Source organism: Trichosurus vulpecula, chromosome 3 (genome assembly GCF_011100635.1).
Source record: "Trichosurus vulpecula isolate mTriVul1 chromosome 3, mTriVul1.pri, whole genome shotgun sequence".
Taxonomy (NCBI): domain Eukaryota; kingdom Metazoa; phylum Chordata; class Mammalia; order Diprotodontia; family Phalangeridae; genus Trichosurus; species Trichosurus vulpecula.
Genome location: NC_050575.1, coordinates 240,958,558 through 241,088,625, shown reverse-complemented (window position 1 = coordinate 241,088,625; position 130,068 = coordinate 240,958,558). Strand labels below are relative to the sequence as shown.

At 40.2% G+C, this 130,068-nt stretch overlaps 2 protein-coding genes across 3 annotated transcripts; both read left to right on the top strand.

The window, feature by feature from the left end:
• Window positions 1–22,492: 22,492 nt before the first annotated feature.
• Window positions 22,493–35,312, top strand: RPS7 (ribosomal protein S7). The gene is made up of 7 exons (XM_036753023.1): window positions 22,493–22,544; window positions 22,901–22,983; window positions 23,912–23,983; window positions 26,876–27,019; window positions 28,114–28,178; window positions 34,243–34,393; window positions 35,199–35,312. The coding sequence occupies exons 2-7, from the start codon at window positions 22,909–22,911 to the stop codon at window positions 35,274–35,276; spliced, it is 585 nt and encodes a 194-aa protein (XP_036608918.1). The 5' UTR covers window positions 22,493–22,544; window positions 22,901–22,908; the 3' UTR covers window positions 35,277–35,312.
• A 12,528-nt stretch (window positions 35,313–47,840) lies between these two features.
• On the top strand, window positions 47,841–116,106 carry COLEC11 (collectin subfamily member 11). 2 transcript variants are annotated; one of them, XM_036753053.1, is made up of 7 exons: window positions 47,841–48,018; window positions 56,774–56,929; window positions 64,873–64,944; window positions 96,463–96,534; window positions 104,933–104,986; window positions 114,791–114,886; window positions 115,077–116,106. In XM_036753053.1, exons 2-7 carry the CDS (start codon window positions 56,800–56,802, stop codon window positions 115,466–115,468), a joined length of 816 nt encoding a protein of 271 aa, XP_036608948.1. In that variant the 5' UTR covers window positions 47,841–48,018; window positions 56,774–56,799; the 3' UTR covers window positions 115,469–116,106. The 2 variants fall into 2 exon arrangements, with proteins under 2 accessions (XP_036608948.1, XP_036608947.1); XM_036753052.1 differs by having other exon boundaries at window positions 115,059–116,106.
• The last annotated feature ends 13,962 nt before the right edge of the window (window positions 116,107–130,068 follow it).

Sequence of the window (130,068 nt, the reverse complement as noted above, 5' to 3'; positions counted from 1 at the left end):
TCCCACCCCCCCTCTGCCCCCCACGCCCCTCCCACACCTTCCTTGCTGAATTTTAGATTAATATATGTTTGCTGCCATTATTAATAATGGTATTGTGGCAATCTTCCAGCAATGTGCTTCCAGCATGATGCTTCATCAAGAAAGTCCTTGATTAAACTAAAGGAAAGAGAGGTCTCTTTCCATTAACACAGACAATTTAGGCACTTGCTTAGAACAATTTGAGAACAAAAACAAATGATGATGCTTCAAGTTATCTATGATTTCATCAGCATAAGTCCTCCTACCACTTATGAAGATCTCAACCCCATCATGTCTCAATAACCTACTATCTTTATAAACATAGCCAGAAAAATTTATCACCTGGTGGATGAACCTCTGTAGCTAGATAGGCTGGTTTTTAGGAGACAGACACCATTGATTGAACTCAAAGTGTGATAGCACCTGGGACAACTCTGCTGATGTAAATTTGAGGAATCTGTGTGCATCAATAAGTTATGATGGTATCAAAAGAGGATTTTAGGAGAGGAAAGCAAGATAATCAATGAAAAAAATAATATGTATTAGAAATCTATATTTATGTTTCTTTTACTGTTTCTGGCCATTTGTACCTTTTATCTTCCTATCAAAGAGCCAGTGTTATATGTAAGGGGAAGAGAGGTGTGATTCTTACCAGCTCTTTCCCTGCAGTTGATTTAATCACACAAGATAAAGTTTTAATAGGTTAACAAGGATTAATCACCCTACTTTTTTAAGGTACAAAAGCCTATCATGTTGAACCTAGAAGAAACCAAGCTCTTAACTAAGCAAACTAGCCATACCCCTCCCCACCCAAACAGATAAACTCTGGATGAATTTCAGTAGTTCTAGAGCTGGAGGCAGTCAAGGGTTTGGAGTCCTCTGTGGAAGAGACCCCTCAAAGGCTATAGTGTCTCTAGCAGCAGCAGAAAAATGCCTCATCTGGCAGTTCAAGAGTGGGGATTATAAGGTTGAAGATGTCTGTGGAAAACATCCTATGGGGGAAAAGAGGGAATTTCTCCCTTTCTCCAACATCAGCCATGTAGCTTTTAAATGGAGTCATTCAAGCAGTAGGAAACATTGCATTCTGTAAAGGAGCTTAGACATACTCCAGACAGATAAGAGACAGAGTCAGTCACCCAAGGGAGGAAACAGCCTCAAGAACCCAGACCCCTGGCAGCAGAGAAAGGAGTCACACTACAGAGAAGAGCAGACTGGACCCTGGGAACCTAGCTGACCAACTAGCCCAGCAGAGGCACTGCATCCAAGAGAGCTGCATAAGGACTCTGCAATAAGAGGAAGAACTCCAGGTCCTGCAGAATCGGGAGTTATAAATTACCTTTGTTGTGTGTACGCTCCATGAATACCTCGCTGTTGCTGTTCAGGTGCTTTTCAGTGGTTTCCGACTCTTCATGACCCTATTTAGGGTTTTCTTGTCAAAGATATTAGAATGCTTTGCTATTTTGTTCTCCAGCTCATTTTACAGATAAGGAAACTGAGGCAAAGAGGGTAAAGTGACTTGCCGAGGGTCAAACGTCTAGTAACTGTTTGAGTTGGGATTTGAACTCAATGTGCCACCTAGTCACTAGAGAGAATTATTATACTATTATATTAATAATTATTAATTTGTAATCAAGGATTTTCTCCTTCTAATTTCTGGTTAGAATCCCAACTGGTTAAGTCCAGTTCTTCTCTGAAGGATTTGACTGATTGAAGAGATTACTCCTAGACCTCAAGGAACATTCTCTTCAATCTTGAGCCAGACCCCATTCAACTAGGTGTTGCAACAATTCAGCTAGCAGCTATTGTGGGGGTGAAAGACCAACACAGGCCCAACAACAAAAAATGCTGCCAGCACAGGTTCTTTTGATCTGCTTTACTAAAGAAAGCAATGTTAAGGGGTTAACAATCTTATTTCAATCCACATACAAATATCATTCACTTAGTTCAGGGGGAAAAGCCAGCACCTTGAACTTCAGAGCAAATACAAACAAATTACAAACATACATTTATAAACAGACCAAATACAATTCAGTTACCAAGAAACCATCAACATCTGAGTTCAGCCAGGAGGATCTTAGAGCAGCTACCCAGAGTCCTGCACCACCAGGAGTGAGAAGTCTAGCAAATAGCTCTGTTCTCTCTTTTTATACACTCTTTAGCGGTCATCAAACATCATCTGAGTGACCAGAACTCAGGGTCCCACTATTGGCTCTGGTCTTAGCAACTCCTCTTAGGACCCTGAGGTCTTCATGCCCACATAGGCTTAGCACCTAGATAGGGGTTTGGGCCTGGGCCTTTGAACCTAGTAAGGCTCAATCAAAGACACTTAATGATTCTAAAACAGTAAGAAAGTCCCACCTTAGTTACCAATGCACTAGGAGACCTAATTTCTGTTTAAAGTATAAACAAAATCTAGTCAGGTCCTTGATCTCCCTCTTTAGAGTTTAAGGTGACCTAGCTCCTGAAGGAGAAAACTGGCCAGAGGGGTTGGATGGAGATGGCTTCCCCCCCCCTCCCGCTCCAGATTGCTGGAGGCTGCTGAGTCTCATGACAAGCCATGTTCTCAGGGGAGAGCTAAAGACTTTTAGCCTGCCTCCTCATTAAATGTCCACCAATCAAGGTTGATTTCCACTTGTCGGGGGAATTCCCTTTCAGAAGGTATTTAAGGCATCTCAGGGTCTCCCTTGGCATCTTTGGTTACAAGAGAAACCACTGACCATCAATTTATTGATTGCTGCCTGGCCTAAATAATAAATTAATTACTGAAAATTCTATCTCTCAGGGTTCTCCCTTCATCACATGACCATGCCTCGCTATCATTGTATTTTTTTAACTTCATGCTCACTCTTCCTATGGACATGAGATGTGTTTGTGGGAAACTGTTTCCCAAGTTTTACCCCAGGGTGAAGGAATGATGATATTTTGTAGTTACAATTTTTACAGCCACTTGAGTAAATACCTTTCCTAATTGTGTCTACTTGCTGATAAGGGGAAGCACATGGGGGCTCATAAGCTATAGTGTTAGTAGTACAGATCTACAGTGTTATTCCTAGAACCTGAGACAGCAGCTACAAGTGTGAGTTGAAGGAGTAAAAGATGAAGTGTTACATATATTAAGTTCCTGTAAGGCATCTCAGGATTCCCAAAGATATACCCTAAATTCACCTGCCTGAGCTGATAAAGATAACTCTTAGTTCACTTTTTGTAAGGGTCTCTTTGTTTCACAAAGGCTGAGTAGCTATGATCAATCTATTAATATCAATAAATATTTATTAAATGCTTACTATGTGCTAGGCACTATACTAAGAGTTGAGATATGAAGACAAAAGTGAAACTCCCTTAGTTGGCTTGTATTCTAGGGGGGACTGGTGTTTCAGAGGAGGCTCAAGACAGTGAGGTCAGAACAAAAACTTCAGCAGCAGTAAGTAGGTGCCAAGGTCAATCTTCCTGGCTTTATTCTGTAGGAAAGAAGGAATAGAAGAGAACAGAGCTACTAACTAATAGGTTGTGCCACTGAGCACTTGTAGACAGCTGAACTGTTATAGCAAAGGCATCAGCTTTGTTTTCATTTCCCTGAGGCATCCCAGCTATATTATTTTTCATAGTCCTTTATTTAGAAAGATTATATAGCAGTGAGGTCAGCTAGGTAGTGCAGTGGATAGAGTGCCAAACTTGGAGTCAGGAAGACTTATCTTCCTGAGTTCAAATCTGGCCTCAGATACTTACTAACTTTGTGACCCTGGGCAAGTCGCTTAACCCCCTTTGCCTCAGTTTCCTCATCTGTAACATAAGCTGGAGAAAGATACTTCAGTATCTTTGCCAAGAAAACCCCAAATGAGGTCACAAAGAACTGAAAAAAAATGAATACATATAGAGCTGTGGAAGGCTTTAAATAGCCTCACAGCTCGCATACCTGTAATTGGAGCCAATCTCATTCAAAAGTGTAAAACAGGTAAGGTTGGTCTTAAGTGTCCACTCTCTACTTTCAGCTCCTTTTTTATCACCCCCGCTCCAACTACAATAGTAGTCCAGTAGTCCAAGCCGCCTAAATGGTGACACAGCTGGTCAGTTCCAGTTGGGCAACTCAGCTCAACCTGCCCTTGCCTTGCCTCTTCTCCTTTCCCCTCTTCCTGGAGATTGTCCTTCCCAAAGGAAGGTAAATTGATGGGGGAAAAGTACCCAGTTAACTTGTGATTTACTGGCTGAGGTTCTTTCTCAAAGACAAAGCCTTAAACTCAACTCACTCTAGAATCTCCAGGTTTGGACAACAATAGGTCTCGGCCCAAGCACCACTTAATGGTGTTTTTTTGGGCCCTCCTAGCTCAGAGTGAATGTAAATAGTAACTGTTACTCTTTTTGCCAGCAACCCAGAAGGTCTTCCCCTCCCAATATGATTTTTTTTTTCATTAAAAGGGCCATTCCATGACTCACTTCTTAAAAGAGGCCTATTCACTGAATGGGTGTTGCCTCACTCAAAATGAGAACCTGAAAAGACCTTAGCTTAAAAGGGGCAAGGTGTCCCACTTCATTCTCCAGTTGTCCTGATCATTATCTCACCACTCTACCCTATGGCTCTCAAGGACAAAGTGAGGCTGGTGACTTTGTACAGCCCTCCCTCCCTCAAATCAAAGTCAACTGCAAGTCAAGTCATCATCTCCCTGATGTCATGGTCTTCTTTGAGAACTAAGGACAAAAACCACACAATCCTAGTTATTCCATCATTCTAGGTCTATTCTTCATTGGTTAACAAAGGTATTTAATTTCTTCCCTGGAAGAGCCTATGGTACTTTGGCTCATAGGCCAGTTAAATTTTAACCCTCTAGAGATATGGTTTCTACTTTTGCTGTTTACCTATTTAATAGTATTAAAGATGAAATTTTCACCAGAGCAAATCTGTTTAGCGGTGCTTCTCCACAGGGTTATCCCCCACCCCCAACCCACTCCCCACTGTCCCCACTCCCCCTCCCCCCACTCCCACCAATACTTCTCATCAGGACAAAAAACATTAGGCTATTTATTTTATGGGAGTGGGGAGGACTCATTTTCCTCATCTAGCAAACACTAGATCTTCTTGCCAAATGGGGACACAAAAGCACTATGGACCACATCTTAAAAGTATAAGCTTACTTTCAAAATATTATATATGACAAGGGTTCTTAACCTGGGATGTGTAATCTTTTAAAATATATACATACATATTTATAATGGTATTTCAATACAATGGTTTCCTTTGTAATCCTATGCCTTTCATTTTCTATATTTAAAACATTATTCTGAGAGAATGACTGCCAGACTGCCAGAAGGACCAAATAGAACCAAACTAGGTACACAATATAAACAAATGAATATAGTAACATACTTTTTGTCAAATGACAAAAATTGTTGGGAAAACTGGAAAGCAGTCTGGCAGAAACCTAGACCTATATCTCACAACATACACCAAAATAAGCTCAAAATGGGTGCAAGATTTAGAAATAAATGGTGATATCATAAGCAAATTAGTGGAACAGAGAAGAAATGACCTGTTAGGACTAAAGATAGGGGGAAAATTTATGAACAAACAAGAGAGAGAAGTGAATAGGAGGTAAAATGGTTAATTTTGATTATATAAAATTAAAAAGGTTTTGTACTAATAAAACCAATGCAGCTAAAATTAGAAGAAAAGCAGGAAACTGGGGAGAAAAATCTTTGTATCAAGTTTCTGTGATAAAGATCTCCTTTCTAACTGAATCAAATTTACAATAAGAACCATTCCCCAATCAATAAGTGGTCCAAGGATATGAATAAGCAGTTTTCAGAGAAAGAAATCAAAGCTATTAATAGCCATATGAAAAAAATGCTCTAAATTACTAATAATTAGACATAGTCAAGCAACTCTGAAGTAGCAATTCACACCCATCAGATTGACTGAGTTGACAACAAAGGAAAATGACAAATGCTGAAATGGATGTGGGAATATAGGCACACTAATGCATTGTTGGTAGAGCTGTGAACTAATTCAACTATTCTAGAAAGCAATTTGGAACTATGCCCAAATGACTATTAAGCTGTACATACCATTTGACCCAGCAATACTGTTACCAAGGCTATACCCCAAAAGATCAAAGAAAGAAGAAAAGGATCCATATGTACAAAAATGTTTATAGTGGCACTTTTTGTGGTGGCAAAAAGTTGAAAACTGAGGGGATGCTAATCAATTGGGGAATGACTGAACAAGCTGCAGTATTATGAATGTGATAGAATACTATTGTGTTATAAGAAAAGATGAAGGGGATGGTTTTAGAAAAACCTGGAAAAACCTGTATGAACTAATGCAAAGTTGAAGGGAGCAGAACCAAGAGAACAATGTAGGCAGTAACAGCAATATTGTAAAGATAATTACCTTTAGACCCACACTTTTTGTAGAGGCAAAGAATTGGAAAATGAGGGGAAGCCCATCAATTGGGGAATGGCTGAACAAATTGTGGTATATGAATCTAATGGAATACTATTGTGCCATAAGAAATGATGAGCAGGCAGATTTCAGAAAAACCTGGAAAGACCCAAGCTGATATTAAGTAATGTGAGCAGAACCAGGAGAACATTGTACATAGCACAGCAATATTGTGCGATGATTAACTATGATAGACTTAGCTCTTCATATTATCCAAGACAATTCCAAAAGACTCATGATGGAAAATGCAAACCACATCCAGAGAAAGAACTATGGAATCTGAATGGAGATCAAAGCATACTATTTTCACTTTTTTTTTGTTTTTTCTTTCTCGTGGTTTTTTCCTTTTGTTCTGATTCTTCTTTCACAATATGCCTAATGTGGGAATATATTTAACATGACTGTACATGTAAAATCTATATCAGATTGCTTGTTGTCTTGAGGAGAGGGGAGGATGGAGAAAGGGGAGGGAAGGGGGAGGGGAAGGAGGCAGGAGAGAGGGGAGAGGAGGGAGAAAAATTTGGAACTCAAAATTTTACAAAAATGAATGTTGAAAGATATCTTTATATCTAATTAGAAAAAATATAAAATATTACAAAGGAAAAGAAGATAATTAACTTTAAGGACTTAGTAACTTTGATCAACCCAATGACCCACCACAATTCCAAAGGACTTATGATGAAACATATTATCTACCTCCAGATAGAGAACTGATAGACTCAAAGTACAGTTTAAAACATTTTTTCCTCTTTCTTTTCCTTTTTTTTTTTTTGAACATAGTTAATTCGGAATTTTTTTTTTTTTGCATGACTATACATATTTGTAAGAGGTCATGATTTTCTTGCCTTATCGGGTAGGGGAGGGAGTAAAGAAAGAGGAATTTGGAACTAAAAAAAAAAAGAATAAAATAGTCTATGCTTAAAAGAAGAAGTAAAAATAAACATTTTTAACAAATATCTCATTTGACCATCACAACAACCTTGGGAAATAGGTGCTATTATTATCTCCATTTTACAATGGAGGAAACTGAACCAGAGGTTAAGTAACTTGCCCGGGTAACCCAACTAGGAAGGATTTAAAATTCAAATCTTCTGGACTCCAAAGTCCAGCCCTCTATCCACTGTTCCAACTAGCTGTAATTTCATCGGTGTGGCCACCAACAAGGTAGATCAAAACTCTTCTACGTATGGGTAGACTTTTAATGAGCTGCTATGGCTGAAAAAAATTATCACAAAAAGTAATAGCACACATTTATTGGGATGAATGGGAAGATTAGGATGTTGATGAGACACCAATGAGGTGGAATCATGAAGAAATTATTCATCCATCCTAGAAACAAAAATATAGAGCCTGTCATCTTACAAATATTAGTAATATTAGAGAATAGCCTTTGAACTACCATGAGGATTACTACCATAGTAAGATCATTCTTTATAAATCCTGCTTTACTGAGAGTGGGACTTTAAAAATTCCAAGACATGCTCATGACCTTGTTTTAATTAAATGCATGCTAGCTCAGACTTTTCACATTCATTACAGGCTTGCACATTCATTTTACTTACATCCTCCTTTGGCCAATAGATAATAATAAATTTCCGCCCCCCCAAAAAAGTTGCTAGCTGTAAGTGGAGGGGAGAGAAAAGACCTTCTGTTAAATTCAACCCATTAATTTTTGGTTGAACAGACAGGTCCATAAATTCAATTTACATGCAAGGACTGATCAGTAACTCTCCTTCTGTCACTACAGCACCAACATTGAGAGCCGGGATTTGGAGAGGAGGAAAATGACTTTGAGGTCTGTTAACTGCCATTTCCCCCACCCCCTTTTCCCATTTATCTGGCCTTTAGACAATCTCTCTGCTTCAAATGCTGAGATTATACATTCCCCAAGCATGATGCAATTTACAGGTAATTTAGAGAATTCTTCACCTTTTCGGCAGGAAATGTGTATGTTGAAGGCCAGGAGCAAGGGGAGAGGGAGTTTGCTAGCATTGCTGGATGTAATTTTACTGGTACAAGGAGTCTCAAGAATTGTCCTGGTCCAACTCCCCTAGAATCTCTTTGTTTAACATGATTGAGGGCTAAGTAGACTCATTAGAGCAATACTAATGAAGAGGTTTGGGGTTGAGGGGTGCACAACACCCCAAAGTACCCAAAAGAATTTGACCCAAGCCTTCGCAGCCAAGGAAAAGGACAAAGTTTGTCTTAAGAAATTTTACCCTTTGTGAGGCCAGATTCAATCTGAGCTAGATTGAATCTGAGTGCCTTCATGGAGGTAAAATGGAGCAGACACAGAAAGATTGTGGGAGGGATTGAGGGTTGGTCAAGTAGTCTGGGGTGACTAGAGGAGGAGTTTAGGGAGGGTCTTCAGGAGGAGTCCAAGGAGGAGCTTGATGGGACTGGAATGAGATCAAACTCCAGGAACCAAGAGAATGGGATCAAGGGTGGGAAGTAGCTGAAGCCATGGATATTGATAAGTATCAAGGGTGGGAAGTAGCTGGACAATAAAGGGTAAGGCTAGGTAGAGATTTGGGTCTAATGATAATGTAAGGTTATAGCCTTAGGCCAAGGCCAGATCAAGTGGGAAGATTCAAGGAGAGTTCAAGGGGGTTCCCAGAGACTGTACTCCAGGTTCAAGGGGGTTCCCAGAGACTGTGCCCTCATCATTCCCCCCTCAAATAAATGGGACCCAAATTCTATTGGGGTCAGGGGTGAAGGTCTCAGCTTCCGAAATTGCTTCCTGCTGGCAAGGGGCATAGAGCTGTCCCTGCCTTGATGGGTCCAGTTCAAGGGGTACATAGTCTGAGCAGTCATCTGGAAGTTGATGGCTTGGAGCCTGGAGGATATAAACCTGGCAAGGAGGTTAAGCAAACAAGCACCAAACAGGCAGTATAGGAGTATAGAAAAAGGACAATTTCGCTGGAGGGAATTAGAGATGACTATTTTATACCTAGCTCCCCTAACCACTTGTTCTGTGTACCACAGTGCTTTGGGGTCCAGAAGTGTGTAGCACAGCAAAATTAGGTCAGGGGTATCTAAGAATAAGGCTTGATATTTGGTGAGCCTGTGGTTAGCCAGCCACTTGTGGCTCCCTGCTTCTAGGATGCTCTGAACAATGGCTGTAGTAGCCAGGGAATCTAATTGTTTTGAAAAATAGGCAACTGGCCTGAGGTCAGGTTCTAAGGACTGGGTTAGGACTCCCAAAGCCTCTCCTTTCATCAGCATAGCAAGTGAAAGGTTTTTCTAGATTAGGTAGAGCTAATGCTGGAGTGGTGGTCAATTTAGTTTTCAATGTCCCAAAAGCTTGTACTGGGTATGGGCCTCACTCTAGAGGGAGTGAGTCAGCTGCAGTCCCTCCCAAGCCTTGGGCTTAATTGGATATTGAAGGTGATGGAGGGGAACTATGGCTAGGGTGGCAGAAGTAGCTTGCCCAGGAATTCCCAAACAATTGGCTCAACCCTCTCCCGCACCTCTGAGGGAACATGGGGAGGTCTTGCAAACAGAGGGAAAAGGGAGTTATGAGGTTTAACTAGAGAAAATTGGCTCCCCAATTTCACCATCAGGTCCCTTCCCAACAAAGAGGCAGGGCCAGAGGAGAGCATAAGGTAGGAGTGTTCAAACAACATATTCTCAAGTAGGCAGGGGAGGGGGGATGTCTGGAGACATTCAATGCCTGTGACCCAATGGGTTGAGGAGTGGGTAGGGCCAGAGAAATTGGTTAAAACAAGAGAACATAGCCATGATAAAGTGGGTAACCTTACCTTCTGCCTTGATTTTGCTCAGGGCTCAGTGAGAGAGGTGGAGAAAGTGGGAGCACTGCCACACCCCAGGTTTTCCCCTCCTTCTGAGTCTTGAGAAGACTGGAGGACAGGGTACTGGGAGGCGGCTCTACCACTTTTCAAACCTTGGGGACAATCCTTCCTCCAATGTCCCTCCTGGTCACATGCTGGGCATGAAACTAGGGGTGTCGATCCTGGGGGCTTCCTCGGGGGGGGGGGTGCCCTAGAGGGGCACTCCTTGGACCAGTGACCCTCCTTGTAGCATCGAAAGCAAGTTTCCCCAATGCCCAAGTTGCAGGGATTCCTTCAAGGAGGCACCCTGGAGGGGCTCTCCTTGGGTCTTTTTCTGGCCATGGCACCAGCCAAGAACTGAGCACGTTCTCTGTCTCTAGCCCTTTCCCTGCATTCTCTTTCCTCTGCTGCAACCAGGTCTCTGTGTTTAAATACTCCAAAGGCCATCTCCAGTAACTGGGCCTGAGGTGTTTGGGGTCCCATTGCCAATTCTGCAGTTTCCTCCTAATATCTGGAGCAGACTGATTAATGAAATACATGTTAAGGATTGCCACTCCTTCAATAGAATCAGGATACAAATTTGTATACCTTTTAATAGCTTCTACTAGCTGGTCTTGGAAAAGGGCAGGGTTTTCCTTTCCTCCCTGAGTAATTTCCCCAATTTTTTGAAAATTTATTTGCTTTTGAAATGCGGTTCTTAGGCCTTCTAACAAATTACCATATGGTCTCTCTTTTCTCTATCCTCACTCTTTTGATAATTCCATCCTGGGTCACTGTTGGGAATAGTAGCTGTTCCTGGGGGGTATTTTATGGGGTCATTGCTAAGCAAACGATCCCCAAATTTTTGAGCATGTTCCTAGATTCTCCTCTTCTCCTCAGTGGTACAACAGGTAGATAAGAGGATATGCAAGTCACCTCAAGAAAGTTCAAATCGTAGGGACAGATCCCTAAAACCCTCAGTAAAATTAGTGGGGTCTTCTGAGTATCTCCCCAGTTTCTCTTTAACCCTAATGAGATCTGAAATGGAGAATGGAACATGCACTCCGATTGTCCCCATAGAGGAGGCAGGCACTTCCCTCAGGGGAAAAAGCCTTGAAGGTGCTGTGGGCCCTGGAGCTTGGGGAGGGATATAGGAAGTCTCACTTCTTGTGAGAGGCTGGGGGGTGCTGGCTGAACTAGACTAGACCGCAAGGCCAGGGGATCTAGCTGACAAGGGAGAAAATCACTTGATACCTGAGGAGGGGAAGATACCCCAGAGACCTGAGTGGGTGCCACCTCAGAGAGAAGGGTTAGGGGAGGAGATATTACCGTGGGGGCAGGGCCCAAGGCTGGAACCTAAGTAGGGGTCCCTTCAGGGGGAGGGGCCGCAGAGGGAGGCACCTCAACAAGACCCTTGTCTGGAACCTGAGCAGGGGTCGCCAAGAGGGGAAGGGGCCGAAGGCCTGGGGGCCAGAAGAAGGGGGTCGTCCAAAATGTCCTGCTCACCCCCATTGCCCCTTTGTGGGGCAGCTCTAGCTACAAACATCTTACAACCTTTTCTGAGGATGGGGTTCTTTTTTAAGTTCTTTAGAGAAACTAGATTTTCCCCAATTTTGCAAAAAACAACCCAAAGGCAAACTTGTAGGAATTGAAAATGATTGACCCATTTTGGGCATTTGGGCTGGAAGTCCCTTCCTCCATAGTAATGGAGAAGTTAGGAGTAAGTGTAGAGAGACAAACGAAAAAAGAACAAGACAAAAAAAACCCACAAGAACGTACCTGCTGGAGTTTCCCAATTCCCTAGTACAAAGAGAATTGAAAGAATCTGGCATACACTTCTGGATGGGGCATCTGTCCATGTCCTCCATGCTTCAGAAGCCGTGCCTAGGTCCATGGCCACCAATATAACCACTGGTCTGAGAACCACCTGAGAGTGTCAGGCTGAATACAAGACAGCCTCCTAGCTGTCTGACCTACTGGGACCCAATAAGGTCAGGCCCGAAAAGCACCTCCAAAATGCTTGGAGAGCAAGAAGGGGATTGGGAGAGGGGGAGGATTACCTTCCAGTCTTGGCTGGAGAAGAACTTGAGATTAGCAGTATTCCTGGTCAGGGAACCAAATGAAGAGGTTTGGGGTTGAGAGGTGCTCAACACCCCAAAGCACCAACACGCCGGGTCTTGCCAAAAGAATTTGACCCAAGCCTTCTCGGCCAAGGAAAAAGATAAAGTTTATTAAGGGTTTGCCATAATGGGTTGCCTTGAGAAATCTTACCCTTTGTGATGCTTGTTTTTACAAGCTGGCCAGATTCAATCTGAGCTAGATTGAATCTCAGTGCCTTCATGGAGGCAAGATGTATCTTATATACAAAAAGATTGTGGGAGGGATTGAGGGGGTGGTCTGGGGTGACTAGAGGAGGGGGTTTATGGAGGGTCTTGAGGAGGAGTCCAAGGAGGAGCTTGATGGGACTGGGATGAGGTCAGACTCCGGGAACCAAGAGAATGGGATCAAGGGTGCGAAGTAGCTGAAGGCATGGATATTGATGGTATCAAGGGGTGGGAAGTAGCTGGACAATAAAGGGCAAGGCTAGGTAGAGATTTGGGCCTAATGATAATGTAAGGTTATAGCCTCAGGCCAAGCCTAGATCAAGTAGGAAGATTCAAGGAGAGTTCAAGGGGGTTCCCAGAGACTATACTCCAGGTTCAAGGGGGTTCCCAGAGACTGTGTCCTCATCACTAAGGAAGATTAAAGATTATCGAGTCATAGAATCATAGAATGGTAAAACTAGAAGGTCCCTTAGAGATCATTTAGTCATAGAATAACAGAATATTAGAGCTGAAAGGGACTTTAGAGATTGATCATACAATAATAAGCTCACATTTATACCTAATACTTCATAAGATTCATGATTTTTCCCATGTATGCCCCTTTTTCTGCACCAAAGTGGTGATCACAACATTTCCAAAGTTTAGAGTCACGTACATTATTTATAAATTGTTGTTGTTATTCAGATCTGTGATTTAAAGGATGTGCAGAATTTCCAATGAGGAATACCAATACTAACCAATACAGTTAGTTTAGCAACTGTTGTGCTAGTCTGAGAGTTACCTTGGGCACTAAAAGGTTAAACTATTTGCCCAAGGTCCAGCCAGTCTATGTCAGGGCCTGGAATTGAATCTTCAAGACTCCCAGGGCAGCTCTCTATGTTGCCCTGCCACCCCTTCTATTCTTAAAATGATGTATTTTTTAAAAATTAAAAGAATAAAATTCATTAGCTGGTGGCCAACCTTGTGATGTTTTTCCAAATATATTTAGACTAGTTCTACAAATTCAGGTTCTCTACTGTCAACAGGCAATCACAATGTCATGAGACTTAAGTGAAAACCAGGTTTACTACAAGAGACATGAACATGCATGTGGAACCCAAAGAGCTCATAGTCCTTAGAGAAGTTTGCATATTTATGACAAAAGGAGGGGGATCAAACTGGAAGGGCCATGGCAGGGAGAGGAAAGGTGCAGTAACCCCTCCTGAAGGGGAGGAGCATGGCCATGGCAAAAGCTGAATTCTTTTCCCTTGAGAACTGCTAGACTACAAAGATAGGATGATCCATTTATCTTCAAAGGACCCAGCCATATAAGCCATTTTTCCTAGCCTGGTACAGACTGGCTATCCCTTGTCTTACTTTCCAAGGATATACAGGGAATCTAGTTTGGGGTGCAAACAACAAATTATGTCACCTGGTGGGGGTTGTGTCCTTGACACATTCGGGGCTTTCTGCATGCTCTGGGTCCAGTGTCTCTGGAAAATATGGCAACTAGGAAAAGCAAATTTGGGGTACCTCTTAACAGCCCTTGACACTATTCAAAGTCCTTCCAGCTTGGTAGGTAAATTCACATAATGCTTTATAGTTTACAAAGCACATCACAAAAACCCCAGGAAGAATTACAGAATGTTGTAATACACATATTGCCAAATAGGAAATGGTAGCTCAAATTTGGAACTATGCCCAAAGGGGTATAAAAGTGTGCATACCCTTTATTCCAGCAAAACCACTACTAGGTCTGTATCACAAAGAGATCATGAAAAAAGACAAAGGACACACATGTACAAAAATATTTATAGCAGCTCTTTTCATGGTGGCAAAGAATTGGAAATTGAGGTAATGCCCATCAATTGGGGAATGGCTGAACAAGTTGTGGTATATGAATGTAATGGAATTCTATTGTGTCATAAGAAATGATGAGCAGGCAGATTTCAGAAAAACTTGGAAAACTGAGATGAACTGAGGCTGAGGGAAGTGAGCAGAACCAGGAAAACATTGAACACAGGAACAGCAACATTGTACAATGATCAACTTTGATAGACTTAGCTCTTCTCAGCAATACAATGATCTGAGACAATTGAAAAGATTCATGATGGAAAAGTCTATCCATATCCAGAGGAAGAACTATGGAGTCTGAATACGGATCGAAGCGTACAATTTTCTCTTTTTTTTTTCTTTCTTGTGTTTTTTCCCTTTTGTTCTGATTCTTCTTTTACAACATGACTAATGTGGAAATACATTTAATATGATTGTATGTATAGCCTATATTGTGTATAGCCTATATCAAATTGCTTGCCATCTTGGGGAGGAAAAAAAAATTTGGAACTCAAAATCTTATAAAAGTGAATGTTGAAAAGCCAACAAAGATTAGGAGGGATGCAGAAAATTGGGAAAAAATCTTCACAACCAGTGTCTCTGATAAAGGCCTCATCTCTAAAATATACAGGGAACTGAACCAAATTTATAGAAATACAAGTCATTCCCCAATTGAGAAATGGTCAAAGGATATGAACAGGCATTTTTCAGAGGAAGAAATTAAAGATATCTACAGGCACATGAAAAAATACTCTAAATCACTATTGATTAAAGAAATGCAAATCAAAACAACTCTTAGGTACCACATCTCTTCTGTCAGATTGGCTAACATGACAAAGCAGGAAAACGATAAATGCTGGAGAGGATGTGGGAAAATTGGAACACTGTTACATTGTTGGTGGAGTTGTGAACTGATCCAGCCATTCTGGAGAGCAATTTGGAACTATGCCCAAAGGGCTGTAAAAATGTTCATACCCTATGACCCAGCAATACCACTTCTAGGACTATATCCCAAAGAGATCATACAAGTGGGAAATGGACCCATAAGTACAAAAACATTTATAGCAATTCTTTTTATGGTGGCAAAGAATTGGAAATCAAGGGGTTGCCCATCAATCGGGGAATGGCTAAACAAATTGTGATATATGAATGCAATGGAATACTATTGTACTATAAGAAATGAGGAATAGACAGACTTTATTATAACCTGGAAAGACTTATATGGACTGATGCTGAGTGAGGGGAGCAGAAACAGGAGATCATTATACGATTACAGACACACGGTATCTGTAAGGACTAAGGTTGATAGACTTGACTCCTCTCATCAATACAAGCTTCAAAGACAGCTCCAAAAGACTCAGGATGGAAAAGGTTATGCACATCCAGCGAAAGAATTATGGAGTCTGAATGCAGATTGAGGCATTGCTCTCTTTTTTTCCTTCTTTTTTGGCTTCATTTCTCCTTTCTCATGATTCATTCTATTGTCATAATTCTTCTTTACAACTGGACTATTATGTAAATAAGTTCAAGGTGAAGGTATATGTGGAACCTACATTGGATTACATGCCATCTTGAGAGAGGGGGGAGAGGGAGGGACAGAAAATTTGGAACCCAAAAACTTGTGGAACTGAATGTTATAAACTAAAAATGAAAAATAAATTTATATAAAAAAGAAAAAAGTGAATGATAAAAAAAAAAAAGGAAATGGCACCTCAGAGCTAGTAAATGGCAGACATTCATAGGATCATAGGATTTAGAGTCAAAATGGATCTTGGAGATCACCTCATTTTATAAATAACTGTGGGTCAGAGAGGGGAAGTGTCTTGTCCAAGGTTACAAAGAATAGATAGAAGAGCCAGGATTCGAATCAGCTTGGTCTAATTATTTAAATTCAAATGCCCTTTCCACTGTGCCATACTGTCATATTGAATCCCTATCTCTTAAATTTCAGGCTCAATGTTCTTTCCACTAGATACACTGCAACTATCTTATTTTATAGATGAAGAAAGGCCTAGAGAAGTTTCCTATATAATATATAGATGTTAACATATGGTAACATGTTAATATAAAAAACATCAAAGTAATTAATTGATGATTTTAAAAAGAAAGGCATCATTAATTTTAAAAAAAGAAATCATTGGTAACCTTTGAGTAGTTTCGGTGAAGTGATTGGGTCAGAAATCAGATTATAAGGAGTTGAAAAAGTGAGTGGATGGTAGGGAAGTAGGGGCAGCTAGTATAGATCACTCTTTTTAGAAGTTTGGCAGTGAAGGAGGAAAAAAGATATAGAATGTTAATTTGGGGGTATAGGAGGATGAAGTGAAGACTTTTTTTTTTTAAGGACAGGGGTAACTCAAGCATGTTTATAGGAAGTGAAGAAAGAACCAATAGAATGAAGCTGGGGAGGGGGCAGAGAAAGACTGGTCAATGTGAGGAGGAAAGAAGATGGAATCAAGAACACAGACAGCTTAGCCTTGCCGAGAAGGGCCACCTCAACCTAACAGGATGAATTAAGATATAAAGAGATACTGAGACATAGAATAGCACAAATGAGGGACTCTCTAATATAAGGTATCATTTTTCTTAGTGAAGTAGGAGCTAAGGTAATATGCTGAGAGAGAAGAGTCTCAGAAAGGTCAATCAAAGATGAATGAGGGCTGGTTGAAGTCAGATAATATGAATTTGAACTGGACCCAATCAGCTTAGTTGTGTGACTTCCTCCAGCAGCTTTCAGAACTCAGGAGTAGAAACAAAGAAATACTCCTTACCTCATGAAAAATAATACAATAAAACAAACATTTATTAAATGCTTACTACGTACAGAGCACTGTGTAAGGTGCTGGGAGCAAAGCCAAGTTTAGATAAAGTCTGATCCTTTCGTGAAGGTTCAATTATCATCTCTCCTCAGATGACTCCCAAATCTATTTATCCTTCCCCAGTCTCTCCTTCGAACTCCAGTTCTTCATCAAGAACTGCCTGATGCACATACCCATGTACATCCCAGTAGCATCTCTTAAGCTGTATCGTTCAATATATTCTAAATGGATGAACCTTGCCTCTCCACAAGACTTCTCTATTTCTGCTGTTCCTATCCTCAGAGTCCTCCCTAATTCTTCCTCCCTCACTCTTTATATCCAATCAACTATCAAAGTAACTGATTCTACTCCTGTAGTAACTCCGGTAATTATACCCTTCTCTCTAATCATTTCACCACTAATCTAGTTCAAGCTTCTTAACTGATTAGTCTCCCTGATTCTGATTCTAATCTCTCCCTTCTCTAATCTGTCTTCCACAGGTACCAAAATAATCCTCCTGTAGCAAAAGTCTGACTACATCACTTCCCTACTCCAAAACCTTCATTGGCTCCCTATTGTCTCTAGGATAAAATTAAACTACAGTACTCCCTCTTGGTAAGCAAAACCCTTCACACTCTGACTCCAAGCTATTCTTCTAGTCTTATTTAATAAGATTCCCTTCAGAAATTATTTTCCAGCCAAACTGAATTGCTATCTATTTTCTGAAATTGACATTCCCTTTCTTAAATTAATAATTTAAAAAACTTTCTCAAAACCTTTATTAGGGAAAGTTTCCTTCCTAATAAGGAAATACAGAAGTCTTTTTATTTTAATCCCTCCTTCCATGGGGGAAAACAACAACAAAAATCCCCATATTGGTCATTGACAGTCTCTTTTCCACCTCTGTGAGTCTGAACAATACATCTCCACATCTGGCATTTACCTTATCCTTCTACTTCTTTGGATGCTTATTGGTCTTCAAAGCTCAGCTCAAGTGCCATCACCTCTGGGAAGCCTTTCTTGGTCCCTCCAATTGTTGGTACTCTTGGCTCCTCTGTGTGTGCCTCTGACACTTTTCATTGAGGGGAACAAGAAGTATTTTGCCTCCACATCCCCATCAGCTTTGCACAGTGTCTTGTAAATTAGCTGGTTTTAATTTAACTTTAAATAGCAACAAAACCAATTATAACCACTTAAATTTAAATAAATAGAATTTTGGTGTAGCTAAAAGACAAATGACCTGTTGGAAAAGTGACCTCGGAGTTAGAGGATCCAAGACTCTCTGCTTTGCTAATTACTATCTAAGAATTCAGGGCAACTGGGCCAGGAGTCAGGAAGACCTGAGTTCAAATGTGACCTCAGATACTTCTTAGCTGTGTAACCCCTGGGCAAGTCATTTAACCTCTGTTTGCCTCAGTTTCTTTGACTATAAAAATGAACTAGACAAGAAAATGGCAAACCACTCCAATATCATCACCAAGAAAGCCCCAAATGAGGTCACAAAGACTCAAACATGACTGAATAACAACAATCACCATGGAGGGGGCAAGGCAGGGCAATTGGGGTTAAGTGACTTGCCCAAGGTCACCCAGCTAGTGTGTCAAGTGTCTGAGGCCGCATTTGAACTCGGGTCCTCCTGACTCCAGGGCTGGTGTTCTACTGATTGCACCACCTAGCTGCCCCTGCTTCTACTTTCTTAACATCTCTCCTATACATTCTCTTCTCTCAGTTCCTATAGCCATAACAGGACTTTATTACTTCTAACTCAGACTACTTCAATAGGCTTCTAATTGGTCTCCCTACCTTCATGTCTCTTTCTAGTCTAATGCCTCCTTCACTCAGTTACAAAGTTAAATTCCTAAAGCATCAGTCTGACATCATCCCCCCTACTCAATAAACTCCAGTAATATAGCCCTTCAATCTCATCATAATCTGGCCCCTTCCTACCCTTTTAGTCTTCTTACACTTTAATCCTCCTCACAGGCTATAGGATATCGATATACTCATCTACTTGCGTGTAGTGTTGCTGTCTTGATGTGGCTCTCCCACGGAGGAAAAGTAGACATCACTAGACTCTCCTCCATCTACCTTTCTCCAAGGAAGACTTTAATTCCTTCCAAGAGCAGAAGCAGGAGAGGGGCCAGAGATTGGCCACTCTGATTTCCCCAGAGAGAGCAGGTTGTGGATTAGAATTATATCTACTTTCTTCCTTAAATATTGTTAGTCTAGAAGAAGTAACTTTTAAGGCTCAAGCTAAACTCGATTGCTATTCACTCATAGGGAATGGAATGGCAAACTTTATATTCAAGGCTTGACTTCCTTCTCACCAAATACCAGTTCTACAATGAGCACACATAGCAAATAGGAAAGAAATCTATTCATCCAAATTGATAACAAAACAGAAGTCAGAGAAAGTATACATATGAGAATATATACAGACAATACCAAATAAATGAACTTTCCCTCTGGAAGTAAAATAACAGCTCAACTAAGAGTACCAGATCTCATCCAGAGGGAAAATTCCCCAAAGTCTTCCCTGATAGAGACTGCCAGCTCTTTTCATGTCCACTTCTTCCCAGGGTCTTTCTATCTTCAGAGGGGCGGAAGAGAGGTTGGCATCACGTATCTTCTCTCTTGAAGCTAAAAGCCATGAGAACCTGAAGAGACTGGATCTCTCTTCTCTCTTTATCTCACTATGTCCTGCCCCTCAAGCTAGCTTGGGGCATTAATCTCCACCAATGACCACACCCCGTACCAATGGGTTTTGGGGCTCTGTTTACATCCTATTCCTTGAATGTGACTCTGCCTATGGCTGGGTCTAGAATGCTCTCTTTTCTCACCTCTGCCTCTAAGTTTCCCTGGCTTCCTTCAACACTCAGCTCAAATTCTACCTTCTGAAGGTGTTTTTCAGTCTAACTGTTAATGCCATCTTCTCTGAGCATACCTTCCTTCTATCTGCTTCTGTAACATACATCTCATATGTGTCTATTAAAGTATTGTCTCCTCAATTACAATGAGAGCCCCCTGAGGGCCAGAACTGTTTTTACCTTTCTTTGTATCATCAATGGTTAACACAATGCCCGCCAAATAGTAAATGCTTCATAAATGCTTTTTGACTAAGGAAGTGGTTGATTGTCCTGTTATACTCTGCCTTGATGAGACCACAGCTGGTATATTATGCTAAATTTTGGGAGCAACATTTTAGGATGGATATTGATAAATTAGAGGAGATCCAGGGGGTCCTACGATGGTGAAGACAATGCCATATGAGGGCCACATGAGTTGAAGGAATTCAATGTGTTTAACCCAGAGAAGAGAAGACTCGGAGAATATGACAGCAACCTTTAAGCAATTGAAGGCTTGGTACATGGAAGAGGGACTAGACTTTTTCTGCTTAGCCCCAAAGCAGAGGGTAGAGGGTATGAAAAAGCAGATTTAAAATTGATGTAAGAAAAACAACACCTCCTAACAATTAGAGTTACCCTAAAATTGAAATAGGTTATCTCAGAAGTTAGTGGAATACTCGTGAATTCTTCAAGCAACGGATGGACGAATGCAATACTACTAAATGAGATACAGTTTTGTGCTTTTTTTTTTTTAAGTTTGCAAAGCACTTTAGATACACTCCCTATTTTGAGTTTCACAATAACTTTGAGAAATGGGTAATACAGGTATAGTTATCTTCAAATTGTCCATGTTACCCAGAGGAAGTGCCAGAGGTAGGATTGCCACACAGTTCTTCTTGACTCCAAGGCTGGTGCCTTAATCCCTATTCTACCCTGCTTCTTGTCAGGGTTATTTATAGGGGATTCATTTTCAGGTATGGTTTGGACTAGATGACCATATTTTGATCAGTGACTTGGATAAAAGTACAAAAGGTAGGTAGGTAGGTTAAGCAACAAACATTTATTAATGCTTAATCTATGTGTCAGGCAGCTAGCTGGCTTGGGCCTAAAGGCAGGAAGATCTGAGTTCAAGTCTCACTCTCAGACATCTGTTAACTATGTAATCCTGGGCAAGTCATTTAACCTCTGTCTGCCTTAGTTTCTTTATCTGTAAAATGGACATAATAATAGCACTTATCTCCTGGGGTTGTCGTGAGTATCAAATGAAGTAATTAGAAAGTGCCTGGCACATTGTAAGTGCTATATGATTGTTAGCTATTATTATCATTTGTAAAGACTTAGCACAGTGCCTAGTACATAGTAGGCCTTTTAATAATGTTTCCTTCCTGCTCTTCTTAGAACCTCTAATTTCCTTCAAAGCTCAGCCCAAGCATCACCTCCTTCTTGAGGTGGTGACCTCAAGGGTCTTTCCTGGTCCTGTTTCTCCCCTATGCAACCCTCTCCTCACTTCCCTCTTCCTCCCCCCCCCCCCACAAGCTTCTCTATACCCTCCCACCTTTCTATCAATTAACCTTGTTTACTTTGAGATGTCATCTTGCATGGTATGGAGTTACCTCTCAAGCTTCAAGCCCTGCCTCTGACTCATACTGGCAGTGTGACCTAAGCTCAGTGTTGTAGGTAACTCCCTAAGAGTTTGAGTTGCAGAGGTGTCATCGGGCATTCGTAGAGGGGTTTCTTGTAACGGTGAAATTACAGGTCCAGCCCCTATCCCCATAGTTTTCATAAATTGTTTCCTTTCTAGTATTCATTTCCCCAGGGCTTAGCACGGTGCCTGGCACACGGTAGGCACTTAATACAGGCTGGATTCGAGTCACTGCCCTTCTGTGCAAACAGAAAATTTTAGGAGATTATCTCTGAAGGTCCCTTTCAGGTCTAAGATCCTGAGATCTCTAGGTCTCAATTTCTTTGTAGAATGCAAATAACAATCTTGCACTACTTTCCTCAGTTATTATGGAAAGTGCTTTCTATGACCTTAAAGCCTTATACAAATGCAAGTTGCTATAATATTTTTTCCATTATCTTGTCCAGTGAGCTGGCAGTCCAGAATCACCTGGCAGGTGTGGGAAGAGGAGCCTAAAGAACAAAAACAAGACACGGAACCAGAAGTCCCGGGATTGGAAGTTAAGACGGGCAAAAAAAGAGGCAGAACACAGAAGGAAGTACGCAAAGCATGGAGGCTGCAGGGGGCTCCGGCTCAAAGGGTCTTCATTTCCATGCAGGAAGAGCAAACCGCTTGGTCACACTTATGCGGAGTTACCGGGAGCGAAGCCTCTCAAGGCCGATCTATCACTAAATTTGCATTCTTCTCCCACCCTCTTTACTTCCTGTTCCCATCTAGGAATCCTGGAGATTTTCAGTGGTTCTCTTCCGGTTTAACACTCCAGTTCCCAACCGCCCCGCCCCTCGCCCGGGTCCTTCTTCCTGTAGCCGAGATTTCTGGTGCTCTCGCGAGAGCTCTTCCTCTTCCTAGGCCGGCGCTCATCAAGGTGGGTGAGCGATCTTGTGCTTCCCGGGCCTAGGGCTTACCTCTCGGCTCTTACTTTCTTGAATACTGCTCCGAAGTCGGCTTTCAAGCGGCGGGGCCATCTGCTGGGATGGGGATACAACGGATTGCCTTGTTCGGGGCCTCGGATGGCCTCGCCGGGAGACTTTGCAGGCCGGTGGCTGCCCCGGCGGGGGTTGGGGGGTGGGGGTTGGGCGCTCGCGCTCAGAGGAACTGCGCCCCTCCCGCCTAGTGTCCGGCGCGGCGGCGTGGTGGGGTAAGGGGCCCGGGTCCGTTTCGGCACCGGGAGGGAGAGGGCCGTGCTCACGTCTTAAAAGCGTTCTGTGTTGTGCTTTACAGGTGGTGCCATGTTCAGCTCCAGCGCCAAGATCGTGAAGCCCAATGGCGAGAAGCCTGACGAGTTCGAGTCTGGCATTTCACAGGTGGGTCCATTTGGGACCCCTGACAGGTGACCCCCATCGCCCCCAGCTGAGGGTCCTTCTCCCTTTGGCATAGGATTAAATCACATAGAGTTGGAAGATTAACCGTATTTACAGAAAAAGAAACTCAGAAATAGGGGGCAAGTGGAGAGTTGAATAAGCCATGTGTTTCCCAGTACCTAGAACAGTGTAATTCATAGTAAGCACTTAATTTGTACTTGCTGGACTGATTCCAAATCCAGTGCCCAGTGTACTACTGACAACTGAGGCTCAGAGAAGGGAAAAAAGTAAGGATCGTAGATTTAGAATTAGAAGCTAGTGGCAAGTCTGCAAGCTCCTATCTGCCAATCCACTAAGTGCATTGCTCCACTTAGGGAGTCACAGAGAAAGTCCTTGCTCTCAAGGAATTCACAATTTAATGGTGGGCACAAGGTACAAACAACTCTGTACAAGCAAAATATGTAGAGGATAGGTTGGAGATGGTTACAGAGGGAACTACTAGCTTTAAGAAGAAATGGGTAAGACTCCTTGCAGAATGTTTGATTTGAGCTGACACTTGAAGGAAAGGACCTTGCAGATACAAACCTCATTTTACAGATAAGGGAACTGAGGCCCGTGGTGGGGGAAGAAGGAACTCTTTACACAGGTAGTAGGTAGCCTGGGGTGCTTGAGCCATCTGGTTCCATCTCCAAACCCAGGGTCCTTGCTGGTAATTATCAGGACACGTGGAGCTGGTTTCAGTGGGGAAGGAGAGGGAAAGGAAGGCTCTTGAGGTTTAATACCTGGACCTAAATTCTGCTTGTATTGAATTTGTACACATGATAGCTTTTTGATGTTCTGGAAAGGGAGGTGGTGGAATCCTTGTTTTCAAACTCCCACCTTGTAGCAAAATACTGAAATTCGTATTTAATAATTTCTCATTTTTTTTCAGGCTCTATTGGAGTTGGAGATGAACTCTGACTTAAAGGCTCAATTAAGAGAGCTGAATATCACAGCAGCTAAGGTAAAAAAGAAACTTTAATTTTGGCCTTTGTTTGGGGGTGTGTGGATGATGATGAATCTCAGATAGCTTTTGGTTAGTTTTTCTAGGGGTAGTTATTGTTTTGCTTTTGTTACATGAAAGTGAATTCTACCTACATTGGGTAGAATGGTAATCAGGAGTTGGAAGAAAAGAGGTTTTGGGGGCCAATTGAAATGCAAACCCTCCCCTCTTTCAGTATGTTTTTTACCTTCAAGAAACTACCACTATCTTTCCAGTCACCCAGGCTGGAAAACCTAAGGGTCATCCTTGATTCCTTGGTTTCTCACCCCTATATCTAATCTCTTGCCAGGGCCTGTTGTTTTTACCTTTGTGATGTCTGTCTTATAATGTCCCTTCTCTTCTTTGACACTGCCAGTACCCTGGTGCAGACCCTTACACTTGGATTACTGTAATAATGTGCTGGTTGGTCTCCCTGTCACAATTCTTTTCCCCACTCAAATCCATCCAGATACCTGACCACCGCCCTGCTCAGTTAACTCCAGTGGCTTCCAGTCATCTTCAGGATCAAATATAAAATCCTATTTGTTGTTCAGAATCCTTCATAACTTTCTTGGCGGCCCCCCCCCCCCCCCCCCAGTCTTCTTAACCAGGTACTCTTCAGGCCAGTGACGGTGGCCTCCTTGCTGTTCACCAACTCCCTCCTTGCTGTTCACCAACTCCCAGGCATCCCGCATGCCTGGATTGCTCTCCCTCCTAGCATCTCTGACCTCCTACAGGCTCCAGCTAAAATTGGAACTTATTCAAGAAGCCTTTCTTGATCCCTTCTAATTCTTGTGCCTTCCTTCTGTTGATTATTTCAAACTTACCCTGAACATGGTTTGTACAGAGTTATTTTGCATGTTATTTCACTTGACTAGACTGAGGTCCTTGAGCACGGATGTCTTTTGCCTTTATTTATATCCTTAGCACTTAGTTCAGTTCTTGGCACATCATAGGCACTTGCTTAATAAATGTTTGGAAATATTTTGGGAACAGAAAATCTATAGTATATATAGATTTAGCAATTTTACAGCCATATGTAGCTATAAGTGGTAGGATGTTCTGTGCATGTCAAGAAATCGCTGATGTGGTTGAAATTGTTGGATTCAAAGGTTTTTAGTTGGGTCTACTAGACTTTGAAAATTTGTCATGTTAGTGGCAGAGAAAAGGGAGTATGGAAACTTAAGCATGTTGCCGTAAAAATGAATGATAGTGTTAGAAATGAGTTTAGAAATCACAAAGACTATGGGTTCTTAACTTAAGGAGGCTGTGAACTGGGGTGGGGGGGGTAGGGGAGAGATTTTTATTCTTGTTTGAATAAGATTGGTTTCCTTTATAATTCTGTGGTTTTTTCGTGTGTTTAGAAAGCATAAAAATTCTGAGAAAGAGGTCCGTGATAAAAGTTAAGAATCTGGTCTAGGCTAATCTGTTCCTTGTTTTAGATAAAGTGGAGGTAGAATGGTTAGTCACTATGAACTTAAATACTGTTTTCCTGAACTACTCCTAGTATGTGAAAACGGTCAATGCTGATGGATGGTAGACATAAACAAAAAGAATGGAATGATATATATTAGTTATGGAGGGGACATGACTGTGAACAAATAGTAATTAATCTAGAACCAGAAGCAGTGTGTTCTATTTTACAGTCTACTTAGGTACAACAAATACAATACAATGAAAAAGAAGAGATTGGAGTAACTAGTAAATATAACATTAAAAACATGACATCCGAAAATAACTGGCATTCATGTAGCACTTTGTGTAACACTATGCATTATACTATTTTTTCCTCATGACAATTCTTTCAGGTTAAGTATTGTGGTTAGTATCCCCATGTTACTGGTTTGTGGAAAGCGGCGGGCGGCAGGGGGCGGGGGGGTGGTGTCAGAATTCAAGTGACTTGCTCATCATCACACAAGTAGTGGAGATATGTCCTGACTCCACATCATGCCAACTCATAAAAAGTGAAAATGAAGACCCACTTAATAAAGTTAGCTTTCATTCATTCCACCTTGGATAAATGGGCAAAAGATAAAAACAGACTGCCCTTAGAATATGAAACGTTATTAAGCTGGTTGGAAAAAGTTCAGTTTTGTTAATAATCAGAGATACATGTTAAAACAATTTTGAGATAAATTTAGTTTTTATTCGTTGCTGGTAGAGTTGTAAACTAGTAGAATATTTTTGGAAAAGATTTTACAGTATGCAATCAAAACCAGGATCAAATAAGATCATTTTTTAGGGACTGTACCTTAAAAGTAATCAAGAATTGTTCTTCCCTTCCTTTATCCAATAAGTCTCTTCAAAAATTGTCATAGCATTATTAGTTATTTTAAAAATCCGGAAGCCACCTAAATGTCCAGTAAGGGAATGGCTAAATATTGTACATTGATGTAAGGGAATGATATAGTGCAGTTGATAATAGTCATGTGTGAGATATATGAAGAAATATTGAAAGACCTATGAAGTAACTGGCAAGTAAAGAAATTATGAGCTAGGATAGTACATACTGATGGACCATATGTGAGAGTAAAAGGGAATAATTCACAGTAAATGGACAGAGAATTCTTTTGGCAGACTTATTGAATAAGAGAAAAAGTTATTTTTAGATGAAATTGATTTGTTTAAATGTAAATAGTTGCAATGAAAGTTTAGTTAACTGTATTACCATTCAATACTTTGTAAAGGAACTGCATTTTTTTCCTCTATAGTTCAGGTACTACAGTTGGCCACTTAGGCACCTAAAAGTAAGTTTTAATTTGAAAGGTGGTAAATCATGTGTGGTGAAAAGTATTTTACTCTGCAGTGCTGGTTTTTGAATCAAAAGAGTGAGTTGATAAATTAGCTGCATGACTGAATTTTTTTCATTCCTAGGAAATTGAAGTTGGTGGTGGCAGAAAAGCTATCATCATTTTTGTTCCAGTTCCTCAGCTAAAATCTTTTCAGAAGATCCAAGTACGACTAGTTCGTGAATTGGAGAAAAAATTCAGTGGCAAACATGTGGTCTTTATTGCTCAGGTAAATATTGTCATGTCAGATCTTTAAAACTTTTCTAGGGAGGTTGATTTTGAGGGATAATAATTTTTAAATGCAACCATTTAAGCATGTGGGAAAAGTCCTTCTGGATTAGGGATGTGTAGGGGAAAGTCATTTGCACATTTGAGTTATCTCTGAAATATGATTAAAGTATCAGAATTTTTCAAAAGAACTTAAGAAATGGCATTGATTAAAACTTGCTTTTATTGCACAAGCTAGAGGAAAAAGTCAAAAGTTCTTGAGGATATTATAGACTATTATTTAGAGAATTCTGGGGCTGTTCTTTGAATAGCACTGATCTCTGTGAATGGAGAAGAATGTTATTTTGGAAAAATGATTAGATAGGAATATGTGGTATGTTTGGAGGGTGGGTTTTCTTTAACAGGACACCCAAGTGTTGTTGGGGGTGGTGATGAGATAGCAATGACTAGGTTTAAGGTTTAAGGCTAAGGTGTGAGGAACTATAAAAAGATATTTTCAAAAAGAGACAAGACCTAGTAGTATTGATCTAGATCCCAGATGAAAATAAAATTGGAAAAGGTTAAGTGGAAGGATCCTATTTCATAAGGAACACTGCTAGATATTCCAAGAATGTGCAAAAAAAAATCAGAATAGTGTGTCTCTTGCCCTCAAAGAAAATCACATACAAATATGAAGTAGCTGAAGAAAACATTTTTAATTAGCCATATTTTTGGAACAATATCTTAGAATTTAAATTGTGGTTCAAGTAGAGTCTTGAAGAAGTAAGTTTTTAAACAGCCATTTTCTGGTATTGTGTTTTGTATCTGGTTAGGAAAGATGGTTTGTTTAATGTTAATGTGAGGGTTTTGTTTTTTTTTTTTTTAAGCTAGAGAGTTCTATCTCCACTGAAACTGCAAACCAGGGTTTGCTCTGGATTTATCTGGGATTTTCAAAAATTCCTATTACATTTGAGTTGCTTTGCCCTTTGAAACTCATTTATCCATATATAGTATGTGCATAATAAAAAAAAAATTTAGGAATGAGTATGGTAAACTTTTTGCCAGTTTTCACAGTAGATTTTCTTGAATAATGGAGCACTATAATCTTTGTTACAGAGGAGAATTCTTCCTAAGCCAACAAGAAAAAGCCGTACAAAAAATAAGCAAAAGCGTCCCAGAAGGTGAGTATATCCTATTAGCTCATCAGGAGTCATACAACTATAATATTTAACAGGACAGAAACAGTAATTTAGCAGAGCCAAATTTATAGGCTTTAGAAAGGACATTCAGGATATTTTGCCCAGGACCATTTTAAGTATATATGTGGTTTAAGTACTGAATATATTTACTTTCCACCTCCCTTTCAGAAATTTACCTTGAGTAGAACACAATCTATAGTGGTGTTATTTTACTGTTTAAGGAAATTTCATTTTAGACTGAGCTACATTCATAACAGTGCATTGCATAACTAGTTTTCATTTGCTTAAAAATGCTTGTCATCAATTATAAAGGGTTTTAAAATGTTTAGGTAGTAATATGCCAAATGATTCTTGCTTGAAATGCTACATGGAGATAATACCTGGAGTCAGGAGGCCTAGATTTGAATTCCAGTTGATATTCATTTCATGGCCCTGGGAAAACCACATTCTTCTTAAAAAGGAGCATGCCATTTTCCATGTTACTTACTGAGTTGTGGTCAGGGAAATAGTTTATAACTCTTGAAATGATATAGAAACCTATTGGCCTTTCATTGTCTTTGTATAATTTTGTATTTAATGTTTATACTATTCTTTTTTCTGTCTTATTGGCCAGCTTAAACTAAAAGTAGTATCCAAAATGTGGGATGAAGTGAGTACAGTAATCTCATATGTGCTTCCAACATTGACAAGATGAAACTTAACTTATGCTACAAAACATTAAATTTTTACATAGGAATGATGGAACCTGATATGGTTAGGAAAACACCATTTAGATAATAGTATTGTGGAGATGGAAGTCACCTTTAAGATAACCTAGTATGTTATTAACTCCCTTATTTTAATTTTTTAAAAAGGCAAATTGGGACACAGGTAGTAAACTGGCTAGGTAATAGCTAACATTTATGCAGCACTTTTGCAAAAGCCTTTACATAATAATAAATCCTCACAATCAAGCTTATGAGGTAGTCTTAGTGGGTTTTTCATCTTGCCCATGAGGAAACAGGTCTTAGGAGTTTAAGGGAATTGTCATTTGTCTTGTTAGGTCAACGTTAGGATTTGCCCCTAGTAGTTTCCTGACTCCAAGTCCAAGTACTTTTCCCACTGCCCTGTGGTGCTAAATTTGCATCTTGGGAGGCAAGAGTGAGGTTGACACAGCTCAACAATCAGGGCTCAAGTGGGTTTATGGTATAAATTTGTAATTTACCTGGTCAAGCCTGATTCTGTGTATTTTCTTCAGTGATAATTGGCAGTCCAGGAACAGAAGTAGATGGTGGATGAACCACATTTGGAAACTGGTTTAGAAAGGTTAAAGGGGGCAGGGTATTCTAAGATGAGGCACCAGAAAGTATCTTTGACTTATTCATTACTAGATAAGGGAGAACAGAGAGGAGTTGGGAGAAATTGCTAGGGTCACATTAAATATGAAGAAGTAAGGCATCACAAATCTTAGGTTTGGAATTGGAAGAGAACTTGCAGGTCATCTTGCCTAAGGTCATCCCTTATTTTAGACATGAGGAAGGGTAAGTGGCTTAACTCTGATTTTCAAACTAGTACTGTTTCCGTTGTTCCACACTGTCTTAAGGTGAGGTTATTGTGTATCCAGCTGCAGTGTTCTAGAGGTTAGTGAAGTAGGGGAAGACTACAATACAAGTAATAAGGAGTTTGTATGGTAAGTTTGCATTACTGTGAATAAATTAAGAGAACGCAGAGCATCGAAGCTCAGTGTTAAGAGAAATAGTTTTGCAGAGATATTTATTTACTTATGTTTTATGAAGTATTTTTGTTAGGTTCATGTGTTCAAATCAAAAGTGAGTTGATCTTGAAATGAAAACAAAGAAATTCACATATATCTTAGGGTATTTTATAAATGGCCAATTTTATTATCAGTATGGTAAAAAACATCAATGAGTTGAAGTCAGAACTAGTTAGGGAACTACTCTGTAGCAGATATGCCCTAGAAAACCCAAATGTATTAAGGTGTGCTGTGGTGTGGCAAAATGTGGACTAACCTGGCTTGACCTGATCCAGAATTTCCTAGTAGGACCTTTCATTATTGACTGTAAGAGACATGGATGGAAGAGAGTCCTTAATTTACCCTATACCAAAAAGACGTTAGAAGGTTGGGACATCTTGTTGCTCTAGCATCCTATCCATCTTATCAAGATGGAAGTTACAAGGAGATTTGCTTTTCTTTTCATCCCCTCTGCCCCCAAATGAACTTTTCCCAGAAGAAATATGCCGTTTATTTTTTTATTTTGGCTTTGTTTTGAAATGTTACAGTAGTTTTCTTTTTAATATAAGTATAACCTAAAATATCTTAATGCTGTTGGGTAGTAACTTTCCTTTGAGTGGTATTTGGTAGTAATTGGATCAATCAACAAGCACTTAAGTACTTAATAAATTCCTCTTGTTGTGGTAGGCACTGAGGATGGAAAGACAAAAATAGAACAGTCCATTCCCTCAGAAAACTTATCTTCTACCAGGGAAACCAATATGTAGACATAAATAAAAAAAATAGTAAATGCAAGACAATTTGGCCAGAAGAGAAACAGTAAGAGATAAGAAGTGCTGTGTAAGTGATGACACTTAGATAAGTTTTGAAGGATGCTTGGGTTTCTGAGGAGTGGAAATAAAGAGAAGGAACACATTTCAGGTTTGAGGGACAACCTGTGCAAAGTCAAGATGATGGGGGATGGGATTTGTATAAGAAACAGCACAATTTGGCTGGAGCATTAAAGTGATTGAAGGAGGGGAATACTGCATATGTATTAAGCCTGGAAAGGAAAATAGGAGTTTTATTCTAAAAGCAATAGGGAGTTACTGGAATTTTTTAAGCACTAGAGTAATGTGGTCAGAACTTTGTACTTAGGGCATCTCTCGGACAGTGGAGCATCATATGGGGGGTGGGTGGGGTTTGAGGCATGTAGGCCAACTAGTAGGCTGCTGCAATAGTTTAGGTATAAAAAGTGATAGATGATAATCATGGTCATGTGACTAAAGGGAATAGATATGAATGTTATAGTGGAGGTAGGATTTATAAGACTTTAGCAACTGATTGGATGTGTGAAGTGAGGAATCAAAGGTGACTGAATTTGTGGAACTGGCTGATTGGCAAGATGGTATCACTGACAGAAATAGGGCAAATGAGTGCTATTTTAAACGTGTTGAATTTTAAGATGCTTACTGGACATTTGGAAATGTCCATTGGGCTGTTTATCATTGAACCCAGTTCATTCTAGTGCAGATTGAGTAGGTAATGGGTAAATTCATGGGACACATTCCTGTTAACTTTGAGGTGTGCAAAAATACGTGGCTGGATAGCAGATGGTTTCTTTGAGTAATATTTGGCCTTTAATCTATCCTAATTTGAATTGAGTTCCAAGTGGTGATCAAAGTGTTAAGGTATTAAAAAGTTTAATTCTGATGATGGTGTGTAAAATGGGTTGGACACTCAGGACTAGAAGACTAGTGAGAAATTTTTGTTAAAGGATCTATCTAAACATGGTGATTAGTTAATAGTTTTGAATTGGAATGCTTATTCGTCTGGTCTTTGAGGTAAAGCAACTTCAAAGACCTAACCTTTTGGAAATTTTTCAAATGTTTTCAAAAACGCACAGTCTTTGCATAGCACTGGGAGAAAGCTCTAAGCATCTTTGTATAATCTATATTTTGTGCCATCCACATTTAACTTCTTTAGGGTGCTAAACATGATTGAAACATGATTACAGGTTAATCTTGATGTATTATTTTTTTTCTGGTGGTTTGAAATTAGAAGTCATCATTATCAGTAGTGGTACTAGTCATCCAGTAGTATAGAATTTGAAATGTTAATTGAGAGTTGCCAGCATACACATAAGTACTGTAGGGATATCAGGCAGAGGAAATGGAATTAAGGTAAATAATTGAAAGGCATGTGATAAAGGTTTTGTATTAGGCAGTGAGTAGTCTTGACAGGTAGGTAGGGGTAGCTAGTGGCACAGTGAGTAGAGCACTGGCCCTGGAGTCAGGAGAAATGAGTTGAAATCCAGCCTCAGACACTTGACACACTTACTAGCTGGGTGACCTTGGGCAAGTCACTTAACCCCAATTGCCCTGCCTTCCCCCCTCAAAAAAAAGAGACAAATAGGTTGGGACCTTATTATGGAACACTGAGTAACAGGCTGAGGAGATGGGACTTAACTTGTAGGTAATGGGTAACTCTTGAAAGTTTTTAAGCTAGTATTAAGCTATGTACTTTAGGAGGAGTGGTAGAATAAAGCAAAATGGGAAGAAGGTACTAAAAGAATAGAAGACCATAGTATTTGGACTGTGAGACAGTAAAAGTCTGAATTAGGTTGATGGTCAGAGAGAGGAGGACATGACTTTGGTGACTGTTAAGTGGGAATGAATGGGAGGAATAAATGTGGCAAAGATATTTAGAGATGAAGTGAGTGTCATAATGTGAAAATAGGTCTAGGAGCCTTTTTAAGTTCATATGCCTAGGATCATATATTTAAAACTGAAAGGGATCTTTTGAAATCATCTTGGCCAACTACTTCATTGAGAAAGTTGAAGAAACATGCAGAGAGATTTTTGTGACTTGGTAATCAAACCAGTGTCCTTTGATTTCTCATCCAGTGTTCTCTCCACTACACATTTCAGCATGACCATTATTAGGTGCTTAGGTGATAATTGAGAGACAGGAATCCAGTAGGGAGGTACAGAATCAGGAACTATGGTTAAAATATGTATGCTGTCAGCTGCCATTTGTGGTAGCAATTTTAGGAAACAAAAAGGGAGGCAGTGTAGAACTTGAAGAAGACTGGGTTTGGGATTAGAGAACTTGGTTCACATCCTGCCCGTCGTCCATGTGATTTTGGGCAAGTCACTAAACTTATATGGGCCTCAGTTTTTCTGTAAAATAAGGTTTTTGGACTAATTGGCCCATTTATAGCTCTAAATATATGATCCTGAGTTAAATAGTACGAGGTTTTACTTTTAGGGTCATGTACAAGTGAATGAGTAGGAAGCCTGATTTGCATTTTCCTATGTAAGAGTGCTACATAGGATTTTCAGACAATTGTCAAAAAAAAATTAGAGACTGTTGTTTGTTGCTTTCCTCTTAAATATCTTTTCTGCTCTACGAGGGAAGTGAGAATTTGGTTGTGTTATTTGGAAGCCTGGAAAAATCCTTCTAGTTCAACACCCTCTTAGATGGAATTCAGTTTTATTGTTTATTGGTATGGCATGATTTTTGTCAGTTAAGTTTTATAATCTATAGTTTTCTGTTTAAATGTCAGTGGGTTTTGTTAGACTGTATGTTCTGAAAAAGTTAACGGAGTATGAAATACTTGAACATGCCAAAGAAATTTTATAGGGTATTAAATGGGAAAGCCTTTATATTCACTAGCATGCATGATGATTCTATAAAACATATGGAGGAAACTGTCCTTATCAAATGTACTTTATACAATTAAATCTTATGGACTTATGAGTAAAGGTATTTTTCATACAATTTAACTGCCTTGAGAATAAGACTTAAAATCACATTATGACAAATGGAGATGTAAAATACATGCTTGATATAAAAATAATCTACCTTTGTTATAATTTATAAAGATAGTATGTTGTAATGATTTAATCTGGCTAATTAAAAAGTTGGGCCTAGCTTGTTGGGGTTTGTAGTACTTGAATCACATATAACTCAATCTGCTAACACAGATCACAACTTGCTTAATTGCTGCCGTCAAAAAATCCCTTTTTGGTTGTCCTGGTGGTGAACCTCTCCAGATAAGAGTGGTCTGTCATTGGGTCCATACTTAAATAAGTGTTTCCAGCTTAGTTTGCTAAATCTTATGTGTCACTGGTACAGCCAAGTACATAGTGTGCCTGCACCTTAACATTACTTTCTCTACAGTAAAATTATTTTCCTACTACTGGTTGCTCCATTGAAAAAACTGTGCTTCATCATTTAACCGCATATTTATAGCATATAAAACAGTGTATAGATGTCAGCTCACCAAAAGGCATAATGAATTCAATTGATTTTATGACTGTTGTCTTTTAGCCGTACTCTAACTGCTGTGCATGATGCAATCCTTGAAGACCTTGTCTTTCCAAGTGAAATTGTTGGCAAGAGAATCCGTGTGAAACTAGATGGCAGCAGACTCATAAAGGTCCATTTGGATAAAGCACAGCAGAACAATGTGGAGCACAAGGTAATGCAGATCAATAATATTTGTTAGGATTAGTTTGACTTAATATTCAGCTTTTAAGATAGCCTCATGTGTCCTTGGGCAAGAACTTTTTATTCTGTAAGCCATGCTCCAAACTGGTTCGGCTTAGCTTGAATTGACCATTTGATTTTCTCTAAATAAAAAATTGCCTTATTTTGTAGTCCAGCTTTCATTTGTTGTGGGCACAGGTTTATGATAGTTTTACTTCTTGTGATTTCTCGACAAGGGTGGTAGGTTGCTCTTTGAAAGGGAGCCCTTCGAGGAAGAGATTATTTTCATTGAAGTGATTAATTTGAAACTGAAGCCTTGTGCACTCTACTTGTCTCTGTCACATATTTTAAGGACACAATTTTTAAGATGAATGTTGGCTTTCTGAAAGTAAAGGTCAGTGTTTCTGAAATTTTTTATGCGCAGTGGTAAATCCCTAAGAAGTGAAAACACATTCATTGTGTGATGGCAGGTGTCATTAGTGCCTTGTCCAGTTCGACAGAATTAGGTGGAACTGTTTTAAACTTGAGTTGCATGTTACATATGAGGCTTTTTGAGATTCTCCAGTTTCAACACATGCAAAGTTGACTGAAATGGTTATGTCCCTGTTTTATAGGAGCCTATATAGTACTATAATGATGTATAGGATGTTTCATGACAGGTTTGCCTTCAGTTGTAATACTCTTTAGGGAATTGTTCTCTATATTCCTCTAACTCATGCACAACTCATTTTTATAAAAATTCTTTGTTAAATTGTTGAAACATGGAATGAAGTGTTGTCTTTTTTTTTTTCTTACAGGTAGAAACATTTTCTGGCGTTTATAAGAAGCTGACAGGCAAAGATGTTAATTTTGAATTCCCAGAGTTCCAGCTGTAAATGCAGAAATGATTAAATAAAGTCCATTGTTCATAACCTTGTCTCAATTCACAATTGTTTCTCCAAAATTACACAAGCAGCAGCACAGTTATCTATATTAACCTCACATAGGTCATGAGACTGCATTCAAATTGCAGAACGTAGTAATGATTGAAATTAAGTGTGATTTTCTACATGAGAATTTTAAGCAGAAAGGTGATCTCAGGTCAAGTACCTTGAAGTACTCATGCAGGAAAATTGGCAGGGTTTCTCAGAGCATTGGTATCTTTATTGGACTAAGGAGAATACAAATTAAGGATTCCAGGGGCACTTGAAGCTAAGTTGCATGTTTATGTAGTTGTCTGCATTGTGATAAATGTGGGACATGTAATTTGAAGTGTATCTTAATCTGGTAGTGTTATTTATTCATATTAAAAGGCCTACTAAGTAAACCGTTTAGTTCTATAACATTTATAGTTAAAATCTATGAAATTTTGGATAGACAAGTCTCTTACTAGGAATCAGCCTTGTGGGGAAAGGGGGCAAGTTTTAGAATAAAGTGTATTCTGAAACATGGCACTGTAAGTCATGGTCATGGCTTAAAATTTTTCTTGTAATTTGTCACTAAGCTTTTATTTTTATACCACTTTCCCTAGAGAAGAAAGGGAAGTTTGTTTTATCACTAGTACTCTGGACCAAGCTTATGGTTGCCTTTAAGCCAATTCTGATGTTTTGGTGTTTTCAAGTCTGTTGTCATGCTGGGAAGGCAGAATGTTACAATGTCTCAGTGCCTGGGCAAGTAACAACTGAACCTGTTTAAAATGTAAGGGTTAGACTAGATCACCTCAAACAAAAGTCCCTTCTAAGGGGTAGTTAGGTGGCTGCAGTGAGTAGAGCACCGGCCCAAGAGTCAGGAGAGCCAGAGTTGAAATCCAGCCTCAGACATGTGACACACTAGCTGGGTGACCTTGGGCAAATCACTTAACCCCAATTGCCTTGCCTTACCCCCTATAAAAAGAAAGTCTACGTCGAAACAAACCTAGGATCCTGTGGTTTTGTATGTTGCTCTTGAGAATGCATTCTTGACTCTTAATCAGTTCCTACCATTTTTCGTGGTTCTCTGAATTACTCATCCATTTTTTCTTTTGCATTGTTCATTACATTTGGTATATTCCCTCTTGAATTTTTAGGACTTCTGCAAATTACTAGCAGTAAATGAAGTACTGCTTCATTTTCATTAACCATCTTGATTCTTAGGGAGATCAAAGGGTGAGTGGCAATTCCTGTCTTCAAGGAATTCAGTTAAGTCTATGGTGTTTATGTGTATATGTATACATATATATATATATACACACACACACACACAATATGCCATGAAAATGGGAAGGAAGTGGCATTTGTATATCTACTTGAATATGTGTTACAAACTAGAAGTTCATAGAATCATGTAGGGCTATGAAGTGTCAGGATAAGAGGGTGTGAACCTGTGAGAGCTAGGATCTGAGCCTAGGGCCTGTAACTCAATCCAACAAAGCTGGGTTTCATGGCTTGATTACATTTCTAGCTGAATTTTGGTTGCTTTTTAAAGGGGAAATTGGTAAGATATCAAAGATAACATAGAAGTGTATGCAATTTTTAAGCTATAAAACCTAAAACTGCACCAAGATTTTTTTTTAAACACCCTGTATACAATCACTGGTGATGCAAATGGTCAGAACAATTCTAAGGCCTTGTACTTTAAATAACAACTTGTACTTTAGACAAGTTCACCCCAAGAATATAGAACCTTCCCTCTGGACATAATAGTTTGCTTAAACAATCAGATTGAGGTGCCAGTTTGTGTAGTTCCCCCAACCCCCACAATGAATTAGGTCTCTGACCCAGACAAAATTTTTGCAAAGGTGTTAAGTACTTCATATGGTGGTGTGGAAAGAATATTGGACTTGGGAGAGTGTAAGGGAGAAAACAAGATAAAGGTGAATACTAGACTAAATTTTATTTTGCCACTTCTGTCTGTTCACCACTGCTTTTGAGAAAGGGAATATTTCATTATTTTTAAAAATTTTATTTTTTATTCTCAAACACCAAAAAAGAACTTTTAAGATAGCAGAACTTGAAAAGAGGATTCAATATGACATCTTTGCAAAATATTAAATACGTTATACTATGCACTGTACTAAGCACTTTACAAAATGCAAGAGAGCAAGAGGGTCTCTATGTTCAAGGAACTTAAATACTAATTGGGGCATGACTGCACATAAAGGGGAGGGTCAGGCTGAGGGAGTGTGATGGTAAGGCTGCTGAGAAAGTGGAGCAATGGGGAGAATGAGTTCAGCTGACAATGAACTGATAGTGGCTGGGGCTCATTAAGATACAGTCAAGTCAGGAGAGCAGACCTGAGGCTGGTGAGGAGGCAGAGGACTCTGGAGGTTGAATTGAAGTGAGAATAAAGTTTATATATAGGCATACCTATGTATATAAGGGCCACTAGGTGAAAGACTGCCAGGTTTAGATTCAAGAAGACTCCAGTTCAAATCTGCTCTGACACCAGCTGTTAACTCTGGGCAAGTCACTTAACCCTGGTTTGCTTCAGTTTCCTCATCTGTAAAATGAGCTGGAGAAGGAAATGGCAAACTACTCCAGTATCTTGGCCAAGAAAATAACCAAAAGGGGTCATGAAGAGTCAGACACAATAGAAAACATTTATATAGATATTGAGACAGAGACCAACAGAATCGGAGACATAATTCGTTTTACAGAATGTCCCAAAAGTCCGTTTTAAAGCTGGCACTTTGTACAAGTTTAATAAGTGCATGTTTCTTTCCTATGTGTTTGTGTGTTCCTTTGTTTCAGCTTGACTCCTCAGTCATATTGTCTTTCGGTTTATCTGCCTCTTTGCTCTGTGTCTTTGCACCTGGTGGCCGCCCTGCTCTGTGTCTTTGTATCTGGTGGCCACCCTATCTAGAACGTTCTACATCTCCATTAATATCCTGTTTTCTTCAAGATTATGCTCAAGGATCACCTTCTACATGAATGCCTTTATTATCTCTCCTAGCTACTAGATAGATAGATACTGGCATGCTTCAGAGATTTTGCAGGTTTAGTTCCAGACCACCACAAAGTGAATCACATGAATTTTCTGTTTTCCCAGTGCATACAGAAGTTATGTTTATACTGTAGCCTATTAAGCATGCAATAGTCTTATGTCTAAAAAAACCCCATACATACCTTAATTAAAAATACTTTATTGCTGAAAAATAGTAACCATCATCTGAGCCTTCAGTGAGTCCTAATCTTCTTGTTGGTGGAGGGTCTTTCCTTGATGTTGATAGTTTCTGACTGATCAGGGTTGTGGTTGTTGAAGGGGTGGCAGTTGCAATTTCATTAAAATAAGACAGTGAAGTTTGCTGCATTGATTGACCCTTTCATGAAAGATTTCTCTGCTATTTTCCTTACAGTATAACTTTCAAAGTTGGAGTCAGTCATCTCAAACCTTGCTGCTGCTTTATCAACTAAGTTTATGTAATATTCTTTGATATTTTTGTGTCTCAGGGAACAGGGAAGCCCAAGGAGAGGGAGAGAAGTGGGTAATGGCCAGTTGGCAGAGCAGTTAGAGAATGCACAACATTTGTCAGTTAAGTTCCCTGTCTCATATGGGCACTGTTTGTGATACCCCCAAACAATGACATTAGTAACGTCAAAGATCACTGACTACAGATTACCATAACATATAATAATGAAGAAGTTTGAAATAATTGTGAAAATTAGCAAAATGTGACAGATGTGATGTGAACACATGCTATTGGAAAAATAGCACCAATAGACTTGAATGATGCAGTTGCTGCAAACCTTCAATTTGTAAATAAAGCCAAAAAACCATTTATCAGCAAAGTGCAATAAAGAGAAGCTCAATAAAATGAAGTATACCAATAGATAAATAGATAGATGCTAGATAGTAGATGGAACATTGGGAATAAAAATAAAATTCTCCATATCTTCAAGGACCTTATTCTAATGGAGGAAGGCTAAATATAAAAAAGGAGCTGGAAAGGGGAGGGGAGGCTGAGAAGAAGGAAATGGAAACGTAGTTCAAGGAGACATGGCCTGATCCGGGTTTGAAGCGAGCATGGTTGACATGGGTACTTCCTTAAATGGAGGTTCCTGAGACAAAATCATCAATTGGAGGAGGGGGCTGTTGATGTTGGGGCATTTCCAACTGGAAAAGGCCAATAGGCCTTTTGTGGAGTAGTCCCAGGAGTCAGTCATAGTCTGAACTAGGTCTGATGTGGATATGGTTGGCATGGGTACTTCCTGCTCCTGCCTTCCCTGACCTCCAAATGGATACCTCGTATCTATTTTAAAATTTAAAGTTTATTTTTTTCAACTAACAGACATCTATTTTCTCTTTTCTCCCACTGGGGGCTGAAAAAAAAAGAAAAACTAAACCTTTGTAAAGAATGTGCATATTCAAACAAAACAAAATTCCTGCATTGGTTGTTTCAAAAAAAAATGCTTGTCTTGTTCTGTACCCAGTTTCCATAGCATGAGGAGTCATCTGTAGGGGACTTTAGTGAAGAAGCAAAGTATGAAAAACAAAAAAAAAGTCTAAATAAATGCAGTACTTCGAAAAGATGTTAGGAAACATCTACATCAGATAAGAATGGATCCCTGTGTTTGGACTTCCATACGGCAATAAGCAATATTGACCTGCGTTGGTCCCCAATGTGCAAACACAAATGTTAATCTGTAGGGAAGAGGTTTCGCCCCAACCCGTATTGCTTCCTTTTCCTAGTAAAAACAGCTTAATCCATTCTAATTCTCAGAGTCACACAAAATTTGGTTTTAATAGACCCTATGAAGCATCACAAAGCTTGGTAGTTACTAAATACTACTCTTATCATTTCAGCACCTTGCATAGTTAAAATGCATACAATTAGACATTTAAAATAAAAATCAGACTATTGACATTTATTGAAATTTGTAACTGGTATAACACAGCTTTGGTACAATTCAAGTAGAGACATTTCAATTACCAGAGATGTGCTTGGTTACTAAGGAGTGGATTAATACGACATGAATTCTTTTTTTTTAAATGCTTTTAGCTTAGATGAATTGTTCTCACTGTAATCAATAATGGCGTACAACAATGGGTGAGTGATTATAATGAAGTTTAGTCTGAATGCTTCTTTGGCAATTACATTTTTACTCAAAATTCTATATGGGTAAAATCAAGTTCATGCTCTGTAATAATATATTTAAATGAGGCTGTCATTTCACTTAGTATATTGTTTATTGCCTGCACCTAAAAATTGCCTAACCATCCCTTTGAAAATGGAACCAATCACGACTTATTCAAGTTTTAATCATTATTTGACAGAACACAGCATGCTTCATAAACAAGGTAATCATTCTGTTAATTTGCTTCACAATCATGTCCTTGTTTGGGGTTGTGTGAACTTGAGGTACCTGAGAAGTCCAGATGAGAGATTTAAGAGATAATACTGCTTTGTGGAATATTACTGTCTGCTAAATGTCTTATTCTTTAAGAAGTTAAAAGATCTGTATGCAAGTAGAGTAGTTGCCCACTCTCTTATCATGAGATTGAACATTGGTCAGTAAGGATGCATTTGAATTACCAGTAACCTCTTACTATACCTGCTTCCAATATCTCCTCTCTTGACCTGTCTTCCATACAGCTACCCAAAAGATCTTGCAAATAGATCTCACCTTGCTACTCCCTTACTTAAGAAGTTTTCAGTGGTTCTCTATTGCCTGTAGAATAAAATATAAGTTTCTCAACTTGATATTTAGAGCCATTCACAATTCATTGTTCTTTTGTAGTGCTTGCCCTAAAGGTATGTATTAATAATCTAATTAAATGGATTGTTCATCTTCATGTCATAATCTGGACAACAAGCATCCTTCATTCATTTGGCTTGTAAGGGTTGTTACATATATTTTATATATATATATATATATATATAATATATATATACATATATATAAAAACAATTCATTTAATATTTATTAAGCATCTAGTATGTGTAAGGCACTGTGTTGGGTGCTGGGAATACAAAAATGAAAAAATGTCTGCCTTCAAGGAGCTTACACTCTACTGGTCCAGGGACTGTCATGGAAATGCATATCACCTTGCCACTAGGTAATCCGGATTATGTGAATGACAGTAAGGTTCATAAACGATGTCCCACTGGGAGGATCGATGGCAAGGTGCCCCAACATTTGCATTACTTATAACAGTGCTCATGAAGAATCTTAAGTAAAAGGTGGACTACAGAAGACACCTGATAGGATGATTCAACCATCCAGAAAGGCATCTTCCAAAATCTTTTCTCCTGAGGCGTGGCACCAAACTTGTTGAAGCCATTATGCATTCTTCAAGAAGGTAATGATCACAGTTGATATCTTTAATGGCTGTGTTGCATATGTGCAATTCTGTGCCTTCACCATCATGTAAGTTGCTAACTGAGAAATTCTTGTGGAATTCTAGGGCTGGCTGGAACTGGGACTATCTCATTAGCAAATGAGAATATCTGGACGGCTCCATCATCTGTAGGGATCCTTCCATTTGGACCCTTACAGGGCATTCTCCATGACAGTAGCAAATACTTTGGCTGAACATACATCTCTGTATATTATGCTTCACTGCTAATTAGAGAATTATTGACTCAGTTTTCTTGTGGTTGTATCTATGAAGAATTTTTGTATAATATTAACATATCAAATAAGTTGTTAGAAGGTAGTCTTTAAGGTGTCACCTTAAAAACATCTTCCTCTAATGCTTTTTAAGCTTTTCATTGACATTTTTTGTTGTTACAACACCAATTTTCCCCAATATATCCTTCCCTTCCTGGAGAGTCTAATTGCAAAGAACAAAAAAGAAAACAATTCAGCAAAACTAACGAATGTAGTGCAAAAAGTCTGACATCATATAGAGTGTTCCATACCCATAGTCCTCCCTCTCTGCAGAGACGGGACCAGTGCCTTCTATTTTTGGGCGGGGGGATCATTTGGTCATCATAATTGAAAAGGACTTTATTTCGATTGCTTTGTTGTTGTTCTTAGTAATAATAGCTAACACTTATATAATGCTTACTATGTACCAGGGACCATGCTAAGCTCTGTACAAAGATTATTGCATTTGAACCTCACAACAACCATGTGAGGTAGGTACATTTATTATTCGTTCCACTGACATTGTGCATAATGCTTTCTCGGTTATGCTTACTTCACTTTGCTTCAGTTCATTCTAAAGCTTTTATATATATATATATATATATATATACATGTATATATATGTGCATATGTATACATATATATGTCATCATGATATTAATTTTTTTAGGCAACAAAGGGTAGTGGGAACATATTGCAGTATTATGAAATTTTGGATTGATTTGGGGTCTGAAAAAAAGGACACATCCCATGGAATTGTGTTTAAAAAAAAAGGGGGGGTGGACTAAATCCCCTGTCAGTGTCTTTAATTTTATGCGAGGAGCGTTTGACCTGGAAACAGAAGATGGACTTGATTCCTGGGTTTTAGCTGTGTCTCCTTAGGTAAGTCACTTCAGCTCTCTGAGCCTCAATTTCCCCATCCGCAAAGTGGGAATAATGAATTCACTGCCAACCTGTGGCAAGGAAAGATTTTTTGTTACCCTTAAAGTGTTAAGTAAATGTTTGAATTGTTTTTTTTTCTTATTGTTGCTACTATGTTGCTGAGAAAGTACTGTAAAAGATGACAGTCGTCTTACCTGGTGAGAGTAAGACAAGCAGTAGATGGTTATTTCCCCACAAGCAAAGTGTCAAAGACTTACATGCATATGACTGTGAATGTGAAAATTCCCATAAAGTGACAAACTCAGTGTGTGAATCTGGCTCTTGGTACCCAAGTTTCTCGTCTATCTCTGTAAAAAGTAAATAATAGCTGGGATATATTCCAGGTTTTAGCCTGACCTCACTGGAAGAGGCCAGAATGTTAAATTGAGCGCATCAGGGGTCATGAGGGAAAAGGCTATTCCAAACGTTAACTGTGACAGTGCCATCGATGTTTTCAGGCATGGACCTTTGGAAGTAAAGAGAAAGGGAAAGACAAAGATAAATGAATCTGTACTTTCTCATTTGCTGAATGTGGGCTGGTAGCTTTTTCCATGTTTATCTACAAGGATGGCCCAAACATCTCTTAAGCTAAGCTGGAAGCTCCCATAGCTGATACAACACTATGCAATATACAATTTTTTTTTTATAAACATACCTCTGTTTTTACGATTAAAGGTTGCTCTTGGGTTAAAGAAGCACTTTATGGGTTAAGTCCTTAGGAAAAAAGACTAGAGAGGGAAATAAAAGGTCATGCCTCTGAAGACATAGGAACAGAAGTAGCAGGCAAAAGTAATGGGAAGAGACAAATTAGTTTAACCCCTTCATCTTACTCAAGGTCACACTTGTGTAAAGTGACAGAGCCAGGAATGGAACCCTTATTCTCTGATTCCAAATCAAGTGTTTGTCCCATGACACCATCTTGCCTTCTGTAATGGCAAGTGAATTGGGACTTTTTGTTGCTTTTTGTTTCAGAGTGCTTCTCAGTACTAAGGCAATCAAGTGCCTTTGAGTCTTGCCTTTGCTTCAGTCAAGAGTCTTTGATTGAATTGGGAGTCTTTGATGACCTGCTTAAATCACATGAAGGCCTAGGTCACATGGGTTTGAGTTGCATGGTTGTGACACCCTCTGACCCTGAAGAAGTATATATACTCTGAGGTTAGCATTTTGCTTGGGGCTCACTCACTGGAAGAGTGTTATGTAATTTGACCAGACAAGACTCTGGGTAGCCATTGGAAGCCCCCAGTTTTGAAAAACACAGAAGTTGGTGCTTCTCTCTTTGCTAACTATGTATGTAATGTCTTGGACAGCCAGCTAGAAACCTGTCCGCTGATTTGCGTTATTTTGCTCTGTTTGTATAATTTCTGCTTGTAATTTCTTTTTGTGTTTTCTCTGAAGTTCAGGGTGCTGACTTTTTCCCCTGAACTAAGTGAATGATATATGTATGTTTGATTAAAGTGAGATTGTAAACCCTTTAAAGCTGCTTTCCTTAGAAAAGCAGATCAAAGAACCTGTGCTAGCAGCCCTCCTGTGTGCTGGTGTTATTGACCTTACACAGCCACAGTAGCGGCAAGTAGCATTGGTGTTACACCTTCTTAAAACCAAGGTTAGATAGGAGTTTCTCCTGTTGGGAGCTCCCTAGTTATCCAGAGTGGTATAAAGAGATGACAACATTATATCCTAGGTAGGGTCTATAGGACCTGGCCTCACCATAGGTATAGGCAACCTTTGAGATGTGATTTGTGGAGAAAGGAAATATTTACCTTCCACAAAATATTTCTTTTCTCAACAGAAAGGTAGCTAGATTGCTGAGTTCCCACCACTAGCTTGACTTTTGGGGCATGCTTTTTTGGGGGGAATGTTGTATTGTAATTAGTCAAAGGCATTCTGTGACCTGGGGAAGCATAACTCATCAGCTGGTGACCACTTAAAAGGAGATTTATTTAATTAATCCATTATCCGCCCACTGTCATCCTGGGAGAATAAAGAACTAAACGAATAGGACCATCAGTCTTCCAGTAACCCAGCCTTGAAATTGGAGTTATCTTAGTTTCTTTCTGCTCCCTGCCTCCTGCAAACCCAATCAGTCACCAAGTCCTTATGGTTCTTTCTCCAGAATCTCACATTGATTTCGCATTTGGCACTGCTATTATGATAGGCGATATGTTTCTTTCACCCTTGTAGATAAATATAGAAAAGTTGCCAGTCTACATTCTGCAATGTGTCATCTTGTTTTGCAAATTTTAAAGTGCTATGGAAATGCTAGTTGTTTCCGTTATTGATATTACTATTATGACTTCCCCATTCTATGTGCCTCGTATGTGGTATGTGCTTAATATGTTTTGTCCTATCAACAAATAGGTACCTACAAGGTGAGGAGTGGAGGGGAGTGATGTGAAATAAGGCAGGAAAAGTAGGAAGGTGCCAGGTTATGAAAAGCTTTAAATGGCAAACAGAGAATTTATATTTTCATACTTGAGGTGTCTTCTTCTACTCCTCACTTTCTTTTACCCACCCCCTTCCCATATCCAATCGGTTTTTACTCTTTTCACACTTCTATACGTCCCCCTTCTCTCTTCCGACACCGCTCCAACTCTGGTGTGGCTCCTCATCTCACACCCGGGTTACTGTAATAGCCTGCTGGTTGATCTCCCTGCCTTAAGTCTTTCCCCACTCCAATCCGCCTACCTCTCAGCTATTTAAGTGATTTTCCTAAAACACAAGTCTGACCACGTCACCCCTTGTAGCCTCCACTAACTCCTTATTCAACAAACTTCAGTGGCTACCTATTGCCATCAAGATCAAGAATAAAACCCTTGGTGTGACTTTTAAAGCCCTTTATAACTTGGCGCCTTCCTACCATTCCAGGCTTTTTACACTTTCCTCCCCTAGAATGTACTCTGCAAATCCAGTGACACTGGCCTCTTTTGTTTTTCCTGGTACAGGACACTCTGTCACTCGAATCCGAATGTTTTCACTGCTTTCCCCCATGCCTGGAACCTTCTTCCTCATCATTGTCTCTTAGCTTTTCTGGCGTCTTTCAAGTCTCAGCTAATAATCCAACTTCTGTAAGAAGACTTTCCCAGCTCCCCTTGCTCTTGGTGCCTTCTTTTAAAGACCATCTTCAATTTATCTTTTCTCTCTCATGTTTGTACATGATTCTTTGCATGTTGTCTCACCCATTAGACTCAGAGCTCCCTGAGAGCTAGAACAGTTTTTGCCTTTCTTTGAATCTTCAGCACAGTGCCTGGCACAGACTAGACTCTTAATCAATGTTACTCGACTAACTGATCTTAGAAATCATATTGTTGAATAGAATTGGTTGCTGAATAATGGCTTCATATCTGAATTATAATCTCTTATATGGGTTTCCTGCCCTTAATTAGTCTTGTGATCTTTAGCAAAGCCCCACCCTGAAACTCAGTTTCCTCATGTTTAGATGAAAGGGATGGTCTATGTACTAGATGACCTCTGAGATCCTGAAATTAAATTTTTTGCTTTTAGTCCCTTACACCCCAGCTCTCTGGGTTCCCAATTCAGAGGCACTATGGAGTAGTAATAAGAACACTGGACTTTTGGAATCTAAAGACCTCAGTCAGCTTTCTGCTCCACCACTGACCAGTGGCAATTCCTGGGTGGCAACAGGTTAATAGTAAGACACCTGACATAGGGGTTGAGCAGTCTCAAAGACAAACTTCACATATCCTGGGGCCCCACCCTCTACGCACTCTGTCTAATACAGAGATTTTTTTTTTTTTGTGTGTGTGTGTGTGTCATGAACTCAGTTGGAATCAGCCATCAAGGGCCAATTATTAAATTTTCAGTTTGTGAATTTATACCTCAAAAACTGGCAAATGCTACAAACCAGGACTTGACTCATTTTGTAGATTGTCTAGATTTAGAAAGTTGTAGAAAAAATTTTAATAATGTAGATTAAACTAAAAATGTATTGTGGATACTTCCTCCTCCCCCTCCCCCCCCAGCCAAGCGTTAAAAGTTTCCCTGCACATACCTTTGGAACAATACATAGGCAAGGTTCCCCATCCATGAATGTCCTCTGCAAAGGAGTGGGAGAGGAAGTGTTTTCTTGTATCTCTTCTTTGGGGACAAGCTTGTTCTTTCTAATTTTGCAACATTCATTTTCACTTGTTTTGTGGTGGTTGTTCTTTCCATTGACAGAGTGTTGATTAGAAATTGAACATGTTTTCTTGGTTCTGCTTACTTCACTTTGCACGAGTTCACATCTGTACATAGTCGTTTGCGTGCTCTCTCCCCCATCAGCTGTGAATTTGAGAACCATGACTATCTTTTGCCTTTGTATCCCCCTGTGCTTAGTATGGTGCCTTCCTATACTAGACACTTAGACAATGCTTATTGAATTACTGAGAACACTTTCCCTGGTCCTCTGCATTTACTATATTCATCGTTTGCTGTACCAAGGTAATAATCCATTACATTCATGCACCAGAATTTGTTTAGCCATCCCCCAGTCAATGGACATCTACTTTGTTTCCAATTCTCTGCTACCACAAAAAGTGTTACTATAAATATTGTGGTATAAATAACACCTTTCTTTTCTTTCTTATTCTTTTAAAATCAATGATATCCTTGGGTTAGTATAAGCCTATTAGTAGAATCGGGTTTAAAAAAGGAGCTCTGTCAACTTAATAACCTATGTGACCTTGGGCAAGTCACTTAGTCTGCTGGAGCCTCATTTTCCTTAAATGTGAAATGAGGAGTTTGGTCCCCAGGTCCCATTTAGCTTTTGATCCATGTATGATCTTCTGAAATGCTGTAGGGTTTTTGTGAAAACAGTTACTGCTAAAGGGTTAAAAAAAGGGATTCTCCAACAGGGCCATCTACATGGCTGTAATGAGAACCCTGACATCATGTTTTCAACTTTCCCACACTTTTTCCTCCTAATTATTATCCGGGCTGGACAGCTGATCTATTTCAAACAGGAAGCTGTTTACAGATAACACTTGCAACTGATCTGCCTGGTTTGCTGAACTGTCTGAAAGCAGAAGGCACCAGTGCTCCCAATTTAAGACCGCCAGGCTTCTGTAAACAGCAGCGATGAGGTTCCCTGGTGCAGTGTCCCCGCAGGCAGGCGATGGTCAAGAGGCCCCCTTCTTCACCCAGCGAGCCTAAGGTAGGAAAGACTGAAACTTTATACTTTTTATACCTAAAAGGAATAAGCTTCCCAGCCAACATTTCAAACATCAATGGGGTACTGAGAATGGTAATCCAAATCCAAATAATGGTAAGGGGGAAGCGATATGGCTTGGATATGAGGTAGAACCAGTGAAAATAGAAGACAGAAGTGTTTTTCGACTATAGCATAAGAACTAGTTTCTTAAAAAATTAAGGGATTTGTTTCCTGGGATTTTCAGTGAACTTGGGATAGGTAACTTGAAGGGTGAAACCTTAGAGAGTACCCTTCGGGAAAAAAATAAGAGCAAATACAACTAACATTTTAAAAAATAATACTTTAAGGCTTATTTTTAAAAATTGGTTAGAAGGAATGACTAGTTCATTTTGAAATGTCCTTACCAAAGTGAAGAAAGTACTATTCTAAGAACAGAACTTTGTGTGTGAGAATATTAGAACAGAAAGGGGCTTTAGAAATCATCTAATAATAATAAATTACATTTATATAGCCCTCTAAGGTTTACAAGGCACTTTATATCCATTATCTTGTTTAAGTTTCACAATAACTATTTATTCATCTTTTATAGATGAATAATCTCATGGAGGTTCAGAGATTTAAGTGATTTGCCTTCATTTTACAGATTAGGAAACTGAGGCCCAGAGCAGGGAAGTAATCTGTCCATTGTCACAGGAAGTAGTAGAACTATATCGGGTGTCTTTAGAACTGGTTAAAAATGTCTGATTATATGTATATATATACATATATATATGTATATATTTGTATATACATATACACGTGTGTATGTACATATATCCTAATATATGTGTATGTACACAAATATATATAAATATATGTCCCAATTTGATTTGCTCATTGACTGAAAGTGAGGTGAGATTGAAAAAATAATCCCTACAATAATGCGTTTCAAAAATAGTTGAGTGGTCTGTAAGATGTGATGAAGGGAGCATTGGATCAGGAGTCAAGAGATACTTGGGTTCTTTGTAGCATTGACTCTACCATGGATTACTTGTATGGCATTGGGTGAATTACTTGACCACTTGGGGTCTAATAATCCTCACTTGTGAAATGAGAGGATTGGACTGGAATGATCACTGAGATCCCTCCCTTCACTAACATCCCTTCTAGTACTAACATCCTATGACTCTAGCTATAGAAATACAAATTGTGGTGGAAGGATGGGATGAAGGGTGCCAAGGAGAAAGGAGGGGGCTTTACCTTCTCCAATGGGATTATTTTGTATAGTCCCTAAAACTGGAATGAAGGGAGGAAAAATCATCCTGTCCTAATTTCATGCTGAAGTAGAGCTATGCTCAGATAAAATACAATCGGGGAAAGACTATGTCATTGAAACTGAAGTGAAGTATGATTCATAGAAGGGCTCCCGATTTGTAGGGCAAAAGCATAAACAAGAGCATCTATATGTAATGATGAGTTATGGATTGCTTGGGGAATCTGGGGAGGCGAAGTAGTTTTCTGGAGTTACATTGAGATTAAGGGAATAAAACAACTTCTGAAAGAGAGCACACCATAGCCTTAGAATGAAAATTGAGAGGATAAATTGATAGATGTTTAAAGCTTGGGAAAGGTAATTGGAAAAGCATGCCTACTCCTTTTATCTTGGCTGATGTTTTCAGGGCTTTAGAAGATGAGGAAAAGGTTCTTGCCCCAGAATTGGTGCTGAGATCTGTGATGCTTTGGTTTCTGGACAAAGGCACACAAATGCCACAGGAGGGAAAATTATGAGCTGGGAATTCACCAACTGAGCTCCCAAACCCACCTTCTGCAATGACCACTGACAAAATATTTATGGCACATATAAAAATGCTGAGTCCTGTGGTAGAAATTCAATAATAATATAGTGCCTTTTCTCTGGGACCAAAGGGGACCTTTTATTCATGATCTTATTCATTCTTACAACATCTCCTGGCCAACTATTCAGAATTAGAATTTCTTTCTCCCCAACCTCCCTCAAGAAGTTTTTCACAGTTTGCTTTTTTTTTTTTTAAATCTCCCCCATTTGAAATGAAGGGATTAATCTTTGTTAACCCCTACTGGGAGAGATAAAGATGATGTTTAGGGTGTAAGTGGTGTGTGTGTGTGTGTGTGTGTGTGTGTGTGTGTATGACAGAACTGATTTAGATTATAACACCACATTCTTCTGCCTTGGCAAGTTGGTAGTAAGAGCCGAGGGAATGGGTTTCATTCAGCTCTCCTCCTTTTCCCCCACTGGCTTCCTTGAGGCCATAGTTTTAATTGTGCCATTCCATGCTGTCCTTCTCTAGGGGATCCCTTTTCAGCAAAGGTGATATTTTTCTCTAAGCTTCTGCTTAGGTGTATGAACAGAGAGAGAGTTAGAAAATCCAGCGGCCTCACCATCTATGGTCACTTCAATTTTTAATACTAGGAGGGAGGGAATTTACATGTCAGTTTTGGAAATGCCACAAAAAATTATGTCTAATCGCAGTTTATGATGAATAAATGAATGAAAAAGCACTTATTAAGCACTTACTAGATGCCAAGCATTGTGCTAAGCTTTGGGAATACAAATGTAAAAGCTAAGCCAATCCCTGCTGTCATGGAAATTACATTCTAATGATCAATAATACTGAGTCATTACTCAGTATAAAGGTCTTTGAACTTAGATGGAATAGGCTTCTGCCTACAGTTGTGACTTGGGACTCACCAGGACTAAAAATACTAAAAAAACCCCCATAATATTTATATAGTACTTCAAGGTTTAGGAAGCATTTTCCTCACACCACCTCTGTGAGGTGGGTGGTGCATATATTATTTTAGCCCTGAAATTTATCTCTGCAATCTTGGGCAAATAATTTAATTGTTCTGAGACTCAGTTTCTTCACTTGTAAAACAAGGAAAATAATATTTACATTACCTATCCTACTGGGGTGATTTGAGGAGTGTGCTTTAGAAACCTTAGATTACTATGTAAATGATGATGATGATATAAATTTAAGCATTTATTTCTATTTTATAGTTGAGGAAAGTGATGGTCAGAGAAGTTAAATGATTTAATCATTGTGGCATGACTAGAAACTGAAACTCAGAGCTCCTAACTCTAAGTCCAGTACTTTTTGTAATACACCATGTTACTGTCCTTCATGTCCCTAATATCCCTCTTTTACCTCTACCTCCACTGCAAAAAGAAATCCCAATCCCAGGGTCTGCCATTAGACATTCAATCATTACCTTTTGTTTTTTAAGGTTCCTTTATTAAAATGTAAATCCATCTGTGAGGGGTAATATCTTAAACCAAAATATATTTAAAGCTCGAAGGAACTATAAAGGCTGCTAAGTTCAAATCCCTTATTTTACAGATGAGGAAACTGAGGTGCAGACGAATTGGCAGCTTGCCCCAGGTTATACAGATAGTAAGTGGCAGAGGTGGGATTCAAACTCAGGTCCTCTTGAACTAGAAGTCAAGAGCTCTTTCCACTGTGCTACACTGTCTCAAAATACTTTATTGAAGGCTAGTTGACTAAAAACAAGAAAAACCCTGGGAAAAGGACAACAGAGTACATAGAGTATGGGTCATCATGGAGGAATAGGCTTGTAGAACACCAAAGAAAGGCTTTCTAGTCTCCACAGTTTCCCTGAGGCTTTGTGGAACGGTGGGTAAGTCATACAAGTTTTTTTCCTCCTCCTCCTAAAATACCTCCTAAAGGGGTATTCTGTGAGGCACTCTGCTGTGTTTACTACTTGTCCTGGGATGTTTACTGAATAAAGCTCCTACCTCTTCCAGCTCTTTGGGAGGAAAACTGAATTACTTGAAGATGATCATGAAAACCAAAATAATGGACATTAATTACTGGTTTCTGGGATGGTCAGTTTCAAAGGTTTTAATTCTTGCCTATCCTGGCCTTTCTTTAGAGTCATAAACTCTTTCTAAAAAAAATTACACTCTTATCAATGCATTTTGTCCTTGCGTCACAATCATTTCTGGAAATTACCTACCCTCTTTGTATCTACCTACCCTCCAGTATCTACCCTCTCTGAGGCTTTAGCTTGTATCAAAGAAAAAGAAAGAAAATCAACTGACCAAGTTACTGTCTGGAAGTCGTAGAGAGCTGGAAGGCAGGGACTTTACAGACCATCTGCATATGAGATTGAAGAATTTAGAGCTTGGAAGAGACCTTAGAAATCATCTAGTCCCACCTCCTTATTTTAGTTTAATTTTTTTCAACAACAAGCACTTGTTTTCTCACCCCACCCCCCATCTCCATTGAACAAAACAAAACGAAACAAAACCTTGTTTGACAAATATGCATAGTTAAGCAAAACCAATTCCCTCATTGGCCATGTCCAAAAATATATGTCTCATTTTGAATCTTGAGTCCATTTCTCTGGAATTATCAGTCCATTTTACAGGTGGAAAAGATGAGTTCCAGAGAGACCAAGTTAACTGTCTAGGCCCTCACCGTGAGACCCTGACAAAGCCAGGACAGATCCCAGGCTTCCCAATTTGCAGGGCGATCAGGGTTGCTTCCCCCACAACATGCTGCCTTTTGAAGTCTCTGCCAGAAAAAAATCCTGTCTCTTCAGTGCTTGTGTACTTCTCTTTTTAAGGCAGGAACACTTGAATGCGTAGCTTTGTGAGTAATCTTCATTTGTTTCGTCCTGTGTACGTTTGTTCTCTCCAGCTTAAAAGGAGTAAGTTAACTCAAAGGGACATGTCATCTTTTCCCCCAACACTGACCTCTTTTTTTTTGTTTCTCTATTTTTGAGGATACCATCACCTTCCCAGGCACACGAGCTTGAAAAAAGAAGCTATCTTTGACTCTTGTTCTGTTGATCCTCTATATCAGTGTACAAGTCCTGCCGATGCTATCTCCCCAATGTTTCTTGCATTCTTTATCTCCTTTCCATTCCCACTTCTACCACCCTAGTTCAGGTAAAAGGAAATGAGGACCTAACTACTATGGTAGCCTCTTGACTGGACTCTCAGCCTCTAGTCTCTTCTCCCTCTTCAATCCATTTTTCATATTCTCAATCTTCCTAATGCACAACTCTGATAATGTCATTCTTTATTTCAAAAGCTATCAATGTCTCCCCAATGCCTACTGAATGAAATTCATGGTGTATAGATTGGTATACAAGGCTTGCAGCAATCTGATCCCAACCCACCTCTCCAGCCTTATCTCACACTACTCTTCATCACATATTTTATGTGAAGCTGCTGGTGCCTTCCTCTCTTGCACTTCTATTTTATATTTATCTTACATGTATATTATTTCAATGTAAGCTTTTTGATGGCTAGACTTGTTTTTGTATTTTTTTTTCCATTCCCAGCACTTAGCGTAGTGCCTGGCACATACTAAAAACTTAATAGGCATTTTCTGATTGGTTATGCTTCAACCAAAGAGATCTAGCTCCAGTGTCCTTGATTCGTCCTTTGTGTTCTTGTCTTGGTATATTTACTCATAAATGGAAGGTCCATTTGCCCCATCTCTAACCTATTGAAGTTTACTTAACCTTCACCGTCAAATACTACCTACTTTTTCAATGTGCTCAATAAGGAGTTATTGATGTTTAACATTTTATGTATTATTTATTTTATTTTTTGAAGTACCTTTTCCCTTTTCTGGGACAGAAGTTCCTCCTCTGACAATTTCAGCAGTTGGGCTAGATGTCTTCTGAGAGGCTCTGGCTCTAGACCTATGATTCTGTGATCTTATGAGATTCTCTCAGACCATCTATGAGAGTGCTAGGCACATGATAGAGTGACTGTTGAAAAACTTGTGAACCTATCTTCTGTACAGGATTGAGAAAATCACCATGAAATGTTCTGCATATCAGCAGAATAGGGTTTGGCCTTGTTGAGCCAAAGTATGAGAATCACACCTTCATCCATCTGGCTTTTGTATCCTGAAGTTTTCTTGATACTGACACCTGAGATTGCTTTGGTTAAATTTTGTCTTATTAGAATTACAGATCTAAATTTGTTCCTTGACCTCACTTTAACAAAATACTTTCAGCTCCCTGTTTTTTCAGGCTTGTATCCACTTTTAAAATGACTGATGTTTCTGATTTTTCAAAGCTTCTGATGTTGGAATGATTTGACTAAGCTTCTGATCATAGCCATTTAGACATCTTGTTTATTCATCTGCAGCTCATGGATCTGCACTTCTCTCTATTGCTGCTAATCTTCCCACTTTCATCAGGCGAGCTCTGTTGTGTGTGAGAGGGAAGGACATCTGCATACCCCAAAGGCACCGGTTCCTCCCTAGCCCAAGCATTCCCTTGCCAGGAGAAGAAATCTGGGCTTTGTGAACAGAATGTACAGGCTCTTAGCAGAGAAAACCCAGCTTGTTATTCAAATATGGAGACTCCAAAGTCTTCATTTGACCTTAGCTCACCCCAGCTTCCTTTTTCATTATAGCTTTTAAATATTTTTAAAAGGTTCAGAACACCAGAGGTGAAAAGTAGCTTTATTTTCCCCTGAGCATCCTTTTTTATTTTTCTTCATTTTTGCAAAGTTAAGTCAAAAATCACCTCAAATTAGGTTCCCTTCTAAGCTAAGCTAAGTCCTTTGTAACCTCAAGGTTTCCACTTTTGCTTTGCTTTAGCTTCTGGAGCAGCCATTCATGTGGTCTCATTCAAGATCTCCTTTTCTCTCATCCTCCCTTTCCTTCTCAGTCATCATTTCTTTGACTTTTGTCAACACTTAATATTTAACTTTCAAGACTGACAATATCAAGAGAGTAGTCTCTACTTGGTCTCTTAGGCATTTTTTCATTGATAGGTAAATCTCTTTTTCAGACTCTGAGAAATGACGTCAAAATTACCACACACTTTGGAAAACAGGGCTTGCTTCCTGGACAGAAGATATTCTTTCTTAAATCCTTACTGTCTGAGGCAATGAAGTATAGTGGACCTGGAGTCTGGAGACAAGAGTTTGAGTTCTGCTTCTGCTTTTTACTAGGCCTGCAACCACGGGCTAGTCGTTTTTAGGCCTCCCTAAGTCTTAGTTTTCCTATTTTTAAAATGGAGCTAATAATCCTTGTAATACTTAATTCAGTTGTGAGCAAAGTTCATTGTTGACCATGTGCAAATTGCTCAACTTCTTAAAGCCTGTTTCCTCATCTATAAAATGGGATATAATATTAGTACATCACAGGGTTGTGAGGATAAAGTGTTTTGTAAATCTTAAAGCCCCATAGATATGTAAATTATTGTTATGAATAAAGTGTTATATAAGAACAAGCTGACTCCAAGGCCAGTAGGTCTTTGGTGGGATAGATATAGTGAGGCATCTTTTCAGTTACAAGAGTCCCTAAGTGGTAGAGTTGGCAAGAGATTGAGTGGTGAGTGATTAAAACAGAAATTTGGGAATCAGAAATTACATATTTTCCCAGTGACTGGAATTCTTTGAGCTAGTCAGAAGGTCCCAAGACAGGAGGCCTGGGGACTCTGTCAAAACCCTGTGACCTTGTTTAGCAGAGAATAAAAGGGGGAGGGAGAGAGGGAGAGAGTGAAGGGGAGAAGAGGGGGAGGGGAGGGAAGAGAAGAGGAGAGAGACACAAATATACAGATAGAAACAGAGAGAGATAGAGAGAGACAGAGAGAGAGAGAGAGAGAGAGACAGGGAGAGAGAGAGAACGAGGGAGCAATATTGATTCCACATAGCCATCTTCCCCACTGGAAGTCTCATGTATCAGCCTGTGGATCTTCAGATTGGGTCTAAGAAGGCCATTGCCTGTCAGGAGGTTGGTGAGGAAAAGGGAAACAGCTCCAACAATTTTAACCCAGGTTGTAAGGGACGGAAGCTATTGGTAGCCATTGGCCGAGAGTTCGCTTCTTATATTGACAACATAGGGGGACTTGCAACAGAGAATGTTCAGATGTTTGCAGCTGTCAAGTTTATATTATAAGGGTAGTGTATTCCCTGTCACCTACAGATTTCTTTTGAGTTCTTGATTCACCACCATGGAGAGATTTAGATAATATCCCTTCACGGAGTAGGAGGCTGACCTGGACGACATCTACAATCTCTTCCCACTCTAAGATTCTGTGATAAGTTGAGTCCTCAGTTTTTCTCCTTACAAATAAATAGAAACATTAAAGACCTACGGTGGATATTTGCTGGATTTTTTTGATATATTAATTCATTTATTGATCTATTGAGTCCCTGGGTATTAGGAAGGGAGGGATACCAAAGAAAGGAAAGTGAGACACTGTCCTTTTTCTTCTGGAGCTTACAGTCTAATTAACAAGACAAATGAAAAATTTGCTATTAAGAAAAACAGTACCATTTCTAGAGTACCTTTAAGGTTTATGAAACACTTTCTTCACAATAACCTTATAACACAGGCAGCGGAAGTATCATTATTCCCTTTTTACAGGACAGAAAACTGATGGTTGGAGAGGTAAAGTGTATTGTATGTGATCACAAAGCTAGCAGCTGTCAGAGAAGGAATTTAAATTCCTCTTTCCTGCTAACTGTACCCTGATCCCCACTCCGTAGCAGACTGCTTCCCAAGTCCATCCTTCCACTGAACCATACAGAGACCAAATAAGTGATAAGAGCAATAAGACCCATGGTAGACAGTCACAGATATCCACTACCAATTAGGATGGCTTTCATCTGAAGAACTTCTGGCCCAAAGTACAAGCAAGGAAAGAGTTGTTTGGTTTTTTCTTTTTTTTTTTTTCCATTTCCCCCTCTCTTTTTTCTTTTAAAGACTTCTCATAACTGTTTATCCATTCTTTTATTTAGGAGTCAATGACCTGCAAATACTCATTATGAAGAGAGATCTGGTTTTCCTGGGGACTCTAATTAGCCTGGTCTTCCTGTCCTTGCTAAGATCTGGATCGCCTCAACATCTTGCAGAAGAGGCCTGCTCTGTCCAGATTCTTGTCCCAGGCCTCAAAGGTAACATAGCAGTCCCTTCTTTCTCTTTGATTCACCCTCTGCCTGGGCAGTTGTCTTGGAGATTTCTTTTCAAGTAGGCCTCAAGCCACCACCAATATCTGGAGCCAGGCACCTGGTATCTGCAGAGCTCTGGGCACTGAGCAGATAAAGTGAGCTTCCCCCAGGCTCTCAGTGTGTAGGGCTATCACTGAATGAATTGGTGGGAGTGGCTCATCCCTGGCAAGGACTGGAATAAATCATACCTGTACGTCCCTTTCTCCCTTAACATTTTTATTCAAATGAAAACAGATTCTTCCATTTAATTCCTCATTTGATGCTTCATCATAGACTAGAAGTGACCCTAGATGCCAAAGAAGCATAAGCACAGTAACAGGTTCTACCAAGATAGAAATGTTCTAGGTTTAGAAATCTAAATTCAGGGTCTGTCGTACAAGGACAGGCCCAGCTAACCAAGGACAAATATAACTCCATGAGGGCACGTTCTTTCTCTTTTGTGTTTGCGTTCCTAATATCTGGCACAGTGCCTGGCACATAGTGAACCCTTAATCAATGATTTTTTGTTCATTCGTTTGACTAAATTTAAAGAGCGTCACCACAAGAGGGTTTTCTAGAAAACAAATTAATTTTCAGCCATAACAACTCTCAGAGAACATCTACCAACAAAGATTTATGAAGTGTCTATCTTAAAGGTGATTCAGTGTGTTGTAGTGTGAATAAACTTAGATTTGGATCTGTAGGACTGGGGTTTGACTCCTGATTGCTCCTAACTAGCTTTGCAACCTTTGGAAAATCACTTTACCAGTTTTTCATTTATAAAATGAGGCCATTAGACTAGAATTCAGGGGTTCTTAACTTGGGGTCTGTGAACTTGTTTTTTTTAGAACATTTTGATAATTATTTCAATATAATTAATTTTCTTTGTAATTCTATGTATTTTCTTTTTTTTTTTTTTGCATCTAAAAACATTATTTTGAGAAGGGGGCCATATGCTTCACCAGACTTCATCAAAAGGTTTCATGTCACACACAAAAAATTAAGAACTCTTGGATTAGGTAATCTTTAATGGGACTTCCAGCTCTTAAATCTATGAATACTAACAGTATGATAGAATTACATTTTCAATGGAGATCTAAAATCTTATCTCCTTGTAGTCTTTTGTTTTAGGTCCAACCCCATTTCTTTGTGATGTTTGGCTTGTGGATCAGTGCTAGTTTTTAAATTTTAAGCATACTGATTATTCTAATGGAATTGATAACATGTCATTGTAGTATATAAATAACACGTGCCTCTTTGGCTTTATTAGTTTTCCATTGCCATTTCCAAGGTAATCAGACAGATTAAGAATCCATGAAAGGGGGCTCTCATTTTCTATCATTCATGGTTTCTTCAGGGAGACTAATATGTAATGGAGATCATGAAATGCCTTTCTGAAGGGTCATGTGAACAAATCTCAGACTCTTAGCTCATCTTTTCCATTACTTTTCTTGGTCCTCATCCTCCTTGTCTTCTCTATAGCATTCAATACTATCAACCTCTCCATCCTTCTTGAAACTCTCTCCCTGCCTGGGATCTGTGATACTGCACAATAAAGGGATGTAGGAAGAGAACCAGACCACTCCTCTGGCTCCTTTGTTGGCTCTGCTTCCCACTCTCATCTAGGAAATCAGAGTGTTCCCTAGTGCCTTCAGCCTTCTGTTTGCTCTTCTCCTCCCCCTCACTTTCTCTGCCTCTTGACATCCAATTCTAGGTCTGGCACAAATACTCCTTCCATGGCTACCTCACAGCATTTATTATTTTTACTGGCCACATAGTACGTAGGATCAAAGGTTCATAGTTTTGGAACTGAAAGAGATCTTAGAGGTCATTTAGTCTGATCTTCCAATTTTACATGAGAGGAAACTGAGACCTAAGAAGGTTAAATGACTTTCCTAAAATGACACAGGTAGTAACTGGCAAAGCTAGCATTTGAATTCAGGTCCTCTGACTCCATATCCAGGACTCTTTTCACTTAGCCATTTTGCTTCCCGCTTATCACATGTCATTTTCTATTTCATATACTTAATCCAATCTCTCTTATTAGATCAAGAACTCTCTGAGGGCAGGAATTATGTTTCCTTTTTCTTCATATCTACATTGGCACCCAGAATCAGTCTTAAGCATAGCAGGTCCTTAAGTGTTTGTGTGAATGACATGAGGTAAGGATTCATCCGTAGTTTAGACTATTCCATATCAGCCATGTAATCCAATTTTCTTGTGTCCAATAGTCCCCATGAACTTACAGAGACACTGCCCTTATTTATTGCAATATCATCTAGGCCAGGTTTTTGATTCAGACGGTTCAACAAGACTTTGAAGAGCCAAGGAGGAGAGTATCAACTTTTGGTGCTGATTCTTCACTTAAGAAAAACAGTGCCATTATTTCTATCAACTCAGCAATGAAAGAGAAAGAAACTATCAGTCTTTGTGATTGCCTGGTGAAAGGAAGAAACTGAGGGAGACCTTTGACCAAACTGGGATATGGAATCTTGGGTCTCCTATTTAGAGGGTAAAAATTGATGGCTTAGGACTGTACCCTGAGGTAAACTGAGGTTCCCAAACATAATGTGGCAAGCAGCTCATCATTAATTTACTGGATTAAGAATGGCTTTTAAAAGGGAAGAGTGCAGACTCATATCCTCATATCTCTCCCCACTCTCTCCCCCAGGGATTTCTTGGTCAATCATTGTTCTGAAGCTTGGGGTTTTACTGAGATACTTGTATGGGGTTATCAGAAACATTTTGTCCAAAGCCAGTGAGAAGTTCTCAGTATTTGCGATTGAGCTGGAAAATAAACAAACCCCAAATCTGGGATCAGAAAAAATAATAGAGATTAACTAGACAAGTAAGGGAATACTATAAGTGATTGGTTTTTGGGAGCAAAAGATGGAAAAGTTTAATATTCAGCTGCTTTCAGACCTCAGTGAACAGTAGAATATACAATACAGTAGGATGCTGCACTCAAGCATTTTGCCACCGTCATGTGGCAAATGACTTCATATGTTCAGGGCATTCAGCATATGGAGGATTTGGAAAAAGGAACAATATGGCAAGGCAGGAAAGCACTTCCAGGATGTGGGCATCTGCAAGTGGACAAATTCATTGCTAGTTAATGTCAGCCTGGTGCGTGTTAAGTAAGACGTATAGAAGGGTCTATATCATTTCTTTCTGATGTGACACAGGCACGTATAAAAGAATGGGGAAGCCTCTGAAGGCGTCGTCAAGGAGAGCAGGCTGTTTCTGACTCTAACATTAAACGGCAAGCCTTTTGGTATATTCTGTGCCTAAGATTTCTGGCAGCTTGCAGCCCAGCCCAGTGCATGAGATCCTTCCCAGGGACTCAATAATAATAATAGTAATAATTATGTTTCCTGACATTTATATAGCATGTAAGGTTTGTGGAAGTGCTTTCTATTCATTACTTCATTCGGTTGGCACAACGAGTATTGAAGGTATTTTTGTTCTCATTTTACTGGTGAGGAAGCTGAGGTTCAGAGAATTAAATGACTGGCTCAGGTTCACATAGGTAGTAAGAATTAGAGGCAACATTTGAACTCAGGGACTGTTTCATTTTTTTTTTTGTTTTTGTCTACCTAGTGCCTACAGCAAAGCCTAGCACATAGTAGGTACTTAACAAGCACTTGTTGAATTGGCCAATAAAAAGCATTTTGCACATGATTCAACTTTCCAGATAGGCTTATGCATCTTTTCTGAGCAGTATTCAGAGGTCCTAAATGGCACAAAATATCCACCTGCCATCCTGCAATAGAGAATTTCAACTGAATTTCAAGCTCATTCATCTGAGTTACTCTCCGCATTGAGTTGGCTTTATCTGCGTCTAATTCCTATTCTTCACATACACAGAATTACTTAGCAGCCTTGTTTCTTCAGGCAAACTTAACTTTGTCACTACCAATAGGGAAAAAATCTGAGTTGAGTTCATTAGTATATTTATAGGAGCCTTTAAAATTATCATGTCTTAGTCTGCCAGGAGGAACAGGTGGACCCAATATATTAATTCATTTCCCTGATTTCATTTACCTTGATTACAAACATTATACTGTTCTTATTTCAACTTAGAGGCATTTACTAGTGAATGTGGAGGGGGCTACTGGGAAACCAGAAGCAAATGTGGTATTACATTGGGAATATGGAACACCTTGATATTTAAATTGGAGCAAGGGAAAGAAAACCTGCTGGACAGTAGTAAAACTGTAAACGATGGTGTCCCTAACTACCTCCCCTCCCCCTCCAGCAATCAGCAAAGCATCACTGGGCAGAGGGGAGGAATGCTATGTTCTTCTCTAGTCCTCTCCCAACCCCTGCCACAGAATGACAGGGTTGACTTTGTGCAATATTTATAACTAAGCTGCAAAGTAGAGAGGAATAAACTGATGCGGAAAGTCTCAAATTCATTCAGCTGGGGGATGAGTCTTGCAGCTTTCCATTGCATCACCTTCTTGGCTTGCAAATAAATAGCCCATATATTATTCCATACTAAAATTCATATAGGTTTTTTATTTCGTCAGGGTGGGTACTTTCTTCACTGAGGCAGATGAAAAACCCTCCACTACTGGGTTAACAGTCTTTATGAATTATGATGGCTGATGAGATTCATCCCCCTGTGCACAACCTGGCCATGAGCCTCTCCAAACTTAATTAGACTCGTCCTTGAACAGCAGGCAAACAATCAGTTGCCAGGCCTGTTCCCAAAGCCTTTCTAGCTTGGGAGGTTCCCAAAGCCAGAGCTTATGGCATAGCCCTCAAGAACCCAGAGTTAACTTTGTGCCACAGAGAGTTATTGGAGTAGGGTTTTAATGTGGCCAGAAAACCAATTTACATATTTTGACATTCAAGGCTCTTTGTAGTCTGGCTCCAATTTACTTTTTTCCAGGTGTCTTTTATAACTATTCCCTATCATGTATTCTATGTCAAATTTGGTTATTCATTTGACCTCAAATGTGGTTTATAATTTTATGCTTCCATATTTTACTTCAAGCCAAGATTATGACCATCTCCTGCCCAATTCCACTTATCCTATAAGTCCTAATATAAATGCCTCCTCCTCCAGGGAGGCTTCTCTGATCTTGGCCATTCCCTTATCTAACCTCATAGCACTCTGTCCTTCTCTTATGTACTTATATTCTAACTTGTATTATATATTTATATGTGACTGTAGGCAAATCACTTGTCCTCTTAGTGTTCTAGGTGACTCTCTATGACTATGAATTGTAGAGAACCTACTGACCTGAATTGTTAGAGGGACTTTCCTCATCTGGGAGTTTCCTATACTAAGGAGATCACAGCTACAGTTCCTATCCCCTATTTATTTGTAGTAGTGATGGTGGTGGTGATTAAGCTCAGCTACTTCTATTTGTCCCTTACTGTAGATTAGTTTCAGCTCAGAAGGGCTTTCCTCTCAGTCAAGTAAATTCTCCCTTCCTCTCCTCCCCTTCAACTATTCCCATTCATTAGTTCCTTAAATTTCATTTTTGTAACCCCTTCTCAAGAGGGTTTCTCTCATTCTCTTCATTATCCATTCTTTCTATCTAGTCTAGACCTGCATTCTTTGGTTTTTGACACTTATAATTATGGAGTCTTTCTCTATTCACTGTATTCCTCACAGAATCAAAACTTGTGAGGTGTCCATCCTGGGCTCTCCCCTTAGGCAGATTCTGCCATTGCTTGGTAGAAGCTTGCATGGAGGATTCCCCTTTTCCATTGTGCCTCACTTTCCCTCACAAACCCTTTTTAAAAAAAAAAAATTTATTTATTTTTAGTTTTTAACATTCGCTTCCATAAGTTTTAAATTTTCTCTGCCTCCCTTCCTTTTCCCCCTCCCCAAGACAGTGCACAATCCAGTATAGGCTCTACATATACATTCTTATTAAACATAGTCATATTTACATTAGTCATGTTGTATAGAAGAATTAGAATGAATGGGAGGAACCAGGAGAAAGAAAAAACAAAACGAAACAAAAAAAGAGAGCAAATAATATGTTTTTATTTGCATTCAGACTCCATATTTTTTTCTCTGGATGTGGATGGCATTTTCCATCATGAGTCTTTTGGAGTTGTGTTAGATCATTGCATTGCTGAGAAGAGCTAAGTCTATCAAAGTCAGTCATTGCACAATGTGGGTGTTACTGTGTACAATGTTCTCCTGGCTCTGCTCACTTCACTCAGCATCAGTTCATATAAGTCTTTCCAGGTTTTTCTGAAGTCCACCTGCTCATTTCTTATAGCACAATAGTATTCCATTATATTCATATACCACAACTTGTTTGTCCATTCCCCAATTGATGGGGCATCCCTTCAATTTCCAGTTTTGGCCACCACAAAAAGAGCTACTATAAATATGTTTGTACATATGGGTCCTTTTCCCATTTTTATGATCTCTTTGGGATACAGCCCTAGAAGTGGTATTGCTAGGTCAAAGGGTATGCACATTTTTATAGCCCTTTGGGCATAGTTCCGAATTGCTCACCAGAATGGTTGAATCAGTTCACAACTCCACCAACAATTAGTGTTCCAATTTTCCCACATCTTCTCCAGCATTTATAATTTTTCCGTTTTGTCATGTTAGCCAATCTGATAGGTGTACTGTGGTACCTCAGAGTTGTTTTGATTTGCATTTCTCTAATCAATAGTGATTTAGAGCATAACAAAGTCAATTATCGAGGGTGTCAGAGAGGACACTGTTCCATGTCCTTGATTATGCAGCAGCCCACTATTATTTTATGCTTTCTTGGTTACCCCTTTCTCCCCATTTGCCTAAAAATCTCCTCCCTACAACCAAGCCTTCCTGCTCTTCTAGGTTCCAATTACCCCTAGCAGTGTCAACTCTCTCTTCTGTAGGTAGTATTCATGGTCTTTTCAAGTATCAAACCTCCCAGACCACACCCCTCACAAGGTCCCCACCTCCCTTCATAGAACATCTTTCTTCATCCACAGGAGCATTCACTGGAATCCCCTTCTAATGGGGTGATGGAACCTGGACCCCTAAAAGGAAAAGACCATGTCTTTGAAAGCAGCTCAGTCCCTGAACTTTTCCACACAGCAGATCACTGGTGTTTTGCCTGAGGCATCTGGCCCTTCTCAGCCCACCTAGATACTCAATAATCCTTTTAACAGCCCTTTCACTGTGGCTCTCCAAACATTTAACTCCTTTCATTGTCTGCACCTGGCCCACCCCAGGCTATTTACCACTGCTTAATCGCATCAAGATCTTTTCACTGAACTTTTTTCCTTTTTTGTATATAAGTATCTATCCAATCATCAAATTTGCAGGTTCACTAGGAACCATGCTTGTTTCTATTGGCCTTACAATAAACCTTGATACTTTGACTGAAAGATGGCTTGAGTGCTCAAATTCTTTCCAGGCACATTTGCCCTATAGTCTTACCTTTCAGGGTTTCCAGCACCCCAAACTGTAACAGTAGGAATCCTTATGTATGGGTTAGTGGTCCTTTCTTCTATTTGTTTGTTACCCCAGATGGTGTATAAATCTGAATAGAGCACTCAAGAAATGGTCTGAGGAAGCCAAAGAATGGTAGGACTATCACCTTCCTTGTTCTGAACACAATGTCCCTCTTGGTGCAACTGAAGATTGCATTAGCTTTTTTTTTTTGGTTGATACTGAATTTGTAGACTCTCAGGTCTTTTGGACATAAACTGTAGTTATGCCTCTTTTATCATGTACTTGTGCAATTGATTTTTTTGAACCCAAAGGTTCAAAATGTTTAGGTCAGTGATAGCTAGGGCCTTGACACCTCCTTTTGCACATTTGTCTATCCTTTTGGGAGTGCCTATGCCAGAGGGTGGGGGATCCTAGCAGTCAGTGGTTGTAGGATCCTTACCATGCTTGCTAGAGGTACTCCCTAAATGTTTGTGAATTTCTTCCACAGGGGATGCTGGAGAAAAGGGAGAGAAAGGGTCACCAGGCCGACCTGGGAGAGTTGGTCCTTCAGGAGAAAAAGGTAAATTCCAGACATTTAGACACTGATGCAGGTCTAGCACTCAATCCTAAAGGTAGTAGGGAGAGAAGGGGGAGAGAGTAGGAGAAATCAAAGTGGGAAGGGAAAGGAAGAAAAGGGAAAGGAAAGGAATAGATGGTAAATTCGCATAGACTTGGATAAATGGACCATATATTGTTATTGTTCAGTCATTTCAGTCGTGTCTGACTCTTTGTGACCCCATTTAGTTTTTTTTTGGCAAAGATACTGAAGTGGTTTGTCATTTCCTTCTCCAGCTCATTTTACAGATGAGGAAACTGAGGCAAATAGGGTTAAGTGACTTGCCAAGGGTCACATAGCTAGTAAGTATCTGAGGCCAGATTTGAACTTAGGTCTTCTTGACTCCAGGCTCGGCACTCTATCTGCTGAGCCACCATGCTACCTGGAAGCAGCATCACTCATTTTACAGAGGAGGAAATTGAGGGGACAACATTGCCCATTGCTACCACTTAAATGGCTAGTGGTAGCAGAACTAGAACCCAGAGCCCCTAACTCCCAATCAGCTATACCACCCTGACCCCTCCAAACCTTTCAAACTCTCCTTCAAGACAAACTTCCTCTATGAGGCTGTAATATCTTGGAAGACAATTAAAACAAATGTAGAAAGACTAAATGGCATAGTGAATAGAGTGCCAGCCCTGGAGTCAGGAGGGCCTGAGTTCAAATTTGACCTCAGATACTTACTAGCTATGTGGCCCTGGGCAAGTTCCTGTTTGTCTCAGTTTCCTTATCTTCAAAATGAGCTGGAGAAGGAAAAGGAGAACCACTCCAGTATCTCTGTCAAGAAAACCCCAAATGGCACAATTGAAAAGACTGAACAACAACAATAAAAAAGACTATACATTTCTAGCCTTTCTGTCCTGCTGAAATCTTCCACTTAGCTTATCCTACCTACCCTATTCTACCTCTCTCCCCACCCTGATTTCTGCCTTATCAAGTACTTTTCTATGGGTTAATCTTGACAATCAGATAGTGATTTATTCAGGGTTCAGTATGCTACTTGGCACCTCACTGGTGCTTTGAAAATATAAAGTTATCTTTTTTACAAAGTACTTTCCCTTATATGGAAATGTAAGGACCTGCACTCTGCAAGTGCTTATACCACCCAGGAGTGTATGTACAGCACTGTTTATCCAATACTTCAAAGTTCTGTAATTTCATGGGTAAGGGTATTATCTCTACTGGCCTGGATCACAGTATTTGTTGGAAGACTCACAAGTCGCTGTGGCCAAAAAATTCATTGCCTGATGGTCAGCCTCTCTGAAGATAAACCTCTCTGTGTACATAGGCCTTATAAAGCTATTGGGGCTAGTGCAGATATCCACAGTGGGAAAGAAACCAAGGGTTTGCTGTCTCTGGTGCAGGTCTCGATATTGTGGGAAGGGCAGCATATGCATATGTGGAATAGGATATCACTGATCATCATTTTCCTGAGTTCAAATCTGGTCTCAGACCTTTACTAGCTATGTGACCCTGGGCAAGTCGCTTAACCCTGTTTGCCTCAGTTTCCTCATCTGTCAATCAGTTGGAGAAGGAAATGGCAAACCACGGAAGCATCTTTGCCAAGAAAACCCCAAATGGGGTCATGAAAAGATCATAACTGAAAACAACTGAACCACAACAGAAATGTGTCAGGTGCTATTGTTAGGCACCTCATTGCTAATTATTACCTCAATTGATCCTCACATCAACATTGAGAGGTAGGTACTGTTATTATCCCTATTTTGCAGATGAGGAAACTAAGGCAAACAGTGGTTAAGTAACTTGCCCAGGGTCATACATTTAATAAATGTCTGCAGTTGGATTTGAATCCTTGGCAACTGATTAGATGTGGAGGGTGAGGTCTTCTTGACACCAGGCTCAGTGCTCTACCGGTTATCCTATCCAGCTGCCCCAGCACCTGAGGTTGAAAAACAAAGTGTTATGTGAGATCACCTGGATGGACCAGGGAAGAGGTCCTGGAGAAAGTGGTATTTGATCTGGGCTTTAAAGGATAGGTAGGAAGCCAACAGCAAAGAGGGAGAGGCATTCCTAGCATAGAATAGGTAAAAGCATGGAAGTAGGGGAAGGCTTAGGGTGTTCAGAGTGAAGGGCGGTGGCAGAGTCATTCAGTTTTGACTGGAACATAGAGTATGTAGAGGAAAATAATGAAATAAAGCTGGAAAATTGGGGTGACACCAGATTTTAGAAGGTCATGAATACCAGGCTTTGTACAAAATCTTATTTAGGAGGCAGTAGGGAGATCCTAAAGGTTTTTAGGTAAGGAATAACAAAAGCAGAAAGATTAATCTGGTAGTGGTATGTAGGAGCAGAAAAGAGAAAAAGGAAAATCAGTAAGGAAGCTATCGCAATAACCTAGGAAAGATTTAAAGTACTGGCAGGATGAATGCCAAGGAGGGGACAGATACAGACGGAACTTGCAGGAAGGTAGTCAATTGTATATTTGGAAAAAAAGAGAGGGAGAGGCCATAGATGATTGTGGTTTGTAGTATGTAGAGAATTACCTAAAATAGGGAAGTCCGCCTGTTTTGGGAAGAGGGGCAGGGAAGATTATGAGTTCAGTTTTGGTGACCATGAGTTTAAAGAACCGGCGACATAGCAAATAGAGAAGTCCAACAGAAGGATAAGCACTAAGAAAATGCCATTGGATTAAGAGGTCAGAGGTGACCTTTGAGAGCAGCTTCTATTAAATGGTGGTGAGGGAGGGGAAAACCAGTTTTTAAGGGGTTGAGAAGTAAGTAGGGGATGAGGGAGCAAGAATAGAGAGAGACCATTTTCTAGGAGTTTGGCAGAGAAGTGAAGAAAAGGATGGTAGTGTGAGGATTTTTATTTGTTTATTTTTAGGTTAGGGAAAACCAGAACACATTTGTGGCTGAAAATAAAGGAGCCAGTGGAAAAGGAGAGACTGAAGATTCAAGAGAGGTGGAAATAATTGATAGAGCAAGGTCTTAGGGGAAGAAATTAGATTGGTAGCCTAGGTAGAAGGTTCAGGCTTGGTGAGGAGGAGAGGGACATGTCTTCAAAGGTAAGAGAAAAGGGGAAGAAAGGTAATAAAATAAATATTGTGAGGTGGACGGTAGGGAAGCAGCCAGTTTGACTGGAATTTAGAGTCTATGAAAAGCACTAGAAAGGCGATAATAATAAAAGCTAATATTTATAGGGTTCCTTTTAAAGTTTACAAAACATAACATTATTTTATGTGCTCCTTACAACAATTCTGTGAGGCAGGTGCTATTAACACCTCCATTTTTACAGTGGAGGAAATTAAGCCTGAGAGGTTAAGTGACTTGCACAGGGTCATGATCCAATCCGAGGGAAGATTTAAACTCAGGCCACCTTGACTCCAACTCCAATGCTTTGTCTTCAGTGTTAAGCTCTTGGTTAGGCTGGATAAATGTTTTTGAAATGCCTTAAATGCCAGGCTAAAGAGTGTGTATTTTATCCTATAGACAGTAGGCAGTTGGCAAAGGTTTTTGGGGAGAGGAGAGGCGTGGTCTGATTTGTGCTTTAGGACAATTATAGATTTAACAATAGCTAGCATTTTATGTAGCACCTTTAAGTTTTGCAAAGTACTTTACAAATAATATCTCATTTGATCTTCACAACAACTCTGTGGGGTAGGTGCTATTGTCATCCAAATTTTACAGATGAGGAAACTGAGGTAGGTAGGAGTTAAGTGACTTGCTCATGGCTACACAGCTAGAAAGTGCCCAAAACTAGATTTGAGCTCAGGCCTTCAGGACTCCAGTTCTAGCACTAGATCCCTTGTGCCACCTAGCTGCCCACAAGGAGTGTGGATTTAAGCATCCAGAGACTGGAGGCAGGGAGAACAATTAGGAAGCCATTCCAATTGACCAGGTGAAAGTTGTTTAAAAGCCTAAATTGGAGTTGGAGGCAACAGAAGTGGAGAGGAGGGGGCAGATAGCAGCAAGTTTGTGGAGGTGGAACTGACAATACTTGACAACTGACTAGATGTGGAAGGTGGGGTTTTAAGTCTGGGTAACTGAGGGAGGATGCTGGTTGCCATCCACCAATACAAGGAAATAGAGAGGAGGGGCAGGTTTCAGGCAGGAAGATGAGGAGTTCCATCTTGGACATATTGAGTTAGAGGTGCCGGCAGGACCTCCAGATGGAGATGCCTAGCAGGCAGCTGGAGATGCAGATAATACTTGTCTGATCTTCTTCACAGGTTTTTTTTTCTTTAAAGATTAAAATAATAGAGACAGAGATGGAAGCACATTGAAAAGTTAAAAGTGTTATAGAGGTATGAGGTGGTGTTATTATATTTATTATAAAGAACTCCCATTGGTGTGCTTTGCCTAATATGCAGGTTGTTTCTCCGTTTCCCCTCAGGAGCTATTTCATAGGCTAGCTTTGGGAAGTTATTTTCCTTCTATTCCAGATGGTTCTTGGTTCATTTTCTTAATTTCATTTCATTCAAAGTGGTTACAAATCTGCAATCATAGAAGAACATAGAGTGAATTATGGACTATTAGAACTCAATAGGACCTTGGAGATTGTCTAATCTAACATCCTCATTTTATAAAAGGGGGAAACTAAGACCCAAGTACATAAAGTGACTTGTCCAAGTAGATAGCAGAGCCAAAATTTGAACCCATTTCCTTAGATGCCAAATCCAGCATGCTTTGTACAACATTATGCTGCAGGTATCAGCTACTAATGATCCTGATTTGACCTTGATATTCTTGTTCTTTTTTTTCTACTTATATAGTCTTTTATTTTAAAATATTTTATTATTTTCCTATTATGTGTAAAATTTTTAACATTGGTTTTTTTTTTAATTTTGAGTTCCAAATTAACTCTTTCCCTCCCCACCCTCCCCTCCCCCATTTCCATTTTTCCTAGAAGTTTTTGTCAACTAGAGGTTACTCTCATTCTTGCTCTCTGAGTCATCTTAACTGACTCTGTGCTAACAAGGAATAGCTTTGATAAACGAGAAAACATTCTGTAAGCAATAAGGAGCCATTAAAAGTTTCTAGGCAAAATAGTGACATGCACATTAGGAAGACTGCAACTCAGTTTTGGATACCTTTTAAAATGAATTTATTATTTTGATCTGACACTGTCACTTAAAATGTGAGCTGCTTTGGTTCTATGCTCCAGGTGCATTATAGTACATGATGGCCAAGGTAAAGAGGAGGCAGGGTGTCAGGGTTATCTTGATTGTGAAAAAATAGAGTCAGGTTATTGAGTAAAGATTTCTTTCCAAGAAGTCATTATTATTATGAATAATCACAATTATTAATACCTATCTTTTTTGATGTTTTAAGATTTCCAGAGTGTTCTTCTCATAACAATCTCATTTGTATTATCCCTGTTTCACAGATTATAAAACTGAGGCTCAGAGAAGTTGTGGTATGCCTAAGGTCACACGTGGCCAAGGTCCCATAGTCTACATGGTTTAGAACAGAGGAATGGATCTTTTGACTTCTGCACACCCTTTCTGAGGTCTCTAGTTCTATGAATATCTCTTGATCAAAGATGACTAATCTACTGTCATATATGATCCTTCTAGTCATATAGGTAGGATCTTAGCATCACTATAAAATAGGGTTAAAAATTCATGTCCTGCCTACCTCCAATCAGATAATATATGCGTGAAAGTCCTCTGTAAACCAAAGAATGCTATACAAATGCAGGAATGATATTCTTTATTTCCCTATCCAACCTTGTTCAACTTTTGGATAATTTAGTGAGAAGGCTAAATCAATTTCTGATTTGGTGACTGAGACTGGGACAAATTTTTATCCTCTTATTTAATCTCTCTGCACTACAGACAATATTGGTTCATTGAGACTTTCCTTGGGTCAGTCAGTCAATAACAAGCATTTATTAAGCATTTTCTATGTTCCAGGCATTGTGCTGGGTTGAGGATATAAAAAAAGGTTGGTACAGATAGCCCAGTCTGTCTCCCTTGCTTTACTTAGCCATGGTGCTGACTGAACTTGTTACACACTACTTAGCCACTCTGCCTCGGCCTCTTCTGCTGGCCATGGTGCTGAAAAAAAAATGGTGAGTTAGTGGACTAATAAAAACCAGGTATCTTGAATCTTAGTCTCTTTTCCCACCACCGTACATAAGATTCCTTCATGTCAGGCTGTACTGTGACATTGTCCTAATCAGCATTGTAGTTTCACCTTTCCTGTCAACCAAGATTTGCAATGATTCTCTCTGTTGATTGTTGAATAAATGAATAGTCTGTAGCAGGGCAGCCCCACAAGTACAAAAAGGGAGTAACTCTTTCCTCCCCCACCCCCTTCCATCACTCATTTCTAAAGTGTCGTCTGCAGCTGGAGACTAAGTCCTGTCTCCTGAGTGAAGGATGCAAACTCATAGGAAATGACTGTGAATTACTGTGAGTGCTGCTTTTCCAGGTTTCTAAGCCCCTGTATTTTCAGCAAAACCCCTGCTGTGCCCTCCACTTCATTTATGAAAGGGTAGCCAGCTGCATCGCCTTATTTCCTTCTCATAGCAAAACACCTGAGAGAGAACTTCAGAAAGAAAAAAAGGAAGAAACAAAATGCTACCTGTCTGCCTTCTCCCTTCTTTGTGTTGTTTTTTATTTTTTTGGGGGGGTGGGGAAGAGGGACAACACTCCAGTCCTGCTTCCTAGGAGCAAAGCACCTGCTGAGTTCCAGGCCTTGCAGTTGAGCTGAATTTAATTCTTTTCTGATTTGCAACAACACATCTTTAGGCAGATGGAAGTTTTTCTATGGCATAAGTCCAGTCCTCCACTAAACCCTCTTGGATAGAGGTGACCCTGGGTTCTTGAAGGCTATGCCAGCAAAACTCACTCTCTAGAAAGTCCTGCCAAGTTGGAAAGGCTTCAAGTGTGGGCTTGTTGACAGGCTGCGTCTGTGGTCTGAGGACTAGCCTACCTAAATAAGAGAGGATCATTACCAGATTGGCTGCAAAATTATGAAAATTTTTTTTTGTCTGAGGAAAGTCTTGAAGACTGTCTACTAGAGGAGGGAGTAATATTGAAGTAAGTTTAAATATCTCATGGGATCATAAAATAATATTATTTCTTTTATTTTTCCCACCCTGAAACAAAAAAAAAACCCTGGCTCTGGGAAAAGGCACATTTGGTTAGAAGTTATTACTATGAAACAAAAGAAGCCAAATCTGATTCCCTTCACTTAGTCAACATGTATTTACTAGGTGCTTACTATGTGCCAGCATTATATAACAGGTTATGGGGGTGATTTGAGGGGAGGACCAGAATTTTACAGGCACTGACAGTCTTGTAGTCCTTCTGAAGTAGAGAAACAATAGAACGAAGCACCTAGTTCATGACAATTTTGGGCAGGGGAGGGTGGGGGACCAAATCTGTGGATAAATCTGGTGGGGAAATGTCAGTGGGAGAGTTCCCCTCACTTATGCATATCCTAAATACTCTGCAACCCCAGATCTTAAAGAGTTGCTTGGAGGCACTGAGAGATTAACAGTCAGGTCCAGTCTTTAAGAGACTTAAGCTGAGGCCTTACTGACTCTTTAGCTTCTAGATCAAGACTGTAAGCAAAAATGATTACTCAAAATTGGAAGCTACTAGATGGCAGTCTGGGATGAGCTACTCCTCCCACCCTCCCCGCTTCCCCTTCACCCACTACTCTGTGGTGGACTCCTCTGAAGCATCACCCTGTTGTCCAGGGGGTCATCTTCCTGACACGGAGAGGTGTCCCACCTCCATTCTTTCCTGCCTAACAGAGGGGCCTTGACATAATTACAAAATAGTTGGAACAAAATGACCTAGTTACAGTTTTGTCTTCGTTTCAATCAAGCAAACATTTTCTTAGGCATTTGGGGCAGATCAAAAGTGGCATTGTAGTTTTAGTTTTATCAAAGAAAGAGGTACCCAGTCAAAGCTCATATTAGGAGATTCTGTCATATTGAGCAAACCTTTCAAGCCATAGTTTGGAGCAGGAAAGGAACTTTTATGAAAACAAGGAGGAGACGGAATCATTGTAATTCTTATTTGGCTCTAAGAGTGAAATCTGTGGTGCTGAAGAGGGCAGTGTAGTGTTAACAAGCTGACATGGAGGAACTTAAGGCACTGGGGGGTGGAAAGAGTCCTGTAGTCACCATTAGGAGCCTTGAGTTTCCCTCATTGAGTCTCCTTTGTTTGTCCTCAACTTTTTGAAACTTCAGCAACCTTCCATCTTTGTCTTAATCTTTCTTTACTAAGCTAGCCAAGGGCTTTCCTTTTTCTGGTCTTTTGGCAATATTGCTTTTTCATCCAAAGCTCCAGGTGACCTCACTTTTGGAACCACGGTTAGAGGCCTCTAAATCCTGGTGATCTCTCTTGAGGATTTCTTAGTCTTCTTTACTTCCTGTCTCCCAAGAATTAACCTCTCCTCTTTCCAGTTCTAAGGCAAAAGTAATTACAGTTTATGGAAGGTTTCTCCCTCCCTTCCCCTCCTTTCCCTTAAGGTGGCTTCTAGCACTTAAAATTATTTTAGAAATGGTCCATCTTTATTGTTTTATTGAGGAGGAAACTTTGGGCTGGACTATAGAAACAACTTGCCTAAGGCCATGGAGTTAGTTAGTGGCAGAGACAAGTAACATTTTTTTCCAGGATAGAAGCCTTTTTAGGATAGGCTCTTTATCAGACTCCAAGTGTTGGAGACATCCTCTTCCATAACCTCATAGATGTAGAGATAGAAGGGACCTTAGAGATAAGGTCCAACCCCCTCACTTTACAGATAAGAAAATTTAGGCCATGGGAGGTTAAATAATTTACGTAGGTTCACATATAGGAACTCTGACTCTAAAGCCAGTACATTGAATTTTCATTCAGTCTAATTCTCTAAAAGAGGAGCTATCTATATTCTTTTGGATATACAAAGTTCTGGGAAGCAATTATTATAGCTTCTATTAAAAATGAAAAGAAAAATCTCTATTTTCTTGTTGCTTAATTTGGGTAGGACCAACTCTATATCATTCATCTGGAACTTAAACATATAATACCAAGAATTGTTAGTAAGGGCAGTGTGGAGGAAGGCAGTTGAAAAAAACACTGGAATTGGAGTCTGAAGACCCGAGTTCAAAATCTTGTTGTATTGCTTGCTACCTATATGACCTTGTGAAAGTTCCTGCCCCGTCTGGACCTTTTTTTTAATCCTTCTTTAAAATAGAGGTATGTGATTAAATGATCTAATATCCCTTTAGCTCTAAATCTTATGACCATAGGCATTTAGACCATGTGAATATTGGATCAGAGAATTAAAAATTTAGAGCTGGAAGTGACCTTAGAGGTTCTTTAGTCCAATCTCATCATTTCATAAATGAACACCTGAAATTCAGAGAGAATAAAGGATGCCCAGGATCACACATAAGTGTCGGAGATAGGATTTGAATGCCCGCCTTATTGACTCCACATCCAGAACTTTTTCAATAAACTGTGCTGCCTTCTCATATGTGATTCAGATAAAAGGAATCATATTGTATTAGAAAAAGAGAAGGTCACAGAGTCGTGAAGATTCAGGTCCAAGCCTTAGTTCTACTACTCAGTGATATGACTTTAAGTGATTCACTTCTCTCTTCTGTACCTGTTTCTCCAATTGCATTTAATCCTTTGTGTGCAAACTGTGACTTTTGGAGGACTGAGTGTTGACTTTGTAGTGTAAGCAGCCCAATTTTGGCTTGTAGAATGCCCTCCTTAAACCTGTAACATGACAGTATGTCATTGTATTAATTATCCAGAGAAGGAGCGATGTATAATCAGTACACTAGGGTGGCCATCTACTCAAATCACCGGCTAAGTGGTCTTGAGAATCTCTGGAGTATGTACAAGAAAGCATCTCACTTGTCTGTGTGGCCCCAAGTAGTAGTGCTGAGAAGTTTAAAACCCACACTGGCCTGGGTCAGAATATCTAGGGGATGATATTATTTAAAATATTACAGATAGTAAATTTGTGGCTCAAGCCCCATTCTGCATCTGGTATCTCCTCTCTCAGTGACCCTCCACATTTATAGCACACAGGGCACTTGACCTAATGTGACCATAGTGTTTGTAAAATCTAGTAAAAATGAAAAGAAAGGTTAATTATAATGATAATAATGATAATGATGATAGATAGCTTTTATATAGTACTCACTATATGCCAGGCAGTGTGCTAAGCACTTTCCATTTTGATCATTTGTTCCTCACAGCAACCAGGTAGGTACCATTTTACAGATGGAGAAACTGAAGCAAACAGAGTCTAAATGACTTGCCCAGGGTTACAAAGCTAGTAAATATATGAGTCTGAATTTGAACTCAGTTCTTCCTGACTCTAGACCTGGCACTCTATCCTCTGTTCTACCTAACTGCCCTCTGGCTACTAATATGAGGACGTCGAAAACATGGGAAAGACAGCAAATACATTGGATTACAGAGTCAGAATCTAAGCATCTCTCTACATGCTGGAACAATGAGCTAGATTTAAACATGATGAAATTTAATAAGGATGAATGTAAAGTCCTAAATTTATGTTTAAAAAAATCAGAAAACAAGTACAAGATATTGGATTAGACATTCATATGAAAAAAGACTTAGGAGTTTCAATGGATAGCAAGCTCATTCTGAGGCTAAAAAAAGTAAAAAACCTATCCCTAAAGCTAATATAATCTTTAGTTGAATAGCACTTATAGTGCACAGACCAAGGATAGTCTCATTGTACTCTTGGATGGTCAGACCACTCCTGAATATTGTCTTCAGTTCTAGATGCCATACTTGAAGATGGACATTGATAAATCAGAGTTTGTCTTGGGGACTAAAATGGTGAAGAGTTTTCAAAGCAAGACTATAACAACAATGTTACTTGCAGCTACCTTGGCTGTGTAAGGCCAATAACACCAGAACATAGGATGGCTGCTAGCACAGGTTCTTTGATCTGCTTTTCTAAGGAAAGCAATTTTAAGGGGTTTACAATCTCACTCTAATTAAACATACATATATCATTTACTTATTTCAGGGGAGAAGTTACCACCCTGAACTTCAGAGAAAACACAAGCAGAAATTATATAAACAGAGCAAATAACACAAATCAGCAGACAGGGCTTCTAACTGTTTGTCTATAGCAATATATATGTAGCTACCAGAGAGAGAAGCACCAACATCTGGGTTTTCAAAGCTGGGGGGGACCTTAACAGCTACCCAGAGTCTCCACACCAACACTCTTTCAGTGAGTAAGCCCCAAGTAAAATGCTAACCTCAGAGTATATATACACTTCTTCAGGGTCAGAGGGCATCACAATCATGGGACTCAAACCCATGTGACCTAGGCCTTCCCATGACTTAAGCAGCTCATCAAAGACTCTTGATTGAAGCAAAGGCAAGACTCAAAGGCACTTGTTTGCCTTGGTGCTAAGAAGCACTCCAGAACAAAAAACAGCAAAAAGTCCCACCCTGCTTGCTATTACAAAGACCTATGAGGTAAGGTTGACAGTAACTGGGGAGGGAAGAGGAACAGATGAGATAGGATAGAGATAGGGACTGGATCTATGATATCAATGACATAAGGAACCCCCAGATGAGGCAACTCTCTCTGCCAATGCAGTTTGGCATCTTCCCTGCAACTTGTATTCTTAAATAATTGCTTATAGCACTGAGAGGTTAAGTGATTGCCCAGGGACACAGAACCAGTAGTATATGTCAGACACAGTACTTGAAGATAGGTCTTCCTGGCCTCTGAGCTCAGTTTTATGTCTACTATGCCTTGCTGACTTGTCTTTAAACATCTGGGTTGGTAAAAGTTACAGAGGTAAATTTTAAATCATCACAAAGTCCAACTTTCTAAAGGCCAGACTTGTCGATCATCAATGGAATAGGGTGCTTTGTTGGGTGGTGAGCTCCCTGTAACCAGGCATGTTCATGCAGAGGCTGGTTGACCACCTGTCAAGGGTGTTATAGAGAGAATTCCTGTATTGGGTGGGGGGTGGGATTTGATGACTTCTAAGATTTCACAAGTCTATGAACTATGGTGGTTTCTTTGGAGGTGGTAGGGGAGTTTTTTCTTTTAAAATTTTTTTTATTGTTCCAAATGTATTGAGCACCAAAAAAACCCTTTATCACATATAATATAAAATAGAAAAAAAGAGTACATGTGAAATCTAAAGTCTCTAGTATTCTTTTAATCTTTTTAATGCTTTTAAAATGCTTTCATCTTGCTTTAAAAATGTCTATTAAGTTCAAGGTTACTTTCAAAGTTGTCCTGCTCATCTGTGTTTCCTTCTGAACTTCCTTCTTTTCTTTTCTGTGCATTTAAAAAATGCTTCAAGAGCCCCCTTTTCTTCTTGGCAATATTGCCCTCTTCCCACCAAATCCCTCTCCCAAAAATACAATCTTAATAACAAATAAACACAATCCAGAAAAACAAACCTACACATTTGCCATGCCCCAAAATGGATGTTTTATCCTTCATTCAGACTATATCACCACTGTGTTAGAGGATAGATAACATGCTTCATCATTGATCCTCTGGAGTTGTGGTTAGTCAATGCATTAATCAGAGTTGTTAAATCCTTCAAAGTTGTTTTTCCCTATAACCTTAATGTTGTGTTTAATTTGCATTTCTTTATTTTTTAGTTATTTGGAGAATATTTTTATGTAAGAGCTTGGATATATTACTTTGAGGATATTCTATATCTTTTAATCATTTGTCTATTGAGAATGGCTGTCTTATTTATGTATTTGAATCAACTCCTTACATAGTTTGGATATGAGATATTTATCAGAGAAATTTGATGAAAATATTTTCCCCTAGTTAACTGTTTTCCTTTTAATTTTAGTTGTATTGGCTTTTGCTTGTGTATAGACTATACAATTTTATATAATCAGCATGGCCCATTTATCTCCTGTGATCCTCTTTATTACTTGTCTGACCATCAATACTTCTACTTATAGTTGCAAAAAGTATTGTCTTCCTCACTTCTTTAATTTGCTTATACTCCTTTAATTTGTTTATGATATGAAATTTTATATCTAGGTCATACATCCCACTTAGAGCTTATTGTGATATATGGTGTGAGATTTTGGTCTAAACTCAATTTCTGCCAGGTGGCTTTCTAGTTTCCTGGAAGATTTTGTCAAACCCTGGCCCTTTACCCCAGTAGCTGTGGTGTTTGGGTTTGTCAAACACTATGTTATTATGTTTGTTTGCTTTTGTATATTGTTTTTCTAATCTGTTCCACTGATCAAGTTTTATATTTTTTTAGATAGTGCCAAATTATTTTTGATGGTTATTGCTTTGTAGTATAGTTTGAAATCTGGCACTGCTAGGGAAAAGGGGGTATTTTAAAATAGCAACCTCTGTTGTTTGATTTGATTTACCCATTTTGGTTTTTCCTTCTGCTGAGTTTCTGGAAAAATCTGAGTCTTGATGAAAGCTTGGAGAAAGATTGTTTTGTTTCAATGATGTCCAATCTCAACATAACTGTTTATACAACTACCACCAAAACACCAACCCTTCAATCAGTCCCCGAAGAGCAAAACAAAGTCTACTTCTCTAAAAATATATTCCTTGCTGCACCAAATGAAGTTTTCTCCCACTACTTTGGTGTGGAATTGACAGTTCCATCTATATATTCAGATTTGAGCAAACTATAACATATTTGGAAGGTATTTCTTCTTTTCTTCTAGCTAGGGGAATTGATACAAGTGCCATGATGATGGCATGCTTGTTTATGACAAATTCACAGATTCTAAAAATACTCTTATTTTCTTTGTATTCTCATGAAATCTAGTGGGTGTAGGTTGCATTATTTCCATTTAAAGACAGGGAAATGGAGACATAGGTGAATCAAATGATTTGCCTAAAGGTCACACAATTAGAACCATAATATCAAACCTACAGTCTAGAAGGCCTGTCTCCTGATTCAGGGCATTAAGGACTCACAGAATGTTAAATCTGGAAGGACCCTTATAGATAATTCCGCTCAGCCTTCTTATTTTATGCACAAGGAAGTGGAGGCCCAGAGACTGGAAGCGACTTGCTCATAATTACCTGGCTCATAAATGGCAGAGATGAAACCAGAATCCTGGCTCCTGAGCTAATATATCCTTCCACAAAACTATGTTGAGTTTTTGTCATCTAATTGTCACATAATATGTGACTCAGAATGAGCTGAATTAGAGCTATATATAGGGCTTGGTTCAGCATAAGGAATACTGGCTTTGCAGTCATAGGACCCTGGTTAAAATCCTACCTTGGATACTTATGGCTTGTGTGACTGGGCCACTTACTCGACTTCCCTGACTTTTGGTTTTCTCATATGTAAAACAAAGGACTGGGATTAGAAGGCTTCTGAGGCCCTCTCCCACACTTGACCCATGATGCTATGATGCCCATTACTGTAATGGACCTCCATGTAAATACCATTATCAGATTTAGAGCTGGCATGCAATAGGAAATCAGCTAAGACCCAAACCTTCATTTTTCTGAGGAAGAAACTGAAGCTCGTAGGGGTTAAGCAACTAGCCCAAGGTCCTACAGCTGGTTAGTGGCAGAGCTAGGACTCTAACTCAGGTCTCCTGGGTCTCAGCCCAGTGATGAGAAGAAATAGGTACTAGTTTAGCATGAGTGAGCTGTAAGTAAACCCAGTAGGAATCACAAAGTTGGCAATAGCAGACAAAAATGCTAAAAGGCTAACTCAGGCTTAGGCTTACTTAAACATGGTGTCCAAAGTGATGGAGGTGATAATCCTTGGTCCTGCCGTGCTGGCCCTGGTCCGACTACTTCAAGAAGTATTGTGTCCAGTTCTGGAGGCCATTTATTAGAAGGGACAATGACAAGTTAGAAAGTATCCAGAAAAGGGTAATCTGGATGATGATGTCACTACAGACCATGCCAGGTAATGATTGACTGAAGGAACTAGGGATGTTTAGTCTACACAGGAGAAGATTTAGAGGGGATATGATAGTTATTTTATTTTATTTTTTAAAAATCTAATGGTTTTTTATTTTTTCCAATTACATGTAAAGACAATTTTTAACATTCATTTTAAAAAAGATTTTGAGTTCCAAATTTTTCTCCCTCCCCTTCCCTCTCCTCAGCATGGTAAACAATCTAATATAGGTTATACATGTGCAATCATGTAAAACATATTTCTACGTTAGTCATTTTATGAAAGAAGAAACAGAACAAAAGGAAAAAACCGTGAACAAAAAACAACAAAAAAGTGAAAATAGTAGGCTTTGATCTGTATTCAGACGCCCTCAGTTCTTTCTCTGGATATAGAAAGCATTTTGCCACATAAGTCTTTTGGAATTGTCTTGGATCATTGTATTGCTGAGAAGAGTTAAGCCAATAATAGCTGATCATCGCACAATGTTGCCGCTACTGTGTACAATGTTCTCCTGGTTCTGTTCCCTTCACTATACATCAGTACATGTAAGTGTGACAGCTATCTTAAAATATTTTAAGGGCTATGTCAAAGAGGGTTTATGGGGTCACAAAGAGTCAGACACGACTGAAATGACTGAACATCATCACCAGAAGAGGGATTATTAGACTTGTTCTGTTTGGTTCTGGAGGTAAGAACTAGAAACTATAGGTGAAGTTGCAAAGAGTCAAATTTAGGTTTAATGCAAGGAAAAACTTAGGTTATGCAAAAGTGGAATGGCTGCCTTGGGAGGCAGTGAATTTCCCTGCAGCAGAGGTCTTTAAGCAGAGGCTGGATGATTCTTTGTTGGGGATGTCTTAGAGGTGATTCTTGAACAGACACAGGTTGGATCAAGTGGTCTCAGTGATAAACTTTGGAGATTTTGTTCAATATTGTGGGTTTTCTGAGAGACATAGAGAACAAGATACATGACTGCTGTCATCATTATCATTCCCCTTGAGCAAAGAAGATCAAAGACTAGATAGTGCTTGGATATAGTGCCAGGCCTGGAGTCAGGAAGACCAGAATTCAAATACAGCCTCAGATACTTACTAGCTGTGTGACCCTGGGAAAGTCACTCAATTCCTGTTTGCCTCAGTTTCTTTATGTGTAAAGTGAGGATGATAATAGCACCTACCTCCCAGAGTTGTGAGGATCAAATGAGATAATGATTGGAAAGTGCTTTGCCCAGTGCCTGGAATGTAAAAAGCACTACATAAATATTAGCTATTATTATCATTACTAGTAATATTATTATTATGGAAGATCAAGGGCAATTCATAGGATCCCCTGTGAGCTTTCCAAGGCAAGGTATACCTGAAAAGACCAGCATCTGGTTAGGGTCCAATTCATAGGACCATAGGATTTAGAGCTAGAAGGGACCATAAGTACTATTTGTCTAGCCTTCTCATTTTACAGATTAGGAAACCAAGAATTATTTTTTGGACTTTGAGATTTCTGAAACTCATTCTCTCCAATAATTAGTGCCATCTTTAGTTTGTTGGGTATTACTGAGAAGCCGTTTCTGGACACTGTTTATTCCAGAAGACAACATGTCACAAGGAGAAAAGGCTAATTATTTATATATTGTTATAATCAATCATAGGGTAAATTCAGGTTTCATTTCAAAAACAATTCCTTGTTTTTGAAAGATTTACTGAGAACTAGGAAAATCCCAGATGGGAGGTTAAGATTTCCGATATTATCCTCAATGCTATCATAATGCAACAATCATAACGATGCATGTTTTCATGGGTTTACAGGGCTCTTTCCCCACAATTTTGGGAAGTAGGCAGTATATTATTCAAATGGATCTATGAGCTCCTCAATTCAGTTCTATCCAATGGTATAGATGCTAAGGCATCCATTCCTGTCCATCTTTTGTGACTCTTGTCCATGCTCTCCCGAAAGTTCACCACAAGGGGTCCACCCAACGTGGTGCAGGTCTTTCTTGTTTTGTGCTGTTGGGGAATGGAGTGGTATACCTGTCATCCATTGCTCTTTCCATGTAACCAACTCATCTTCTCTTCAATTCCTTAATGTGGCTTTGGTTCACATTTTTTTTAGAGTTCCTTGTTGATTATATGTTTTAGCCTTCTCACATCCACTGTGTACCTCTCCATCTTTGAGTGATATTTATTTTTAGTTTTCTAGAGTCAGAGGTGTTGCATATCTTGTTGCTTTATGGCAGCAACAATGGTGAAATATTAGTATTGAAAAGGTGGGCTTTTGTTTTCACAGGAAGCTTCAGTAAAAGAGCTTTGTAATTTCTCTAAAACAATCCAGTCTACCATCCTCCTAATTAACTCTGGGTCCAATTCATTATCCATCTGTACTGCCTATCTCATATATACATGTTGTTGTACTAGTTCTATAGGTGTCCATCTAACTGTATGTTGAAATCCAGTCAGTAAAAATTTGTCATCCACTTAGTCTTTCCTGTATGGATGGACAGGTCAAACTCCTTTAAGTATAAGTATTATTCTTCCCATTTTACAAATGATGAAAATGAAGATCTCAGAAGTTGTGACTTGCTCAGGGCCATACAACTAATAAGTTGTCCCCTGCTCTTCTCTGATACTGCCACTACCCTGGTACAGGCCCTTATTATCTCACATCTAAACTATTGAAATAACCTTCTGGTTCATCTCCTTGCTTGAAGTCTCTCCCCACTCCAATCCACCTGGCACTCAGGTGCCAAAGTGATCTTCTTAAAGTACAGGTCTAACCATATCACCCCTCCCCACCCCCCATTCAGTAAACTCTAGTAGTTCCCTATTACCTCTAGGATAATATATAAAATCCTCTGTTTGACATTTAAAACCCTCCATAAACCTGGCTCTTTCTAGTAAAGTGGACAGAAATTTACCTCAGTTTTCTCACCTGTAAAACAGGGATAATAACAGCACCTTCCTCACAAGGTTGTTGTGAGGACCAATGACATAATAATTGTAAAATATTTAGTGCAGTGCCTGGCATGTAGTAGGTACTGTATGAATGCCTATTCTCTTTCCCTTCCCTTTTCAGTCTTATACTTTACTTAGCTTCAAGTACCCTACAATCCTTCCTGTTCCTTGCATAAGACCTCCATCTCCCAAATTTATCCATTTTCAGTACCTCACCCCCTAGAGTGCCTAGAGTGCTTTCCCTCTTCATCTCTGTCTCATGGCTTTCTTCAAGTTTCAACTAAAATCTTACCTTCTGCAAGAAGCCTTTCCAGGTCCCCCTTAATGCGAGTGCATTCCCCCTTTGATTACCTCTAATTTATACTGTATGTAGCTTGTTTGTACCTAGTTGTTTGCATGTTGCCTCCTCCATTGAATTGTGAACACCTAGTGCTTAGCATAGTGCCTAGCACCAGATAGTAAACACTTAAATGCTTCTCCTCCTTTTTTTCCTCCTCTTCTTCTTTTCCTCTTCCTCTCTTCCTCCTTCTCTTTTTTCTCCTCCTTTCCCTTTTCTTCCTCTTCTTCAGCCTCCTTTTCCTCCTCCTCTTTCTCTTCTTCCTCCCCCTTTTCCTCCTCTTCCTCTTTTTTCTCTTCTTCCTCTTCCTCCTTGTTCTCTTTTTCTTCCTCTTCCTTTTCTTCCTTCTCCCCTTTTTCTTTCTCCCCCTTTTCCTTAGCAAAAATAGAATCTAAAACTCAAGTGTTCTGACCCCAAGGCCAGTAATCCTTCCACTACAACACTGGGAATCTAGTCTCCTTTTGTTTCAACTTAATTAATGTAAAAATCATCTCGAGTTTATATTATTGTTTCAAAGAGGGTTTTTCCAAACATTTTCCCAGTTGAAGTTCACAATAGCTTTGTGAGGTCATTGGTATGGTCACTGTTATTACTGTTTTACAAGCGAAGAAACTGAGGCTCAGAGAGGTCAGGTGACTTGCCCAGGGATACACAGTTAATAAACCCTAAAGCTGGGATGTGGAGTAAGATTACTGCAGGCTCATTGTTCTTGGAGCACTTGTCTTTTTTTTTTTTCTGCTGAAAAACTTGTTCCTGACTTGACAGATTCACCAGTGTGTGGATGGATGTGTTTTCAGACAATTGCGGACAATCACATGCATCTGTTTTCTAGTGGGATTAGACATAATCACAGATATCTGATGCTTAGCAAACAATTCTCTCTCCCAATAGCGACTGCCCACAGTAGGGAATGATTATTATTCCAGTTCATGGTGTGCAAAACACATCAAAGATGAAGCCAGGGAGCTTATTTCCACTGGGAAAGGCCAAATTGGGATTTGGGGTTGGATTCAGAAGCAGAGCCAAGTGTTTCTGAAGAGTCTGTTCTCCGGTTAGGGTTCCTCAGGAAGGCCACTTGAGACAAGGCAGCTCTCCACCTCAGCCAGGAAAAAGCTCTCAGTAGAAAGGAGAAAATGGATTCATTTTAGGGCTCTCCACTTATTTTGTGGTGACTACTACTAACAAGTCCAATTTCTATAGTCCTTAAGGGTTGACAAACCTGTCTTCCTGCAACAACGCTACCAGGTAGGGAGTACAAATATTGTAGCAGTAAAAATTACTAATAATAATGTCAAATGCTAACATTTATATAGTACTGTAGGGTTTGCAAAACCCATTACGTATATTGTCTTATTTGATCCTCTTAACATCCATGTATGTGTGTGTGTGTGTGTGTGTGTGTGCTTTTACTATTCCCACTTCACAGATGAGGCTGAGGCAAGTTAAGTTACTATCTCAGAGTCAAACAGCTAGTGTCTGAGATAGGATTTAAACTTGAGTCTTCCTGACTCCAAATCCAACGTTCTATCCCCTATGCCAAGATGCCTCTCCCTTTACCCATTAATACTCCTACTTTATTAATTAGGAAACTGAGAAAATCCTCTTAATTTCTTAACAATACCTTCCGTACTTACGTCACAGGATTGTTGTGGCAATCAAATGGTAGAGATGATGTATGTAAAGCACTTTGTAAACCTTAATTTATTGTTGTTGTTTGACCCTTCATGACTTCATTTGGGGTTTTCTTGGCCAAGATACTAAAGTGGTTTACCATTTCCTTTTCTAGCTTAACTGAGGCAAACAGGGTAAAATGACTTGCCAAGGGTCACACAGCTAGTAAGGGTCTGAAGTTAGATTTGAACTCAGGTCTTCCTGACTCCGGGTCCAGTACTTTATCCATTGTGCCACCTAGCTGACCCTGTAAACTGTAAAGCATTGTGTAAATGTTAGCTATGGTTATTATAGGATCATAGATTTAAAGCTAGAAGGGATCAGAGGCTATTTAGTCCAGCCCACTTATTTCCCAAATGAAGAATCTGAGGCTCAGAGAAATGAACTAAGTTGTCCACGGCTATTAAGTTTCAGGGGTAACATCTGAACCCAGGTCTTCCTGGCTCTAGGCCGGCACTCTATCCACTATAGCCTGTAGCCTCTCATTAATTATTTGCAAGTGATGCCTTCCTACTATCAGCTGCTCACAGCAACATCATCATATCCCTATCCTTTCTGTTCCTCTGACTCCTAGAAATAGATAGTATTGTCCCTCACAGGCCAGACTAAAGCTCTGGATGATGTATCTGTGATGATGAAACAGCATCAGGCAGAGGCAGTGTAGTACAGTGGCTAGAGAACCAGCTTTAGAATCCAGAAGATCAGAGTTCAAGTCCCACTTCTGGCATTTACCAGCAAGTCACTAAACCTCCCAGGAAACTCGGGAAGACTAGAAATTGCAGAGCAGATGCTAACCCACATCAATAAAGGGAGTTTTCTCACCAGGAGCTCACAGGTCTTGTTTTTAAAAAATGGTCTTGGAAATAATTGGTTCAACCAGAATTGCAAGAACTTTCTAAGGGAAAATTGCTCTTTGGGCAGAAATGTTCATGTAGTTTTGGAAGCAAAGATTCTGGGGAAGAGGATTGAGAAGCCTCCTGTTCTTTCTCCTTAAGATGTCCTCTTTCTTCTCCCAACTCCAAATGGGACAAAGCATCCGAAGACAGCACCCTTACTGCATCTTTCTACAAGGAGATTTGAAAATGCACTAGACACAATTACTTCCATCCTGGCCCTTTAAGTTTTAAACCACTCCATGGCTCCGACACCCTAGAGTGCAGTGAGCTAATCTAATATCACTATTCTCACATTCCATTACATTAATGAGAAGTGGAGAAAGCCTTACATTTGTCCTCTAGACACACACAAGGAGCTTGAGTAACTCACAGCAGGAATGTAATTCTTATTAATTTTAATGAAGATATCATACAGCCCTTTAAAGTGGAGATGGGGCAAAAAGAGGCACTTGGAAATCAGCTTCCTCAGCAATTTTTAATGAAGATTTATCATGTGCCCATTATAAACCCCAGCAATCCTGCCACCCAGTTCACAGTGACCTGCCAGCTTCCCAGTACAGGGGTGTCCCAGGTTTCCTGCACTACAAGAACGTGGGGGCAGGTCCCCCTTTCATCTCCATTGCAATTTGCATGACAGTGAGTCTAGAAAGTCAGTATGACACACTTTTAGAAAGACATATTTGCAAAAGCACTTTTTAAGCCTGGTTCTTTATTCCTCACACAGCATTGGCTGAAAACAGGGACTTTATTCTTATTCTAATAAAGGCTGGAAAGCAGCAGGAGAGAGTTGGGTGTCCATTTATGTCTCACTATTTCCAAAAAAACAATCCATCCTCAATCATATTGTTATCTCTCCTTGCCAGTCATTTGAACTCTACCCTATCCAGTCAGAGACCTGCTCGATTTGCCAGCTAGAGGCCGCAGGAGCGGAATGAATGGATTCACTAGCAGCAGAGAATCTTGTCTCAGTTCTAAGCCTGCCTTTCTCCTCTACTGAGAATCAAACCTGAGAGATCAGGGCCCCCCACTGCTTGGCCAGAGACTGGAAGGAAGGAAGCTAAGCTTGACTTGGCTGAAAACACTCAGCCTACAGGACCAGTGTCTGAAATCAGCTTGTTAGACCATCACACTTTGTCAGACTGGATCTCTTAATTTGTGGAGGGAACTCATGAACTCAGGGCAAGGTGGATATGGAAACTTTACCTGATAGATCTCCAGACTGGTTGTCACCACCCGTCTGATCCCACTCTGTTAAATATGTCAAGATTGCCAATGTCTCCATCCATATAACAACCACTTGAAGTCTTTACTGTCAGTAAAGCTTCTTTATCCCATTCACTGCTTGGCTCTAGCAATCTCAAGCATTCCAGGAAATTAGAATTGAAGGTATTGTTACCCTCTTTTGGTGGATGAGAATACTGAAACAGAGAGAGGTGAAGTGACTTACTCAGAAGCACTTCCCCAGAAGTGTCTGAGGTGGGATTTGAATCTAGGTCTTCCAAAATTCAAGTCTAGCACTCCAAGCTGACCATTGGCGATATATGGCCTATATCCAGCTATCCATGGTCTTCATTATCTTTGTGTCAAAGTCACCCTTGGAGACTGGTCAGGGGAACAAAAGATAAGACTGTGTAATATATCAGGAAAAACATTCAATTGGGAATCACGAAACACATGAGTTCAAATCTCACCTCTGATACTAGCTGTGTGTCCGTGGGTCAGTAATTTAACCTCTCTGAGCCTCTGAGAAGCCTTTGTAAAATGGGTACAGTAATACCCAGAGTATCTATCATGGTGAAGGTTGAATTTAAGTACTTCCTAAACCTTTCATCATTATATAAATGTCAGCAAGACTCAAATATGACAGAGGCACATTCACGTATGATCTGACATTTCAGTACTTCAATCTTTTTCAGAAATATAACCGAGGATACTGAAGTAATGAAAGGTCACAAGATTACAACATCAAAGCTTTAAAGCTGGCAGGGACCTCAGAGCTTATCTAGTCCAACCCGGTCATGTCGTAGATGAAGAAACTGAGGCCTAGAGAGGGTCAATGACATGTCAGTGGTTACCTAGGTTGAAGGTAGCAGAGCTTGGATTTGCACCCAGGTCCTGACTTCTGTTCCAGCACTTAGATTACTTTGGTCTTTCAACAACTCGGTCTTTCATAGGCCAACAATCTTGTGCTTGCAAATAACTAGTTTACAGTGAAAGAATTTGCCACCTAATCATAGACTTATAAAGTTGACACCATCCATAACATGTTGAAATAGTACCATGGATGTTGTGGTTTCTAAAAAGAATAAATCCATCTTCAGTTCAGGATATATCTCTGATCACAGATGATCACAGATGAGCACAGTAAGGTACAATATTCTTTATGTTAAAGCCATTTGGGTGTTTTTGTACAAAAGCACACGTCTTGCCTCTTCCATGAAGACTGCTCAGATTAGTTCACAGTGAACTCATAGCCAGTGCTCCCACCTTGTGATTAATCACATCCTGCCTTTTTGACGTCTCTTGTATTGAATTGACTCTTGACTATTATTTATTTAGTTATTTTTGGGTTTTTTTTAGGCCCTTGTGTTCCACCTGGATTGCCAGCCTCTTGGGGTGGTGCATTTTGTTGCTTAGTCATTTTTCAGGCATGTCTGACTCTTTATGACCCCTTTTGGGATTTTCTTAGCAAAGATAATGGAGTGGTTTGCTATTTCCTTTTCCAGCTCATTTTATAGACAAGGAAATGGAGGCAAACAGGGTTAAGTGACTTGTCCAGGGTCATACAGCTAGTAGGTGTCTGAGGCGGTGCAGTGTAGTGTAAATTTTGACTTGGAGCCAGGAGTCTCCAGTATTGATTTGGTCACTAACTTCTTGTGAGACCTTGGGCCAGTCCCTTGTCTTCTCTGGGTCTCAGTTGCCTTACCTCAAAAATGAGAGGGATAAATTAGATCAAGGTTCTTAAATCTGGAGTTCAGACCTAAAAGTTCATGGATGGATATCAGATGGACTTGGGTGGGGGAAAAAAATCACATCTTTATTTTCACTTACCTCTAACTCAAATTTAGCATTTCCTTCAATTATTTAAAGACATTATTTTGAGAAGGGGTCCACCCATAGACTTCATCAGGCTGTCCATGACACAAAAAATGTTAAAGACATTGGATTAGAGGATCTCTAAGCCCTCTGTTAGCTCTAAATCCTATGATCACTGCTTTCTACAGCTTTTATCCCCCTACGGTGCCTTGTGAAAAGCTCTCAATAAATATTTCTTGATTGATTGGCAAATAATCAAGAACAAGAAATAAACACACAAATATGAGCAACCTCCCCAAATTAGTTCTAGCGTTTATTTCACTCTGAAATCTCTGAGATGGGCTAACAGCCAAAAGCTTTCAACTCCTTTTCAGGTTATAACTTATTTACAACAGCAGGATGTGTCCTAGACTCTCACTGAATCCTTCAGCTGATGAAATGAATCATTAATTAATCTCTCAGCTAAGGTGGGAAAATTTATGTGGAAAAAAAGGCCCAATTATATTCATCATCCCAGGTGTTTCTTCTGGAGTGAATCCCCTCCAGGGTCTAATTATCCCTCTGTCTACTTGTCTGTCTTTGCTCTCAGGCCTCTTCTTTCACAGAGGAAGAGGCAGCTAAGAGCTGGAGAGAAGAGAGAAAGGCATCTAACTGCATCTACTTGTGAATTCCTTTCTGTAAGGGTCATTGCAGCTTCTGTTCCCCCTTGAGGTCAAATTTCTGGAAATGGCTCATCCTCTCCACAGGCCAAATCCTCCCAAAGGTTACGTGGCTTGGAGAGAGGCTAAGCTTGCTCTTTGCCATCATTTCCAGTTGGAATTTTCCTAGCAAGTAGCAAATTCTCCTTCCAGATAGAGTTCCTTATCAGGACTAAATTGTATTCCATTATGGCAGGTAATCAGTTCCTTCATCAAGGAGGGGGTTGGATTATACGATTTCTAAGAGTCATCTTAACGCTCATTCTACCCTCTATAAATGGAAAGTAAAATTCTGAGGGTATGTGCTTATATGCACATCCTAGGAGATCAGTGGGGCTGTCACCATAACATGACCTCCTTGGAGGCAGAATTCAGTACAGTGTAGATGGATCTTGGACACCATCTCAAGAGGTTTATTATTGAATGTTCCAGAGGGGTTTCATTATGACAGAAGCACCTCCCACGTGGATCTACTGCAAGGCCCCTGATGTGGCACGGAGTTATGGACCCAAAGTCACTTGTATGCGTGCCCTAGCTATGCTACACACTAGGTGTGTGACTTTGGCCAAGTCACCTAATCTTTCTGGGCCTCAGTTTATTCTTCCATTAAGATGGGAGTGGTTGGACTATATAATTGCTAAGGATTCTTCCCAGTTTGATGAATTCTATAATTCCATAACAGTGGGGTTCTTGTGTACTAATCAGGACAATCCATCATAACTATGTAGGGATTCCCCCAAACTTCCCTGCTTAGTAGAAGCCTTCTGTCATTATAGTGAATCACCACCTGAATAGTAGATTAACTCATGGTGTTAGGAAGGATATCAGGGTATAGGATAGTAGGTGGTTTAAAAAATGAGAGTGAGATTTAAAATTTAAAGGATAGGCCTACCCTGGTCACTCCTCTGCTCAGGAACCCTTAGTGACTCCCTGTTGATGAAGAGATAAAAATACAAGCTCCTTAGCTTGGCATTTAAGGCTTTCCACAGTCCAGCTCCAAGCTCCCATTCTAGCTTTATTTCACACAATTTCTTGTCTTTCACATATTTTACCTTTCACCCAAACTGGAATACTTATCCAACTGGAAGTCTTATTCAACCGCATCCACAAAGCTGTCTTCTGTGCCAGGGATGTAATTCCTTTTTTGCCACCCACTGAAATCTTTCAAGGACCAGGTTGGTTACCATCTCCTCACTGAAATTTTCCCCAATCCCTCTTGTTTAAACTGATCTTGCCCTTCTCAAAATTTTCTACAGTACCATTTTAGCTATCTCTTGTCCTTATCCCATGTCGTCTTGTATTGCGTATTGCTTATTTGTGTATATTTTATAGCCTTCCCTGTTAGACTGTAAGCTCTTTGAGGGCAGGGATTGTGTTGCTTTTTAAAACTTATGTATCCCCAGTCCCTAGCACAGGACCTCTTCACCCATACTACTAGTGCTTATTAGACTATAGACTTCAAAGTTTGATCTGCATTAGTAGGGGGAGTTTCTTCTCTTGGGTATTTACTAAATTTAAGAAATCACAGGTCTGGTTGTTATGCCTTTCCCTCCTAAGGAATAATAAATGCTTATTGAATTCAATATCTAGTATTGTGGTTCTAGTTTTGGACCCTGTAGCTTTTCAGGATGGAGAGAATTTGGGTAGGTTTTAGATCAGAGCCACAAGGATTATGAAAAGGCAGGGGAAAAATCAACCCTTTCAGAAATGGCCGAAAGAACACATTATCTCTCTGGCCTTTGTCATGAGTGAGCCAGCCTTGGCATGGCTGTGTTACACAGGCTACACCCCAGGTAGAATTAATTTCCATGCAGAAGTCTGGTCAAGCAGCCAGAGTCTTTGAGCAAAATACTATAATCAAGCCTTCTCTTCAACTCCCACTCTTCCCCCTTTGCAGCTAACAAAATCATTTTCCTTTTAATCACGCTTTACGAAATAGGTGCCATCCTCTTAAGGGTTTGCTCCATAAAAACTAATTTCTGTCATCTTTCACTGTGACACGGTGCTTCGCAGCGATGTCGGCCCCATTATTTCTTTATCCATGTAGCATTACTAATTCAGTCTGTGCACTTTGCTTTATTTTGGTAACCGTCTCTCCTCACCCCCCTCTTATTTCTCTTCTCCGTTGTTGCCATGATGTTTTTCTCTTAGAGGAACTAAACATAATGAGGCAGTCTGTGTCATAGCAAAAAGTAGATAAAAGTAGCCTGTTTATTAGAGTCTATTTAGGTTGAGCCAAGCTTTGGGTACGGCATATGGGGAAGATGACTTTGGTCGGGGGTGGAAAGGAGCGAAGGAGGAGGAGGTTTGGTGTTGCCAGTGGCACCTACATATAGACTATACACTTGTGTATTTGTGGCAGAATGTAAGCTTCTTGAGGGCAGGAGCCTTTTCATTTTTGCCTTTGTTTCCCCTAAAGCATATAGTATATGTTTAAATATTAATAATAATTAATTTGTAGTACTATAAGGTTTACAAGTCACTTTGCATGTGTTATTCTCCCAAGAATCTGTGAGGGAGGGGTTCTAATTATCCCTAATTTACAGGGAGTAAATTAAGGCAAGACATTTGACTTAGTAAACTCCCGAGGCAGGATTTAAATTCTAGTTTGACTCCAAGCCTAGAACTCTATCCATATCCACCATACCAGTGGTGTCAAACTCAAATGGACATGGACTCCTGTGGGTGACATATTGCCTTAGGAAACCACAACTTAACATTATCTATGTTGTATTGAATTTTCATTTATTTTTATTAAACATTTCCCAATTATATTTTTATCTGGTTTTGTAGCACTCATTCCACCACCTAGATGTCTCGTGTTACCTAGCTTGTTAAATTGAACTGAACAAGCTCCGTTCCTCTTTGCTGTTACTTGGCTGTGAGAACAAGAGCTTTTGGAGTTGCATTTTGCCTTTTTCTGACATCTTCTTCCCTTTGGCTACTTTGTACAGTTGTTCCTTCATCTTCTCTATAGATGGCCTTATCTCTGAGCTAATAATCATAATTTAAAAGTCACACTTTTATATCACTTTGAGGCTTATAAACAAATGAATAAAAAGGCATTTATTGGGTGTTTACCATGTGCCAAGCATTGTGCTGAACACTGAGGGATACATATAGTGAGGCAAGATGGTCTGGCTCTCAAGGAGCTCACATTCTAATAGAGGGAAAGAACACCTGGGAGGGTTCAGCTGTAGGGTAGATGGAAACTTGTAAAGGACTTTCCTCAAAATTTCCCTGTGAAGTGGGCAGTATCATAGGACTCATAACTGGAAGAGAACAGAGATCCAACTCCTTTATTTGTTTAAAGATGCAGAACTGTTAAATGTTAAGTGTTAATAGCAGAGCCTACCAACCTCTCATTTTAAGGGACCTGATGCCTCAACACCAAATAGTTTGAAACTTTTGGTTGGTAGGAACCTTAGTTCTTAATGTTGGTGTTCTTATTACCCCGAAGCATTGTGGTATCATGGAAAGAACGCTGGATTTGGAACTAGAGAACATGAGTCAAATGCTGACTATGATACCAATTAGCTGTGTTACCTTAGGCAATTCATGTAAACTTTCTGTGCCTCACTTGTTTTCTTTCTGTAAAAATAGAGATAATCATATTTTTATGACCTACCTCATAGAGTTATTGTTAGGAAAGTGCTTAGTAAACCTTAAAATGCTCTAGAAATCCGATTTGTTGTTGATGGTTATTATTATTTCTACAGACCACCAGGGATGCCTCATGGTGGCATGGAGGTAAGCCTGGATTATTGAAGACCATGCCAGCATAGTATGAGTTCTGGCAGGGTTCTAAAAAGCAAGAAGGCTTCAAGCATGGGTCTATCAATTGGTGTGCATCTTTTGTCAAAGGACCAGTCAGTTTTGGAGAACTAGCTTGGCCATAGGATAAAATATTTTTCAGCCATCGTAACCAATGAAGGTCACCTCCTAGGAAAACTTATAAGGGCTGTGTTGGAGAGAGTACCCATGCCAACTAAATGAGAGATTCTTTAATTATCATTATCTATAAATATCAATAATATAAATTACATTAATATCCTAGTGGGGGTCATGTCCTGGGGAACTCTGAATCCTTTCCTGTTTCACACAGAGTACCATGGAGAGAGAGTGATAGAAAGTAAAGAATTAAGAAGCCTCTTGATGAGGGTGAAAGAGGAGAGTGTCAAAGCTGCTTTGAAGCTTAACATTAAAAAAAAAACAACAACTAAAATCTTGCCAATTGGTCCCATCACTTCTTGGCAAATAGAGGGAGAAGAAATGGAAGCCGTGTCAGATTTTATAGTCTTGGGCACAAAGATCACTGTAGACAGTGACTGCGGCCATGAAATTGAAAGATGCTGGCTACTTGGAAGGAAAGCTAAGGCAAATCTGGACAGCATAGTAAAAAGCAGAGCCATCACTTTGCTGACAAAGGTCTGTATAGTCAAAGCTATGGTTTTTCCAGCAGCAATGCATGGCTGTGAGATTTGGACTATAGGGAAAGCTGAGGGCTGGAGAATTGATGCTTTTGAATTATGTTGGAGAAGACTCTTGAGAGTCCTTTGGACAGCAAGATCAAATAAGTCAATACTTAAAGAAATTAATTCAGGCTATTCACTGGAAGGTCAAATACTGAAGCTGAAGCTTAAATACTTTGGCCACATAGTGAGAAGACAGGACTCATTGGAAAAGACCCTGATATTAGGAAAGATTGAAGGCAAAAAGGAAAAGGGGATGGCAGAGGATAAGAGGGATAGATAGTGTCATAGAAACAATGAACATGAATTTGGACATACTTCAAGAAATAATGGAAGATTGTGGTTGTGGTTTGTCCTTCTTTTTTGAAGAGGATCATGACATCAGGGAGGTAATAACATGACTTGCAATTGACTTTGATTTGAGTGGGGAAAGGCTGTGCAAAGTCCCAGCCTCATTTTTTTCCTCCAGAGCCATCTGGATCCAGTGACCAGATACAGATCAGGACAATTGAAGATGGCCCAGGATGCAGTGGGAGACCCTGTCCCTTTTAACTAAGGTCTTTCCAGGTTCTCACTTTGAGTGTGGCAACGCCCATTCAGTGAATAGGCCTCTTTAAGAAGTAAGTCGAGGGATGGCCCCTTTAATAATAATAAAAAAAATCAAACTGGAAGGGAAAGACCCTCAAAGTTGTTGGCCAAAAGAGATGCAGTTACAATTTACTTCAATTCTCTTAGTTGTAAAGAATGTGCCAACCTTCATTGAAATTCTTCCCTGGGAGGCTGTTATATAAAGGAATCATAGGTCCACTCTGTATCCCTAATTTTCTTCTGGACATATTCTGTTTTTACATCACTAACATTTCCCAACGTATCTCTCCCCCTACCTTGCACTCCAAGAGTGAGCCTTTATACCAAAAAATTGAGAAGAGGAAAAAAAAAGTTCAGTGAAACTAACCAACACAATAAAAAAGTTCGATATTATATGTAGTGTTCCACACCATAGCCCCCCACCTCTGCAAAGAAGTGGGTTAAGTGCAGAAACATCTCTTTCTCAGGGTCAGACTTGGTCATTATAATTCTTCAACAGTCAGTTTAAATTGTTTTGTTGTGGTTCTTTCCACTTACATCATTATATTCATGTATGTATTGTTTTCCTGGTTCTACTTAATTTGCATAAGGATATTCTTCTAGTGCACTCTGACTTTCACCCTTTTAGGCTGGCCACTTGTAGTGAATGCGTATGCCTGCTTAGGCTCGTGAATTTGTATGAATTTATATGGATGTATGTGAGTGCGGACATACGCATCTGTATATATGTCTGGTCTGGAGGTGTAAAAACTGTTCATAGTTGCCAAATCACTTTCCTCAAAACAGCCTGATGGAGTGTTTAGTTTAAGTATCATTATCCCCTATTTACACATTTGTAACCTGAGATCCAGAGCTGTTGGTTAAGTTGCCCACAGTCATAAAGCTAGTGAGTGTCAGAGTGGAGATTTGAACCCAGGTCTCCTGATCCTAAATCTAGCACTCTTGATTGTGTAAGAGTAAAAGCAGATGTCAGTGAGCTACTTCTTGTAGTTAGTCCTCTGTGGAGAAAGAGAAGAAGAGGGGAGAAAGGATAGATAGATATTTGGCAGGAAAGTGGGTTGACAGAGCTGATATGTTACCCTTTTCCCTATCCCTGGTGAAGTATAGCATTTCTTTCCTGAAAGCAAAAAGAGCCTTCTATCATTTTGGACAAAGAAAACTCCAATGATTTGATGGATCTGTAAATTCATTAATATGAGCAATCCCTACATTTGAATACATATTGTAACTCCTCTACACCTTCTCATCCTGTATATTTCTATCTATAAAGACTCCATCCAAGACACTGAAGGGCTTTTTCTAAATGCATTAACATTAAGCTTTTTTCTATACTTGTTTCTAGGTAAAGTCTAATTTTTAATGCCGTTCACCATTGGCATGGGAGTCTCTTTTGGTACATCCTATACTCTGCCCCAAACATTCACCAGTGAAATAATCAAAGAAATATTTCTTTCTTGCTTCTAACAGGAAGGATGTGATAAGTCTCCCTTTGCAATAAGAAATAGGAACCATTTTGAGTCTGTCATGTGCTATGAAGTTAGAGCACAAGTGGAAAAGAAAATCTCATTCATAGAAAAAGTTGAGACTCTTCTTGATTTCTTGAAATGGGTACTTTTGTAAGGATTCAGAAAACAGGGATGTGGTAAAACCATTCTTTTGGTTGGTAAGGAGCAAAGGGGATTTTACCTCCTGCTGTAAAATCACAACATAAATTGTGGATCTCATGGGTTTAGAACCAGGAAGAGACCATTTAACCCTCTTGAGCTCTATAATGGATATGGCCTTTGAAGCTGCTGGTTTCAAGGAAGTTACTTCTTTCTGTGGATGGAATATGGGCAGTCCATGTGATCTGTACAGAACCTCAAAAGTATTGGAATGTAAGTTGTAGGCTTCTTAGATTTTCCATCTATTCAGAAAATCTATGAAAAGGCAATATCTTAAATATTGTGTTCAAAACCCATTTTTCATTTTCTTTTCTTTTTTCTTTTTGTACAGGAGACATGGGAGACAGAGGGCAGAAAGGCAGTGTGGGTCGTCATGGGAAAATCGGTCCTATTGGTTCTAAAGGTATCTTTTACTCAATCTTATCCCATCCCCATGTTAACTGGAAATCCATAGTGTGCCATTTACTTTTAGGATGAGTCCAACCATTGCAGGAAGGGAGAACATTTTTGCCAGAGGACTCTTTTTGGATTTTGTTATTGGTCTTTTGTGAATGACAGACCTCGTCCTTGCTTTAATTACTCATCAAAATGTTTGAGCGCTCTCAGGAGGAGTTTGGAGAGATATCAGTGATAATTACTCACTTTGGGAAGCTTTTTTTTCCCTCCCAATTATTTGTTTATTTTTAACATTTTTTTTTAATTTTTGTGTTCCAAGTCTCTTCCTTTCTCCACCTCCTCCCCAACCTATTGAGAAGGCAAGTAACATGATATCAATTATACATGTGAAACCATGCAAAACATATTTCCTCATTAGCCATGTCACAAAAGAAAGCAATAAAAATAAGGAAAATGAAAAATTATACTTCAAGTTCCACTCAAAGTTCACCAGTTCCCTCTTTGGAGGTAGGTGGTATTTTTCATCACATTTTGGGAAGCTTTAAAGTAAACTAAACTTTCTTCCTTCTCTTGAGCATCATCAATTAGGCACAATAGTTAGAAGATTAGGATAGGATGGCTAGGTGATAACTTGGTGGATAGAGCAGCAGGCTCTAGAGTCAGGAAGACCTGAATTCGAATGTGACCTCAGACATTTGCTAGCTGTGCGACCCTGGTCAAGTCACTTAACTTCTCCCTGCCTCAGTTTCCTCAACTGTAAAATGGAGATGGTAATAATCGCACCTCCCTTCTAGGATTGTTGTCAGGATCAAATGAGATAATGTTTGTAAAGCACTTAGCATGGTGACTGGCACATAGTAAGCACTATGTATTAGCTATTTTTATTATCTATGATCTTCTAGAAAATTCACTGTTGTTTCTTAGTATCATGTCCTTTTTTTTCCGATGTGATTTAATCTACATTGAGGAACTCCTTGTATAGGAATTCTTTTAACCAATTCAGACTGGGAATGCTGTAGAACATAGGGTTAGAGAGTTTGGGGGTGGGGACAGGGTGAGATTAAGTGACTTACTCATGAACCTAAAGCCAATATGTATCTGTCATTCAGTCAGCAAGCATTTTTTAAGTGGCCACTATATGTCAGGTACTGCACTAGGTTCTGGGCGTACAAAGAAAGATAAAGGACAGTCCCCGCTCCCAAGGAGTTCACAGTCTAGTGGGTGTAGACAAAATGCAAGCAACTATGTAAAACAAGATGTACAATTGGGGGACATCACAGAGGGAAGGCATAACAAGCATTAAGGTGGATCAGCAAAGGTTTCTTGCAGATGATAGGATTTTAGCTGAGCCTTAAAGGAAGCTGAGGAAGCCTGGAGGCACAGATGAGGAAGGGAGAGTTCTGGGTAAGAGGGATAGCAAATAAAAATCACCCAATCAGGAGGTGGAGTATCTTGGCATGGGGGACAGCAAGGAGGCTACTGTCATTAGACATAATGTGTTTGTGTGTGTAAGTAAGGAGACTGGGAAGGTAGGAAAGGGTTATGTTATAGAGGGCTTTAAGAGCCAAACAAGAGAATTTTATGTTTGATTCTGAAGGCAATGAAGAGCCAGATTTTCCTGAATATAAGGTTAGTTCTCTGTCTACTATGCTAAGCTGCTTCAAACATCATTATCCTTAACATGTATAAAAAAATTTAAAGTATAATTAGGTAATTAATGGACTGTGCTTGTAAAACTGTGCTATTAATCTTTACCTCCTATATCTTGGTATTTCTAATATTGTAGATTGATGCTCAGATACACTAAGCAGGGCATGGTGATAATAATAAAAATCTCATATTTTTGTAGAACTTTATAGTCTTCAAAATGCTTTCATGTATGTTTTTTCTTATTTGTTGCCCACAAACAAGCTTGTGAGGAAAGCAATGCAGGTATTGTTACCTCCCTGTACTGATAAAGAAGCTGAAGCTCAAAGACTATAAGAGACTTGTCTACTCTCATACTGCTTTTATGTTCCTTTCATCACATCTTTAGTTTTATCATGGTTCATTGTATTCTTTTTTTTTGGCAGGGCAATTGGGGTTAAGTGACTTGCCCAAGGTCACACAGCTAGTACATGTGTTAAGTGTCTGAGGCCAGATTTGAACTCAGGTCCTCCTGACTTCAGGGCTGGTGCTCTACTCACTGCGCCACCTAGCTGCCCCAGATTCATTGTATTCTTGAGAAGCAGCATGGCATATTGGATATATTGGGCTGGCCTGGGAGTCAGGAAGGCCTTAATTTTACAGCTTTTCTTCTGTTAATTATTTCCCATTTATCCTGTCTATACTTTGCTGTGTATATATTTGTTTGCATGTTGTCTCTTCCATCAGATTATAAGCTCCTTGAGGGCAGAGACTGCCTTTTGCCTTTTTTTTGTGTTTCTAGCAGCTTAGCACAGTGCCTGGCACATGGTAGATATTTAATAAATACTGATTCATTAAAGTTCTGCTCTGACATTTACCAGCTATATGACCATAGGCAAGTCATTTAACTGACTTCAGTTCCTCAGGTAATTCATTAAGACTCAAAGTTATTAAGGAGATGACAATCCATGTTGATAGGTAGTTTCCCTACCAGGCATTCCCCACACTGATGAAATCACAATTCAAACTGTCTTCCCTGCTCCCTACCCCACTGCCATTTCATTTTTGGTGACTGGCAAAGAGATAACTATTAAAACAAATGAGATGAAAACACTTGATTTTTATCATGTTTCACATGATTTGCTAACGGTATTATGGTCCCTAACAGATTCATGGTTCCCTTTGTTCTTATTTCATTATACTTGTCCTAGTGTGTAGCTGGTTAGCTCTGAGGTATAGAGTAGTGTTTCAACATTATTTCAACCAACGAACTTTCAAAGGACAACATTTAACTCTATTCAATTCAGTTTAGTTTTCATCAGTTCAACAAATACACGTTACATTCCTGTTATGTTTAAGGTATTTTGCAGAACATGATAGAGATATGGAGAAGAATAAAACTTGGTCCCAATCCTCAAGCAGCTTACAGTTTACTTTAGTAGGAAAGATGAAATATTTACATAAATAATTATAATATAAATTAGTTTTTAAGTCCATGAGAGGGGTACAAAATACAGTGAGAATTTTGAGGGGATTATTTTTGGCTGCAGGGGATCACAGGGGAGAGGATCCTTCCTCTTCATTTCTCCTTTAACCAAGGAGTCCAGCCATCTTGTCCAACCATACCACAGAAATTGACGAAAGGAAGGGAAGGAACCTAAGATGTCTTCTGGGTATACTAAATTATCCCAGTGAGGATAAGAACTAAATCTATGATTTCGATCGTGTAGGAAACTTGCCAAGGAGGAAACTCCATCTAACAACTTAAATTCTTAGAGACCTATCTGGATTATGGAGAGGTTAAGTAGATTACCCAGAGTCACATAGTCAATATGTGTCAGAGCCAGTACTTGAACTCAGTTCTTCCTGGGTCTAAGACTGGCTCTTTAGCCCCTATTCTGTGCTATTTCTGACAGTACACTGGTTAGAAAATGGTGGGTGAGAATCCTGGGCTAATAAGGGCAAAAGCATGGTTCTGTTCTAAGATTCCCTCTGTCTTAGGCAGCTGTCTCGTAAATATGTTGAGAGAGACTCATAAAGAGTGGGGATGGGTCAGGCAATACCCATCCCTACGTCTAGAGAAGTGGCTTAAAGTTTGTGTTCTATTAATAGTGAATTGATAGCACACATTATTTTTTTAATTATAATGAAAAACATAGTTTATACTTTGGATAAATTCTTTCATTTACTCATTCATTCAACAGATATTTTTGAAGCACTCATTCTGCTAGGGCCTAGAAGAGAAAGGATATGCTTCCTGCCTTCATTGAGTAGGGGGATAGATCACATAGATAATTCTATTGCATACTATTACATACTTTGTACATTAGAGAGATATACAACAGAATACTAAAATATTATTGAGGTTATAGAGTAATGGTTCTAACCAACCAAAGGGATCTGAAAAGTCTTCCTGAAGGAGATGGAATCTGAGTTGGACTTTAAAGGATAGGGAGGATGCAATAGGTGAAGAATGGGAGGAAGAACATTTCCAGCAGAGGACATGGCCAGAGCAAAGGCACTGAGGTATGAGAAAAGGATCATGTTTTGAGGTGCAAAGAGCAATGCGGTTTGGCTGGAGCAGGGTGTTAGATAATATCAATCTGGAAAGGTAGGGTAGTGCCGGACCATGGCGGGCTTGGAAAGTGGGGAAAAGGAGTTTGAACTTTACTCACCAACCAGTAGAGATTTATGGAAGGTTTTTGAGCAGTACAATGACATGACCAGGTCTCTGTGTAGAAAAGAGTATTCAGACAATGGTATGAGGGATGTACTAGAGGAGGAAGAGAGTGAGTTTCCATATTCAACCCCTGGATGATCTGAATAAGGCCAGGTAGAGCCTTATTTGGCATTTCACAAAGCTCTTTCTAGACTAGTGCTTGACTTATTTTGATTTGCTTTAATTCATCATTATCTTGAATGTTTGACAAGCTGAAATTTTCAGTCACTTTTTATGCATTAACAAAAGACCACAAAGGAACCAAAGAGGAAAGGGCCCCCTTTGTTCTTATGTGGAATATGGAGCCATGTCTATGAGAACTACACTTTCCCCTGTGCCCAGCTAGGCTAAAGTTACCTTTTTTAGGGTACAGAGTTGTGATTTCACTGGTGTAGGGAACACCTAACACCACAAGGAAACTTTAGCTACTGATGCAGTGTATAACATTTTTTTTTCAGTTTATTATCTTAGAGAATTGCCTAGAATACTGAGGTTAAGTCACTTACCCACAGTTACATGTAGGTAGCTAGGTGGCTCAGGGGGTTAGAGTATAGGGCCTGGAGTGAGGAAGACTTGAGTTCAAATCTGGTCTCAGACACTTACTAGCTAGGGTAAGTCTCTTAACCTTCGTCTGCCTTAATGCAGTGGAGAAGGAAATGGCAAACCACTCCAGTATCTTTGCCAAGAAAACCCCATTGGCGTGTTATGATCCATGGGGTCATGAAGAGTCAGACACGACAGCAACAGCAAGAAGCAGGATTACCCAGACTTTTCGTTAGAGGCAGGATGTTAAGTCTTCCTGGCTTTGAGACTCTCTAGATGCTACACCATGTTGCCTTTTGCTGTTGGGGAAAAAATGTTGTGGTGTTATCCAAGAATTCAACATGAACATTTAGAATCATCGAATTTTAAATTTAGAAGAATGTCACTAATGGTTCATAGATTTAGATAGCTGTGAGGTCATGGATTTAGATAGCTCAGAGGCCATCTAGTTCAACCTTCTCATTTTATAGATAAAGAAACTGAGATACAGAGTCATTGAATGACTTGCCCAAGAATACACTGGGAGTAAGTGGAGAGTCAGAATTTGAACTCAAGACCTGTGACTTCAAGGTCAGTGTCTTTCCACTACATGTATAGCCTCAGACAGTTATTAGCTGTGTGACCTTGGGTAAGTCACTGAATCTCTCTCTTGCCTATATTTCCTCATCTGTAAAACAAAGGCATTAGACTCGATGGCCTCTTAAATTTTTTCTGCCTCTAAGTCTATGATCTTATGACCTGAAGAAGCCCAGAGAGTGGGCAGCCTAAGGTCACAGATGGTTAGGAGCTTCATAATAGTCAGGGAGTCTGTTCTGAATTGAGCCTGAGATGATAAACAATTTCATGATAACTTCCACTAAAACATCCCAATGTGTTTGAAATTCATAGATTTCCTATAGAGCTGGTGTTCTCTATACTCATTTGAGGAGAGTGATGAAAATTTGCATATTGGGAAAAGTTGCATTATTAATAAGAATGTTATCTATTCAGCCCAAGAAGCAACTCCATGCAGTGGTCTCCCTGGTGTTAAGAGATCCCATCTTTCACATTCATGAAAGTAAATATGCCAGTACAGATTGCCCCTGGATTGTCAGGCTGCAGCTAGGCACTTTCCTAGAAGTCCTCTTGTCCCTTATTTATAAGATTAGGGGATCACAGATTTAGAGCTGGAATCTAGTCTAATCCCTTCATTTTAGAGATAAAGCATGGCCAAGATAATAACACATTCCCACTGGGAATTCTTGTTTTTTTTAAAAAAAATTATCATGGTTCAATATGTTTTATTTTGAGCTGGTGTCATTGATTTTATGTGCCTTGATTTCAAACTTTCCTAGAGGAGTGAGAGTCACTTTAAATAATGTCATGCAGGTGCATAGTGTAATTTGGGTGGTGAGGTTTGTGGCACAGGGTGGGTGGTATCAGGAGGCCCTGGTTCTAATCCTGGATCTGCCATTAACTAGCAGTGTGGTCAAGAGTCTGGGCCTCAGTTTTTTTTTTAATCTGAAAGCAACAACACAACTAATGATGATAGAGGTCAATCAACCAATCAACCAATATTTATAAAATGCCTACTATGTACTAGGCACTGTGTTAGGTTCATGAATAAAGCAATCTCTAAACTCTCATTATAATGGTAACTGACATTTATAATCTTTAATGTTCCTCCAATTCTAACATCTCCATTCTAAATCCACCCTGATAGTGAAGTGCTTAGAATAATTTCTCTAAGTGTTAAATTTAATTGAAAATCAGGCTACTTCCGAATATAGTCTCATGTATATGCTGTCATTTTAAAAAATGTAAGCCAATGTGGATTTTTAAGCAAAAAAGGGTTTTTTTGCATGTATTTCACACTAAGATCTATGGAATATCCCAAGTGAAAGAAGAGTGTTATAAGTAAAAGGTTAAAAAAAATGGTACAATTAAAAGTGAAAGTATAAGTGAAGATTTTTGTTGCTGTTCAGTTGCGTCCAATACTTTGTGACTCCGTTTGGGGTTTTCTTGTCAAAAATACTGGAGGGGTTTGCCATTTCCTTCTCCAGCTCATTTTATAGATGAGGAAACTAAAGCAAACAGGGTTAAGTGACGTGCCCAGGGTCATACAGCCAACAAGGGTCTGAGGTCGGATTCCAAGTACCACTTCCTGTGGCCCTATATCCACTGTGCCTTCTAGCTGCCCCAAAGTGAGCATAAATATATGCAAAAGGTAAAGAAGTAGAGGAGAGAGTATTGGGTTAGAGTTTAGAGTCCTAGCAGGCTCTATTCCCAATCAGTCATATGACGTTAGGTGATGCACCCACTCTGGTTCAGTTTCCTCCTCTGGAAGATGATGGAATTGGGACTAATAATCTTGATGATCCTTCCCACCTCTGACATTCTAAGATTCCGAGATTGTTGATGTTCAGGTTTGGGAGCTAAGAAAATAGAGATGAGGGAGGGTAGGGTACCAGCAAGGCTACCTGATCCTCCCTAGAAGAAAGGAGGGTGCAAGGAGGAAAAGTCTGTAGAATTATCTCCTTGTGGAGGACTGGGCTGGTCATCTGGCAACATGGGTCTGGCTAACTCCATGTGATGTTGTAAAAATCACTTAAACTCTCTTGATGTACTAAGTTTCTTTGTCAAATGTCTCTTCTACATTTAAAGGTCATAGGGCCATTGATTCAGAGTGAGAAGGAACCCTAGAGATCATCTAGACTAACCTCTCATTTTACAGATAGGGAAACTGAGGTTCAGAGAAGTCTATGAGGTGACTAGATTGTTGAGTGGACAGAGCGCTGGGCCTGGAGTCAGGATGACCTGGATTCAAATTTGACCTCAGACACTTACTAGCTGTGTGATCCTGGGCAAGACGTTTAACCTTGTTTGCCTCAGTTTCCTCATCTGTAAAAATGGAATAATCATAACACCTACCTCCCAAGGCTGTTATGAGGATTTAATGAGATAATGATTATAAGGGACCCAGTGCCTGGATCATAGAGCTACATAAATCTTAGCGATGACGATGCTGCTGCTGCTGTTGCTGTCTTGATCAAGATTATGTTGGTATTAAGAGGTAAAGCTAGAATTTGAAATAAAATCTATTGTTCTTTCCACTCTCTTACACTGCCTACCCATGTTACCACTTTTGAATTTCCTTCCTGTAGAGGAGGGAGGTAGGGGAAAGGGAGTTTGGAATCACTCATGATGTTAAGGATTCAGGAGGCAATGTCTGTGAAGTGTTAGATGAAATGCACTTAATTTTACAGAACTAGTTTAAGGAATGATCATTCACTATTGCCTAAAATCCCAAAATGTGCATTACTTCAAATATACTGTTAATAAAGCCCAAAGCAAGAGCAATTTACAGAATGTAGCGACTCCCTGTTGTTATATGGCAGACAGAGATGGGGTCTTGGGAGAAACTCTGGGGCATTAAACATGAAAGATTCAATAACCATTCTAACCATGAAGTTTCTTAACTAATGAAACGTATGACCCATTTGGTGTGCTGACGAAGCTCTTTCCTTTCCTTTCATAGGTGAAAAGGGAGACACAGGAGATGTAGGACCACCAGGTCCCAGTGGAGAACCAGGTAAAGTATTCAGGGGATGAGAACAATTCACTTACCATCTTTGAAAAAAAGCAGCCTCCTGCACAGTAATTTTTAAAAGCTTGAAAACAGGCAGCAGAGATAGTTAAAATACGTTTTCCTGGTTACACAGGGAAGTACAGTAACCGATCACATCACATTGTATTTAACATGATAGAGCATTGGTGCTCACTGTAAATGTTCTATCTTCCTTTGTAATTACTACCTTATTTTGATGATGATAAATGAGAGGGTGAATAAATGCTTTTCATTTGGTCCATGGACTTCAGAAGGATTTCATCAGGGAGACTTTAATAGGCATTTTTGAGTGGGTGCCCTCTTCTCCATAAAGGCCTTTTCCTCATTTCCAGCTGAGATCCCTTTCTTCATATGTTGCCTTCTCCCCAATTGAAAGTGAACCCTCCCTTCTCAAATTTTCCTAGATCACTTTTTTTGTTTTTGGATCTCTCTTTTATCCCCACTACTTCCTGCTTTGTAAATGTGAAAGCTTTCTATTCTCCTTAGTAGAGTGTTACCCAGAGGATGGAGGTGGAGTGGGGGACAGGCACTAGGCAATTTTTGTGCTTTAATCCCCCAAAACAGAGCATAATACCTGGCATGGTCCTTAGATAAATAGATGGGTGGATAAAACATCTATTAATCGTTTGCCATATGCCAAACACTGTGGGAATAGAAATACAAGCAAGCAAGACACTTCTTGCCTTCAAAGAAGCTTACATTCTAATGGGAGAAGGCATCACATAAAAGAGTGCTGAAAATGGGGAAGTAAAAGAGTGGGCTTGAGAGGATGAGGAGAAGGCAGGGAAATATTAGCAAGGGGCTTGGAGGTAGAATGCAGGGGAGATGAAGATCATGGCCTAGTGTGGTGTGGCCTGGGCCCTGGCAAATGACTTAATAAGCATTTCTTTAATTGAATATCCAGAGCCCTCTTTTCCCTTTCGGTGACCATTTTTAAGGACTTGATTATGAGATGTGATTATGAAATAATGAAATTCATCCATGCATGTACCTCAGGATTGTTGTCCAAGCTTCTTTCTACTTTCTTGGACCCCCTCTTTGGGAATTGCCTTCTCTCTCTCTCTCTCTCTCTTTCTCTCTCTCTGTCTCTCCCTTCCTCTTCCCTTTTCTCTCTCTCTCCCCCTTTCCTCTCTTCTCTTCTCCTCTCTTCTCTCTTTTTCCTCTTCTCTTTCCCTTTTTCTTTTTTTCTTTCTCTCTCTTTTTTCTCTCTCTCTTTTCTTCTCCTTTTCTTTTCTCTTTCTCCTTTCTCTCCTCTCCTCTCCTCCTTTCTCCTCCTCCTTCTTCTCCTCCTTCTCCTTCTTCTCTTCCTCCTCTTCCTCCTTTAGCTCCTCCCTCCCTCCTCCTCTTCTTCCTCCTTTTTCTTCTTTTCTCTCTCTCCCCTTCACACAGACTCACACACTCACATTGTGTAGGCACAGGATCTTTTCCCCTGACCTCTTCCCCATTTCCCCTTGATCCCTCAGCCCACAATCCATAGCAGTGGTCTCTACCTTTTCAAATTTTCCTGGGTACTCTGGATCTCCCTTAGGTTTCCATATTGTACTGTATCTGTCTGTCCACATGTCATGTCCCTCCTCCCCACAGTGTGAGGTAAAGGCTTTGAGGGTAAGAATTATTTTTTTTTGTCTCTGCTGCCTAGAACATAGATATTGTGAAGAATTAACTCTGACAGGGCATGATAGATTTTAGAGCTGGCAGGGACCTTAGAAGCCATTGAGTCTAGCCCCTTCATTTTTTATAGATGAGGAAATTGAGGCACAGAGAAATTAATTGACTTGCCCAGGGTCACATGCCTAATAAGTGTCTGAAGTAGGATTGGAACTTGGATCTTTTTAACTCTAAGTCCAGGAGACCATGCTTCCCCTCCTCTCTGCTTTATTCTTCCTTCTGCTCCTGCTTAAGCCAATAGTCCAAGGAGCTCTAGAAAGGGTCTGTGCTGGTTCTTGCCTGGGGCTGGCAGCAGGGTATGGGGTAGGAGCTGTGAGGTCAGACACACAGTTGGGAATCTGGAGGGAATCTTAGCATGAAGCTCTTTAGGAAATGGACTGATTACGTGACATGAGCTTAATCCTGTGCTGCCAGCAATGAGCTGTAAGTAACAACATAGGCTCTAAATGTGAATTGTTGGCAGTCACATAGTAGGCAAGTTGAGCACTGTCTCTTTGTTACACATAGTGTGTGTTTGTAAAGTACTTTACAGTTACAAGGTGCATTACCTATATTGTCTCATTGGATCCTGCCAACACCGTGAACATCCCTGTGAGGTAGGTAATTTAAGTATTTTTATTCCCATTTTATAGATGAGGAAACTGAGGCTCTAAGAAGTGACTTGTTCAAGGTCTTTTAGCAAGTGGAAGAGCTAGCTTCAGGACCCATCTCGATGCTCTTTCCACTAGGAGATGCTACCAAACATGTTATAAATGTTGTTGCATTTGTACAGTGCTTTATTAAAGTACTTTCATATCCACTGTCTCACTTGGATCTCACAATATTATTATAAAGTGTGCAGTACAGATGATATTAGCTCCATTTGGTAGACGGAGAATCTGAATTATGCAAATCAAGAAGACAATGGTAGAGATGGAACAAGAAGCCAGGTTCCTTTGGTCCTTGGTATCACTATCTTTTGTTTTTGCCAAACATTTATTGAGTGCTTATTGTTTACAAAGCCCTATGCTAGGGACTGGGGCGTGGGGGAGGTGGGAGGAGGAGGAGGAGATCCACAGTTTAGGTAAACATGATCGGGGCAGCTAGTTAGTGTAGTAAATAGAGCATGGGCCCTGGAGTCAGGAGGACCTGAGTTCAAATCTGACCTCAGACATTTGACACTAACTAGCTGTATGACATTGGGCAAATCACTTAGCCCCAACTGCCCTGCCTTCCCCCCTCCAAAAACAAAACAAAAAACATGATCCCAGCTCTCATAAAGTTTAGAGTCTAGTAGAAGAATAAGACCTGAACACAGAAAACTATAGTTCACAAAATTTTAAAGTGCATTAGAGAGATGCAGATTAGTGACATATGAGGTCAGAGAGAGAAAGCTCCTTACGGGGGAGTGGGGGAAAGTTTCCTGAAGGAGCTGGCATTTGCATTTGGTCTTAAATGACAGGTAGGAATTTGATAGGCTAAGAAAGAGAGGTAATGTCATGAATAGGAAACAGAGTGAGCAAAGTCCTGAAATCTAGAAAGGCATATTTGTGTTTAGTTGTGTCTGACTCTTTTGTGACCCCATTTGGGGTTTTCTTGGCAGATACTAGAGTGGTTGGCCATTTCCTTGTCCAGCCCATTTTACAGATGAGGAAACTGAGGCAAACAGGGTTAAGTGACTTGCCAAGGGTCACATAGCTAGTAAGTGTCTGAGACCAGATTTGAACTCATGAAGATGAGTCTTTCTGATTCCAAGCCCAGTGCTCTATCTACTGCATCACCTAGCTTCTACCCAAAGAGTGGCTGCACCCAAGGTTGGGTGCGCAACAAGAAAAGGTAGGAAAATCAGGATGGCATCAGATTGTGGAGGGCTTTGAATGCCGGGAAAAGAAACTTTATTCCATAGGGAGTAGGGGACCACTGAAGATCACTGAGCAAGGGAATGATATAACCGTATCTTTGGGTAAGAAAAATTATTCTGGTAGTGGATTGGGGAAGGATTGGACCAGGATGGGAGCAGAGGTGAGAAAACTTATAAGGAAACTATTGCAATAACATAGGTAAATGGTCATGAGAGCTCGATTAGGATGGTTGCTATGGAAGTAAATGGGAGGCCATGGATGATGCAGAGATGAAATTAGTGACATATTGGATATGAGGTGAGGGAGAAGGAAGAGTCCAAATTAACTGAATGTTCTGAAGTTTGAGACTAGGTGAAAGGTGGCACAACTGCAAAATAGTGGAACTGTGAGAAGAGTAAGTTTTAGGGAAATACAATTAATTAGTATACTTTTGGAGTAATTGAGTTTGAAATACCAGTGGAACACCAAGCTAGAGGCATCCTGTGGTAATGGAGACATGGACAGGTAGCTCAGGAGAGAAGTAAGGGCTAGGCATATAGATTTGGAAGTCATCAGCATAGAGGAAGTGGTTGGAGCCATGGGAACGCATGAGACTGTTAAGGGAAAAGCGAGTAGAGAAAGAAGAGACAGGGCCCTAGGACAGAACCTTGGGAGACATTCATTCTAAGGTGCTAGAAAGAGGAGTTGGCATAAGAGATAGAGGAAGAGCTGTTTGAAAGGCAGGAGGAGAACCAGGAGAGTGTGTTATTTATGAAGCTAAAGCCCCTTATAGAAGGGTGTGGATAATAGCGTCAGATACTACAGAGGGGTCAAGGAGGTGCTCCAAACAGGGCATTGGGTTTAATAGTTAGGAGATGACCTTGGAGAGAACTGTTTTAGTAGTGTTGTATGGGCTGATACCATAATGGTAGGGGATGTGGACAACAAGTAGAGCCATTGTGTACATCTTTTTTTCTTCAGAAATTAAGAAAGGAGAGATGAGATTTTAGGTAGATGGATTTAAGGTACATCTATCTATCTACAGATCTACGTATATGTACATTCCTAGTCCAATATTCCTTTTACTATATTAAACTACCTTTTAATATAATAGAATAACGGCATCATAATCCAAGAGGGGTTGTGTAAAGGAGGGAAGACTATGGAGATTTACATTCCAAGTGCACCCAAGTGCTATATCTGAGTATTACTGGAAGATACTTAGACTCACATGGCACTTACTCTTTATGTACTGTCTAGATATTTGTATTCTCCAGAATACTGGCTCCTGATTCTATGTAGCAGTGTGATTAGAACATTATTGCAGACAAACCTTTCTGGTCTACCCCTCTCCCATATACACTGAGTTTGGAAACCTGCTTCTTCCAGCTAAGACATAAGTAGGAAATCAATTTAACCCATCTTTCTTGCCACTGGCTAGGCCTATGATAAATTGTAAGGCTAAAGAGCCAGTGGGTCATACACCAATTTCCAATTTTAAGATCTTTCTACTTAGGGCTCTGTAATCTACTATGTGCCAGGCATTGTGCTATGGACTTGACAAATATTGCCTCATTTTATCTCCGTCACATCCTTGCAAGGTAGATGCTATTATTATCCCCATTTTAGCGTTGAGGAAATGGAGGCAAGCAGAGGTTAAGTGATGTGTCTATTGTCACACAGCTGGAAGTATCTGAGACTGGATTTGAACTCAGGTCTTCTGGACTCGAGGCCCGGTGATCTATCCATTGTATGACTTAGCTGCCATACAGGAGTTTTTTTTACTGGAAATTCTCTGTATACACCAAAGAAACCACAGGTCCATGCCATTCCTTCCCACTCTCCTCACCCCCTCTAAATCTTTCCCTTCACCCTCAAGAAAGAGTTCAACAAGTAATCATTTGAATATTAGGTGATATTTAATTTGAAACACCAACAAAACTAGTTAAACGCATTGTACAACTGATTTTCTGAAAGTCAGGCTTGTGGTTTTCTGGCATAATGAACTCTAGGTGAAGACAATTCTTTTTCCAATGCAGACGGGCACCTTCTCTATAACTGAGAAAGGGCTGGGGGCCTGCAGCACTGACAGATTGTCTTGCCTAGAGTCATACAGCCAAAGTGGGCCCGAGGCAAGACTTGTACCTCAGTTTCCCTGACTCTAAGGGCAGTTCTGTATCCATGACTCCACACTACTTCTCTTTTGCAGCTATTTAAACGTAAATAAATCAATTGCACCAACAAAATTTCACCACAATGGCTTACCATTTTAACTTTTAAAAAATCATTGTTATAGTTTTTTTTTCTGTTTAATCTTCCCTTTTATATAGTCATAGTTGAGAGGCAAGATGGAATAGCAGATAGAGAGCTGGTCTCAGAGTTAGGAAAGCCTGGATTTCCATCCTGCCCCTGAAACATCCTGCCTGTGTGACCTTGTACAAGTTCCCTAACCTCTTAGTGTCCTAGGCAACAGTCTAAGACTATAGAGTGCAGTGTAAGAGTCAATCTGCATTGTTAGAGGTAATGTCCGCACTGGGAGTTCCTTATACCAAAGAAATCTCAGTTTGGTTAAAAAAAAAGTCATAGTGACTGCTTGGTTCTTCTGATCCTACTTTCTTTACTACGTCGTCTTTCACACTGGTCTTTCTAGATTTCTTTATTTTTTCCAGAATCATCTATCATAACTGCATTACGGTATTCCATTACATTGCTCTGCCTCAGTTTATTCAGCCATGTACCCATTGTTGGACATTTTATTGTTTCCTGTGTGTGTGTGTTTGAGTAGCATATTACAATCATTTTCATGATTCTGTTCAAGTAAATAGCCTCTGAGTAAAGTATGGAGCAGCTAAGCGGTGCTGTGGATAGAGCACCAGACCTGGAGTCAGGAAGATCTGAGTTCAAATTTGGCCTCAAGCACTTACTAACTGTGTGACCATGGGCAAGTTACTTAACCCTGTTTGCCTCAGTTCCTCATCTGTAAAATGGGAACCCACTGGAGAAGGAAATGGCAAACCATTCTAGTATCTTTGCCAAGAAAACTCCATGGTCAAGTCCATGGGCTCATGAAGAGTTGATTACGACTGAACAGCTGAACAACAAAAACTGAGCTGTGCCTGGGAAAAAAGAATCATCGGGTATAGGAAAGGGGAAAAAACCTTTGTTAAAAAATGTCAGAGGAGGAGCAAGGACAATAATTTATACATAGCACTTTAAAGTTTGCCAATATGCTTTGTGTACAGCATCCGAAACGAGCCTCCCAACAGAAGTAGGCACTACAGCTGTCATTATTTCCATCTTCCCTGTGAAGAAACTGAAGGTGATAGAGTTTAAGGGACTTGTCCATGGTCACACGGATGAGTATCAGACACAAGACTTGAACCCAGTTCTTCCTGACAAAGTCCAACAATCTATACATTATACGACACTATCCCTCAGTAGGATAATGACTACTGTGGGAAGTGTTGTTTTGTGTGTGTGTGTGTGTGTGTGTGTGTGTGTGTGTGTGTGTGAGATTCTCTTATTCAAGTCTCTTTCAGTTAAAAGTCAGTCACAAAAATGAGAGTGTTATTCACTGGCTTACATCTCTGAATGCTCCACAAGTCAGAAGCACTTTCGAATAAACTCTGAGACAGCTGAGTCTCTAGGGAGAGAGGTGAACCTTACAAATGGAAAACAGGAGCTCCCCTTCCTCAGAGGATCCTATTTTAATAGTTGGGGGAAGGACTTGTCAGGCCACTCAGGGGTCAGAAAGTTTGGAAAGAAGATGAGGAAACAAATCTTTAAAACTCTAGCTCCTCACTGAAGGGGATCTTCTCCAGAGAGCCGTAATATACTGCAAGTACCGATGCACTCGGCCATAGCAAGTGCCTCAGAGAAATTTTAAGAATTAAAAATAAAAAGCAAAACTCCAAAGTTCAAATATAAAAAGAAAGTTTTGTGTGGAAGCAGTGACATGAATGCTTCTGACAATAAGCTGGAAGGGATAGCAAGGACACAGAGCTATAGAGTTAGGATGCAAAAAGAGCTTGACAGGTCAAAAGATATGCAGAAGCTGGAAAGGTAGAACTTAATAGGAATTAATGTGGAGTCCTGCACTTAGGTTAGTGAGGGGGGGAGAGAGAGAGAGAGAGAAAGAGAGAGAGAGAGAGAGAGAGAGAGAGAGAGAGAGAGAGAGAGAGAGAGAGAGAGAGAGAGAGAGAGAGAGAGAGACCCCGAGAGAGACCAAGATACAGAGAGACCGAGAGACACAGAGACACAGAGATACAGAGACATAGACACAGAGACAGAGACAGAGAGGGAGAGAAAGAAGAGACAGAAACAGAGAGAGAAACAGAGAGGAAGCTAGAGAGATGGGGACAGAGATAGGAGAGACAGAGACTGAAAGAGAGAGAAAGAAGAAAAGAGAGAAAGAGAGAGAGAGAGAGAGAGAGAGAGAGAGAGAGAGAGAGGGAGAGAGAGAATGAGAAAGTGTGTGTTTTAGTTGATCAAAAGTTTAAAATAAGTCAATAATGTGACACAGGGGCCATGATAGCTAATGAGGGCAGGGACTATCTTTTGCCTCTTTTAGTATCCCCAGCACTTAGCACAGTGCCTGACACATAGTAGGTGCTTAATAAATGTTCATTGATTTGTTGTTTGATTGATGGTACCACTGCCCTCTGCCTTGGGCCATTGACAAACTGCAGTGTAGAAGAGGGTGACCAGATATTGAAGGCACTTGAAACTGCCTATGAGCTAATGAAATGTATAGCTCTGTACATATCTTAAAGCAATATATACACTCTGGCTATTATTATGAGGAAGAGTTGAGGGAAATGGGAATCATAAATTAGGAGAAAAAAAGACTTAAGAGGGACATGATGGCTGTTTAAAAAAAATGGTTGAGCATCTGCCTCCTGGAGGAGTGATTGAACTGGCTCTTAGCGGGCAGAACTAGGGTTCAAATGTTGCCTCTGGCACTTAGTAGCTTTGTGACCCTGGGCAAGTCATTTAATGTCCACGGGCCTCCTTATCTGTGAAAAAAGATTGGACTTGATGGGCTCTGAGGGTCCTTCCTGTTCTAGATCTGTGATTCTATGAGTGGGGGTGCAGGGAGGGTGTGTAGATAATACCTCTAAGGTGCCTTTCAACTTTAATGCTTTGGTTACCTATTAAGGATGCTGTAGAGGGAAGCCCTGTTTTGTGTGGGCCTTGAGGCTCTGCTTCAATAAATAAGGCCCAAAAATTCCTTCCAACTTGGACATTCTGTGAATGGATGGTCATCTTTAAATCAATGAATGGCTATGTCATGGAGCTTGAGTAGTTATTTTCTATATCAGCCCTGCCTATTCCTCCTTGGAAAACATAAAAATCCAGAAGGAAGGAGTAAGATTAAGTGCAAGGAAAACATTTCCATCTTCCCACCCCTAAATGTGTAGAAGAGATGACCAAAGAGAGTTGTAGATTCTTCTTTCTCAGAGAGAATTAAAAAAAAAATGATTTCGTTGATATCTTTTGTTTTTATTTTACTTTCGTTTCTCAATATTAATTTCCCATCCTCCACTTGGAGAGACATTCCTTATAACAAAGAATAGAAAAGAAAGAGGAAAAACCTCAGCAAAATGAACCAATACATCCATTGAGCCTAACGGTATATATGTTGTTCTATACCCATAGTCTACTACCTCCCTCAGAGACTTTCATCTTGGTGTAGTGCAGAGGCAGTCAGGTAGAACAATGAATCGAGCACTGGATGTGAAGTCAGGAAGACCTGAGTTCAAATCCAGCTTCCTAGCTGTGTGATCCTGGTCAAGTCACTTAACCTCTGTTTACCTCAGTTTCCTTATCTGTAAAATACTAAAATACTAAAACCTATTTCCCATGGTTGTTGTGAAGATCCAATGAGATGGTAATTGTAAAGTGCTGAGCGCACATAGTAAGAGCTATGTAAATATTAGTTGTTATTGTTGTGGGCTATGTGAACCTGAGCAAGTCGGTTAACCTTTTTGGGCCTCAGTTTCCTCACCTGTAAAATAAAGGGGTCAGGCTTAATGACTTTTAAGGTTTCTCTTCCAGCTCTAACACTAGGATTACTATGTGAACTAGGACTGAGGAGGCTTGAGGTCTGTGATCTCTGGTTCCTCATTTAGCCTCTGAGGCCCTCAGTTTCTCCATCTGTAGAATAATGGTGTTAGAGTCGATGGTGGTTTCAGCTTCCATGCCTTGATCCTGTAAGTAGAGAATCCTTGCCTTCTTAGTTAGTTGCCACGTCTGATGAGATGAACCCCGCTCTCCACAGGCATACCTTGTGAGTGTAGCCAGCTCCGAAAGGCCATTGGCGAGATGGATAACCAGGTGGCTCAACTGACAACTGAGTTAAAATTCATTAAAAATGGTATGTTCATGTCAATGTTTTCCACCCCCTCCCCTCTGCATTTTTCCTCCCCCCAAAGATAAAATGGCTCTTAAGTAATGTTGCTATGTTATCCTCTTTGCTGTCTGTGTCTATTTTCTTTTTGTGGTGTGCATTAAGTTTGTTTATAGAAATGCGAGTGCTCACTTTTCAGCACTGCCCTCCCCCGCAGCTGTCGCTGGTGTGCGCGAGACAGATAATAAGATATATCTGCTGGTGAAGGAAGAAAAAAGATACATCGACGCCCAGCTGTACTGCCATGGCAGAGGAGGGAACCTGGGCATGCCCAAGGACGAGGCCGCAAATGGCCTGCTTGCCTCTTACATCAATCAAGCCGGCCTCACTCGAGTTTTCATTGGAATTAATGACCTGGAAAGAGAGGGCACTTTCGTGTATTCTGACCGATCCCCCATGCAGACCTTTAACAAATGGAGGAATGGAGAACCCAATAATGCTTACGACGAGGAGGACTGTGTTGAGATGGTGGCCTCTGGGGGCTGGAATGATGTGGCCTGTCACATCACCATGTATTTCATCTGTGAATTTGACAAGGAGAATGTGTGAGGTGGAGGCCCCTCTATTTAATCTCAAGCAGGGTCTGACTAAGTCACTACTCGTTTATAAAGTAAAATTATTAATGCTACAGTCTCCAAGTATCCGATAACATCAGATAACATGTACAGCTGTAAATATGAGAGATATTTCCAATATCAGTGTTTACTCTTCAAAAGGGAAGAGTTTTAGCCAGTCAGGGCTTCATTCATCTTAGCCTAAGAGAATGTTATGGGTTTAGAAGGAAAAGAAAAATGTTTCTCAGGTTGCGATTTCTGAAGTAAAGTTTTAATATCTTTTTTTACTTTAGTCAAAATGTTAATTGTGTGGATGTCTCTCAGAATTGTTCCCACTACGGGAAAAAAAAAGCCCTTGGCGGTCTCTAAGCTGTAAAATGGAATTTTAAAATGTTACAATAGTTACTCACAGATATTGGCAGTGGGGGCTACAGTCGACTAGCTTCCTTCTGGTTACTGTGGAGGGGGAAAAAGAACCCTTTCTTCCTTTTGCAGAAATTACTGTCGATGGTTTGAAAATATCACTTTTTATTTCTGTATGCCTGCTGGGCTTGAATTGCCCCAAAAGGAAACAACTTTTCTGTGCTTCAAACTTGGATTTCAGGAAGAAAAAAAAATTATTCCCAAAACAAATTCCTTTGAGTGAGTGTCTCTTTGTTCCTGTATTACCCATGTTTTTTCCCATATTGTCACACCACTCCATTGGCCCATTTTTCCTACCCATCACATATTTTTCTAGTTACAATCCAACCAACAAAACCCTTCATTTCTCTAAGAAGAAAATGAAAAAAGGAGAGAATTCTTTTTAAGGTTGGTGTTTCAGGCGATTAAATTATTCACTGCACCAGAAGACCTTGGTAAATTACATGATCAGGTAGTTTACCTCTGACACAAACCCTCCAAGGACAAAGGATCCTATGATTTAAAGCTGGAGAGGGCCTTAGAGATCATCTATTTAGTCCTATCCTCTCATTTTACCCTCCTAAAATGAGTCTCGGAGAGGTGAAGGTCATTTGTCCAAGGTCACACAGACTCTTAAAGCTAGGCCAAGATTTGGATATGGTCCTTTGACTCAGGATTCCATTACACCATTCAATCTCCCTTTACTGTTTACTACTTTTTACCGGCAGCTATCGTGATATACAAGCATTTCTCTCATCAACTGTCATACTAAAATTCCTAAATTAATCATACCTTTGAGGTAAGGTGCGAAAGGTGACTTTTAGAAAGCAAATATGTTGTGTGGGAGGAGTCACATATCTAGGGGGCTCCCCTGATATATAATATCCCCTCCTCTCAATGCTTCCTCAGGTTTGAGATATTTTCGTGGGTTAGCTTCTTCTCAGGGCTATAGCTTGTGAGCTGCACTGCCCTCCAAAGTGGTTTGTTTTTTTTTTAACAAGGCCAGAGGACACAGAATTTCAAAGCAAAGGCTATTTAGAGAGCAAAGCAAATTAAATGACAAGATTTTTCTGCCTCGTACTGAGGCATCTAAGCAGTAACCAAAGCACACAAAAGTAACATGTAGGATATATTCTTCATCAGATTACCACACCATGAGTGTTGGAGGGCACCCATGAAGAAAACATATTGTGACCAGTGAATATACATGGAGGGGATAGACAGGGAGTGTATATGTGTGATGTGTGAAGGGAACCACATGCTAGAAACACACGTGGCCAGGGCACATGCACATAAGGATGTATGTGATTGGGATGAACACTTGATTGGGACAAGTCACTTCTCACTTTGCAGAGCCTCCGATGTCCCCTAGGGTTGTCATTTGCTTTGCTGGGTAGCACATCTCTCCTCTCTCCTGGGCATTGCATAGTATCTTTTGAGCCTCACATCCTTCCACTTTTAAATCTATGTGCCTCTAATGCTCTGGGTGGCTACGCAAACAAATTTAGAGATGAGAACAAAAGGATTGGGGTTAGGCTGGGATCCTCTGCTCTAAATTTCTGACATCATTGTGTATACCTGCCAACAACAAAATCTGTCTCTTGTTGCCCAGTACAAAATTGATGGTCTTTCTATACTCACTCCTAAGGCACTATCTTGAAATGGAATACTGAACATTTGGAGGAGGCAGCATGATTCAGTGGAATAAATATTGGCTCTGGAATTATAGGGGCAACTAGGTGGCACAATGGATAGTGTGCCAGACCTAGAGTCTGACTTACATACCTGAGTTCAAATCTGGCCTCAGAACCTTACTAGCTGTGTGACCCTCGACAAGTCACTTAACCCTGTTTGCCTCAGTATCCTCATCTGTAAATGAGCTAAAGAAGGAAATGGAAAACCGCTCCAGTATCTTTGCCAAGAAAGTCTCAAATGGGTCATAAAGAGTCGGATGTGAAGAAAGTGACTGAACAGCAGCAGCATCTTGGAATTTTAGAGCTTGGGTTCAAATTTCATCTGTGCCATTTTCTACCTGTGTGACCTTGGAGAAATAATTATAATTCTTCGGGCCTTGATTTCCTGATTGGTAAAATGAAGAAATAGGACTAGATGGTCTTTAAGCTTCCTTCGAGTTCTGCTGTGATCACAGGTATGGGGAGGACTAGATGCCCTCCGAGTGAAGCTTTGAGATTCTATGAGTTTAGTCCACCTAGGCTTATATTCTTTTAATATAGTTTTCCCCTCAGGAGAAAATTTAATTGCTTTGTGGATGAGCCTGATAGCCTAGCCCTGAAAGGCTGCTCTATATTTATTATCTGTCAAGTTGTAAGGGGGAGTGGTGGTCATATTTGTTCTTAATTAAGTTTCTATATTGGCAAAGCCAGCTCTGCTCAGTCTCAAGGAGCAAAGATACCCTGCGCTTTTGGTACCCTTTTGAGCTTCTTTCCTAAGCCCATGCTCTATTGGTTTCCTTCAGAGGATGGAACTTTAATCTACTAAAGAGAAAGTCTGTGCTTTCTCTGCATAAGGCTTAATCATGAGTGGAGGACCGAGTATTTCTCATAGCCTACCTATCTCCCTGTCTTTCCCTCCTTCCTTCTTTATAGGGGAGAGGGTGAGGTGTTAAGCAGGCATTGGATTCTGTTCCAGAAATAGGATTTATAGCTGATAGAAGCTTTAGAGATCATTTACTTTGAACCTCTTATTTTCACAAATGAGGAAACTGAGGCCCAAGATCCAAAGACTATAAATGTCTTGCTAAAGTCAGACAATGTCACAGTCAGAATTCTGACTCGGGTCTTCAGATACTGAATCCAGCGCTCCTTCCACTCTAAACTACAGGGGAAGGGGAAATATTTATTAAGCACCTACTGTATGTCAGGGGCTTTACGAATATTATCTTGTGATCTTCACAATAATCTTGTGAGGCAAGTGCTGTTATTGTCACCTGTTATCACCAATATTATCATTATTATCACTTTGCAATTGAAGGAACTGAGGCAGACAGTAGTTAAGTGACTTGGCCAGGGTCACACAGCTAGTAAGTACCTGAGGTTGGATTTGAACTCAGGTCTTCCGACTCCAAGTTGGAGGTTCTTTATTGTGCCACCTCACTGCCTCTCAACTTCTCGGTTGGGCATGAATACTATAAGATAACCATAAGCCTGTTGGTAAGAATTTTTATGAGGAAGAGAATCTGCTTCTAGGATGTGTTGTGGGCAGGAGATCCCACGGGAACCCTGTTTTCAGCTCCAATTAGCTTTCAGTCTGGAAGATTTCTACTGCAGGGGAAGGGAGCGCAGTGGCTGGGTTCTGAGCAGCCATGCAGTGTGGCATAGTGGAGAGCTTGTTGGTTCTGGTGGGTTCACACTCCCTCTCTGGCACTTTTTACCTGTGTCGGGCACCTTGGCCTCAGCCCTTGGTTTTCTTACTTGTAAAATGCAGAGTTCGGCTAGATGATATGTGAGTTCCCTTTTAGGGCTACGATTCAAAGAGTGGTCTTCTCGGGACTTTTACATTTTGAAGTTTAGCCGTTCAGCTTAGAGCCCTAGGGAAATGGCTATGGAACTATGGGGTTTCGGTGCTACACATTTTTAAAAGGAGCAAGGACTAGAACAAGCCATCCCCTTTTAGAACCATTTTAATTGCTGGCTAGCTAATAACAACAATAGCACACTACTTTAAGGTTTGCAAAGTGCTATTACCTCATTTAATCCTCACAACAACCCTTGGAGGTAAGTGGTACTATTATCCCCATTTTATAGATGGGGAAGCAGAGGCAGAGAATGGTTAAATGACTTACCCGGAGCCATTTGGCTATTGAGTCTGAGACTGGATTTGAACTCAGGTCAGGTATTCCTTACTCCAAGACCTGTCCTCTATCTTCTGCCTCACCTAGGGACCATTTTCTATCTTGCAGTACAGTAGATTCATTGAGAGGTAGCATAACTCCTTGGAAAGAGTGTTGGACTTGGAGGAACTGTATTCAAATCCTGTCCCAACTACTCACTCACTGCCTGTGTGACTTTGAGCAAGTCACTCAGTCAGTCAGCAAGCATTTATTAAGCACCTACTATGTGTCAGACATGTACTAGCTGTGTGATCCTGGGCAAGTCACTTAACCCTGGTTGTCTCAGTTTCCTCATCTGTAAATGAGCTGGAGAAGGAAATCGCCAACCACTCCAGGATCTTTACCAAGAAAATCCCAAATGGGTCATGAAGAGTCGGATATGACTGAAAAGCAGTCAGGCACTCTGCTAAATGCTGAGGGTACAAAGAAAGGTAAAAGATAGTCCCTGCTTTCAGGGGTCTTGCAGTCTAAGGGGCAAGATAATGTGAACAATGGTATACAAACAGGATAGAAATAGGATCTGTAAAATGAGAAGTTTGCTCTAGGAAGCCTCTGAGGTCTGCTCCAGCTCTAAATGTACAAATGCGCTTTTTAAGGCTTCCCTGCCTAGCACCCTCTCCTGCCCGCGTGGCTGTTAGTATTATGTTGCTATTTCACTTCTTTGTATGCATTTTGTACATCCCTCCCTTGCTCAGATCAAAGTCAACTGCAAGTCATGGCACCATTTCCCTGATGTCATGGTCCTCTTTGAGAATGAAGGACAAACACGACCTGTGAGTAGCCTCTCCCTTTCCCTTTCCCTCTCCTTTTCCCCCTCCCCCCTCTGTCCCTTCTCTGCCCAAAAGAAGGTACATTCTGATGGCTGAAAGCTGCCTCCTTAACTTTGGGTTTACTGGCTAGATTTCTTTCTCAAAAACCAGGCCTTAAAACCAGTTCACTCTGGAGCTCATAGATTGGCCAATAGGTCCCTCCCCTCCTAGCACAGAGTGAATGTAAATACTAAATAGTAGCTGTTTCACTTTTGGCCAGGAACCCTGAGAGTCTTCCCCTGCCAGTTTGATTTTTTTTTTTGAGTTTTGATTAAAGGAACCATCCCTTGATCAACTTCTTAAAGAGGCCTATTCACTCACAGTGAGAACCTGAAAAGACCTTAGCTAGAATGGGCCAGGGTCTCCCATTGCATCCTGAGCCATCTCCAGTCATCCTGACGAATATCTGGTCACTGGACCCAGATGGCTCTGGAGGAGAAAGTGAGGCTGGTGACCTTGCACAGCCCTCCCTCACTCAAATCAAAGTCAACTGCAAGTCATAGCATCATTTCCCTGATGTCCTTTGAGAACGAAGGACAAGGACAACAACAACCACAACACAATGCATTTCGTATTTGTCTCCCTCGTGCCTGGCATAGAACCTGGCACACAGTAAGTGTTTAATATATGCTTGTTATTTGATTAACATAGAAATGACTTACATAACTACAAAACTCTCGAAAAAGGAACCTTCATTTTAAAAAATTGTTGAAGCCAGCCACTCAGTTCTTTATTCTGAGGCATAGAAAAAGTGTCTCCATGCAGAAGCCTAATTCTGTATCCACTGCCACTGTGCTCCAATGACGTGGGCCCTACATTTGGAGTCAGACTTCCTGAGTTTGTAATCCTGGCTGTGAACATTTTCTTTCTCTTTTTTATCTCTATTTATCCCCCCCCCCCTTTATTTTTAATCAGTTTCTTGATCTACACAAGGAGAGCTTGACTAGGTGATCTTCAAGACTCTTTTAGCTTTAATCAGCCAACCAACAAGAATTTATTAAGCTCCTACTACGTGCCTGGCACTAGGGTGTGTGAATCCAAAGAATGAAGGAGAAAATCCGCTTATGCAACATGAAACCTGTGATTTTTCTCATGCACACAAAGGATCTTTGGTTTCCAAAATGATTAGCATGAGGGTACTTTAAATAGTCAGCTTTCCTAATGAATTTAAAATAGGATTCATTGACCCAAATTTGATGTACTCCCAATTTCAGAACAAAAGAACATCTCTTGTGTAAAGAGAGGCACACCCACAGCAGAATTCTGTTCTCTAATGGAGAGGGAAGGAAGTCTAGTGAGCATTTTGGAAAGCCAGGATTTATTAGGTACTTCACTGGGGCATGACCAAAAGGCTGGCATACAAATTCTTCCAGGGCCTCACAAGGAGACGCGTGGGCAATGATGGATCTGGGAGAGATAAATGCTGTAATGGAAGCGGGCCTCTGGAAATCTGCATTTCTATACTGCCATCTCGTGGACAAACAGGGGATTTATGGGAGAAATCAGAGTTCCCCATGCTCTGCTTTTCAGAAATGTCGGCCTGGAGGATGCATTGTATATATGGAGGGAAGCTATCCAGTCACGCTTCTCTTTATGGTTCAGATGGGCAGTCCTTTGAAAGATATGGGTGCCGCACAAAGAGGACAAGGAAGGAGACACATAAAAAAGTGACAGTGACAGAGGAGAGAGATGTTCTAATGGAGTCATTTTTCTCTCTGATTCCATTGTCTCTACCCTGGTGGTCTTTGTCCCTGCTACTCACTGCCTGTGTGGTGTTGGGTAAGTCATTTAACTTCTCCAGCCTCAGATCTCTATCTATGAAACAAAGGGAGTTGGATTAAATAGCCTCTAGGTCCCCCTTCCAGCTCAGAATCAATGATCCTAAAGCTTCTTGTTTGCCTGGTCCCTTTCCTACCCTTAACTATACTGGTGTGATCTTCATTTTTCCCTTTGTACCCATTTTGTCTTTGTCTTGGGATCTAGGCTATTGCAATAGCCTCCTAATTGGTCTTTCCACCTTCATTCTCTCTCCATCCTTCACACTACAGCCAGATATATTCTCTCTATCTGGAGATCTTATGTGGCTCCTCTGCTTGAAAATCTGTTCAGTTATTCAGCCTTGTCCAACTCTTTATAACCCTATTTGGGGTTTTCTTGGCAAAGATACTGGAATGGTTTGCCATTTCCTTCTCCAGCTCATTCTACAGATAAGGAACTGAGGCAAACAGGGTGAAGTGACTTGCCCAGGGTCACACAGCTAGAAAGCATCTGAGGCCAAATTTGAACTGAAGTCTTCCTGACTCCAGGTCTGGTACCTGCCACCTAGCTGCCTATGAATCTTTAATGGTTCCCTGTTGCCTAATGATTAAAGTTCAGACTCTGACCTGGCATTTGATAATCTGGCACTGCCCTACCTTTCTAGACTTATCTCATGCTATGCTAACAACAAACTGGGCTTCCTGCTGTCTCCTGAGCATGGCCTATGCTCTCCTGTCTTCAGGACTTTGTTGATGACATTCCTGCTACTACTAGGAATATTTTCCCTATCCTTCCTTGTCTGTTGAATTCCTATCCATTCTTCAAAGCCCAGCCTGAGTGCTATTTCCTCCATGAAGCCTGCCTTGATTCTGATTGTCTCGCTAATAAACTCTCCCTTCACCAATCCTCCCCCCAGCACTGTGTTTCATACCTCTCAAATATACTACCCATGTATTATTCTATATTATAGTGTTTATGTTATAAACACTATAATATAGTTCTAAGTCATAGTATAGAAGATAGTGTTTGCCACACAGATTCTTTTCAGAAAGGACTTGAGAAATCTATACTTGGGAAAAGTGTGTGTGTGTGTGTGTGTGTGCGCGCTTGTGTGCGTGCGTGTGTGTCTGTGTTGGGGTCATTTTTTCACAGAGAAATGAAATATTCTGGATGCATAATACAAGGCTTTCATTAGAACTCTCCAAAACTAATATCGCCGTGGGATGGGGCTGCCAATGTTCCAGCAGGGGAGGGGCTTTTGTTTCTAAAGAGCAAGGGGTAAGAGGAGGTAAGACCAAAGAATGGATGCCAGATGATGAATTCAATTCAGCTAAGCTCAATCGACACTTATTGAGCGCTTGCTTTATTCTTAGAACTGTGCTAGTATTGTGTGGGAGATGAAAAGCCATATAAGACCAGGTTGCTTCCCTAAGGAGCTTGTCAGGAGTGGTTTATAATCTCTACCTCCACCCACCCCGTCTCCCTTGGTTTTGGTTTTCTAAATTCAATTTCATTTTATTTTAATTTTCGAATTCTCTCTCTCCCTCCTCTACCCATTAGAAAGGAAAGAAAACCAAAACCCTTTATAAGCATGTATAGTCAAGTAACACAAATTCCTACATTAGCCATGTCCAAACAAACAAACCAAAATATGCTTCAAACTGAACTCTCGGTCCATCACCTTGCTATCTGGCATTGGATAACATGTTTTATCATGAGTCCTTTGGAACTGTGGTTGGTCAATGTGTTGATCTTTCAAAGTTACTTGTTTTTACAATATTGTTATTTTTGTATAAACTATTCTCCTGGTTCTGCTCACTTCACTGCTTCAGTTCATACAAGTCTTCTCAGGGTTTTTGGAAACCATCCCCTTCATAATTTCTTATACCACAAAAGTGTTCCATCACACACATATAATATAATTTAGTCATTCCTCAATTGACTGCATGCCCCCTAAGCTTCCAGTTATTCTTGTTTTCCTTTGAATAGCCTAGCCTCCCAGGTCCTCTACCTCCTCCACTCTCCTTATCTCTGTATCCAATCTATTTTGACTAAGTGCAAGAGTGGTCACACCTCAGAATCCCCTTCTGTGCTCCACCCCTGCTCAATTGAATTTTCACCAAGTGCTGAAGCTCCTATTTATAACTCTGATGGGAAGAACACTGGGGTTACAGTCACAAGACCTGGGTTCATATCCTGACTTTCTCACTTCATATCTGACCTCGAACAAGTCTCTTTCTCTCTCTGGGTTTCAGTTTTCTCGCCTGTAAAATGAGAAAGTTGTCCGACATGATTTCTCCAGTTCCTTAAAGCTCTGAATAATGATAGCATAAGGTTTTCAGCAAAGGAGAAACTTAATTTTATCAGTTTTTCCCTGGGGGTGATCAGATATGGGGGTGGGTGGTGGGTGGGAACTGACTGGAAATAGACTTATAGGAACCATGAAATCAGTTTATTAATTTATAATGGAGAATTAGCCATTCTAATCCAGCGATACAATTTATTAAACATTGGCCAGGTGCTGGGCAACAAAGAATCTGCCTCTGTGCTCAGGGAGTTTACATTCTATTTAGCCAACAAAAGAGCCTAGGCTAGATTGGGCACAGGATAAATAACAGTGGCAGCTAGGTGGCACAGTGGGTAAAGTGCCAGGCCTGGAGTCAGGAAGACCTGAGTTCAAATCAAGCCTAGACACTTACTAGCTGTGTGATTCTGGGCAAGTCACTTAACATATACAATGAGCTGAAAAGGGAAATGACAACCAGTCCAGTCTCTTCGCTAAGAAAATCCCAAATGGGGTCACAAAGAGTCAGACATGACTGAAATGACTGAATAACAAGAAGTAATGGTGGCGTGTGAAGAAACCTATGAACCTGGATTGTGCCTTGGGCCCATGGGCACGCTCCCTCACCACCCTTCTCCCTCTCATAGGATCAGAGATTTAGAGCTGAAAGGGACCTTTAAGCCATCAAGACAAAACCTCTCTTTTTTATAGATGAGGAAACTGGCACCTAGGAAGATTAAGCAGCTTGCTCAGTCACATAGCTAGCAAGCATCTGAGGCAGGATTTAAATCCTCATCTTCCTGTCTTGGAGTCCAGAGCTCTATCCCAAGCTGTCTTTCAGTATCCAGGGAACCCTATTCACTCTCAAGGTGCTCAGGAAACAGAAGGATTCTGATGAGCTTTGAAAAGGAAAAGAGAGCTGGCTGATTTCCTGGTATAATTCACTCAGGCTGAGGTTGAGTCTGGAGAATGAGGCCCGCCCCTCTTTAGGAAACCCAGAATGCTTATATGCCCGATGGAATACTAAGTCTCTCTCCTTTGGATGGGTCTGTATAATCACTGATAGAAGCTGGCTTTTCTTTTTGAAGACTGCATGCAGAGCCCAACTCTTTTGTTATGACAACATTACCTTAGATGAGTTACAGTTAATTAGATCATAGCTCATCTTAAGCTAGTTACATTTTAGTCTCTGATGAGATTTGGGAGAAGGCTCAGTCTCTTGATGAGATTTGAGAAGGGCCCCAGTGTAAGAAACTGTAGCAGTTTGGTGTGGTGGAGAGAGCAGGGAATTAGGAATTGAGAGTTCCTGGATTAAAACCCCACCTCTGCTATTTTCATCCTGTGTGACCTCCAACAAATCATGTCAACTGCCTGGCCATTAGCTTCCTCATCTGTAGAATGAAGGTGTTTGATTGTCCCTTAGAGGTCCCAGGGTGCTCTAAATCCTATGATCCTTAGCAAGGAAGGTAGTGGGGCTGAGCGAGAGTAGGAAGACAGTAGCCACGGCCAACAGCCCCAAGAAGTGCACCTGTGCTTCTCCCTTGCGAGGGCGGCTTGCAGCCAGCTCATTACAAGCAGGGCAGAGTGGAGTTCCCACTGTGTATGTTTGGAAACAATCCTCCCACCACCCTGCCTGTGGAGAACCTCATAGGTGCTTGGAGGAAGAAATGAGAAAGAGACGGTCGTAACCTCACTGCAGAAGAGCAGGCCAGACAGGTGGTCAAGTGTAGATGTGCTCTTCCTTTTCTATGTCTCTCGGTATTGTCCCTGTGGGTAGTGAGCACTTCCCTTGGCGGTGGTTGGTGGTGGGGCCTTGCCAAGCCATTCTGCTGAGCTTTCCCAAGGTAGTCATGGAGAACAACAGAGACCACGAAAAGGATCCTGTAATGTAGAAACTGCCACAAATTCAGTGGGAGCTATGTACCTTCTCAGTTGTTCCTTTTTGTGTCAAAGGTCAAGGGAATCTGATACCCAGCCCTCTCAGCAGCCCTTTGATTAGTCACCTCTTAGATGGGTTACTACTGTTGATGGCATCCTCATTTCCATTTTGTATTGATGGTGTACATTTTTAGAGGGAAACATGTTTGATTCAATTCTCAAACAGTGACTCGTAGGCACTAGACGTTATGATACCATGGTGCACGGTGGATAGAATCCTTCCTTTGATACACATTGGCCATGTGATCCTGGGCAAATCATTTAAGCTTTCAATACTCCCAGGCAACTCTCTATTAGTATAAATGGAAGAGAAAGTGCTGATCTGCATGGGAGTAGAAAACTTCCCCACTGGGAGTCCCCTATACCACTGAATCAGGTCTATTTCCACCTACCATCCTCTATGTACAAGTCACTATGCTAGGCCATGGGCACACAAAGACAAAAATGAAAAAATTCTTGCCTTCTAAGTTTATTGGTGTCAGATTTTAGTGGTTCTTCCTATTAGTTCAGCTTTTCATTGAATAAAATAAAATTTAAATTTGTCAAGCATTTGTTAATTTAATTCAATTCAACAAGTATTTATCAAGGGCCTACTAGATTCTATAGATAACACAACAAAGAAGTAGTCCTTGTCCTCGAAGATCTTACATTCTACTGGACAGAGGTACCATGTGTAAAAAGAGAAATCAACTCAAAGTGATTGAAGAGGGGAGGGGCGATTAGAAAAGACTTCTGGTAGGAAGCGGCAGCTGAGACAAAACTTTGAAAGAAGTTAATGATTTGAGGAGGTAGAAATGGGGTGGGGGTATACATTCTCCATTTGAATCTTTGCAAAGGAACTTATCCCCATGCTTGGCAAAAAGCAAACAGGCCCATTTGGCTGGATTGTATAGCGCAGGAATGGAGGATAGGGACCAGACCTGTAATTTTCATTGGTGAGGAGATGGAGTAGTTCCCTCTACTAGTGCAAGTTGGCACCTTCTCTGTGACATATAGTCATGGAGAGTTGCCTGGAGCATTGAGAAGTTAAATGACTTGCAGAATCAAATGGCCATTTAGCATCAGAAGCGGGATATGAGGCATTGTCTCCTGTTTCCAAGGCTCACTGTTTGGTACCGTCTCTCCTATCTCCAACTAATGACATCCCACACATTCTTTAGGGGAACGTTGTGAAACAAGTCTGGAAAGGTAGGTTGGACACCTTCTCTTCCCCACAAAGGAGTTTGCATTTTATGCTAGAGACAATAAAGAGCCGTGGAGTATTCTCCGACAGGGAATAAGATGGTTAGAACTATGCTTTTGGGAGATGATTCTGACAGTTGTGTGCAGGATAGAATAGAGGAAAGAAAGTAGAAGGGACTCTAATTAGGAGGTTATCCAGGCAGGATATGATGAGTTCCGAAGTTGGGTGGGCCACTAGGGGGACTGGAGAAAAGGGGCTGACTGGGAGAGAGGTTGTGGAAGTAGAATTGAGGTGGCAACTAACTGGGGTGAGGGTTATCGAGGAAGGTGAAGAATGCCAACTTTGTGCTGTAAGCATATATCAGCTCTAAACCTCTTTAGAGGCCTCCTCCCTCTGTACCTTGGCCTGTGTCCTATCTAGTCCAGGTTCTGTTCTGTGCTAGGAAATAGCTAGCTGATCTCTTCATTAAATTCAGACTATGTGTTAATGATTGTTAAAATGTTACTATGTGGATCTTTTCTAGAAGTGTGTGTGTGTGTGTGTGTGTGTGTGTGTGTGTGTGTGTGAGGACTTTCTAGAGATTTTAACTTCAAGAAATGATTCTCATTAGAAGAGTTGGAACTTAACCTACTATAGCAAGGGATAGGAAGACATGAGTATGATTTGGGGGCCCTAGAAGCACCATCTAATTGAACCACATAGGTCACAGTTATTCTGCCTTTTAGTGGGATTGGTCTGGGACAGGGGTGGGGAACCTGTAGCCTCGAGGCCGTGTGTGGCCCTCTAGTTCTGAAGCGTGGCCCTTCGATTGAATCCAAATGTCACAGAACAAATCCTTTGTGATGTCTGGATTCAGCGGAAGGGCCACACTTGAAGACCTAGAGGGCCACATGTGGCCTCAAGGCTGCAGGTTCCCCATCCCTGGTCTTGGATATCCCAGGAAGACTTTGCATAAGTTGTCCATGAATTGAACACCAGCAGCATGGTATAATGTGAAAAAAGTAGTGAATCAAGAGGTCTTAGAGTACATATACAGGATTATAGCATAGTGGAATATATATAGTATGGTATAGTGGAAAGAATACTGGATTTGGAGTTCGAATCCTAGCTCTGCCACTTCGTATGTGACCCTGGGCAAGTTACTTAGCTTCTCTGAGCCTCAGTTTCCTTATCTGTAAAATGTTGGTGTTGGACTAAATGGCCTCAGAGGTTTCTTCCAACTTTAGATATATGATCCTACATGGCCCTTAAGTTCCCTTTGAGCTTTAAATCTATAGTCTCTGACTAGGGGTCAGGGAGCCCTGAACCTGAATCCCAGTTTTGCCACTAACTTTCTATGTGGACATGGATTAAGTCACTTGTACTTTCAGGGCTTAGATTGTTCCATCTATAAAATGAAGTGTTTGAACTGTATAATCTCTGAGGGTCCTTTTAGTTCCAATATTTGATTCATCTACTAGTTGCCTGAGGGTTATTTGGGCAACTAGCCTGATAGCCTGCAGGGTGGCCCATGCTTTTCTGGGGATGGTTGGCACTCAGTTGCCAAGCTCCGTCCTCACTCCAACCCCTTGTGACATCACTGAGGACATCATTAACCACCAGAAAGCCTTGGCCTCTTCAGTCAGACTCTTACAAGTTCTGTCCCAGCTGGCACCCTGACATCATGGGAACTTGTCTGGCCTTTTGGGGAAAGATTGATCAACCCTGAATCTAAGATTCTCTACTTTCATGCCAGGCCAGATTGCCACCTGAGTCAGCCTCGCACACCGCTTTTTATTTTGGTGATCATTGCCAACAGAGTGAGGCCACAACGGGAAAAATATTTCATCTAAGCAATGAGCATTTTGCATGTTTGAAAGGTACGTGTGAATACCCTGGTTATCTTTTAATCAGACGGCAATACCTACAGATGGCTCTGGGTAGTGACAGATTTGGGCTCTGAGGGAGATGGGTGTGATTGTATAAAAAGTTTTAGAGACATAATTTCTGGGTAATTAAACATTTTATTAATTATGTTAGTGAGTAATTAATGAAAGGATGGTCATTTGGCTGTCTCTCCTAAACTAAAGACAGATCATGGGGGCTTATATGCCCTTGGAGGAGTGGGTGTTCCTCAATAGTAATTAATTCTGATTGGTTAACGATTAATGAATGAATAAATATTTTAATGAGAGGTGGACCTATTCTAGTGAGAGGCTGGGGGACATGACTGAATATGTTACTCTTACTCCCAGATCACTGCCCCTCCTTCCAGCCTTGGGTTAATATAGACAAAGGATTCCTCTCCACTCGCTCCCCCCAACCCTGAGTAGAACACAATGGGCCAAAATTCACCCCATTAAATTCTTTGGAAAGTTTTTCTAGTTGGATG

Bases quoted from the DNA above. Each gene is read 5' to 3' on its own strand.
- RPS7 (XM_036753023.1), top strand. From the start codon at position 22,909: ATGTTCAGCTCCAGCGCCAAGATCGTGAAGCCCAATGGCGAGAAGCCT. The intron at 23,984-26,875 runs GTAAAAAAGAAA...TTTCATTCCTAG, and splicing joins TGAATATCACAGCAGCTAAG to GAAATTGAAGTTGGTGGTGG. The intron at 28,179-34,242 runs GTGAGTATATCC...GTTGTCTTTTAG, and splicing joins AAGCAAAAGCGTCCCAGAAG to CCGTACTCTAACTGCTGTGC.
- COLEC11 (XM_036753052.1), top strand. From the start codon at position 56,800: ATGAAGAGAGATCTGGTTTTCCTGGGGACTCTAATTAGCCTGGTCTTC. The intron at 56,930-64,872 runs GTAACATAGCAG...TTTCTTCCACAG, and splicing joins TCTTGTCCCAGGCCTCAAAG to GGGATGCTGGAGAAAAGGGA. The intron at 96,535-104,932 runs GTATCTTTTACT...TTCCTTTCATAG, and splicing joins CGGTCCTATTGGTTCTAAAG to GTGAAAAGGGAGACACAGGA.